This window comes from Poecile atricapillus, chromosome Z, assembly GCF_030490865.1.
Source record: "Poecile atricapillus isolate bPoeAtr1 chromosome Z, bPoeAtr1.hap1, whole genome shotgun sequence".
NCBI lineage: Eukaryota > Metazoa > Chordata > Aves > Passeriformes > Paridae > Poecile > Poecile atricapillus.
The window spans coordinates 102,008,537-102,123,704 of record NC_081289.1 but is presented as its reverse complement, the minus strand read 5'-3'; the positions used below and the strand labels follow the sequence as shown (position 1 = coordinate 102,123,704).

General features: G+C 38.0%; 2 protein-coding genes across 3 annotated transcripts; both read right to left on the bottom strand.

Annotated features, from left to right (window-relative positions):
• Positions 1 to 21,301: 21,301 nt before the first annotated feature.
• Positions 21,302 to 39,200, bottom strand: ISOC1 (isochorismatase domain containing 1). 2 transcript variants are annotated; one of them, XR_009276146.1, is made up of 6 exons: positions 38,811 to 39,200; positions 29,312 to 29,431; positions 28,926 to 29,129; positions 28,433 to 28,549; positions 21,978 to 24,525; positions 21,302 to 21,526 (listed from the first exon to the last, which is right to left on the bottom strand). XR_009276146.1 is itself a non-coding variant. In XM_058826953.1 (5 exons), the coding sequence occupies exons 1-5, from the start codon at positions 39,108 to 39,110 to the stop codon at positions 24,379 to 24,381; spliced, it is 888 nt and encodes a 295-aa protein (XP_058682936.1). In that variant the 5' UTR covers positions 39,111 to 39,200; the 3' UTR covers positions 21,302 to 24,378. The 2 variants fall into 2 exon arrangements, 1 of the variants encoding a protein (XP_058682936.1); XM_058826953.1 differs by having other exon boundaries at positions 21,302 to 24,525.
• Positions 39,201 to 61,376: 22,176 nt separating this feature from the next.
• On the bottom strand, positions 61,377 to 100,087 carry SLC27A6 (solute carrier family 27 member 6). The gene is made up of 10 exons (XM_058828072.1): positions 99,087 to 100,087; positions 91,070 to 91,276; positions 87,529 to 87,687; positions 86,453 to 86,577; positions 76,085 to 76,279; positions 69,370 to 69,460; positions 67,366 to 67,564; positions 66,692 to 66,789; positions 64,612 to 64,742; positions 61,377 to 62,476 (listed from the first exon to the last, which is right to left on the bottom strand). Exons 1-10 carry the CDS (start codon positions 99,598 to 99,600, stop codon positions 62,300 to 62,302), a joined length of 1,896 nt encoding a protein of 631 aa, XP_058684055.1. The 5' UTR covers positions 99,601 to 100,087; the 3' UTR covers positions 61,377 to 62,299.
• Between the last annotated feature and the right edge of the window lie 15,081 nt (positions 100,088 to 115,168).

The following is a 115,168-nucleotide window of genomic DNA, read 5'->3' as shown; positions in this document are numbered from 1 at the left end:
ATTTAATACTAATTAATTTTATATTAGTTTGTTGACATTCTTTTAATTCTTCTTGTGCTCATTGTAATTTGATTATACTTTTTTATGAAACCTTTGAATTTTCACACTGATACAGTGGTCAATGCCAATATTACAGAAATTCTTAACACCTTTTTAAAGAGATGGGATTTTGAAAAGGCTAGGCAAAGGACATGGAAGTAAAGCCTTTTATCTGTGATTTAGTGGAGATTCTGAAGGCTGCTGAGGGGGTGAGATAAGGAGGGGAGGTGGCCCTCCAAGCGCCTGAACATATAACTTGAACATCCCTCTCAAGTGTGGTAAGTGGTTGCATTTTAACCATGTGACATTTTCAATTCCAGTTTTATTTCTGGGACACATCTTTGAAAGAGGAGAATTCCACTGAAGGCCAATTGGATGATAATAAAAGTACAGTGTTCACCTGGAAATTATGCATGAAAATTACCACATTCTCTACATTATATATTCTACACTAATATTGTCTGCTATTATTTCAGTGGAGGGATCAGAACTAGACTGAACTAAGGTATGTGGAATTAGGGATCTGTATCTCTCCTGACCCTTTGTAAATTCAATTTCTCTTAGAAAATGTTATGCACAGAAGTACACATCTGTCAAGATATTTCTGCATTTCCTCCAGAAAATAAATCTTGCCAATTATAAACCCCTAAGAAAAGAGTGGTTCACAGTGAAGAAGATGGAAGGCAACATGGAAGCCTATTCCTGCTCCTTCTGCTTATTCTTGAGAATGTACTTGATATTTCATGGGCTTTCTGATACAAGATAGTATTTCTATTCTATAGTCTGCACAGTCTTTTTAGGAAAGTATTTTTTACTTTTCTCAAGTATGAAGTGAAAAGATGAGCTTCTTAAATGCTCCTAGAGAAGCTGGTTGCCTTTGATAATTAGTGAGTGGTTCCTTATCAGTGCAGGGAATGGGAAAGTAGCTTATATTAATCCAACTCAAGAACTTCAGGGAAAAGGTTTTTTTAAGATAAAGCAGTCTCTAAATGAAAAGCACAATAAATAAAAATTTCAATTCCTACAAGCATATGCCACCCTTACAAAACTGTTTTGAAAGATTTCTCATGTTTACCTGGTCAAAACAAGACTGTTTAATCAAGTATGTTAATTCGTTAATCACTTATGCTCTTAAATAGCAAATAATATCTCATCCTGTTTATTCTAACCCTAATCCTACCAGATGTCTTTAAAAGAGTTGGTGGGGTTTTTTTCCTTAGAACATTTAATTTTTTAATCTTTTAATCATATCTAAACCATCTCTTTCCCTACATCTGGACTTCTCACCAAAGAGTTATGCTTAAAAATGTGATCATTTTTCTCCTGCCATTACTCCACCACCACCTTCTATGCTGTGGGTTTGTTTTTTAATTCTGGATATTGGGTATATCCTCCATCCTCTGGAAAACCATAGAGATGTCTTTTCAATCAAATACATCAGAACCTGCCACTGAAGCAGGACATAAGGACTTGTGTAAGTTGTTTCATAACGTGTTTTATTTCAAAAAGCCATCTTCCAGATAACATTTTCATCTTGGGAACCGACATATTTGGGGGTGTGGTTTAGTTGGGATTTTTTAAACACATATGAAATGTAAAATCATATTTCAGGAGCTATGTGTTTGTCCGAGTTTTAAAAACCATTCAGCTGTGTGTTTTCAGTAGCTAGAAAAGCAAATCAATAAGAGTGTACAACAAAATGTGTCTTCTCACGGGATCTTTCTATAGTAAAGATCTTTGTCAAGATCTGCTTTTAAGATCTACTTTTAAGGAAAAATTATATAATACTATAGTAAATTTATGAGAAATAGCAAGCAGCTTGAAATATGTGAATAAAATTACCTGAAAATGTGTATAAGTTAATAGCTTGCTGAATAAACTTTAAAAATCTATAATTACAAGTGCCAAGGGAAAAATGGCAGTAACACCTGACTAAATCCATTGAATGGGCAACAAAACACAGGGTGAATGAAAGACAGTGTCAGTAAACACAAGGTGATGTATACTGGCAGGAGGAATCCCAACTCTACTTACAAAAAGGAAGGTGAAGGTAAGTGTCTATTACCACTCCTGAAGCAGGATTTTGGGGCTACAAATTTAATAAAAGCATTATCGTGTTCCTTTTTATAAGCCTCTTTATAGTACTAGAAGGCAACAATGAAGAAAAGGCTCCCCCAAAAACTTTCTTCTCTAGGTTAAACAACACCAGCTCTCTCAGCCTGTCTTCAGGAGAGGTGCTCCAGCCCTCTGATGATCTTCAGTGATCTCCTCCCAACCTGCTCTAACAGGTCTACATCTTCCTTGTGCTGAGGATGCCAGAGCCAGATGCAGAACTCCAGGTGAGGTCTTACAAGGCAGAGTAGAAGGGGAGAATAACCTCCCTCAACCTGTTGATCACTTCTCTTTTGTGGTAGCCCAGGATATCATTAGCGTTCTAGGCTGGGAGTGTACACTGCCAACTCATGTCCAGCTTTTCACCCATGAGAACCCAGAAGTCCTCCACAGGGCAGCTTCTGTGACTTCTCCCCATCTGTACTTATATCTGGGTTTATGCCAACTCAGGTGCAGCACCTGGCACTTGGATTTGTTGAACTTAATGAAGTTCTCTTGGGCCCAATTATCATGTTTGTCCACTGTTGCATTTAGCAAGGCAGACACCCTGGTTCAGGAACAGCACGGTGGCCAACACTCAGGCCACTCGGTCCATTTGCAAACACAAGCATCAATGTGATGGATGGCAAAATGGCGTTTATTGCTGGAGAATTGACATTTTATAACCTAGGTTCGCAGTGTTTTATAACCTAGGTTCTCCCATCTGCTTTCATCACAGCTAGGTGCTATTGGCTAATTGCAGGAGGCATTACCATACACTGTAGAGGAGGGGGGGTGACTATCTTTCCGTTACATCCCGCTATCTTCCGAGCCGCCGGGCCCTGCTTCTACATTTTCCCCCCTTTTTATGCTTAATCAAATTTGCTAGAATATAAGGTGTATTAGTCTTAAAAAGTTCTAACATTATTTTCTATATATCTATCTCTAAATATTTTGTCTAACTTATCTATATTATAAAAAGTTTTAAAAGTAGATATTATAAACTTGAGTAAAATATAAGGTACATTATACTTAACTAAAAGGCTAAAAACTTATAAAATAGACACCACAGTTTTTCATTAGTAAACATAAGGCACATGCGGTGACCAAGTGTATTTTTAGAGCACCTGTTCCTTTTCTACAAACAGGATGTTAACCCTTTCTAGTCAGATCTTAACAAAATACACAAGCCTATTTAAAATACAGTTTTTCAATTATCTGCAAGCCTTCATCAATTGTCATTTGTAGCTGAGACAGTCTCTGTTGTTGGATCACGATGGCAGAGACACCTGTGGCAGCACCAGTTGCTCCCAGGCTAAGCAGCATCGCTATGGTCACACCTGTCACCAGTTCTCTTTTCTGAAGCCGGGTGAGTCTCTTCACTTGCAGGCTCAACTCTTCATCCAGGTGGTACAGGACCCTGGGAACAATCACAACTTGCACACAAAAATCATTAGAAACACTGAAGTTATAAACTGATAGGCATGTGGTAATCATTGCCGTGTCTGTGCCCATCAGCCACTGCAGGCTGGAGCCTTGCAGTTTAGGATTTATTGGTGAGTGAACTCTTTGTCTCCCCTCTGTCACCCGGACTGGGAACGCTAGCACAGCTGAAGGGACCCAGCTGGCATATGCAGTTTTTATTTCTCCCCAGTCTGTGAGAGGAGTATCCTCTCTCAGTTCTTTTTTAATGTGGAGGGGGATATTCTTGTTTATCTTTGTTGTTTCCTCCTCTAAGGACTCAGTCTCTGACCATTCGTCTTCGCTACTGTCTCCGTCGGAGTCGGAACTCAACTGGCTGGCCATTTCCTGTTTCCCCTGCCTTTTTGTTGGGCTCCAGCCCTGCCTACCACCCCTGTGGGCGGGCTGTTCCCTCCCTCCTGGCTCTCCCCACCCTTCAGTCCACCCTCCACTCCACCTTTTACTCCGCCCTTCACTCCACCCTCTGTTCCTTTTCCCCTCTTGGCTCCCCCTCTCTCCCCCCTCTCTTACATTCCTTTCCCTCTCCCTCTGTACACCTCCCCCGCATCTTATCTCTTTTGCTTCAGCTTCTCCTTCTTCCTCACATTCCTTATCTTTTCCATCCCCCTGACTATGTTCACCTATCAATGCCAGTGCTTGTTCTTTGTTCTCACTAAGGACATTCCTTTCCCGCTCTATGTCTTTTTGCTCAGTGCCATTTTGGGGCACCTGGAGCGGTGTTTCCCCCGGGCTTTTCGTGCAGCACCCTTGGCTTCTTCTGTTAACTTTCTCCAAAACTCTTCTGCTCTCTGTTGTCCCTTTGAGAGCAGATCAGGATTCGGGGATTGAGGGGACGTGTCACCCTCTTGTGTCCCCTTCGGCTCAGCCGAGCCGCCCTCGTCTGGGGGCTCTGAAGCCCGAGTGGCCGCTCTGACCCCAAATTTCGGGGTGGCCAACAGACAGTTTCTTGCCACCCTCCAGGTCTCTTCAGCAAGGGTTTTAGTACACCTGTCCCACACCTTAGGGTGGATAATCTTTACTAGCTGATTTATGACCCCAATATACAAAAGCCTTGCAATAGCAAGAGTAAAAGAATTAGGTTTACAATCTAATTGCAATCCGACCTTTATCAGGGCTTCCATCTTCCTTCTGGCCTCAGGGACGTCTCCCTGGCCAGGACTGGTCCAGTCGTCCTGGCCACTGCTCCGGTTTTCCAGGTGATCCTTGCTTTCTGGGTTTGAATCCCGCTTTTCAAATTTGGCTTCCCGGGTTTTGGCACCAAATGTTGCCTTTAGCAAGGCAGACACCCTGGTTCAGGAACAGCACGGCGGCCGCGCTCAGGCCACTCAGTCCATTAGCACACACAATCATCAATGTGATGGATGGCAGAAATGGCGTTTATTGCTGGAGAATTTGACATTTTATAACCTAGGTTCGCAGTGTTACTCCCATCTGCTTTCATCACAGCCAGGTGCTATTGGCTAATTGCAGGAGGCATTACCATACACTGTAGAGGGTGGGGGTTACTATCTTTCCACTACATCCCGATATCTTCCGAGCCGCCGGGCCCTGCTTCTACAATCCAGGAAGGTATCCCATCCTTCTGTTGTGTCAGCTGGACTGTTCAGCTTTGTGTCATCTCCAAACCAGCTGCGGATACACTCAATCCCACTGTCTGTGCCATTGATGGGGATATTGAAGGGCACCAGTCCCAGCAGAGAGCCCTGATGGACCAGAGCACCAGCTTCCACCGGAGCCACAACTCTCTGGTTGTATCCATCCAGCCAATTCCTTATCCGCTGAATCAAGTCCATCTATTAAGTCTGTGTCTCTCCAGTTTGGAGACAAGGATGTGATGTGTGACCATATCAAAGGCCTTACAAAATTCTGGATAGGTGACATCTGATGGTCTTTCCATGTTGACCGTTGCCATCACTCCATCGCATATTGGTCAGGCACAATTTGTTCATGGTAAAGCCACACTTGCTACCTCAGAACATTTCTTTGTGCTATAGAGTATCTTCTAGGAGGATTTGCTCCATGAATTTCCCAGACACAGAGGGGAGGCTCACTGGTCTGTAGTTCCACAGATCTTCCCTTCTCTTTTCAAAAATTGGACTGTTTCCCTTTTCCAGTCACCAAGGACTTCACTTGACTAACATGACTTTTCAAAGATGATGGAAGGCTTGGAAACAATAGCAGTCAGTTCCCTCAAGACCTTGGGATGTATCTCATCAGGTCTTATCAACAGGTGGCTCTTCAGGTTCAAGTGATCCTGAACCTGCTCTTTGCTTTTTGTGGGATGGGTTTCACTTCCCCTTCAGAGAGACCTTGACAAATTACAGGAAATCACCAACCATATGAAGTTTAACAAGGATTCTGCACCTGGGATGGAGCAATCCTGGATGTGTGTATGGACTGGGCAAGAAGAGGCTGAAGAGCAGCACTGTGGAAATGGACCTGGGCGTCTGGTGGATGGCAAGCTGAGCGTGAGCCAGCAGTGCCCTGGCAGACAGGAGGCCAACCCTATCCTGGGGTCCATCAGGCACAGCATGGCTAGCCAGGCAAGGATTGTCCCTCTCTGGTCTGCCCCAGGGCGGCCTCACCTTGAGCACTGGGGGCAGTTTGGGGTGCTACAATATTAAAAACACATTAAGCTTCTAGAGAGTCTCCAAAGGAGGGCCCTGAAGATAGTGAAGGGTCTGCAGGAGAAGCCGTATGACGAGTGGCTGACGGCATTTTGTCTGTTCAGCCTGGAGGAGACTGAGGGGAGACGTCACTGAAGTTACAACTTCCTCACAGGGAGGGGCAGGCACCAATCTCTTCTCTCTTGTTGCCAGTGACAGGACTTAAGGAAATGGCATGAAGCTGAATCAGGGGAGGTTTAAATTGGATATCTAGGAAAAGTTTTTCACCCAGAGGGTTGTTGGGCAATGGAACAGGCTCCTCAAAAAAGTGGCCACAGCACCAAGCCTGACAGAATTCATTAAGGATTTGGACAGTGCCCTCAGGCATATGGTGAGATTCTTGGGGTGTCCTGTGCAGGGCCAGGAGTGGGACTTTAGGATCCTGATGGGTTCCTTCCAACTCAGGATATTCTATAATTCTACAATTTTAAGCTGAAAAATAGCAGAACTCAAGATAATCTTCTGAAATACCCCTAAGACCTCCCACTCCTTTAACTGCACTCATTAAAGGATGCTTGAAACCTCCCTGAAACATGCCATTCTTATTTTGGTGTAAATATAGCCTTCTGTGGAATACTAAAAATAACCACCTGCTTGATATATTTCTCCTGAAATATCTGACCTTTACTGGAACAGTATGCATCAAGTTTACTATAAATCATTAAAATAAGAAAGTCATGGAAATTTTGCGAAGGTTGTGCCAAGTAGTTACAAGTTTGTGCCTTAATAGTTACCACTAGAAAACTATTAATAATACAAAGCAACAATTGATGCTGAAATATTTCTGTGTTCAGTTACCTCACATTAGCAAAAACTGACTTCTAATTTACAGATTCCATTCTTTTGCCACTGAAGACCATGTGATCTGTACCTCACAACATTACCTATTTGTCACATGTGCCTTTGGCTTAAGCAGATCACCAGAACTCTCTTGCTGAAAACATTCAGTTGTTTGACTGATGCTGTGTCAAGAAGTTATAGATAAGGGGTAAGACAAAGCTCTTACTTAATGTAGCGAGAAACTTCTGAGTGAAAGAGCTTCTCAGCGAAAAGAGGTCTGCAAATGCGAGACTCCATAGTACTCATTGTGTCCACCTAATACAGGGAAATAGCTTAAGCCTCTTTAAATATAATTTTTTTTTTTTTTCAGCAAAGTTTGCAGCCAGAATTGTATCTCAAATCACCTTTTAACCACAGCTGTTAGAATAAGGCTTACAGCATTCATTTCTGAGCAGCTTTCATAGACAATATACCCCAGGCTTCTGCTCACACCATTTCCCTTTCTCTCATAGAAAATCCTTCTTGGGTTCCTATCTATCTCATCCATGTCACCATAAAAGTATGGATAAAGCTTTTAGCTCTTATTTTCTAGCTAAAATTCAAGGAGGAATTGTTATTGCAGTGTGGATGGCCTGACCCCTAACAGTGAATACAAAGGAAATAGGTGCTCTGGGACTTGATGTCCAAAAGTCAGGTCTGTGGCAGACAGGTAGTAGAAGATACACAGTCAGGTCTCTCATTCAGCAGAGACCAGACACATAAATGCACACTGTACAACACAAAATGAACATGTCATACCTTAAAGGATCTGTGCTGATTTTTTCCCACATACCTTTATTGTTCTCTCAAGAAACCAAGCATAGTTGGCATCAGTGTATCAATTCAGTCACTATTCAAATGGAAAAGCTTTCCTTCAAAGATCTTTGATACACATTCTTAAAACAGGGGGGAAGCAAACGCCAGGACATTTTTATGAGAGTAGCTTGTTTTCATATGTAACTTTTTCTTTAGAAAATATCTCCATAGGGTTGTTAAGTCATGGTACACAAGTACACATTTCAAAGACTTTGTGACCTCTGAAATGCATAAAGCAATTAAGGTGCTTCATATTTCTCCAGCCTGTGTTTAGTGACTGCATCTTGGCAATGAATATGTTGTTTTCCATTGATATTTCTTTCTAGGTCATAAGATAAAAGCTTCTCGGTTATATTTCCTTGTAACAAATTTTCCAGAGAGAACTTCATCAATTTTATAGTGAAGGCCAACAATGAAGTTAACAAAAAGTAGATTTTTCCTTATTTTTTCCATTTACAATTTATCTTCCAGTAGGAAAAACAGTATATTTTTATGAAAAAACAAACAAACAAACCAAACAAGCAAGAAAACAAACAAAAAAACCCACAGAAAACCAAATCAGTATGAGATGACAGAGCTCATAAGGAGTTTAAAAGTAAGATATTCTACAAAGGTTAGTAAAATCCTATTTCTTTGAATCACTATATGCTATCAGATTCTACATCTTTTCTCAGGAAAAGAAAAAGTGTAAAAAGAAACCAACATTATAGGGGTTAATTAAGTACTGGTCATCTTCATGTGAAGAAATTGTATTAAACATCAAACACACTCACATGTTTACCACTGTACCTTACATCAGAGCTTTGAATCTGGCCTTTTTGGCAGGCTCAGCTATAAAGATGCCCAAAGTGAAGTCCAATGTGAAAGCACCTACAAACCACACTATTTATCTGTAAATACAGATGTTTTGTAAGCCTTGGCTGGTTATACCTCCAAGGGTTACATATATCCTGTAAAAGCATTGTCCTTGGAGTACAAATTTACCTTTGAAGCATTGCCCAATTGTACTTTGCTCCATGTCTTCACCTTTTCATCATTTAATGCTTTCCAAAGTACTGCATGTGCCTGTTTCCAGAGTATCTTGTTCACATGGTTACTGATTAACCTATGAGTGCACTGAAAAGATTATCCTGAGACCAGATACCTTGAAGGCCCTTGTGGCTTTTATTAACAGAATGTGGTTTGCCTTAGAGTATCACAATTCATCTGTGGTTGATTATGCAGCTCTGAGCACATTGTTTTTAATTTCTGGAAGTGCGTGAAAAATAACTGACTGTCCACTATATATATAGATTTCACGTAGTTCAGCAACTACTGGTTGAAGTAACTTCTGTTATTTTTAAGCAAAAAATAACTGCTTTTCAGATGTGTGGGCAGCCTAGATCTTCATTATTAAAAGAACATCAAATGTTCATTAAATTTTAAGATCAAAATCTGTGCATTACAGACAGAGCATGTATAATCCTTTACTTTAAAAAATGTTCTTTAAATTGTTGGTTATGTCCATTCTGACTGAATATGAAAGCATAATATTGTTTTGCATCTTGCTTAGCATCTATTAATTAGTGGTTTTAAAATCCCCAAAAGCACCATCAAATATACTAACAAAAAGAAATATCACTTTTAAATTCAAGAAACTGCAGGGCGTTGCCATAAGTAAGTGGAAGAATAATATAGCTGTTTGGTAAGTAGTTCAAGTGACTGTTCACAAAGTAACAAGCAGAATAACAACATTGTGATCATGAGTCCCTTCCCCATTATCCTATTTATTCATATTTTGTGAAGTGGTAACCCCATGGCTGCTGGGGTTGCCAGTAAAAACTTCAGTTTGAGCAGAACATCTGTCTCCCATATTAACTTCTCACATGGTGCCTCTGGCTGGCTGCTGAGTTTCCATTACAGTATGCTGGGGAAACTGGCAACGGAGGCAACTGTGCATTCCTTGGTTTGCTTCTGCAATTTAATACCCTTCTCTATCATGTTTTCTTCAGGGTCACCTCAAAGCAGACCTCATGTAGCCTGATGTGTATCTATCTGTGTCTTCCAGCTGCTAGGCATCTGACTCTTAAGTGTAATGTCTCCTCTATATGGCTGCTTAGTGAACAGTGTCAGAATGAACTATTGTCTACAATCAGATTATGTAGACTCACATTTTCTGTGCTGCTACCTTTCCCAATCAGCTGTGCTTCTGTAAAGGCAGTAGAAAATACTGTTATCATCTGCAAGATGACAGAAGAGGTATTAGCATGGGGGCTGCACACTAAAATGCCCTAGTGCTACATGTGTAACGCCATATTACAGTAGAACCAGTATGTCACAAAATTGAACAGCATGTGGAAAGCAGAATTTACATTTAAACATAAAGATATGTATTAGACATTAAATTTTTTAAAAGTGCTAAAGGCCTTATCACTAAGTTAAGCTGCTAAGAAATAACTGTTATCACTGTCAAGGCACTGTCATTGAAAGCGAACCAATGCTAACGGATCATCAATCATGCAAGAGTGAACTACACCAGAGATTTGCAGCATCAAGGTTTTTGTGCAAAAACCTACAAAGGTAAATGAATAATCATAGAATCATAGATGGTTTAGACTGGAAAGTACTTTGAAAGTACTACTACATCTAGTCCAACCCCTTGCCATGGATCTATGATTCCTAATCTGCAGGGAGGGACACTGTCTTCTGAAGCCAAGATATTCTAGAAGTACAAAAATGCTATGAAGTGTCAACCAAAAACCCCTCAGCTAAGACATGTGAGTGTGTGCGTGCTTGGGGACATGCTGGGGACATTTAAAAATAGAAAACATAGCATCTTTTTATTTAGCCCTGAATTCAGAGTTTTCAATTCAGGACTCCTTCAGTAAATGTGCTTTACTTATGCCAAGTATGCAAGCAAGTTAGGAATGAATGTAAAGAATAAATTAAATTTACACTTCCCTATGATAAACTATGCTTGTAAATGAGATGTCCCAAAGAAACACTAGTACTTACTTGAAATGTTCAGGAGTGTAGGAATGGAACTAGCTGGGACCTACAGTGGGCCTCCAGATAACTCCGGAGGCATCGGTCTTAGGACATGGGAAACACGTTCCGAAGTTAGGGAGAGAAGAGCTGACCCATGGGAGTTCTTATGTAAATTAAGTTATTCCTTATAAAGTTGTGTTTCTAGTTCCTGTTTCTCATTGGCTGGTTACATTTTCCATATTTGGTCATGTTCTGAGCTCACATTTATGATTAGACCCTGTGCCTCAACCCTACCCTATATATTGTGCTTACCCCATTGTTTGGTCTTTGAGGATCACCCCATAGTGCATACAGCTTTTACCCACATTGTTATTTTCATTCTGGTATTAAGTTCTTTATTTTCTGGGTAACTTGTCAAATCCATCCCTTTTATTTCTCTTGCTACAACCCCTGGCTGGAGTTGTGCGGGTGCCAGTGGGACACAGAAGCACATGCAATTTTGAAATATGAAAAAAAGACAGGCTGTAAAGCAGTATACCTGAAGTGTAATTGGCTTACTTTAATACAACTGAAATCCACTCTGCTGAAAATTAATTTTTTTTTAATCTTGGACTTCAAAATATGATACCTTGTTTTAATGATGACATATGTTTCCATTTACACATGAAAAATTTAAATATGTAAAATCCTGCAAAAAATACCCTTGAAGCAGAATTATTTTAATGTCATTGTAAGTAATGTATTCAATATAAGTCATTGCTATTCTTGTGGAAATACTTGTTTACTTTCAAAGATAATACTGTTTGACATAGTTTAAAAATAAGAATTTAAGTATTAATTAAAAATCTCCATTACAAAGCCAGCATGAAATAATCAAGCAATCTCTACCTTCTTTTTTATCTCAGGTACTTAGAAAACAGAAGAAAAATTGAAGGGAACAGAACTGATTTCTGTTTTTCTTCATAGGACTAGACGTAGCAATGGGACTGATTTTGTAAAATGTCATTTTGTTTTAATGGATTTTAAGTCTTTTATCAGCCTTGCCTGCACAACCCAGTTTTTTCCAGTTTATAAGTCATGCAGACAATTTTTCCCCAGGTTGAATATTCATTAATTACTATTCTCTTCTTCTCAGACAATAGTAAATGATGCCAAGAGAGTCAATTCTCAAAAACCAGCAATGAGACAGTATGGAGGAACTAATGGTAGACTTACTAGGGCTACTAACCCTGGAAAAAATGAAAGCATTTCCTCCTTCTTTTGTCATCCTTACTTGTTTTCTTGCAAGTGAAGATGAAAGACTTCAGTGCAACAAGTAACTGCCCTGCACTGCTATGTGGGTGTTCACAGGCATGTGAGTTGAAAGATAAAAGACAGCTTGTCATCAAACTTTTTTGGTACTTGCTTTCTTTATGTATGGAATGTTGTAAATATCTGATTACTGAACTGATGGACTACACAACAAAGCTTGTAAGCACACCCACCAAAGAGCACAGGGTGACAACAGCAGGAGGGGGACTCCCCAGATAATATCCTGTCCTGGCTTCACCCACCCATCAAAGGCCCATAGCACAAGTCTGAGGAGCCCAGTGGCAGGGTGGCAGGCAGGAACTCAAAACAAGTCTTCCTGAGGAACAAACCACCTTGCCAGATTTGTCACAAGACCTGTCACACTCCTGTCTGCATCCAGCAGGAAACCCATCACCAGACATCAGGAGCACTTCCAGGCCATGCTTCTCACTCTCTCTTACAGATTGGCGTCACTGAGGGAATTCTGGCTGTTTGGATAATGGGATAGTTTCTATGGCACCAGGCTTGCTGCAAACAGGAGGATTCATCTGTTTAAAAGGGTGGAATGGGATTCTAGCCTATGAGCTGGCAGCGCTGACTGAGCAGTCTTAAAGGGGAAAAGGGACTAGATCAAGCTAGCTAGAGCCTGGGGTACCATGCCAGTGTTGGGGGCAACATGGGCAGCCCAGCTGAAGTGCACCTGCACCAGTGCACCCAGCATGGGTTACAAACAATGGAAACCATTGGCAGCAGGAAGCTGTGATGTAGTTATCACCATGGAAATGTGGTGGGATGACTGGAGTGCTGCAGTGGGTGGCTACAAGCTCTTCAGAAGGGACAGGTGAGGAAGGAGAGGCTGTGGGTGGCTCTGTACACTGGGGAGGGTTCTGGCTGTGCAGAGCCCAGGGGCAGTGGGGATAAGGCTGAGTGCCTGTGGGTGACAGTCAGAGGGATGGCCAACAAGGCAGAGATCCTGCTGGGAGTCTGTCAGACCACCCAGCCAGGATGAAGTGAAATATTCTATCAGTGGATGTTTCGTGATGACTACCCCTTGTTCTTGTGGGAGAATTTAACTTGCCAAAAGCCTGCTGGAAACTCAACACAGTGAGAGGAGACAGTATGGACCCTGGAGAGTGTGGAAGGTAACTTCCAGACACAGCTGGTAGGGGAGCCTACCAGGGCATGCCCTGCCAGACCTGCTGCTCCCAAACAGAGAAGGGATGTGGGAGATGTGGTGGTCAGAGGCCATCTTGGGCACACTGACCATGGAATCAATCACAGAGTTTTTGATTCTTGGAGAAGGGATCAGCAAAATACTTCAACCTTGGGCCTCCAGAGGGTAGACCTTGGCCTCTTTGGGACACTGGTTCAGAAAGTCCCCTGGGAAACAGCATTTAATAACAAAGGGGTCCAGGAAGGCTGGACATACTTTAGGGACGAAATCTAAAACGTAAAAGAGCAGGCCATCCCCATGTGGCAATAGATGAGCTGGCAGGGAAGAAGACAAAGCTGGCTGAACAGGGAGCTTTAGCAGTAACTTGGGGAAAAGAGAGTATATGAACTCTGTATGTTGAGGTAGACAGCTCAGGGAGAGTACAAGAATGTTTTTAGGTCATGCAAAGAAAAAAAAAAGAAAGAAGTCCAACTAGAACTCAATCTGCTCAAAATTGGTATAAAATATAATAAAAAGCATTTTTATAAATACGCTAACAACAAAAGGAGTGCCAAGGAAAACACCATCCTTTATTGGGCCCAGGGTGGAACACTGCAACCAAGCATAAGGAAAAGGCCTAATGCCTTCTTGGCCTCCATCTTAGCAGTAAGACCAGTTATCCCCAGGGCGTCTCAGCTGGTCAACACCCTCCTGCAGGGAGCAGGATAGACCCCATGGAAACCAGGAGGAAATAAATCATCAGTGATCTGCTGTGGCTCTTAGAATTCACAATTCTGTGGGACTGGATGGATTCCTCCACCAGAGTCAAGGGAGCTGGCAGAAGAGCTCACCAAGACACCTCACCAAGAGAGGCTGAGGGAGATGGGGTGTTTAGCCTGGAGAAAAGCAGGCTGTTGAGTTGGACATGTTTTTATACTCTATCATTATATAACTTACATATTAATTATTAAACTTACATTGTTCTATTGTATGCATTGTTTTTACCCAAGCATGGATTTCTTGTGATCCCCTCCCAACCCCCCAGCATTGTTTCTCATGTTCTTTAAACAATAATTGTATCTAATCACATCTAACAATTGTATAATTTATCATATATTGACTACACACGTGCAGTTTCACATGATCTTTACCAAGCACAAGGCCTAACATTTCCCAGGGCCTACTTTTCCCAGGGCTTGCCAAGCCTAACGTTCTCTCTAAGTCCCCAGACTTTCTATGATTTTAAAACCTTTTACTATGAACAGGAGTGGGTCACACCCCAGGAGCAGGATGACCCAAGGTGGGACTAGAGCACTCGCTTTACGGCTTTTTGGCTGTCAGTCTGAGCTCTGAGGAGACAAGGATGGGAGGGAGGTCTTTAACATGGGATAATAGAGGATTTAATGCTCTGGGAAATCTTGGGGACAAAAGACAGAAAATGTGAGCGTGCAACAGCTGAAATATGGAGGTGTTCAAAGGGAGGGTACAAAGCACCAGAGATCCCAGGGAGAGTAAAAGGCAGGGTTCACACAATCATCGTCCAATAAGGGAGGTAGTGGGGGGAAATTGGGTCACATGGACTAATCAAGCATTGAAGTTTAGGAGATTTCCAAAGTGGAATTCCAAACATGTGGTGGGCCTAAAGTAGGATTAACAGAAGACTCAGGGTAGATTGACAGTGTGGGGTGGGAGGGTCTCATTTGGACCAAACCATCAACTTGGGCAATAACAGAACATACCATAAACAAGAAACACACTGCAACAAGGCAATGACTTACCTATCCATACAGAAACAAATATTTATTTATAACTTTAATATTTATTGAGCATATTAGGGGAGTTGGATTCAACTCCTGGACTTATTTTTTTCTTATAAAAGTCTTCTAACATGTTGGGAGTTTTGTCTGAAAAAATGCAGATTGAGCACCATGGTCTTGACCCACTGATGATCTCAATGCACATATGAGGAGGCCCATCAGCCTCAGGTAGTCTGTGCAAAGATGCAAAGTCTTCATGAAGTGGCAAATATTCAGAGTTTGGCTCACCATTTAAATTTTAACCAGCTACTGATTTTTGGAAGCAAATATATCTTATATTCCTATTTATTAGCAGGATTTGTTATGCCAGAAACACATGCATATTTTATTTGAAAATAGTCAGAGTTTGTGCTGCCATTTCCACTGGAGGAATATTCAAAAACACATTCTTCTGATGATTTGGAATTGTTTTTAATTTCCTGTTTGAAGCCACTCCTGACACTCTTTTTCTTTTGTGATTATAACTCTTAAAGCCCTGATAGCTTTCTTTTTTTGCTAGGATTTATCCCCCTATGCTCTTCTAGAGAGCAAGTATTGCCTTTCATTCCACTAGTTTAAAATGTCAACCATTTAAAAATTATGTTCACACTGAACATTTGGCCTGTAACTGGGACTCCTAAATTTTTACAACATCCAAAATAAGACACAGCTAGACACCAGCCTTTCAGTTTGAAAATAACTGTTAACAACTGGAAAACAGTGAGGAACAGCTTTCCAAGCTGTCTCTCAACTGTAGCCAACTGAGGTTTCCCTTTTAACACAGTTAAAGCTAGCCAGACTGAATCTTTTACTATATTGCTGAATATAGGAAGCAAATTATGCCTGCCTAGCAACTTTTTGTGCTCCTTTTTCACTGATCCTTGAATACTATAGATTTATTTTTTTTTATTCAAGGATGTGGTAATGTGGTGATGCACATGTGACCTTTCTGTCTTACAGGGCAGCAATAGGTAACACTCTGTACAGAAGAGTCTACTCCATCAGGTTTTAAAAAGCCTAAAAGAATAATTGAGTCTTTGCAAGGTTGCATGTAACAATAAAAAGAACGCAACTAGCATTTTCAGAAAAAAAATGCTTTGGGTATTAGTAACAATTGCTAAAGAAGAATAATTATTCTGTTGGTGAGGCGTAAGTGCTTCTGTTTATTCCACACATTATTCTGGAAAATAAAGATTATTTACTTTCTCTAGGAAAAAAACAAACTTAACTCACTAAAGACTGTGGAAACACTGAAAGATCTTGATGATTTGTCATGAGCTTTTAGCTTGTTTAAAAGAACACATGGTGAAACTATTGCATTTCATTAAATGTCTAATCTCTTCACAATCAAGGGGATTAGTCATTAGTTAATCAAATCATTAACCCAAATAAACTGGTATCATAATCTGGATTCCAGAATGAAATCCTTAACCCAAATAAACTGGTGTCAAAATCTGGATTCCAGAATTAAATCCTCGGAGAAATTAAGTAACAGGAGAGTGGTGTCCAGCAATTCCAATAGAAGATGAGTGGTCAGTGGGGAGACAACTCATGTGCCTCTTGGCTACAGAATGAAAGATGACATGAAAGGAAGCCTGCTTTAATAATAGAAACATATACTTCTGAAAGGGCAAAGATTTTTATAAACATTTACTTGTGTGCATACACAGGTTAATAGACTTAAAATATTGATGGCCTAGAAGGACCAGTCCAAAACTAATAGTTTGAGATAGTCCACATTTTTTAAACAACTGAATTCTTTTAAGAATCTAAATAGAGTGACTTCCCTTATCTGCAAAGTGAAGGTTTTCAAAACATTCTAGTATGTATTTGAACCCAAGTTACATTTGAAAATATTATTCTAATTGTTTTCTACTGTATTTTTTCTATTGGTATTCTGAAACAGGTTGTGGAGACAAGCAGTAGAATGCTGTCCCGTACTTTCTGTGAATGCCCACAAAAACCCTGCTATGAAGAATTAATCTCTCTGCACATACACATTTTGTTTCCACTTTTTATGCACTCTGAAATTTTTCTTTGTTGGCTTTTATTCCAGTAAGGAATGATCTCTTACTGTTCTCTGCAGATACAAGGAAAAGAGATGACATATTAATTGAAAGTATTTATGGGAACAGAGGCTTGTATCAGGCATCAACAATATTACAGTGGGGTTTCATAAAGAGCCTTATTTTGTGTGACTGTCACTATAAAGTCATATTTGCTTCCTATTTTTTCCTCACTTCACATCAATTTCTTTCTGCGGACAAATTAGGTGTGTAAGTACTGCATTCCACCACTAAGGACTATAAGATACCACTGGCACTTGGATTCGAATTCTATTATTCTTCTCTGTTTGATATCCTGGTATATGTTTAATATCCTTGATATATGTTTGCATATCCTGGATTTCTGACATTCAATGACAAAATTCCCTGTAACATTTAAAATGTGAAACAAATAAGTCTATGGTAGCAAAAATTCTTACCATTCCTATGCCAATGTTAACGTTTGGCTACAGTGATTTCTGTATATCATAGAAGTTTTGAAGGATCAGCTTAAATCAGCATAATATAAAAAGAGGCTGGTGCTGTGCCCAAATTCCACTTTGGCACCAGATCCTTTTTGGGAATCAATGTATTTTGTTCAAATCCATCATGTCAGGAGGTAAACAATGTGTTGAGCAGTCATCTCCTATGTATTAGCCTGGGAGAACAGACAAGAAGAACTTTCGGAACTAGAAAGAGCAGGAATTCAGCCCTTAAAAATCTTTTTCTGAAGGCATGTAATTCAGAAGGCCTGATTGCTGTCTCTGCTCAGTCATCAGAATAACAGGTGTGTCAAAAGCTATTTCAAAAGCTGTTCAGATGTTACATCTTGGTCCACTTTGTGTGGCATCTGTCACAGACACACTTTTGCACCAGCAGTTGGACTAGAGCTGCCTCAGAGTTCCCTGGTGCAGCTGTGCAGAAGGTGTAGGATCACCAAGGGACTGGTGATCCATGTGAATCTATCTCAAATCAGGCTGGCCTCTGTGACTCTTGTTGGTATGTCAGTATAAAGGCATAATGAAGGCACACAATGAGAAAAACTGAAGTTTCTGTTCAATACTGGTGATGTTGAAAAACCAATCTAAACTCTATCTGGAGCACAAGTTAAAAATAATGCAGAAATTATTTCCCCAGTAATGAAAACTACTGATAATGAGCAGTGGAAATACAGATTATCTACATTAACTAACCTGTCTAGCAGAAAAAAAAAAGAGTCCTATTCAAATAATTTTCACATTAAACACATTTTCACATCTATATAATATATATATATAATTATATATATCTAGTAATTTTCACCTTCATATTATTGTCTTTCATTGCTATACTGCATATCCCTGCAAGGTGTGATGTTTTGTTACACATCCTAATCTTCTACCACAATGCATTACAATAAATATTTTCAGTTATTACTCTTTGCCAGCTCAGAACAGGTTTTTCATAGAGGAAATTACTTCAGCATAGCACCTCAGCATTTGTTAGTCAATTTTCCACTGAGAATGCACAGATTTTAGGTTATTAATAACACAGAATGCAGATATTGTTGCTCTTCTTTCCATATGTGGAGTATGAAATACAGAATTTTTAAACATGAAAATATTTTTGTATGGAGATCATCAGAAAATACACTACGTAAACCTGCTATATGCTACCCAGTTGTTTTAAACTAATGATAATATGAACATAACCTTTAATATTACTAAAATATGCCATCTGGAATGAACCTTTGACACTTTTTATAGGAGAAACCATGTTTCACAGATACATGATTAGAGGAAAGCATTTAATATAATACAGTTACCTTTTAATATAATCCACAAATCATGATTTTTCAGGAAAATTTTCTAATCCTATCTCTTTTTGCAGGCTGATGATTGGTAGATCTGCAGTGTTTGGGGGATTTTTGAACAGTCATTCGCTGCTGGGCTCCACTCCTGCAGATAGAGTATCCTCCTGAGTACTCATTAAAATAAAGTAACTGTCTAAAACAATAAAATTGATGTTCTTTAGCTTTTCAGTTTCAGTCTTCTGCTTGACCTTCAGATAATTATGAGATGTTTAACACTGGGAAGAGTGGTTCCATAGCAGACTTTACCCTTTTGTCCCTTTAATGTGACCCCAGGAGAGAGATGAAAGCATTCTACTACTTCTGCTCCCTAGAAGGAAACTTGCTATTTTGCTCTCACTGACTTTTTGCAGTATTTCCCTGGAGTGACCCATACTATGCATTACAAAGGTCTGTCTCCAGGAGATGGCAAAGCCTGCTTAGAGCCTTTGGATGGTCCTGGCATTGATACTTCTTGTTACCTCCAGTCACTGTCACCCATGGATCTAGTAGCTTCTGTTATCAGTACCAACAGAGACGACTGTTGCTAGCAGACAACACAGAAATCAATACATTCCTTGGATAAAACAATTTTTACTAGGAACATCCAGCAGGGTTATTCAACATGACAAACCCCCAAGATTTTCAGTGCCTGAGTAGAAATGTAAGAAAACTGAACAATGCCACCATGCAAATACACACACAAACAGAAGATAGATAATAGCTGAAGTAACTCTTAAGTTTGTGAATTTTAAGCTATCCAGAGACCTAAAGTGGAAACACTGATACAAGCTGGCTAGACACTTAGCTTATTCCCATTAGCTAGAATTAGAATCCCAAGATTCCTACTTCATGAAGCCTTCCCTGTCTGCAATGCCTCAGTTCAAGTCCCTTTGAAATTATTAACATACGCAATGAAATCCTTAAATTCTGGATCAAAATCTGAAGGTCAGAACCATAGCACAGGTAATACTTGCCTTGGGAACATCAGTGCCAAGTATTTGGTGATCTTCAGTCCTTCTCCAACACCTTCTCCTCCTTTTTTGATAGCAGAATATTTGCCTTTCCAGTTGACAATTTTTATGTTACTTAGAGCCAAAATAAGCTTAGCAGAGTCTGCTTCTTGGACAGTTAAAATGACAACATGGTAAAATCAGTACAGGAAGAAAATAAAGGCCACAGCAAGATAGAAGCAATGACTGCTGTGCCCTACTCAGCTTTTGAAAAGTAAGGTAAGTAATTCTCTATTAACAAAGTGCCAGCTTCCTAACATCCCCACAGAAAAAAAAAAAAGCAGCAAACCAGTAATAATTGGGAAACTTTTTCTTTCCCATTTTGCGTTTGCACTTCACCATCTATTCTCTATTAACTGCTCTCTTCATTTGTTTGCTCAATCTTCTCTCTTGAGCAGATAAAAGGGTTTCATTAAAGTAAAGCCTAATGCTGTCAGTGGCAGGAGAGCTGCCAACCCTGGCGGTTTTCGTAAGTCTATTAAGCTGACCTAAGCATGCTAATACTTAATAAATTCCCTCCATTCACAGCAGTCCTTTGCAAATATCCTTTTATCTCATATGGAAAACTAAGTTATGCAATTCAAATGAGTAATAAAAGACCAGACCCCACACTTTGGGTTATTATTTATGTATACCCACAGTTGCATGTAAGAGGAGCAACACATACCATCAGTTGTACCAGAAATACTACTTGGGATTACAGAAAGGGCTAACAACTTGATGACTACTAAAATGAAACTGGCACTGGACAATCAAAACTTTTTTTCATGGATTTCCTGCAATAGTCGATTTGCAGAGCAAAATTTCTAGACCTATTTGAAGGACATCTGCTATACCTATTAGTACATTTTAAATCTAATTTATCCAGCAAGCAAAACAACCCTCAAACCCCAGATTCTAGAAATCACTGCCCTCTTCTGCCATTAACACTTCAAATGGCAAAAAAATACTCTGAAGAAGTGGGCTATATAGCACTACTAAAGTAGTAGTGCTTACCAAAGGAAAGGTCTTTATCATCTTTAACATCATTTGCCACTCTTCAAGGCTCCAGAGGTCCAGTAATTACTTTTTAGTTGAAACAAAGCTTTTAAAACAAGAAAGTATCCAGCCTTCATTTCTTACATAAGTGAAAAACAGTCTGTAGCAGTAGAAAATGAGTGATCCGAATTCTTTTCTCCCAAAAGGTTAATGTAATTGTTTAGATAAAGTAATAAATATGGGGGCAGGGCAGAGGGTTGATAGGAAGTTTCCTACATCTAGTAAGAAATATGCTCAATAAGCAGCATGATTTATTAAAAATGAACATGTGCCTGAGAGCTACCGACAGGCAGGTGCAAAAATGATGGTGGAACAGTCCCATAGCATAATTTCTTCAGCCATAATAGAAAACATTGGCTCACGATAGCTGATATTTTATTCATGCTCTGTTTTCAGGTTTTGCAAAGTTCACTGGAAACCCTACTTGCTTTAGTTCATACAAAATTTTCATGCATGTGGAAAAATAATAAAAGGACCATGGTTCTGTGAATAAACAGGATCACATTTTAAACTCAAAACCTGAACTGTCCTAGAAAGAAAAAAATACTCATCTTTGTAAGGATTTAGCAGACTAAAACTAAACACACACGTATCTTGCTATACTTAGTGCAGCATTTATTTATCACCTACTGTAGTGAGGTAAACTACACATTAGCAACCTTGCACAGAACCAGAACTCTTATAAGGGAAAACAAAACACCCTTCTCCATCAAGAAGTATCTTTCTGCCTCCCCAAGAAAAGAGAAACGATGCTGAAGCCACCTACAGCAGGTGACAATTGTATTGCTTAGCCATAGCTGTGGTGAAGTCTTCAAATAAAGAAAAGCTTGACAGAGAGCTTCCTCTCAGTCAAGTGAGTATACCCTTAAGCAATCCTCCTCCATGTTATTTCATTAATTTATTTCCCATTCTTGCAGGACAATACAGTACTTACTCTAGGTAACACAATAGCCCATAGATCTCTTCTTAAATGACTCATTTCTGCTGTTCTAATGCACTGGAATACCCACTTGCCAGAGAACTGAAAATACAGACAAGTGAGAGCAATGAAGAAGCACATCCTGTGAATAAACTTACATTACATAAGAGAAATATGGCAATATTTTTTTCTCTTCTTTTTAAATAAACACTCTTACAGTCTCATCTGAATGACCCTTATGATGCTGACTAATGCAACAATCTAACAAAAGAGAAATGTATTTCACCCCCAAATTCACATCTAAGACTTCAGTTTTATAAAATAATAATGGGGCTTAAGTGGACAAAACCCCACAAATTAAGAATCTTGACAAAGAAGTGTGCCACAGAAGTGATGCCAATTAAAGGGAAAAAAAAAAGTAGAATCATCACAGAGAATATCAATATATTTATAGCTTCTTTCGTAGTGCCATCTTGCTACCCAATGAACCCCCTTGTGGCAAAAGATGAATATAAAGGAAGATATGACATCTGTCCTTCAACTTACTTTTCTAAGAAAATGGTAAAATTGTAGTAACAAATACCACTACCTCATTTGTTTTTGAAGCAATTGTTATTGTTCCAAAAATAAATGTGGGAAAAAATGCTATAGTTCTTCTTTCAATTACTGTCTCTTGGTACGATCAACACGTAAAAGTTGTGGCATAAGAAGGCAATAAACCCACTATTTCATAAGAAATTTATAGCACTTTTGTACACAGCTGTTGATTTACATAAGTGAACTTTGTACTGCTAAGAAACATAATTAATATAACAGAAAAGAAGGTTACAAGTAGGTCAGTCATATAGGACAAGAGCTCTTAACACAACTTGCATCCCAGCCTCTAGTTTGAAGCATAATGTTAATTTCTCATATTCTAGAGTGTTAAATAACACTGTAACTAGATGCAGAAGACCAGAATAATTCAACATTATCTACCCTTGATCTTCACACAAAATTCCCATGACATCCATAGAACTTCCACAGCTGTACAAACTAGAATAAGGTCCACAGCAAACACAGCTTTCAGGATTTGCTCTACAATAAATATCACAAGTGAAAGAGAGACAGCAAATGTTAACTCTTTATTTGTTTTGAACATATAAAGGTTATATTAAACAATTGAAACTATTATTACTTATGAAACAGATATTTTAGAGCCATCTTGTGGGGAAAATAAGCAATTTAAAACAATACATGTAGTTTAATAGCTTTTCTACCAAAAAGATCAGTTTTTAGTATGACATCTAGTACTCCTTTAAAAAAATAAATGTCTTAGGCACACTGTAAACTTTATACAACATTGTTTAATCCCCTAGAACATGAAGAAATCACATGTTAAAAGACTAGTTCTAGACAGAAAAAATATATATCATTATGTTAAAGATGCTATTTTTCTGAAGAATGTTTCAGACCAGATTCTATTCAAACTCCACCCAACTACAGCCCACAAAAAAAGCATAAAACCCCAGAGAAGCTAAGCCTTCTTTCAGCGCCCTCTTGAGTAAATTGGATAGAATGATTCAACCTAACTAAACTGGGGGTAAAACACAGTAAAATAAATCTAAACATATCAGTAGATTTAGCACTCGAACTTGAAAAGTTATCATTAAACATCCTTAGCATTCCAAATTAAAGATTTGGCAATATTTGCAAGTTCTGAAGGAGTTTACACTGGTTGTTTATAAAGAACTCATTACACAACAGTCTTCTGTTTGTATACACTTAAGTAAAGTACAGCCTTAGGCAGTCAATTTCATAATCAAAAGTCATGATGCAGACTTCAGCTACCTAGGGCAACCAAGCATCAGCTCTACTTGATTTATATGTCTTGTCTATGAAGCAAAGTACTTCAATTTTATCCTAGAGAACAAAAGCACACATATAGGCCATTTATCTTACTTAGTTTTAATTTATGCCCTAATAAAATTATTTATATAGATCATTAAAGCGTATCACATCACATTTATTCAGTAAGTAATTATCTTCTAATAATACAAAAGTAAAACAAGACATCACAGAACACTTGTAAAGCACACAATCAAGAGATGTCACAGCAATATGCATTTTTTTGAGCTGTTACAATCAGTGTATAGTATGGGCTCACAGGCACCTCTGTTAATTTATTTTTTTCAAATAAAGAAATTTGACAACAAAAGAGTCCTATGGTATCCAAAACCTCTGACAGCTGTAACTAAACAGAACACACTGGCACCCAGACATATAATCAGACAATTTTGCTAAGGCAAGCACAAGTATGTCAATTTTTAATTTTGCTGTCCTACCAAATTTTGAGTGAAAGAAGGTGTACATGTGCGCTTTTAGCTTTCCTTCCTCTGTAAAGAGGACAGTGAGATCTGCTTCCTCCATGCCTGCTTTAAACTTTGGAAAGGAGCCCTGACTCAGGGGCACTTGCCTTAATGAGATTTTGAATCTCTTTGAATTTTGGATGTTCTTTATCAGCTACCAGCTGCAGCAATATTGCTTCACTAGTAGTAACTATAATTCCAGTACGTGCAAGACGCTGAAAAATAAAAGAGCAGAGAGGAAATCATGTGAGATATTTGCAAATGTGAATGAGTGAATTTTAAAAGAAAAGATGGATAGCATTTTCAAAAACACGTCCTATTAACAAAATACTGCCAATTCCATTCCAGCATTACTTCATGGTTTAATTTATAAAGCTAGGATAAAAACTGACGGGGTTTAGACTTTCCTATGACAAAAGGCTGCCCTGGATTACAAATAAGGCTTTCTACTTGTACTGGATTCTTTGCCCAAGTCAGATTTAATAGGCAGCAGCCCCACACATCTTAATAACAACCCTTTCCCCATGCATAACCCAGAGGATAGCTTTCTTCACTCTCATGCAGATGAAAGGCCTGGGGAAAAATAAAATAGCAAGGTCCAACATAAAAGCATTAGGCAAGAAATTGTAACAATTTCTCTTTCAGTTCTTGTTATATACCACTACTTCAGCTTTTGGACTACAGAGAGCACTAGTAGCAATAATCTCTGGAGAAAGCAAGAAAATCTATTCTGCAGATGTTGTAGATCACACTGGCATAACAGCAGCTCTTTTTAAATGATATTTCATTACAGAAAGTAATTCCAGAGTCAGTTTTCACAGGCTTCAGGATACAATGTATAGCTGCAGAGTAAGCAAAACCAAAAGAGGCTTGCAAGGTACAGGACTTATTGTAAAATTATTGTACTTTTAAAACTGTGGTTGTTGCTTACATAACAAAGTTACACCTTCAGCAAAGGACAACCAACCCATGCCCCCCATCATCTTCCCAGCAATCATACAGATGCTTTGGCAGTAAAACTCTTCATGAAGTCAGCTTTCCCTCCCTCATCCTCTACTCAGCTGCATGCTCCACCAAATTTCATCAGATACTGAATGAGCTAAGGGAGGGCAAGTGGCAGAGAAAAGAGCTATGAACATTCAGGTTTCAGTTGTAATCATTAAAGCACAGAGAACCTCTGGACTTTCTAACTGTTCAATTACAAAGCAACTAATGGGTGAAAGTTATTAACTTTAAGGGACCAAAGAGTAAAGTATATGCAACTAAAGTCTACATAACAAACTAAAAGGTTGAATTTACTTAAGTCAATGCTTCCTGCTTGCCATTATAGCAACAAGCCTCACAATATTCTTAAAGTGAAACAAAGCAGCTACCTTCCTTGGCTCTCCTACTCCATACAACCATATTTGTTAAACCTCACATGTATACAAAAGAGAAGAAAAATAGGAAAATTAATATGAAATATTATGGCAATGTTTTCAACATAAGCCTCTCTAAGAATACAAAGGTTTTGGTTTTAACTAGTGTGGAAGAAAAAACCACCTAGACCCTTAAAAAACCATCGCCATCTGTGAAATTGAAAAGCGAATGAAGACTGAAAATAGAGAGAATCTTCTCTTTAAAAGAAAAACATACCATAACATGTCAAAAAATGTTGGCATTGCCTTATATCTAGTCCTTTTCTAGGACTAGATATAATTTTTATAGATGTCAGTTTAGCAGAAATTAAGAGATGCATTTGCTAAGTATATTGAATGATTGCCAAGGAAATCACAAGTTTTCTTAGAATGCTGTTTTTGAGAATGAAAGTATTGACAGTATGTTGCATCCACACAGCAGAAACAAGTAGAAAAGACAAAGAAAAGAACAGAAATCCAGCAGGAGCAGACTAAACTGTCGCAATCTCAGACCAAGCACTGGTATAAGTCATCTTCATCACAGAGGGCAGAGATTCAGAGTAGTCACAACCTTGAACTGTTCAGCTGAGTTATTTCATCAATGAAAATTTTGAAATTTTTTTGGTTTCTGAGGATTTTTTTTTAACTACAAGTTCTCGCCTGCTCTCATTTTTAAGCACACAACGGAAGTGGAGACAACCTATAATCCAAGCAGACATAAAAGCTTTCATTATCAATTAAGTAAAATTGCACTTCCTAGTACACCAGCTCAGATATTTGCATATTAATTGTGAGTACAATCATAACACATGCTATGTGATGGGAAATGTGGAGAACTGGAGGGGCAGATGGGACCAGCTGGAAGTTATTTGGGGCTGCTGAGGAAGCTAGCTGTTGTCACTGCAAGGCCACTCTCTATTATTCTTGAAAGGTGAATAAAGGAGTGCTGTGTTTTAGTGAAAAGGCAAATGCTGCACTCATATTCCCAGAAAGGTAAGGAAAAGGGTCCAGGAACCCTGGTCAATAAAACTCACCTCAGCTCACCAGTTTGCATAAATTTGCACAAGAGACAATGTTAGACTCACTCGTTAAAAGAATATGACTAGGAACTGTGAGCTCTATGGTGAAACTAAAGCAGGATTACCCAAGACTTTAGTATGTTGCCCACTGCCCTAAGAAATGTATGCCACAGTCAATCAGGATTAAGGACGTGTCCAATACACATCCGTTTCTCCTGGTCTCCTCCTCCCAAGCATGCCCATGTCTTGTTTGCTCTAGCCCACATCCCTCAGCAGCATTTTCAAGTGAGGCTCTGTAACACAAGAAGAGGACAATGTTGGTATGTGCTGCCACGTGCAGCAGAGAAGGTGTTACCACTGGCTCAACACTGTTGAGTGTTGGCTGAGTCATTATTGTCTTAATAATTGTATTATTAAGTCATCAAAAGACTGATGACTTCTAGTCTGTAAAGACTGATGACCACAGCAAAGCATTCTCTTTTGCTTATTGAGAAAGCGTCGCAAAGGCCAAAAGGTTACCTAAAACTGAAAAAATTACAGCTTTGGCAAGCAACCACACTTCAATACCTTTTTGACTATAAAGTAAAGCAAAGCTAGGTAGTCACTGTTTTAACCTTTATTACATTGGCCCAGCTTCTACGCTTACAGACAGTGCAAGTGATAAATGTACCAAAACATACACAGTAAGACAAACAGATTTCAGGTTTTCTATGTTTGTTCCGTCTCCTAGTGCTGCTGCACTGCATTGATTTGGAAGTCCATGACTTCAGTCACTCCTGTAACTCTGTGTGTGTCCCTATGCCCTATGTGACAGTTGACATTAGGTTTCCACTTAATCAAAGTCATGGGTTTCATCAATCACTATATGCTGGGGATTTCTCTTTAGCCTTTAAGAAATTAAGTCTTCTCAAAATCTATGAAAAAGAATAACATGCTGTGGTTATTATTAGTTTTTACTTCAAATAACTGTTAGGGCCTGAGGCAAAAAATTGCAATACTTAATGTATGTATCAGGTTTTGACTTTCAACAGTGATGCCTGTAGGCATGTTAGGAGTACATCATCAAAAAATCATTTGCATGAATTTGCTACCACATAGTTGTACGTGCTTTTAAATCTTCTTGTTACATTTATATCCACTTTCCCAACATTTAGTTAGAGTAAGCTCCTAAAAGCAGGGGGGAGGGGAATCTTTACTATAATCAGAGTCTTGTGATTAAGCTTTAATTTGCACTGATGAGGAAAAGCAGAAGGAGGGACAGAAGTACAAGGAGATTTGAACAGGATCTCATGCTATATTTTATTGCACTTCAAGAATTTCAGCACCTGAATAAATACTCTTTGGAACAACAAAATCAAAACCTTTATAGCACTTTTGCTCTGCCGTGAAGATCACCCTGCGCAAAGGGATACGCTAAAATGCTAACGTTTATACAGAGCAATCTATATTGTATGAAACGATCACTTTGAAATTCCAAAATCCCAAACTGGATTATGCATATTAAATCATAATTTAAGAAGAAAAAAAAAAAGGCAGTACTGCTTCTCCATTTTCAGTGCTATTTTAAGAATCAGAGCATCTCACCTATTCTCAAAATCTACATTTATTCACCGCTTTGTCCATAGAAATTCCTTGTTAGCTTAACAATAAGCAGAGAACTTAACATACCAACCCAAGGTGAAGAAAGCCTTGACTAAGAAACTTACCTCAAGAGCAAACATTCTGTCCATCATACTTCTTGAGGAGGTGGCATCAGCTACAATATGAACTTCCAGACCTCTGCCAATTAATTCCAATGCTGTTTGTTGGATACAGACATGAGTCTACAGAGAAGAAATCAAAGGCAAAAAAGCCACCAACAAACCATTATTACAAAATGAAAATAACACAATCACAAATTTGAGTCATAATTAATTAGAGTTCAAATGCTTATTTTCTACCCTGGCAGTATTATGGAACTCAATATGCATTTTAAATGCCAGTTAAGATTGAGGCAAGTGCCTGTAGGTTACAAGTATCTCATCTCAAATTTTATTATGAGATAATATTGAAGACAACACAGAAATAACTTATTCTGTAGAGGATATCTAAGCTCTAAGTAATATAAATTGAGGAGTTTTTTAATTATAGAAAGTGGTGCTGCCTTTGAGGGCCAACAGATATTACCATAAACCAGTATCAGAAAGGCAAGGCACCTACTTCTACTCCAAAGAGGACAATACTCCGGACGCCAGGGATCTCTGCTAATGCTGCTTCAACTTCTGGCAACACCATGGAAAATTTTGTCTTGGGAAGCACGAGTTTCGCTCCTGTTAAATCAATTTCTTGCACAGTGCTGCCAAGACCTTTGGGATACTGTTCAGTGACAATAACTGGAATTCCTAAGAGCCGTGCACCTTGGAGCTGTAAGGGGACAGAGAGGAAAACAAACAAACAAAAGAAAAAAAAAACCCCAAGAAACAATAATAATAAAGACATGGCTATTACCAAATATTAAGCAATTGTTAGACTGTATGTAAAATAATAGTTTACAATGAGTGATCAAAACTCACTCATTGTAAACTAAGAAAAAAAAAGCAACATACCAGTCGTTGGCCCACGCTGATGATATCACCAAAGTATTTGATGGCAGGCCGGAATCGTTCTTGCATGTCACAACAGAAAAAAACAGTGCTTGAGGGTGTCAGGTTGCCCAAAGTAGTAATCTGAAAAAAGAAATAAAGATAATGTTTTCCATGGCAGTGGACATCCTTTCAAAAATGCAGCAGAATGGGGAAGATTCCGTCTGCAATACCTCTGCTAGATTATGGATTTATGTTACGTGGAGTCAAAATAGGAGAAAAGTTTTTCAAGCTTGATTTTGGTATGTTTCTAAATTCAAACAAACAGATGATACTAAACAATATGGTACAGTTATCAATAAGTAATAAAAAGTTTATTAGGTAGGAAGCACAAGTCAACATAAATGTACATGGAAATTTCTGAACTCTGAAGGGGGCAGAGGAATATACTGCCTAAAATTTAGCAAAAGGAAAGTACCAAAAGCAAAATTACATTCCTCAAATTCATTTTTAAATCCACAACTCTTGGAACTGATATAGACTCAAGGTAAACTAAAGTTTAAAAAAAAATTCAGACTTCCACTTGCTTTCAAATATTGTATGTACACTTATTTTCAGTACTCCCATTGTGCAGTCAATTTGATTTGTCTGTGACATCCTTTATCACAAGTCTGATGAAAGTCCAAAGGCTAGAATGAAAGTAGAGAATACTATAAATATGACAAACCAATCTGAATACATTTTAATGACAAAAGTTATCTCCTAGAGTTTCCCTCATACAAGCAACCAAGTGGGGTAGAAGAGAGGGTATCAGAAAAAGAAATCAAATACTTAATTTTCTTACACTTAGAAAGAGTGCTTTGTATTTGTATAAATAAATTATGTGCACTACCTGTAGAACCAAAGTACAGGGCTTCAGATGGAAGCTCAGGGAAAGAAAAGATCTACATACTATCATTTAGTTGTAAGGCAACTCAAAAGAAATTGCATCCATTCAGGAGCTTTTCAGCAGACAGATAAATCAAATTGAATAAAGAGCTTAATCATATGCACTTCATTTTCTGCAATCTGAGGTTGTTATGTTTTAAACTGAAACAAAATTACAAAATCTGTAAAAGAATGTACTTCGGAAGATGTATTAGGTTTACGTGACAAGGTTTTGGTAGTGAGGGAAAGATGTAGGGTGGCTTTTGTGAGATGCCAGAAACAGCCTCATGTCAAGAGAGCACTAATGCCAGCTGAATCCAAGACAGCTCTGCTACATCAGTGACGCTGGTGACAACTCTATGCTAACATATTTAAGAAAGGGTAAAAAACCCCACTGTCCAACAGCAGCTGTGAGAGGAGGGTGAGAATATGTGGGAGAAACAGCCCTGCAGACACCAAGTGCACAAGAAGGGGAAGGAGTGCTCCAGGTGCTGGAGCAAAGATTTCCCTGCAGCCCCTGGTGCAGCCCCTGGTGAGGCAGATGTGCCCCTCCAGCACATGGGATTCCACAGTGGAATAAAAATCCACCTGCAGTCTGTGGAGGACCCCACGGCAGAGCCTTGAAGAAGGTCTGCAATATGCCTTCAAGAGGGCTGTGCCTCTGAAAGGCCATGCTGAAACAGGCTCCTAGGACGACCTGCGACTTGCTAGAGAGGAGCCCATGCTGGAGCACGTTTGGGAAGGATGCACATTTGGGAAGTTCATGACATCCTATCTCCCACAGGAGGGAACCCACTCTGGCATAGGGGAAGAGTGTGAGAAGAATGAGTGGCAGAGGTGAACTTTTGTGAACTGACCACAAACCCCATTCCCCATCCCTCAGTGCTGCTTGAAGAGGGATGAACCTGGGAAGAAGGGAGGGGTGGGGAAGAGGTGTTTTTACATTCGCTCTTATCACTGATTATTCTACTCAGCACTTGATTAGCACTATATTAGCACTAAACTAATTTCCCCAAGTCTGTTTTGTCTACGATAGTAGTTGGCAAGTGATCCTTCTCTGTCCTTATCTTGATGAACAAGCTTCTTTGTTATATTTTCTCCCCTCGGTCTTATACAGGACAAGTGATGGAGCAGCTTGGTGACCAGCCAAGGTCAACTCACCACAAAGGAACTGGGAATCGATAAATATTGGTTCCAAAGCTTTCACTGATTCACCACATGTCTCCAGAGTAAAATGCTGTTAATCTCAATTCCCAAGGCCATGCTTAATAATGGTCATGCTTAAAACATATGCAACGGCCTGTTCAAACTGTTGGGAAAATTACTTGTATGCTAACAATTATAAATGCTAATTCCCTCAATTCTCGGATTCATTACACCACTACAGCCAAAGCAGAAACCATTCATAAACATGGTTCCTCCAGTCCTTGTGAGACATACAGCAACACTATTAATACAGTTATAGAGCAGTTATAGAGGCAAATACTGTAACAACCATAGTGTAGATGAGGTAACATTGGGCTCACTGATACCACTGGAAGACAGAAGAGTATCACAACAGGCATTAGGGAAATCTTTTTCACGTGGAAGACACAGCTGCACTGAAAAAGGTTACCACAGTTGTGAGATCGCCATCCTTGGAGATTTTCCGCATCCAGCAATGCAGCAGCTGATTTGATCAAAGGGCTAGGGAAGGCAGCCTCTAGATATTTTTCCCAAATAACACTTCTGCAACTCTACCCCAGGTAATGAATGAGGCCTGGGACTCAGAAAGATTTGACGTAAAATGAACGTTCACCTTGTTCTTGAATACCATCCAGCTTGAACAATTGAACAATGCAAAATGCAGTTGGCAGGCAGTATTAATGTACAATTCAACACCACAGTGAGCACCTACTGTGACCCATTCCAGCTCTGGCACTTACTACCATCCCAGAAGTCAATCATGACATTTAACTTTCCTACCACTCAGCAATAAAAATAGAATAATTGGAATAAACAGTATTTATAAATGTGGTTACTACTCATAAAATGCATGATTTTGTCTTAGTGTTTGTATGACAAGCAAAGACTATTACTTTCTCTTTTAAATCTTTCCATCACTTTAAAAGCTGCACCAGGGGAGGTTCAGGTTGGACATCAGGAAGGATTTCTTCACAGACAGGGTGATTAGCTATTAGAATGGGCTGCCCAGGGATGTTGTGGAGTTGTTGTCAGTGAAGGCATTGAAGGCAAGACTCAGGTAGCACTTAGTGCCATGATCTACTGACATGGCAGTGTTCAGTCATAGGTTGGACTTAATCTCAGAGGTCTTTTACAGTCTAATTCATTCTGTAATTCTGTAATTTTTTAAGATCTGTCTGAACAACCACAAACCATCATGGGCTGTAGAATGACTTATGGGAAGTTTATCTAGTGCCTTGGTATGCACCTTTCTCTGCCAGTGCAGGAGATGGCACTACCATCCCGAGCAGAGGAACAAGAATAGAGTAGGAAAGTCTTCAAGAAGCTGCTTAGTCTGCCACTACAGAAGGATCAAACAAACAAATATTCTTCACAGATAGCCACATGGTCTGACCCATCAGCAACAGAACTCCTATAAAAATCATCCTGCAGCACTAATACCTTTACCTTTCAGTGTTTTCTCATCTACAGCTCCTTTCCTGACATTTAAGAGTGTTATTTCCAGTTAGGTCTAGGGTGAAATTGAAACACAAGAGCGTTACCATCCTCCTTCACATGGATAACCATGTGCAAAATTTACTATCAGACCTCAAGACTCAGACCTTTAGGTCTCCCTTTAGACCTTCCCCTCCCCCTCCTTATTATAAAATGTATCTAATGCTTTTAGTATTTCTTCCTACAACTCAAGCGATTTTTATGGTCCTCCCTGGGGTAGTTTTCAAATTGCACTCTGGAATGAGGCACTCAATGCTACCATCACAGCAGTGTTTCTCTGCCCATACTACTTCACTGCTTTAGCAGGGCCTCAAATAATCAGCCAATTCACAGCCCTTCCAGGCCCTGTTTATTTTGTACTTTCCAGTACAATATTTGCTCTTTTCAAAACTGATGATACTTACACTCCTGAGGTGCATTTTAAACTTATAAATCATCCCCTGAACTCTCCCTCATCTTCTGTTTGTGTAGCTGATTATTTCTACAGGGCTACTTCCAAGTGCATCTTATTGCACCCTGTCTCTCCAACTTGTCCGAAATACCTGAAATCTGCCTTTTTAGATGCTTACAGCTCCTTCCAGCATGGGATCTTTTGCAAAAACAGTACTTGCCCTAAGTTTTGTCAAGGACAAGGACAATGGAATAATTAAAAACAATGGATTTAGAAGCCACCTTATAGAGCACAATTCAATTTTATTCTGATTTGACAGTGAAGTGCAGAAGAAAACTGTAAACAGCCAGGGTGTATCCTTATTATAGGCTTCCACTGAATCTCATATGTTTATGTCAAAAAAGCACAAGAAAAGCTGGAGCTTTTCTTTATTGTCAAGTTGGTTTCATATGATTTAATTTACGCCTTCAGATTCATACCAGCAGCTCTCTAAAATGAAGTTGTGTCAACTGTGTATTTGCTGAATAAAAGCTTTTACGAAATCTAACACAAATAATAGATATATTAATTTTAATATTTATTTCTGATTAACTTGCAGTCTGAATTGTGGCAGAACAACAGGAAACTGGAAGAAATAGATGTTAAGATCAAAGAGTCAACACCTGCTGGCGTCACCTGGAGGAGCAGATGTGGAAAGGACAGAGTGCAGCAGAAAGCAGTTTGAAATTAAGTTTCATAAATAGTAGCTAATACAGTCCATAAATAAATTAATGTAAGTATTTGCTATGTATAAAGGAAAGGTTTAGTTTGCTAGTTCTTTAGTGTGCCATGTAAATTCTACTACTCACTTGCTTTCAATGTCATCCTCCCCTTCTACAAGGACGCTGTGAAAGCATCCATTTCCTCCACATCTCCTGGCAGTGAATATCACCCACACGTCCCCAGTGCTACATCCCGAAGAGCAGGGGTGAGGGCAAAACTACACCTAAACATCAAACCAGGGCTGGCACATCAACACCTGTTTGCTTGCACTGCAGAAAGAGGCAGGCTGGACAAGGATTGTGAGCCGGTGTAGCCACACAGTACCTGCCTGAATCCACTCTGCATATAACATTAAACAACTTGAACTCAAAATAAAAGTGAAAAAAAAAACAAACCAAAAACCAAAACCAAAAACATAAAAACCCAAATGACCTGAAGTTCCTCTCAACAGTATATAAGCATTTCCATTTGTTGCACTTCATTTCTCTTAGCTAGGATTTTCTGTTCTCCAGCTGAAGGTTACCCACAGCACAACCAGAATAGGTACATCAAACGGCCATGTAACCTGATGCAGTTCTTTTACTCAGCTAAAGAAGTCATCTCTAGGACCTTGTCCAGACCAGGATTTAAAGGTATGCTGTCATGAGATACATACAGCTTTAAATCCTCCTCTAGAAAATACCTAGGTGGGAAAGGAGAAGTGATTTTTCACATCTATGTCATCTCTGCTGATTATTATTAATCAGACAAAACATGATTATGATGAAGTACTATAATTACAGGTTCAGCTTTACAAAAATATTCACATACACTGGCTTTTTATCTTCCTGTGTTCCAAGTCCAGGAAATCATGATATATACAAAATTAAATTACCTCACAGTATTTGCAATGAACAAGAAACTAGAAGCAAAGGAATAACCCTATTTCACATCACAAGTGACTTGAGATTTATGAAGTCAAGGTTACCTACTAGAAGGGCAGACGGGGGGATGTTGCAACCTTGGTATTTTAATAATGGCATAAAAGAGACAAAAACAAAAAAAGCTACCACCTTTTCTTCTGGATTTCTTAAGAGAAATCTGTAAGATTCAGCTGCATTTTGCAGCCTATCTTTCAAATGAAAAAAAAATTAATGAATTCAGTTTGATGTATTTCAAGAGAAAAACAGGTTACAAGTGTTTCAATTTAGAAACAAATATTTATCTTATGCTAAGCCAATGTGAAGTCTTTTACATGTAACTCAGCATTTAAAAAGGACAGATTTAGTTAAAAAAAACACATGATGTACATATAACTAATGTAGTACAAAAGTCCTCAGCAAAATTTAAAATTATTAAAATGCTTGGTGTAAAGATGAACAAACAAGGAGTCTGGATTTGAGGGAAAAATCCTTTTAGTACTTTCAGCCCTTTTTTTCCTTTTCGTTAAGGCTACATATGCTGCTTTTCAAAAAACTTATTAATTTAGGAATGTACTAATCTATCAAAATTAATAATTTCACCCTAAAACCCCCAAATAACACCTCTGCAATTTATACTTTGGCTTTTTCTGGTCTTCAGAAAATGGACTTGGGCCTGAGCTACTGAGCTACTGTTAGTTCTAGTTCCAGACTATCCAAGCAATATCAGATATGTGCAACAAGAGCGAGAATCTGTGTATTGTTATATTTTATTTACCTTATCATTTAGCAACAGTTGAATATCATTCTGCAAGCAGTTTTTTTCTGGTAGAAAAAGAAAGATATGCCTGAGACACCAACCTGTCTCCAAAAAAAGCATCCTGAAATAGGCATGCTTTATGCAATGATGCCAGTAATAATTTTACCCTTTTAGCTTCAGTATCTTAAGGTTTACCAGTCTGAACATACACAGCACAAGTCCTCCTGAGCAGAAGTCACCTTGAAGTTATGACAGCAACTGTGAAATAGCCTCTCATGGTTATATACTTGAAAGCTGCCTGAACTCTTCTATTACACAGATGTAATGTGTATATGGCTGTCTTGTCTGTGGATATACCGAAGTCTTTTTCCTTACTTCTCTCCTCCAAAGGCAGCTACAACACTACAGGAGAACACAATTATTTTTGTAGCAGTATATAAGTGTATTTAGAGGCAATTAAAGTGGATTCTCTCAGCCAAACTATAAATATTATAGTCTTCTGTTAAAAGACTTATAAAAGACTTAGAATTTATGAAAAGCAGATGCAGTCCCTCCAGCTGGGAGGCATGAGGAAATGTCCCTCTTCACTCCAAGTCTGTGGTTGAGGAGATTTGAGTTGAGGAGCGGCAGCCAGGCAGAACATCACAGTATAGTGCACCCCACCAGCCTGCCTAACACTGCATGGCCATCAAAAGCTTAAGTGACTGTTTCCTGTCAGGACACCCACACCAAACAAATGTCCAAACAAATATATGAGGATGGCACAAAGGCATAAAACAACCAGAGAGCAAATGGCTCTGTACAGATCAAGGCTTGAACTGAATTCATGGAGTGGCTTTCCAAGGGAAGCATTTGGCAATTTCTCCATGAGATTACTGCCCCCCTGAGCTGCAGCAACAACAAAGTGAAACAGCCCAGACAAACATCATTTGATGCTGACATTTTGTGAGCTGTTGTACCAAAAGGCATTGTTCTATGACAGGCCTCCACAGGAAACAAAATGGAAGGATAACATTCCAGAGATCATGGGCACTACCTGCCTTAAAGGTTAAAATACTACCTCCAACTAAATGCATACAAATATTTCATAAAACATGCATACAAAAACACTGAAATTACTGCCTAGGGATACAGTTGCTAACATCACTGAATTTTAATTTTAAGCCAAAAATATATTTCTAAATATGAAAGTCTAATTACATCAGTGAGCAAAAGTTGTCCCTCTTGAAACATACATCCAAAACAGTGATTCAACTAACTATGCCACACACAGAGTTGACATCTCAATGTTGTGCGTAACTGCAGACAAAACATCAGCGAGGGAGGAAGGGAAGAAGGGAGGAAAGGCAGGAGGGAAGGAAAAAAGGGCATATAATAGAGGCAATGCCTGTATGAATACAAAGAAAGTATAATATTCCCATCACTAGGTAATAAAGGTCTTTCTTAAAAAGCACAGCTGTGTCTGTATCATACCAAATGTTTCAAGTGATCTCTGTGCACCTGTCTCTGGCTTAAGGCAAGCTGACTGACTTCATTGTGATGTCTCAGTTGAGATGTCTTCAGCTCATTCACAGCTGCTGAAACATATCAAGGAATAACCCACAAATAGCATCCTTTTCATATCAACAGCTGCAATTGTCAAAGAACTGCAACAGTATTGGTGTAAGTAGGCAATCAAATAAGCAATAATACATAAAATATTGGCTCATCCTGAATCCCTGCAAAGCTGTCTAGCACGTTTGCACCCTGGGAGTGATGTATCCTTCCTTGTCTCAATACTGACCTTTATTCCAAGACTATGTCCTGCTACAAATGCTTGAGCTGCATTTACAGTTTCAAGGCAGAATGCATCTGCAAGGCAGTCTTTGCAAAGTAGTGATCCGCATGCACAAATGACAGCCAAAATTCTGACCTGCAACATTGTTATATGCCCAGAATACACAAATTCTGTTTTGAGAATCCTTGCTTTAATTAACACCTATACCAACTCTTTTTGCAAGTTGGAAAGACTGTTCCTTTCCAGTTTTCCTGACTGGGCCCCCATAAATTCTGTTTACAACACAGAAACAGAAAAGTTTTAAACTGAATATGATGAGAGCTAATAATACATTATTGAACTAGTTTTCTCTTCTTAACCATTCTTTCCATACATAAAGTTAAGAACAAAACAAAAGATGCCAAAGGCATCCTTGATGTACAGTGTAAGCAAACAGGCCACGCTGAGAGTTTATGCGTACAATACACTATGATTAAGCACAGTTTACAAGCAGGATGAATTAGCCATTTCTGAAAACACTGAGAGAAGACAAGCAGTGTTTCAGCTTTTATGGTAACATTTTTCCAACTTCTGAGAAGTATCAGCTAGGCAAACTAAAACTTCCTAATTGTAAATTTTTAAAAAATATACTGAATGAAAACAGCAATGATGTGGGGTTTATTACCGGGATTTGTTTTGGTTTGTTGGGTTGTTTTTAAGTTGAATTCTTTGATCCTGGAGATAGTAAGAAGCAATGTGTTTTGAGTGGAAGTAATACAGTGCAACTTGCACCAGTCTCTAGTGGGCATAAAAGTATCGTCATAGGAAAGCATCTGTAACTGCATCTGTCTGGCAGTCTGACTTCCTAGTTTGTGGCTACAGAACTACCAAGCTATAAACCTGTACAACAGAAAGGGCTTTTTGAGTCAAGGAGGGTTACAGAGGTCCTGACGAACTACAAGATACCGACCTCCGGCAGAACTCACCCCACCGGCACCCTTTGAGTTTAACCTCCGGTTAAGGCCGAGGAGCACCAGCCGCCTGATTTAACGCAGAGCACTGATTACTTCAGCCACCTGACTTGTTTCCCCATTCATGACGCCAAGTAAGTTCTGGCTAGCTGAAGGCAAAGCCCGGTTACCACACACACACGAGGCTCAAAGCGCACCTGCCTCCCCGGCTTAGGAAGCCAAAAGTTTCCACGGAGAGACAAGTGAGCGCGGGCTGTGGGCTCCAGGGTCCCTCGCTTCTCCCGGAAGGGGCCGGGGGTTGCCGCGGCGGGACGGGCCGGGCTGCCCGCCCTCACACGCACCTGTGGCGGCCGGCGCTGCCGCGCCACCGGCTCTCACCTGGATCTGCAGCGGGACCAGGCGCACCTTGCAGCGCTCGTTCACCAGGAAGCCCTTGGGCAGGTCGATGTACTGGCTCCACTCCTCGGCGAAGAGCTGCACCACGAACTTGCGGTGCATGTCTATCTGGTCCCCGTACAAGCTGAGGAACTTCTGGATCAGCAGCTCGTAGCCGGCGCCGTGCGGCACGCTGGAGGGCCGCGCGAAAACGGAGAAGCAGAAAAGGACGGGCACGGAGCCGCCGCCCGCCGGCGCGCAGCCCCCGCCGCCCGGAGCAGCGCCCGGCTCCGCCGCCGCCATCTTCAGGGACCGCCGCGCCGAGCCCCGCCAGCTCGCTGCGGTCCGCGCCGCCGCTCCTCCTCCCGCCGCCTCCTCCCCCCCGGCCGGCCGGGCGGTGCCGGCGGGCCCCAATCCCAGCTGCGGCTGCTGCTGCTCCTCCTCCCCGCCATGGGGCTCGGCAGTGCCCCGTAACCCCACGGGGTTCAGAGCTCCAGTGGGGCGCCTCCGTTGGGCGGACACGGGCTCTCTTGGGCGGGGGGATTGTGCCTTCCGTGCTCAGGCGGACGGTGAGAAGAGCAGCCCCAGACGGGCGCGCCCGCTGTCGCCCGGGCGGAGGGAGCCCGAGTCTCCCGGAGAGGGGCCAAGGGACTCGGCCGCTGTGGCGGCCCCGGCGGGGCCCTTGCAGAGTCGTGCCCCGGGGCAGAGCCCGCCGCGGGCTGCGCAGGGCAGGGCGGGCGCAGGGCAGGGCGGACACCGGGCCCATCCACGGCGAGGAAAGGCGCGGCCGCGTCCCGTGGACGCTGGGAAGGAAACCTGTTGGTAGAGCCTGAAACATGCCCGGTTGTTTTGGAGGGTGATCAGCCTAGATCTGGATGGGGGACTGCTAGCTGAGTTCTCGCACGAGGCTTGCTTTGGAATTGCACGTTTCTGAAGAGCGAGAGGTGCCCGAGCCGCGGCTCCGAGCTCCCAGCTCCATCCACGGATGAGGGAAAGTGAGCAGGATAGAAGCAGACCCATATTTTTTTCCTTCGCAGCTTCATGCTCTCTGCCGTATTTATTTTTTCTCCAGGAATGAGTGACAGCTGAAATTGTTACCCGTATTTTTACTTTAATTACCAGAGTTTTTGTTATATTAAAGTGTGCTTGGGGGGAAATACCTGAGTAGTGTGATACTTGCATAGAAAGGAAATATTCTGTGTTAAAATCAAGTGGATGTTTTCATGCACTATGCCAATGCAGTGCCAGCACCATCAGGATTAATGCATGTCTGCCTTGCTAAATACCATCAAGCCGAAGCACAGAGTTGATTAGAAGGAAAGGCTAAGAGAATTGGGATTGTTCAGCCTAGAAAATAGAAGATTTTAGGGTGACCTAATTGCAGCCCTCCAGTACCTACAAGGGAGTCTACAAGAAAGATAGAGAGGCACTTTTTACAAGGGCATGTTGTGACAGGGCAAAGGAGAGCAGCTTCAAACTGGAAGAGAGTAGATTAGGTACGAGGAAGCAATTCTTTACAGTGAGAGTGGTGAGGCACTGGAATAGGCTGCCCAGAGAAACTGCAGACGCCCTATTTCAATTGTTTGAAGCCATGTTGGATGGGGCTCTGAGCAACCTGGTGTAGTGAAAGATGACCATGTTCAAAGCAGCGGGATTGGAGCTAGATGATCTTTAAGGTCTCTTCCAAACCACACCATTCTGTGATTCCATGGAAGTTGTTCTCAGGCTTTACTGATGTACTGATATACTTGATATACTGATATACCTGATATACTGATAGAAATTTGGAGCTGGCCTGTTAAATGATAGTATTATGTTTTCACTATTTTGTTGGTTTGTTGTGTTTTTTCACCAGAAAATACACTGTTGATATGATGTGATTTAAAAATTGCAAGGTTAAGTGGTCTTTTGCAGTTACTTATTTATTCACTTGTGTACTCACTAGGCACTGAAGCAGAATAAAGTGATTATTTTATACACTACCCAAGAAAAAAGTGTGCAATAACATCTGCACATTACTGGAAAAACATTGAAGTTATACTGTGTCTAGGCAGAAATTACACATACTAAGGTTTTAAAAAGATTCAATCACAAGTCTAAAATACTCATTTTTTCTGCCTTATCTAACTGCCAATGAATTCAGTGGTTTCATACAGAATTTCCACCTCCTTTCAAAAGGAGATAGTGTCAAACTTATGTATTCAGTCTAACTGAACACATGTCTGTGGTTAAGAAATAGTTTCAAAAGAGTGGACAGCTTGTCCATCCAGGTTTGATTTAAACACTCAATCCTGTCCTGAACAGGACAATATTTAGCTGAGGAAAAAGAGAAATTTTCACCTCTATTTTCAACTCTATTCTACCTGCCAGCTATAAAAAATGTCCAGTAGCTAGGGTTCATGGCTTATTTTAATTATTTGTCCATGCTTACTGTTCTGCTGATTTAATTTATTGATACAGACAGTCATTAATGCTGTTACAGTAGAGGAATACAGGGTGAACAATTTTATGGCCTAGTCATTAGCTGATTTGAATCAATTCCAGTTTTCCAAAAGAAAAGGTGACAAATTGAACACCCAGTGAATTCTATTTATTTTGTGTGACTTAAACTGGTTTCCATTTCTTTATTTGTACTTTATTTTAATTGAGTGCGGTTCTAAAATTTAATTTACTTTTAAAACATAGCATGGGTAGTGGTTTTGTGGATTAATAGTGCTTTTTAAATGGATTTCCTTTTTCCATTATGCAAGCTAGATATATCTGTATTAACAAAATAGGCCATACCAGGTTCTTACCTTTCTGCTGTCTATAAATGAATACATTTGAATAAAAATTAGTTATTATGCAGAACACATAACATATTTTAGTATGTTCACCAGATTCAAGCTTACTTAAATAACAGAAAAAGTTTTGCTAACAGGATTAAATGTGTGCAATTACAAGAAATTGTCAAGGCAGTACCCACATTCATCCAAAACCTGGATGATGAGGGGCTTTTCTACTGCAGCTGACCATTGCTCCCACACTTGCCCCTCAGGTCAAGGACCCAGAGCAGGGGCTGGTCCTCCCTGCATGGGAGGTCCTGCAGGCAGAGGAGCACAGCTGCCAGGCCCCTGCATGCACATAAAGGCAACGGCCATAGCTGCTTTCTTTACCAAGTGACAGCTAATCTTGGCCTTGGTCTGTGTCTTATTTCTGCTTGTATCATATTGTATAGCCTTTGATCTTTTCATTTTTCAAATTCTCTCTCTTACACTGCAACTTCAGTCAGTATTTTAACAGTAGTTTAACTTCCTTCCTTCCTTCCTTCCTTCCTTCCTTCCTTCCTTCCTTCCTTCCTTCCTTCCTTCCTTCCTTCCTTCCTTCCTTCCTTCCTTCCTTCCTTCCTTCTTCCTTCCTTCCTTCCTTCCTTCCTTCCTTCCTTCCTTCCTTCCTTCCTTCCTTCCTTCCTTCCTTCCTTCCTTCCTTCCTTCCTTCCTTCTTCCTTCCTTCCTTCCTCCTTCCTTCCTTCCTTCTTCCTTCCTTCCTTCCTTCCTTCCTTCCTTCCTTCCTTCCTTCCTTCCTTCCTTCCTTCCTTCCTTCCTTCTTCCTTCCTTCCTTCCGCCTGCCCCTTCCGCCCCTGCCGCCCCTGCCTTCCTTCCTTCCTTCCTTCCTTCCTTCCTTCCTTCCTTCCTTCCTTCCTTCCTTCCTTCCTTCCTTCCTGCCTTCCTTCCGGCCTTCCTTCCTTCCTGCCTTCCTGCCTTCCTTCCTTCCTTCCTTCCTTCCTTCCTTCCTTCCTTCCTTCCTTCCTTCCTTCCTTCCTTCCTTCCTTCCAGCCTTCCGTCCGCCTCTTCCGCCACTTCTTCGCCACTTCCTTCCGCCACTTCCTTCCGCCACTTCCTTCCTGCCGCCTCCGCCCTCCGCACTTCCGCCAGCTTCCCGCCACTTCCGCCACGGCCTCCGCCGACTGCCGCACTTCGCTTCCGGCCACGCCTCGCGGCCACTCGTCCGCCGCACTCCTTCCGCCACTTCCTTCCGCCACTTCCTTCCGCCACTTCCTTCCTTCCGCCACTTCTTCCTTCCGCCACTTCCTTCCTTCCGCCACTCCTTCCTTCCGGCCTCTTCCGTCCTTCCTTCCTTCCTTCCTTCCTTCCTTCCTTCCTTCCTTCCTTCCTTCCTCCTTCCTTCCTTCCTTCCTTCCTTCCTTCCTTCCTTCCTTCCTTCCTTCCTTCCTTCCGCCCCTTCCTTCCGCCCCTTCCTTCCGCCCCTTCCTTCGCCCCTTCCTCCGCCCCTTCCTTCCGCCCCTTCCTTCCGCCCTTCCTTCCGCCCCTTCCTTCCTTCCTTCCTTCTTCCTTCCTTCCTTCCTTCCTTCCTTCCTTCCTTCCTTCCTTCCTTCCTTCTTCCTTCCTTCCTTCCTTCCTTCCTTCCTTCCTTCCTTCCTTCCTTCCGCCTTCCTTCCGCCACTTCCTTCCGCCACTTCCGTCCGCCTTCCTTCCGCCACTCCTTCCGCCACTTCCTTCCGCCCTTCCGCCACTTCCTTCCGCCTGCCTTCCGCCTCTTCCGCCACTTCCGCCACTTCCGCCACTTCCGCCGACTTCCGCCACTTCGCCGCCACTTCCGCCACTTCCTTCCGCCATTTCCGGCCACTTCCTTCCGCCACTTCCTTCCGCACTTCCTTCCGGCACTCTTCCGCACTCTTCCGCCACTTCCTTCCGCCACTCCTTCCTTCCGCCACTTCCTTCCTTCCGCCACTTCCTTCCTTCCGCCACTTCCTTCCTTCCTTCCTTCCTTCCTTCCTCCGGCAGGCGGACGGCCGGCCGGCCGGCTTCCTTCCTTCCTTCCTTCCTTCCTTCCTTCCTTCCTTCCTTCCTTCCTTCTTCCTCCTTCCTTCCTTCCTTCCTTCTCCTTCCTTCTTCCTTCCTTCCTCCTTCTTCCTCCTCCTCCTTCCTCCTTCCTCCTTCCTTCCTTCCTTCCTTCCTTCCTTCCTTCCTTCCTTCCTTCTTCCTTCCTTCCTTCCTTCCTTCCTTCCTTCCTTCCTGCCTGCTTCCTTCCTTCCTTCCTTCCTTCCTTCCTCCCTTCCTTCCCCCTTCCTCCCTTCCTTCCTTCCGCCACTTCCTTCCTTCCTTCCTTCCTTCCTTCCTTCCTTCCTTCCTTCCTTCCTTCCTTCCTTCCTTCCTTCCTTCCTTCCTTCCTTCCTTCCTTCCTTCCTTCCTTCCTTCCTTCCTTCCTTCCTTCCTTCCTTCCTTCCTTCCTTCCTTCCTTCCTTCCTTCCTTCCTTCCTTCCTTCCTTCCTTCCTTCCTTCCTTCCTTCCTTCCTTCCTTCCTCCACTTCCGCCACTTCCTTCCGCCACTTCCTTCCTTCCGCCACTTCCTTCCTTCCGCCACTTCCTTCCTTCCGCCACTTCCTTCCTTCCGCCACTTCCTTCCGCCACTTCCTTCCTTCCGCCACTTCCTTCCTTCCGCCACTTCCTTCCTTCCGCCACTTCCTTCCTTCCTTCCGCCACTTCCTTCCTTCCTTCCTTCCTTCCTTCCTTCCTTCCTTCCTTCCTTCCTTCCTTCCTTCCTTCCTTCCTTCCTTCCTTCCTTCCTTCCTTCCTTCCTTCCTTCCTTCCTTCCTTCCTTCCTTCCTTCCTTCCTTCCTTCCTTCCTTCCTTCCTTCCTTCCTTCCTTCCTTCCTTCCTTCCTTCCTTCCCTTCCTCCCCTTCCTCCCCTTCCTCCCCTTCCTTCCTTCCTTCCTTCCTTCCTTCCTTCCTTCCTTCCTTCCTTCCTTCCTTCCTTCCTTCCTTCCTTCCTTCCTTCCTTCCTTCCTTCCTTCCTTCCTTCCTTCCTTCCTTCCTTCCTTCCTTCCTTCCTTCCTTCCTTCCTTCCTTCCTCCCTTCCTCCCTTCCTCCCTTCCTCCCTTCCTCCCTTCCTCCCTCCCTTCCTTCCTCCCTTCCTTCCTCCCTTCCTTCCTCCCTTCCTTCCTCCCTTCCGCCACTTCCTTCCGCCACTTCCTTCCGCCACTTCCTTCCGCCACTTCCTTCCTTCCGCCACTTCCTTCCTTCCGCCACTTCCTTCCGCCACTTCCTTCCGCCACTTCCTTCCGCCACTTCCTTCCGCCACTTCCGCCACTTCCTTCCGCCACTTCCTTCCTTCCGCCACTTCCTTCCTTCCGCCACTTCCTTCCGCCCCTTCCTTCCTTCCGCCCCTTCCTTCCTTCCGCCCCTTCCTTCCTTCCGCCCCTTCCTTCCTTCCTTCCTTCCTTCCTTCCTTCCTTCCTTCCTTCCTTCCTTCCTTCCTTCCTTCCTTCCTTCCTTCCTTCCTTCCTTCCTTCCTTCCTTCCTTCCTTCCTTCCTTCCTTCCTTCCTTCCGCCACTTCCGCCACTTCCGCCACTTCCGCCACTTCCGCCACTTCCGCCACTTCCGCCACTTCCTTCCGCCACTTCCTTCCTTCCTTCCCTCCTTCCTTCCCTCCCTCCTTCCTTCCCTCTTTCCTTCCTTCCCTCCTTCCTTCCCTCCCTCCTTCCTTCCCTCTTTCCTTCCTTCCCTCCTTCCTTCCCTACCTCCTTCCCTCCCTCCTTCCCTCCCTTCATCCCTCCCTCCTTCCCTCCCTTCGTCCCTCCCCTTCCTCTCAGACTATGTATTTTTCCTTGCCACCCTTCATCATCTTCAGTTATCACGGCATCACCCCGTGACACAAACTTGAGAAGGGAGACTTTCCAAGCATCACCAGCTGGATGTAAGTTGGATTCAATAACCTTTCATGTGTTTCTTAATCACGCAGCTCCCCTGGCAGTTGCAGAGGTATCACACCATTACAAATACAAGGCTTAGCCCACCTACAAAATCCAGCATAACGTTTTTTGCTGAATCTTTTGAAAGAGAAGAGTATGATGCACTACACAGGAATAATGCCCAGTGATCCCCATTACACTGGTCTAAAACATAGTACTTTTAACTCAGTTTGAATAACACAACTGTGTAACAGCCTTTGTAACACATCTCTTTGGCATTTCACATTTGCAAGTGTTATCAGCCCTGGTATGCAACTAAAAAAAATTAAGAAAAATACTGCTTTTGCTAAAAATTTAGTGTTGCCACATCATGTCATTTAGGCTGTATTTTGATATCTCAAATTCCTTTCCTATATAACAGCACTTGGAACAGGAGAGCAGAATGTGACAATGGTAGGCATGGGATCAGAGAGTCATAGAATTGTTTAGGTTTGAATAGACCTCTATGATCATTGAGTCTCACTGTAATATAGTGTTGCCCTGAAAATCAGGCCTTTCTATATTGTTTTCATAATTTCTAGCCACTTTCCCAGGAAAATAACTATAAACATAGGTGTTTATGCATTCCATTGAAGATATGCCTTTTGATGGACATCTCTCACGGCCAGTGTGGTTGGGAAGGTGGTAACCTGACTATCCAATCCCTGGTTGTTGTCGAAAATCTATAAATAATGAAAGAACAAATGAACTTCCTTCTACTTTCATCACACTTTGAACTGCATCTCTGTGAAGCATTTTGTGTCCAACAACATACAGTGCTGTGAAGTAGAGCCAAAACACAGACAAGACCCTACTTCTATGTTACTAGTACTAAAAATGTGAAAATTCAAGTTCTAATGGGAATAAAAATAGAGCTGTCAAAATACTCTGCTGAATTTAAACTTTTTAAATTTAAACATATTTTCAGATATGGTAGCCCCACATTTCTACAAATACAAATAATTACATGTATACATTACTAGCATTAAATGTGGTATGGTAATTCTATTAAACCACAGTCCTAATGAGTATGTTTTGCCTTTAAATCATAAAGCACAGCAGACAAAGTTGTCAAAATTTGGCAAATGTTTCAAGATGAAGTATTTCAACTATATATTTTCAGGGCACAGAATAACTTGGAATTACACTCGATGTTGGTCAAAAAATTCAGTTAAATTTCCTTTCGAGATTTATTACCAAAATATTTTTAACATTGTTGGTGTAAATGTATAAACATGCTTTGCCAGGCAGACAGAGACCAAACAGAAGAGGGCTTTTTTCATCTCCTACTGTCAAGCTGGCTAATGACAGTGGCAGCGATCTTAGAATCCATTTAGTTGTCTGAAGGTTGATAAGCCTGACAACTTAGAGCATTCCCTTATGACATAATTGATCTGCATCTCTTGCAGTCACTCTTACACTCTTCATATACATTAGGTCTTGTGGTTATTTAGTTTCTGCTTAATTTTTTCCTTTGAATCAATAATGTTTGGTCACATGGGATGCCAGTTTCCCTAGTGAAGAGTGTTTTGAATATTGTCTGTACTATGCATGTTGCTTGATTCACAGTTTATGTCTATGATGACTTGTGCATGTTTATATCAAATAAGCTTTAGTCACAAACCACTCTTGAAAGAATTTTCTATGCAAGTCCTTCTTTGGGTTGTGTTGTTTCCCTCCAGTTCAGCATAAGTCTTCTAGACCTGTAAACCTGTGAAATATGAAGATGTCACTTTGTTTTATTGCTGGGATTTTTTAAAATTATTATTTTGTTTATAACCTGGAAATGTTTCATTTGGGGTATCTGTAAGAGTTTAAACAATCTCAACGATTCTCCTATATTCATACCTGGAAGAATTTGTGTACTATCCACGAGGCAGTATATTTTCATCTAGTCTTAGCATCTTAGCAGTTATGTACCTTTCCAGTTTTTCTAGTTGATTGGACAAAGATCTAGGAAGCTATGAGACAAGTCTAGGCTCCCCAAGGAACCAGTTTGTCAAACTTTGAAGATTTTCTCCTGCAAATTAGGTGTTTATTCATGAATGAGCCAGATCAGCTTCCTTTCCTCCTTTGTTGCCACATCTGCTGTTGTCTTCATGCTTTTTTTGGCATCTGGTTTCTGTACCCAGCTGTCACGGCTTTTGCATTTTTGAACAGTAAATGTATACATATGTGTTCATATAACTAATATCTAATAGTACAAACCTGATGTAGTTTTACATATATGTAGCCTTTCCAACACTGGAAGGTATACACTGTGCTCAAGGACATTTGTATAATGGGGCACTTCTTCCATAAATGGGTGTAGTTCAATTTATTGAATTATACTGTCTGTAAGTGTTGTACATGGTTGTATGTACATGTTGTACATGTTGTACATGTACAAGTGTTGTACAAATGCTGTTCATTTTCTGAAATTATCACTATTTTATTAATTTAACACCTACTAATTCTGCTAATTGTAAACTGTATGACCTTTTTGTAATAATTAAAGCAGTAGTTCGCTAATTAGAGAAAGAACGTAATTTGATACATTTTAATATTGAGAACATTTGAGCTCTTCATCAGCTATAAAAGATGAATTGAAATAATCCCTGTTGTCACACTCTGAGGACAAAACCAAGTTTGAAATAACTGTCCTTTTCTTCTCTGGTTTTACTTAGTTTTTAGTCAGCTCCTTAAAGACATTAAATTCAGCCAATGACAGTATTTAAATTAAAATAAGCCTCCAGGAATATTAATGGCATTTTTTTGTAATATATCTCTTTTTATGGGCTGAAAAACTTTCTGAACTGTCTGTTTTGGTACTCTAGTAAAAGCTGACTATGTGAAGGATTTGCTCTGTACATATAGTCTGTTTCACCAGGAAAATATTCTTCAGGCACTGTGGATGGGATCTAGCCAGTTTGAGGCAATGCTTTGACCATCAAGGATGCAGTCTGGCACCAGTCAGAGTGGAAAAGCAGAGCAGTTTAATAACAGCCCAGTCTCTAGCAATGAGGCCGATCCCAGCTCAAACCAAGAAAGCCAGGACAGCAGGTCAGCATTAGAATCATAGAATCACAGAATCACAGAATGGCTTGCATTGGAATGGACCTTAAAGATCATCTAGCCCCATACCCTCTGCTTTAGATAGGGATACCTGCCACTACACCAGGTTGCTCAAATCCCCATCCAACCGGCCTTGAACACTGCCAGGGGTGGGACACTCACGACTTCCTGGGCAACCTGTTGCAGTGCCACCCAACCCTCACAGCAAAGAATTTCTTCCTAATATTTAATTTTAATCTACTCTCTTTCAGTTTAAAGCCATTCCCCCTTGCTGTCACTACATGCCATTGTAAAATTTCCTCTCCAGACTTCTTGTAGGCCCCCTTTATGTTCTGGAAGGTCACAACTGGGTCACCCTGATGCCTTCACTTTTCCAGGCTGAACAATTACAATTCTCTCGGCCTTTCCTCATAGGAGAAATGCTCTATCCCTCCAATCATCTTGATGTTCCCTCCTCTGGACTCACTCCAACAGTTCCATGTCCTTCCTGTGCTGGGACCCCAGAGCTGGATGCAGGGTTCCAGGTGGGGTCTCACCAGAGCAGAGCAGAGGGACAGAATCCCCTCCCTCCCCTGCTGCCCACACTGCTTTGGATGCAGCCCAGGACACGTTTGGCTCTCTGGGCTGGGAGTGCCCATGGCTGGGTCATGTCCAGCCTCTCACCCAGCAGCACTCCCAAGGGGTTCTCACAGGGCTGCTTTTGACCTGTTCATTCCCCCAGCCTCTGCTGACACCAGGGATTGCTGTATGCCAGGTACAACTTGGTCTTGTTAAAAATCATGAGATTCCCATGGGCAATGGGAATTTGGTCTTGTCCAGGTCCCTCTGGATGACATTCCATCCTTCAAGTGTCTCAGCTGCATCACTCAGCTTGGTGTCATCTGTCAGTTTGCTTAGGGTGCACTTGAACCCTTTCTCCGCGTCATTAATGAAGATATTAAATAATATTGGTCCCTGAACAGACCCCTGAGGGGCTTCTCACCTGTGTCTGTCATGACTCTTTGGCCAGCACCCTCTGGATGTGATCATCCAACCAATTACTTATCCACTGAACAGTCCACCAGTCAAATCCATCTCTCTGCAATTTAGAGACAGGCATGTTGCGAGGAGCTCTGTCAAAGGCTTTTCAGAAGTCCAGATAAATGACATCTCAACCCTTCCCTTGTCCACCAACAAGGTCATTCCATCATTCAAGACCACTGGGTTGCTCAGGCAGGACTTGCCCTCGGTGAAGCTGTGCTGGCTGTCTTGAATCACCTCCCTGCTCTCCATATGCCTGAACACAGCTTCTAGGAGGATCTGCACCATGATGTTCCCAGGCACATGGTGAGGCTGGGAGGTCCCTGGTTGCCAGGGTTCTCCTTTCTACCCCTTTAAAAGATGTGTACAATGTGTTCCCTTTTCCAGTCAGCTGGGACTTCCTCTGACTTCCAGGACTTTAAAAATACCAGGGAGAATGGCTTGATAACTACATCAGCCAATTCCCTCAGCACTCTGCAATGCACCCCATTGGGTGCTGATTTCAGGAATCAGGACTTGACAACTGAAATTGTAGAGATATGTTTTATTCCATCAGCTGACAGCATCCGGGACACATGGAAGGATATTTCCTGGTCAAGACAGGTTCCAGGCACAAACAGACATTGATCCCACAAGCCCACACCTCCCTGCCTGCCCATCTCCGCCTTCTCTCCCTTTGTATTATAATTAGCTGCCACACCTCCTGATGGTCGTGGGCTGAGGGCTCTGGGATGAAGGCTGGGTATCTTCCTTTGTGATTGCCGTTTGACCTCTGCTTCTAGGGAGGCACAATGGAGGTTTGTTTGGCTCTCAGGTAATCTTGTCCTGCTCAAAACCACCTGGCTGGTCCTGGCTGGTTTCTAGAGCCTCAGGTTTTGATTTGTGGGATTTTCACAGTATCTAGGTGATACAGAGTCTTGCTTTTCTGAGTCTTCCAATATATCTTATCTCAATGTTTTTTTCCCTGGCAACTAAGTTCCTATGTGGTTTGTTACAGTGATTCTCCTATGTGTTCTATTTCTCCTCCACCTGCTTATGCATATTATAGACTTCGAAAATTATCATTTTCAAAACCATGTATGTTCCCCATTTCAGGTGTCACATACTTACGTAAATTCTGATTCCTCAGGGAGTCATGAACCAGATCTTTACTTACTATGGGAGGAACTTTGCTCCCCCAGTCCTCATCCTGCTGTCCATTCACTCAAAAGATGTGACAACAGATGTTGCCATTGAAAACTGAGGCAAAAAATTGTTGGATACCTCATCTTTCCCTTCATCCATTGTTATCAGTTTTGCTGGGGTGTGATGATTCTTTTACCTTCCTTTTCCGATTAATGTACCTGTAGAAGCCCCTTCTGTTATTCTTCGCATTCCTTGCTAAATTCAGTTCCAGCTTTGCCTTGCTTATCCTCAGCTTCCTTACCCAATCCTATACAACCAAACTTCATGCCTATACTTTTCCCAGGATACCTGTCCTTGTTTCTACTGCCTATTCATTTGCTTCCTTCCTTTTATTTTGACCAGCAGCTCCCTACTAAACCATGCTGATCCCTTCCTTGCCTAGTTTCATGCTTAGAATCAGCAAGGTACCTGTCAGGGCTCAGTGATACCCATAACATCAGTCAAAGGTCACTCAAATGCCTGAGGATAGAAGCAGCTCCCTATCAAATGCAGGAAGGACCTTAGGCAACTTGCCTCTTTTCTCTCTTCTGGGTGCCAGACCCCAGAGAAGCAGCTTGGAGAGCCTGTTGGTGCACACAAGGTTTTGACGTGAGGTCTGTAATTGTGTAGCATGAAGGATGAAGCTAAATTTGGCAGGTATCCATCACTGGGTGAACAAATCAGCCTTTTAAAATACAAATGGATTACTGTTGTGCTTTCACTCCAGCCAGCAATATGGCCCCATATAGCTGCTTGCTCACTCCCACACCAGCAGGACTGGGAGAAGAATTGTACGTATAAAAATTAGAAAACTTATGGCTTGACATAAAGCCACTGGGTTGAAGTAAAGCCAGTTAATTTGGGAAATCAAAAATAATAAAACAAGCAAAGCAAACCAAGAAATTAATTCAGTGCTTCCCATGTACAGACAGTTGTTTAGCTGTTTTTGAGAGAGCACAGCCCCATTACAGGTGACAGCTACTTGGGACAGCAAATACCATCACTCCAAACATTCACTTTCCCCGCTTTATACACTGAGCATGATGTGGTATGGTGTATATACATGGGATACAATATGAAATACCCCTTTGGGTCAGTTGTGGCTGTGTCTCCTCCTGATTTCCCATGCACCCCCAAATTCCTTGCCATTGTGGCAGTGCAAAAAGCAAAAAAAAAGCTTTGACTCCATGTCTACTCAACAATAATAAAAACATCTCTATATTATCAACCCTGTGCTCAGCACAAATCAAAAACACAGCCCCATACTTGACACTGTGAGGACATTAAATTATACCCCAGCCAAAACCAGCACAATTACAGCTAAACTCTGTAATGTGAATTTATATACAACAGAATCTTTGCCCTCTGCTCCTTTCTTGGAGTGAATAGCTACGCAAATCAACAAGGTGCTTCTATTATATTGTGCCTTTGCATTTTCTTTTCACATGCATTTCTCTTTGGCAGGCTTTGACCTACATTGGAAAGTGTAGGACCTACATTCCACTGATAGGAGGTATATCAGCAAATTGTAAGACAGGGGAAACTGTCAGAGATTTTTAAGGAGAATAGAAATATTTTCTGTCTGTTCTTTTACTGTTGGCATTTATCTCCATTTTACCTATTTTTGAATCAGTCACTCCAGTCCCCAGTTTCCCAGTTCGAAATATTTTATTTTGAGGATGTAATTTACTAACTCAAGAGCTCTTTGAAAAGCTTTCTAACTTGGTTACTGTCATTGGCAGTATCTGCCTAACAAACTTCTGCATTAGCAGAATGTGGTTTTCATTTCTCAGGAGATTCATAGGTTTAATTCCAGGACTCCTTAATCCATGAGTGATTTTGCATTAACAAAAAATTATCTTTCTCCACCTGTTTCCTTAAAAGTAACTTTCTAAAAAATGGAATAACAGCACATAGGAGAAAGAAGAGGTCCAGAGCACAGATATTTTTAGCTAACATCTATTGTAGGTATCTCTGAGAGATCAGGATGAATAGCCTCATCATCACTCCAGGTGTACAGCCCCCTGTACAATTAATAGATCACATTCATACAAGCAAAGCTGTCTGACAGCTGACCCATTTTGAAAACACATACATAAATGTGTATGAGTCCTTTAGTAGTTGCAACACTGTTTCTGGAGTCAGGCTTTATTGCTGCCCTGCCCAAACAAAAGCTGAAGTAAGGAAAGAAAAAAAAGTGCTTTTTGTTTTTCTTAAAGCTCTTTGTTTTTGCAGAGTAAAAAATCATTACTTTTGACCAGGTCTTATTATCAAAGAATGATGCAATGGAATATGCAGAGATAATAGCATTTCCTGTGTGTGTTTCAGTGGGTTCCACTGAATGGCATCCTCAGTGTTAGTTAGAGTTTCAATAGCTGAAATCCTTTCAATTTTTCTTAATAATCTTTGGTGGTTTATGTCAGAAGTGAACAACTATGTGGGTGGTTTGGCATTCAAAAAAGAAAAAAAAAAAAAACAGAACTCTAATGGCAAATGCAAGGTTATGGCTTTGAGCTGTCTGTGTTGCTTGGTGTAATGTGAGAATTTGCAGTGACAACCTCAGCAATGAGCACCACCTGCCAGACATGTGAATTAGCAGTTATAACACAATTCCTATTTGTTTGAAAAACTTGTAGTAAGGTTTCTAAAACCCACCATTTTGGAATCATCATAGTGTTTTCAAATAACTCCTTTTTAGTGACTCCAATCTTAATGTCATAGCAATACCTAATTCTCTTGCAGATTAAGAAACATACATGTAGAAGTATTTCTACAACAGATTGTCATCAAAATGAGTCATATGCTTATGTTTTAATATATGACTGAATACAACAGGCCTTTTATTAAATGCAACAGTGCTGTCTAGTGTATTGCTTCAGTTGATTTCACTGTGCAGTTTTAATGTACTGCTGGCTCCTATACTTTGAATATTTATTTTTTAAACAGAGACAGGATGGTGACAAAAAGCTAGATACTGTGATTTATGGGTTTCAGAAAGAATGATTTCCACTTAAATTCTGAATATGCCTGAATATACAGGTTCTGAATGTAACTGTGGAAATTGCCTACAAAAAATGTACAGTGCAGCTAATACGAGGGTAATTGTCATCCACTATCTGTGTAAGTAAAAGCTATTGGTAATTCCCTGACTGTCCTCAATCAGTCCTGGAAACTTTTTTTAGAAAGTCCTTTTCTGACACTATTTTTTTTATGTACCAAAACAAGGCAGAGATTATCTTAACTAGGTAGAAAGTTGTCAAGGAGGAACTTGGACTGAACATCACAGAGAGAGGTTCAAGAAAAATACAGACTATAGGATCAACATTTTAGTTAGGTAGTGTTTAATATTATGAGCTAGATGAACAAAGTGAGTGATCTCAAAAATATTTCACAAGCATTTGCTTTCTGTATGCCACATTTCTCTAAAGAAATGTAGTTTTAATATAGCAAAAGAGGAGGGACTTTAAAAATAGTCTGTACCCCTGGAGAAAACTTACTACCTCAAGCTAGTTTAGAATATACCTGAAAAATGGCATAGGGACTACTCATTATAACAGAGATCTGCCTAAACCAGACTGAAACAATGGTGAATCATACTTCATATTGTTTTGATCTGCAAATTTCCCAACAAAACCTCTTTGTTAATGGCAGATTACATTTGGGCAGATGGGCATTTGGGTAGATGTAAGATTTTCTTCACAAAAATTGGATTTTTGTGACTAGCAAAATGGAAATGGAATTATATTTTTTTTATACTCCAAGAGAGGTTCCCTTATCTTGTGACAGAATATAGCTTTGTTACTGCAGAGATATATAACTGATTGCAGGGGTTTCACGTGTTATCAATAAATAATCTCTCTTTAATGTATGATTCTAATTAAATGCTTGGCTAGAAACTGAGCTGAATGTATATGGCTACATTTTTCATGTAAATCTGTAGATTTCTTTTGCATTTGCAAAAAAAATTGGTTTTGTGTAATTTTAGGAGAGAGCTCAATTATCTCTGTGCTCCCAGCAAATGAGAATTAGATGCCTACGTGCTGACAGGAGATGGATTTAAGACATAATCTTCTCACTGTTCTCTACTAGTCAATTTAGGCATTTCTTGCTCTTAGAGCTAACTTCTGTGGATCTTATTTGTAGGCATATAGCTCTTCCCTCACATTTTTTAAGACTGTCATGGTGTCCTGTGAATTTCACTCAGCATTTGAGCTCTTGAGCTAGTCACTGAAACAATGCCTGCAGCAACTCCATCTCGTTCAGCTACTCAGCTGTGAAATAGGCAACTCTGCTCCTGAAGCATGATAGCTGCAAATGAAGCAGGAATGTAGATCTCTCTTGTTTAGTATCACAGAATCAAAGAATGGTTTGCATGGGAAGGGACCTTAAAGACCATCTAGTTCAAGCCCCTGCCATGGGCACGGACACCTCCCACTAGACCAGGTTGCCCAGGCATGGGTCAGCCACAGTTTCTCTGGGAAACCTGTTCCAGTGCCACACCACCCTCAGAGTAAAGAATTTCTTCCTAATAAATTTATAAATAAATAAAAGTTTAAATCTATACTCCTTCAGTTTAAAGCCATTCTCCCCCATCCTATCACTCCATGCCCTTGTAAAAAGTCCCTCTCCATGCTTTCTTGTAGCCTTGTTCAGGTACTGGAAGGCTTCTATAATATCTTCCTAGAGGCTGTTCTTCTCCATACTGATTACATATACCTATACATCTATATCTATATATCTATATAGATATATGCTTAAAACAATAAAAAATATGGTAAAGGTTGCAAGGTTACAAGTGGAAGAACTCTGAGTATTAGGACTTCAAAATGTTCCATACCTTTGGAATTTTAATCCAGACATCAAAAATTATAGTTTCTCAGTCTCCTTGTATGCAAGAATTACATTTAGATTATTACAGAAATAAGGATCTACTCACAAATCTGGAGTACAGTCCACACTTTCATAGCTAGTGTTTTGTTTCTTGCTTTTTAAAAAAAAAAAATTCTCAGGACTTAATCCCACTTTGTTATGAAAATTTATATAGCCTGGGAAAATTACAAGTGTCTACCAGAAGATTGTAAGGTGTTTGAAATGTAATATTTTCTCCCTTTATCTCACTCTATCTGATTGGTTTAATCTGGTCCAGCTCCCTAAATTGCAATGTCTTATCAGGGATATATAGTGTTTACTGCCAATTTGGGATTTCTTTAAAACCCTTATTTTTAAAAACTCAGGAAAATTTTTTCAAAGTTTGCACCATGAAATGCAGCTGATGGAGATATTTAAGAGATATCTTTTTCAGCCACATGCATGAATACCACAATAGAACACTCTAGAAGTATTGAATTCCATTGTAATGATAATGAAGTGAAAGGCAAACTACATGCTGATTTTAGAAGCTGACAAATAAATAAATACCTTTTAATTTAACATTTGAACGAATGACATCATTAGCTCTTTATGCACTCACTAAAGCTGATAGCTGGTAGTTTTCCTTAATAAAAAAAGTTAAATATCAGAAGACAATTTTGATGTTCATGTCCATTTTTCTGTCTATGAATTTTCTTGAGTTATTGAGGAGTCTTATCATTGAAATGTAACTAGAGCAAGATCTGAGGTAGAATTCTATTCCCACATACCTTCAGGACAAGAAGCTGTCAGAGAGAGCTATTGCTCAGGCATGCCTCCCCAGAGATCCATCTTTGTGCTTCTCCATAACAGAAAATTGAATCCTTATACATGGGGAGTACAGTCTGGAACAAATTAATCTGTTTCTACAGTTTCTTATGACCTAGGATGCTGTACTGCCTAAACTGAAAAAGCTGTGAAAAAAAACATGTCTGGTAAAAAAAAAAAAAAAAAAAAAAAAAAAAAAAAAGATAAATAAAAGGAGTAATATTGATCAAGTGTATTACTGTTAAAGTGCAGCCCACCCAGTGGAGAAAATTATTAGCATTTAGTAGAAGACACATGTATTTAGCAAAGTACTGTAAGCTGCTTAGTAGAAATCACTTTGGGAAAAAAAATTTCAAAATTACTGGATAGCTAGGCAAGTATTTAATGATCTCATAGCTTGATCTTAAAATTACTGTGATTATATCCTGTATTTGGAGAAAAAAAATTAAGTAATTTCCCAGATTTTCAAAGGCTGCTGCCTGGTAAAGCCTGCACATTTAATTTCTATGCTTTCAAAAGACACCAAGAACACAAGTCCAATGGTGTTTTAAATCCCCCTGAGTAACATTTCATATACACATTATAAAACTCTGCTGAGAATTACTAAGATCAATATGCATTGTTGATTCAACAAAATTTTAATGTAACCTGACTAGTTTCAGCATCAGTGGCTTATTCACTATTATCAATTTTAAAAAATTAGGAATGCAAACATATTTTGTTACTAGCAAAGAGAAAAGAATCAACAAGAAATTATTTAATAATAAATAATAAATAGAAAAATTAATTGAAATTGTTGTAATCACTGCAACATGTTTTTTCTTGAATCACAGATAATACTCTTGTTGTCATTACTCCCCAAGCCATCAGTTAGTTTCTTGCTCATCTACCATCCCATAGGGGCACCTATTGCTACATATTTTGGCCACAAATATTAAACAACAGTGCTTGAAAGCCTGGAAAAACAGATTAGTAATGAACTCCATCAGGCAAATAACTATATACTGAAATAAGTTATGTGGTTTTGGATCAATTCCACATGTTTATGAAGTATTTTAAAACGAAATATATTCCCTTCCATAGCATAAGCATTGTAAGACACTGACAATTCTATTTATCTGTACTTAGAAATTTGCACTGAATGAGTAGGACTCTTTTCATATTTATTCATTATTCATAATTAGAATTCCCATCAAGGCATTGACTCCCTTCTTGCAAGTTATATTTCTAATTGAATACGCTTTACTCTATTTGCTATAATGTGGATTTTGGGGTTTGGGGTTTTATTTGGTTGGTTGAGTGGTTGGTTGATTTTTAAATGAACGGAGATATTTAGTTGAGTTCTAAACCCAGAGCCACCACAAGAGGCAGATTACCAAATTTGGACCATTCTATATGGGTAACACTGTCCATACATACTTATAAGAAACATTATTTTTGTTAGCATAGCAGTATCAGTTACATGAAGAAAAGGAGACACATTAACAAGTGTTTTTCTGCCAGTCGAAGCGCCCTTTTTATTTATAAATATGTGTGTGTGGTCCAGCTGACATAATGCAAAACCTCCCACTTGTCATGCAGGACTATGGAATAGCAGGAAGTACGCAAACCTCATGGTGCCAGACCAAATGGGAATAGGTCAGTGTACCTCCTACTGCGAGGCAGCAACAAGGACTGCTTTGTTGTATTGCAAAAGCAATTCCTCACCATCTGATTTGGGCTGTGCTTACTGCAGTTTTTGGAGAAACTCAATGAAGTTTACTTTGGTAAAAGATTCTCAGTCTTGTGGACTTGTTAGTGACATAGGAATTGTATTTCAGTCTGCTAATGACCCAGTTTATTTAAAATTATCATGGCATAAATCATATAATCTATTTGTCTAATTAAGGGTACAATGCGTAAGGTATTAATTCCTGAGTATCAGGATAAAATCAGATGATCTTCTGATGTTACCTTTACAGCCAAATTAATTGCCACATTATGCTGTCAGTTATTGACAATAATGCTAATAATACACATCACACTAAAATTATTTCTGCTGCAAATTGCTGCTATTCACGTGCAACTCTTCTTTGGCTGTCTACTGAGTCTTTGCATTGATTTTTTTGTGATAGCAGATATTAAAAAGAAAGACATTATTTGCTTGAAATTAGTGTTGACTAAATAAATTTCATACATACTGGTATGTGTCATCATTTCTGCTGTGATAATGCACATCAAATTACTAATTTCATTTTTAGCTGGGGACATGCTACTGAAAATTAACTTTTTATTTTTATTTTTTTAGAAGAGTGACTTTTTGTCTTTTCTCCTATAGCCATCCAGTATTTTTAGATTTTAAAAATGCAGGAAAGATTGCTCCTCCTGTATTTACCTTCTATTTTTTCCTCAAACAAAATAAAATAAAATAAAAAAAGGTGCAAAATCAACAGTAGAAGGTGTTTTCTGTACGTCATTGGTAGGTAATCTGTATGTCAATTGAAATACATTTATTATAGTGGGTCTTATAGGTATGAGAATTCTCTTTAAAAGCTCTGTTTATCTGCCTTGGGTGAGGAGAATAAAATTCAGGCAATTATCTGCTTGTGGTTTTTTATTTTTTTCTGAGGCTCCTGAGAAAGATTTATGGAAATTAATAGAGTCTATAACTGTACTAACTGTAGCAGATTCACCAGGACAAGAGAGTGGATATGTATTTACCCTTCCAGAATTATACCTTTTCTAAATGGTAACTCCAACCTCTTTTTTTTTTTTTTTTTAATGAATAAACATATCTTTCATCAACAACCTTCCTTAAATGCAGAGTAAAAAAATATATACATTAAATCTCAGAAATAATTACCTTCATTTATCTTGATCTTTCTCTCCTTTCTATTTTTAATAAATGAGGTTAGTACTGCAACTCTGCATCCACACCCCAGCCACTCCTCATCTGCTTCTTTACCACCTACTACATGAAATTGAATTTCCCAGACAAATGCTGGGACATCATTTTTCAGCAGCATTCAAACTCTCATATCTCGGCCAGTCCAGATGCTGGTCTGTGTAAAGGTAGGAAATGAACAGGTTAGTCTCAATATTTTCTCATTCTTAAAGGAAGACGCTTTGTGGTGTCTGACATGAGCACTACCATTATTCAGCCTCACTGCAGTGCTAGTTCAAGAACTTAGGTATCCATGAGGAATGTGACATTCTGCTGGAACATGCTTCAGTGCATCTGCTGATATACAACCTACTGGCTAAAAGGAAAACTACTGGATTGAGAGTAATAGACTGTTTTCCCCTGAGGAAATACAGAGCCTATATATTATTTTCTTGATGTCATCGACATCCTATTTCTTGGGGTAGTGCATGGAACATAATTATTTTACTTTCCTTTGAAAATCAGCAGATTGCCCAGGCTATCTTGGTTACACTATAGAAAACATGGGAGAAGCTGGAACTCTGTATTTCACCAGTGCTCACAGCTGAGAAACAAACACTTGTAGGCTCCCAAGGTAGCTGTGTTAGAAGAGTCTCACTGCTGCTGAAAATGTACCCAAGAATTTGGAAACACCAGCTGGCTGATCCTGTAGTGGACAGAGCGTGAAAGGTGGCATACAGACATTGTTCTTCCTCTGGTGCTGTCTCTAACCCAACCACTGCTTCTGTTCACAGAAAAGAATCTGCTTAATCCTAGATACTTTACAAAAGTGACCAAATATTGACATTCATGAACAAGCTTTCAGGTTTTGTTTCTCTATTTTTTTTAATGAAAAAGTGTTTTCTTCTTTTTTCATGTCTTTTTTCCCCTCTTATTTCTTGCATTTGTTGCATTTAAATGGTAGAACCTTTTCACTAGTTGTATATAGGATCAAGTATTATAAAGGTAAATAAATTTTAGAAGTGCTAAATATGTTATCAAAGCTAGGCAATTGATCTTACTATATTCTTTAGTATTCTACTGCAAGATTAAACACACTACTGTGGATGTCCAGGTGCCATATGCTAAAAAAAAAAATCAGAAAATAATTATTTTCCATAGAGAGAAGGTAATTTTTACTCTTATAATAAAAGGGGTCCCGAAGTATATTCAGCATATATCTATGTAAGAGTTAAAGTAGTTTGGATTTCAACAACCAATCCTTTGCTCAATTTCAGCCTAACATGCAACTTTGGGTTTAACTTTATAATAAATACCTCATTCATACATTTTAAATCCTTGACTAGATAATGATACTTCCATCTGTCTCAGTAAGTGGCAAACATCCCCCACCCCAGATTTTAGCTACAGACATGCATTTGGGCACTGCCTAAAGAAAGAGTAAGTGTGACCACTCAGAAAATGCTAGATCATATTGACCCCCTTCCATCCTTATGCAACAGTTCTCTTCACTACCCATTATGTACTTTACATTAATAGCTACCATAAGCCATGATGTTGCTGTGTTTGTTAGCTGTCACTGGTTTGTAAATTGCAAAATTGCTAACTTCCTTATTTATAGTGACAGCCCCATAAGGAATGATGTGTTCAAAAATGCAAGTTATGATCCTTACATATTTTTCACTGCATCCTTGGTTTGGGTTTTTAAAGAAAATCAGTTAAAGCAATAATCAAAGATTCAAAAGTTGACATAGGTTCTAATGTCTTGTTAGATGAAAAAGGTAGAAAGACACAAGAAAATTATTTTTCAAGTGTGTTACATCCTATTCTTTCATGAGAAGCTAGTTTCATAGTGCTGTTATGATGGAAGAGAGACTTAGGATGCCCAGTGTTGGAGAGAGTCACCCTTTCAGTATTCTCTGACACTGCTGCTGGCTGATCAAAGTGGGCATCACACTCCATAAGAAGAGGGGCACTGTGCAAATAAACTATCAAGAGAGGCTGGAAAATAGACTTTGTGCAATCAGACTTAAATCAAACTGAGAAAGAATGGTATTCGGTTTAAATAATCTTATACTTTATTTTAAAACTTAGAAAAAGCAATTATTAGAACACAAAATCTAGTGTTTTAAAAAATCAGCTACATTCTATACTCATAAAATAATTATCTCTAGGAGTTGTTATTAAGAGTATGAAAGCTATTTGTTACTCAATATGTATGACATAAAGTGCTGCAATAATTCTTTTTATGCTATATAAATTATTTTCCCCATTAAGCATGCAGATTTTCTCTGCCTAATGTTGATCTGCTACTAAACATTTCACAAGTTTGCTTTGTCTTCAGAATTTGACACTCCAAGCAGCCAGATTAACACATGAAAGAGCACAGATTATGACAGAAAAAAATCTCAGCAGTGATATTATTATTTGGGTTTGTTTGGAGGACATTCTTCTGCTTCAGTGTCTTTTATCTTGTATTCCATCAGAAAAGTCCGCTACAGAAAAGTTTTTTTTTTCTTCCAACCAGTGTCAAGCCTTTACTTCTTAGAATACATATTCAGAATTATGAAAACTACAGAAAAAAAAATGTTACAGGCACATATTCTCCATCTAGATGCAACATGTGACATAATACCTTTATCAATATCAATATATGTTGATTCTTTTTTTACCATGTGTCATACTATGTATCATTTAGTACTAAGAAAAAGTATCAGATTCAGCATTTATATTCCAAAGTTAATATAAAATAGATTTCAGTTATGTTTTAAAAGCTATTTGCTTAGAAATTTGTCTCAAGAGGTAAAAAATGATTAGTGAAAAATAATGACTCAGTGAGTAAAGACATATCTGAATGTAAATATCAAATATAAAAAAACACTACTCTGGATAACTATGTAAAAATACTGGTAATTAATTGCATTGTTTTTTCATACAATAGCTTGTATAGACTGTCCCTTAATAGCCTATTATAGGGTCAATTATTAAAGTTTAATTTTCCCAGATAAGATCATCTCATGTAATTCTTTGGTTAACAAGACATATGCCTTCTTAGAATTATCTAAAAAATAAAGAGGATCAGTAATTGTAGATGGATTAAAACCTTCATCCACAAGTCGAAATTTTTGTTGTTTGAATGTTCCTGTCACTTCCATTTTTTCCTGCAGTAGAGAGAAAGATACATTATTCAAAAAGAAGCCACTTCTCTTTTGCTCACATTCACATTTGTTTTTCAAAGTCTTACTTGATGTAAATCAGTTCATTCTCATTCTGCTGAAGGACTGGAGCTTGTGTGCTGCTACGGACCCACACCAGAGAGGTGGCTGATAAAAGCTAGAGCCCATTCCTTTCTGCATCCCTATGCAGTGCCTCTGTAATGTCACATGCAGTGTATGCAGCCCCAGCATGCCCAAGATAATCACAATCTTCACTGTGCACATTACAAAAGGAAACTACACACCATGAAGCTTCTGAGAGTAAAACCTGTTATTACCAAAAACTCCTTAATAAAACTCAGGAAATTTACTATATCTATGACTATTTCCATAACCCCTCACAAAAGGGGTTGAAGGAATCCTGTACTAAATCAGCCATACTCATATTCAGCCATATTCAGTCCAAAGGAAGATGGATCTTGACCATACATTTTGTTTCAGACTGCTCCAGTGCTATTGTACTCCCTGGAAAAGTGGTGTGAGGCATCTGTAATAAGACTGTCTTCTCTATTCTAACTAACTCTACTCAGCCCAAATTTAGGACCTCTCGTCATTATCTTCTCTTCTGTCTTTATATTTTTTTATATATGCAAACAATCTCTGAACATGAAAAATTAAGTATTACATTCAACAAAAATGTCATCATTTTTATCTAGTCCAGGCATACCTACAGATTTTATCTACCTGCTCTGATTGGTCTAAGAAATGTTCTGACATCTTCTAAAGTATAATTATATGCCAGATCAAGCTTATGTTTTAATTTGTATTAAATTAAATATGTTTTTAATTTTTTTCCCTTGAAGTTCCACCCACTCTGTTCCTTCTTGGTTAATTAACAACTGTATCAACAGCAATGCATCTGTAATGGTGGCATTTAAATATTAATTTAAACTCCAGATAGTCAATATCAATGCAATACCCAAGGTTCAGATTCATTTTGTCCAGTATAAAGGGGTTTTTGTACAGCTGTACAGGACTGAATCAAGACTAGGTTCTCATAATTTCATAAACTGACTCCTGCAACCTTCTCAAGTCTACTCTTGATTTCTCACATCAGAATGCTGCTGCATATCTTCCTGGACTTATGAGATAGATTGATAAATACATACTTCATTTTCAAAGTCTTTCACAGATTTTTTTGTTTCCCCTCTTTATTCTGAACCAGTATTCCCCTTCACATACTGAACCAGTATATAAGATCGTTCAGTATAAAGTGGAGAACTACTATAATAGTATAAATTCACCCAAAGATGGGTGGTCTAAGATACCACCCTCCATAACTTAACTTCTCTTTTTAAACAATGACTATTTTTTTGATCAGCTCCTTGAACTTAGGGGGCTCCTTCATAGACATTTTTCTGTTTCTCTTTATTGTGATGTTTGCAAAACACTTACCAGAATTGAAAGTGCTCATCAGACTTAATTTATCATGATTATCAATATTGTGTGCTTTTAGTACTCTCACATTTTTTTCTAGCTTTGTGTAGTCCACTGTATCATGTTTACATTTTTGCACTCTGTGGGAGGGCCTATTTTACCCCCAAACTGGACAGCAAAGTAGTGCACAAATAAAGATGACTCTGGTGATTACTGTGGTGACAACAGTAACACACATTTTTTTATTCATCTTTTCAAATGCTTTCATATTTGTCATTGTTACACAGAAAATAACATTCACTTTATTGTGCATATCCACTGTCTCCTGCTTTAGCTCTATTTTCTCTCTCATTTTCACTGAATAAAATGGATTTTAGATTCTTTTCTCCAGATGCAATTGTTCATATTTTTAAATCTGAATCTTCTTCTTTCACCATGCTTATGCTTCTAATCTCCCCAAATCCTTTTGTGTGATCTCTGTCCTTGCTCATTTGTACAATTTCTCTCATTTAAACATAATCTGCAAATTCATTGACTTTTTGTGTAATTCCTTTTCCAGGACTCCATTAATGAAGACAGCAAATAGGACCAGGTCTAAAACTAATCTAGTGATATATGAACAAGCACTTTTTGTTATTCACTTAGCCATCTCTGTGTTTAAATTATGTAGATATTTGTATACACAGTACAATAATGCAACTTACCTGGACTCTTAAGAAAAGGGGACAAGCATAACTTGGTAGATAGGTCACTACTTGCTTATACATTTGCTCCAAGTCTAATGATGCATTCTGCTTTAAAATAAGAGAAGCCATTCCTGCTTTTCCTTCATGATCTGCATGAAAGGAAGTGAGATGAGAATTTTGTAACATAAATGAAGTTGACATTACAAAAAATACCACAGCACATTAACAAACCAACAATCATGTATCTTATTCTGAGTTTCACTAAAGCTGCAAGATCTCATTCATATTTTATGCGGTATTACATGTACTTGGAGATCACTCAAATAATCAATTAAGTAATAATGCTGTAAATGAGTGTGGCGAGTAAGACTAAATGGAATCCTATGCTCAATATAATCGATAAATGTGGATAAACATCAACAACATTCCACTCTCAAAAACAAGAGTGAAGAGCCTCTTTCCTGGAGTAATCAATCATGTCTTCATTTCTGGTATATTCTCTTTCTCATGCCAGTATCTTCTCAAAACTGTGGATATAAATTAAAAGAGAGAGGCAGTTAAAAGTTCTTACTGTTTTGTCTGGAAAAGGAGAGCACTTTGGGTCTTTGTGAAAGAACAAAACGGGTGAAAGGTAAAAGCAATGAACGTCAGCTCTCAAAAGTAACTAAACACTTTAACCATCAACTAGTAGTAACAGCAGAGATGTTCTGCCAACCTTATCTTTGTTTTGGTTTAATTTTTTGCTAATGCTACAAAATCTAAGGGATTTGATTTGTTTATCCTTAAGTGCAATTATCATGACAGTCAGAAAAACTGAGTATATAAACAGGTAAATGTTGTATAAGAAATTAGCATCCCTCGTACTTTTGAATCTGATTTTCAGACAGTCTTCTGTTTTGTTTCATGTCTTTAAAATACAGATAAGTGACACTCTTTCTCATTTTATACTCCTTTATCATTTTGTGATGGGTTTATCCTTGCCAACAACCAAATATCCAGCCAGCTTTGTGCTCAATCCCTTCTGCCACAGGATGGGAAAGAAAGGAAAACAAGGCTCAAGTGTTAAGGTAATGGCAGTTTTATAAGGAAAACAAAAAATACAAGCAAAGCAAAACCAGGACATCATTCAATATTTCCTGTCATCAGGCAGATGTCCAGCTACTTCCTGCAGGACAAGTCCTCACTTGGAGCAGTGTTTTTTTGGGGAGACGAGCACCACAACCACAAACCTCTCATCCTGTTCATTTCTCCAGCTTTAATAAGTAAGCATGACTATCATATGATACAGACTATGGCTTTGGTCAGGTTCATCCCAATGTACCATCTACATCTGCTCCCAAGTTCTTGCTGTCCCCAGCATTCTCATGCATGGAGAAAGCCTTGGTACTGTGCAAGCTCTGGGCAGTGGTAGCACAGCACTATTAAGTTATCAACACTGTTTTAGCCACCAATGCAAAGCAGTGCACCAAACAGTCTCTGATATAGAAACTTATTTTTATCCCAGTGAGACCAAGCATGTATTTTTTAAAAAGAATAAGCATGAATAAGAATCAAGCCCATAGGATCTCATGAAAAATAACAAAAAACCCTATTAAAAATAAATTAATGTATTTTCTTCCTTAAAAATTATTTTTTCTCTTTGTTTTCTTTTTCAGTTTCTTCTTGGTTTTGCAAATTAGCTGTTTACAGTTATTTTGTGAGGCAAAGTAAAATAAGACAGAAAAATGTCTTCACATTTTTTCCTTTAGAGCTACTTTATAATTACCTTGTTGACATTTCATTTTGACACATGTATCTGGATTTTACACAGATGTGAATTTACTAGATATTCATATTTTAATTTAGGTTATGTAGCTATCACAAACGCAGGCACGGTACACTTTCAAAAATACTCCTTATTGCATACAGATAAAAAAATGCATGATTCACTAGCTTATTCACAATCAGATAGTATTTTCATTATCTGCATCTACATTTTAGCTGGATATTAAACATGTGACTCAATCAACATGATTAATGTTTAAAACACGAAATAGAAAGAGTTATGAGAGTTAGCAATCAACCTGGAAGAAACAAAACGTATAACTCAAGCTTTTACCTGGCACAGACACACCATACACATTTGCTTCTTGTATGAAGTCCAACATTACAATGACATCAGAAACTTCTGTAGTGGCAACATTCTCCCCTTTCCATCTAAAATGTGTGAAAAAATAATTTAATCCCATGACACCTGCTCTTTTAAAAAATCTTTAGTAGAAATTCCATTCATTTCAGACTAACACTATGTCACATTTTTTCACACTTGTCACATTGGAATTTGATCACCAGAAGAAAATATTTCAATTCAAATCTTACTGTAACATATAAGGGCCATTGAAGATCAATACAATTGTTTGCAAGTTTTTTACATGTATATAAATGTATCAATTGTGACCAATCTCTGCTACTTGAGACATTTTTCTTCACATTAGTATCTGACTTCCTTGCTCATAGCAAATCCATCAATAGTTATATGCTTATTGAAAAGTCCATTCAAAATGCTGGAAGACCTATGAACTATTCTGAAAATGGACATTTAACTCATATACAGAATTATTACTCATGGAACACTTGTGACAAAATTAAGCCTGTATCACCCACTTCAGTATCATTATAAACTACATCACAATAACAGTAAACTGAACAGTTCCAGCTGAAAACAAATATAACCACATTATTCTATTCTATATATCTTTAATGAAGAAATATGAAAATAAACCATAACTGTACCTGAAGGTATCTCCAATCCTGTCCCAAAAATACAGAAAATTGTCATGATCTTGAACCATTAGATCTCCAGTATTAAAATAAAGATCTTGCTTCTTAAATACCTCAGAGAGTAACTTCTTTTCAGTGTGTCTTTTATTGCCAGCATAACCAAAAAAGGGGTTCTTTGCATTGACTTTGGAAATCAGAAGACCAGCTTCACCTATACAGAGAAGTTGAAAGAATACAAACCTAAAACATCATTGGACACTTCTGTACCTGACATTAGTATTACTTTCAATATTGTTCACGCAAACTCACAGTCACTTGTATTTCTTGCTTGTGACTCACCAGTTTTCTATCAGAATGGTCATCTATCAATTGTAAACTCACTAGTAGTTTATTATCCTCTGAAAGTGCACAATTCAAGTTAATACTGAACTGACTCCCCACATGTTACTGAATTTCCATGATGAGTGCCAGCTTTATCAGCTTCCTAATGAAAAACTAGCATTAATCAAAAGTAGGTGCTCAGCCCAGGCACTATGTCCCTATTTACTTTCTTTTCAGAAGTTCTGAGAACACTGAAATTACCTCAGTTGGTTGGTGCCTGGTGTTAATAACACCAAGCTTGTGGGTTTAATCCCTGTGGGGATCATTCACTTAAAGAGCTTGACTTGATTCTTGTGAGTCCCTTCCAACTCAGAAAATTCTGTGACTTCTTCAGAATATTCATTAAAGTGAGTTAGCGTCATCAGTTTAGGTTTTGGTGTAAAATATAAAAGTTCAATACATTTTTATTCCTCAAAATTAGGGAGAGTAGGGGAAAGGATTATACTCTAATGCATGCAGAATACCAGGGTGTTTGTTTGCAGAACATGGAATAATTTTATTAAATAACCTTTCTGGGAGCAAGTTCTGAACAATATAGGTTAAGAGTTCCATTACTTTGTAACAGAGACAAGAATTATAAATAATAAAATATATTAAAATGCTTCCAAAAGCAGGCACAATTTTTAATTTAAGACTGCCTCCTTAATAAAGAGCTGTGTCTTTTTTTTCCATGAAGTGGTAGTGTTTAAAGCAGCAGTATTTAGTTCACTGGTACTATCAGTGCAGCCATAATGCTCTGATGAAATAAGACATGGGTAAGACAGAGATTATAGACAAAGATAATACTTTTCATTAGACTGAGTGGCGTAGTTGAAAAAAAATTAGACCAAGTGTCTAATTAAAGCATGTGTTCCCTTCACTGGTCAGTCTGGCATCCCTAGACTTAAATTCCTATAAAATTTCAGCTTTTGGGGACATATCATCTTCCAAGTACCCATGTTTGATTACCAACTGTTAGAGAATCTCATAAATCCATTAAAAAATCTGTTTCAGCTCCCCATTAAAGCTGTTTGCCTGACCTTTACTACAAGTTTTTCTTGCTTCAGTTTCAGCTGTTACCTTCCCACAGTTCAATGTATGCTCCAGTATCTCATAACACTTTAAAAAATTGTCTAATAATGATTTTTGAGAAATATTTTTAGGACGGCTATAATCAAGCAATTTAGGTTTTACGTTGTTGGTTGGTTCTTGTTTGTTTAATTATTTTTTTTTAATTATTAAGCTGAATCACATCATTTAGTCAGAAACACTTGATCTCTCATCAAAAAGCATTTGCTCTAATCCACCAGTCCTTCCTGTAGATCTCTTAGGCAACCATTTCCTTATGTTAACCTCCTTTAAAAAACACAGATGTTACTATGTATAAATTCAAAGATAATACTATAGCATCACTTTTGAACTCTGCTCTTCTGTGACTATATCCAAGGATCTCCTGAGTGCTTCCAATATCAGCATTGGTATGTTTAATGCTGTTTTACCTGAGATCAAAAATCATATTGCTTTTTTTCAGAGCAAAGAGTAATAGTTAATTTGGTAAACTGCAGTAACACAATATCAAGGCTCCTTAAGATAACTCTCTGAAGTATTTTTATTAAAATCAATAAGCTATAATATCCTATTAAAATACATACTTACCTTTCTTAACTTTTTCACACCAACCATGCTTATTTCTAATTGGTTCATCTTTTTGGAAATCATACTTGATTAAATCAAATGGGAAAAAAAGCTAAAAAAGGGAAGAAGTCATCCGTTACTCATCTACACAGTGACATCTGGTGGCAGCAAACACACATAAGGAAACCTGTATTGTCTTGCTCATCTGAAAGGAGAATGCAGTTTCATTTAAAACTGAAAACATTCTATATGAAAATTTATGCCATTTCCTGGAGGTAAGCAACATCAAAACAGTTTTTTAAATGAAGCCATAGAACTGTTCTGTTGTTGATTTTCTTACAAGTAAGTTATGGGATCCACATCATCAGTGAATGAGCAGCGTGAGTCAGCATAATGGAAGCATTATCTCTAGTATTTCAGTGACATTTAATGGTGGTAGCCGATAGGACGTATTCTTGGGGTCTTCTGGCACTGAAAACAGCTGGCAAGAGAAAGGCGTCACAAAGGAGTATCTGCTTCCTGTTGGGCTTTACTGTTGCTTAACTAGCCTCAGTTCCTCCCTCTTGCTTTCTCAGGCTGCTGTATGGTGGTGGGAAGTGAGCACCAGCAGCAGGGTACATCTTGCCATGGCTCCAAGCAAAGTGAAGAAGAGGACAAGATTTCCTACAAAAACTAGCAACTGCAATATTTTTTTTTTTCCTTCTTTTTTTGTTTTCTTTCTTATTTTCTTTTTTTGTTTGTTTGTTTTTTTCTTGAGTATACAGCATTTGCCCATTATTTTGTTTCATTTTTCTGCTGTGATATGAATCCAAACTGCACCTTCAAGAGACATTGCCTGAGACTATTTGGACAACTGTGTTTGCAGTAGTCCAAATTGTCTCTTCATTATTCTAAAGAGACAATTTGGCCAGCTTGGGATTCCATGTTGCCTTCTCAAAAAGAAACATATCAGCAATTTTTAATAACTAGTGAAACCGAGGTAATTATCTTTTCCTGAGAATTCTTAGCAATAGGGCAAAAAATTTATTAAACATATTATTATATTAAACATATATTTACCTGCACTCTTCATGATAAAGAAATGCAATGTAACTTAAGGAGGATTCTATGAAAGTGAATGAAGTAAAGGGTAGGATGTTAAAATATAAACCTCTTTCCTTTTCTGCCACTAACTTGGTTGAAGAGTTGCATCTTTAGCCTAATTTGAATGTTGTTGTAAATACATTAAATTTTTTTTCTTTAATCTGAAAAAGAGCAACATGAATCCCACAATTTCAGTTTCATATGGAAAAATCTGGTTCATTGAGTCCTATCGATGTGTTTTTCTTCTACCCTAAGTCTGAAACAGAAAGTTATTTTTAAGAGTTGATCAGAGGAAAAAGGTCACAGCCTGCAAAATAAAGTAATGATTCAAGAATAGGACACTAATTTAATTAAGTGAAAGGTAATAATTTTTATTAACCTCACATTAAACCATTTACCAAAGTCAAGAATCTGAGAGCCAAAAAGTTTCCCTCAATTAGAAAACAATTGATTATTCTTGAGGAACAGAGTGGTAGTAGGTCTTTTTTTTTTTTTTTTGGCTGTCTAGATTTAACTGCTATTCTTTTTCATTTTCTTTTTACATTGATATTTACTTTAATAGGTTTCATACAACCAAATGCAGTGAGTAAAATAAATAATAAGAATGAAATGGTATAAAATTAAATGTTACTCTGTTTTTGTGTCTGATTAGAATAGCTTAAAATAATGCATCATACAGAGTAGTATTTTGACAAGACAGTTTTTGAGTTCTGAAAGAATGAAGAATTATTTTAAGTTGTTATAAACACTCAGAAACTGTATTCAGTATCTGAGACCATCTAAAAACTGTTGAGACTACTATTATATATAACTATACTATCTTCTATACACTTTTTTGCCTACAACTTTAGAGTATTAACAAGGTTAATAATAATAAAAATAATGAAATTGAATTATTTTTAATAATGAAATTTTTCTATTTGTTTTATTATTTATTTTAATTTATTATTATTTATTATTATAAATATTATAATTTTATTATTTATTTTCTTTTAATACAAAATTAAAAGAAAGTACATCTTGTATTAAATATGCACAATGAAACTATACAGAGACTGTGCAAACAGCTGTGCCTGCACAAAAGTCTTTTCCAAGCTAAATCATTCTGTGATTCTAAGCAGCTTGCTTTTCATATTAAATACTAGGAAATGAAAGCTCCATAGCAAAGTATTTAGTCTGGGCACAGACTAACATTTGGTTCACCTCATTATTTAAATTCTAATGGGACAAAGACCTGAGCTGTTGAATCATTACCATGTTATTTTCAGAGTACTGCATGCAACATTCATCATTTTAATCTACATCCTACTCTCTGAAGCATGACATAAATGTAGCAAACAAAAAGCATCACACAGTGAGCTGAAACTGAAAGTGTGCTAATGTGCAATATTGTCTACTACTATGCTGTCTAGATGTTATGTAGCTTGTTATGTACAGCTTCCCTCACATTTTTTTAATTGATTAGAAATACGTGCATTTAAATATTGTTTCGAAAGAAGTTGTGACATTACTAAAATTTTAATTTACAGGGAATGTCCAAAGACCCATTATGAGAAAATAGAGATCACAAGCTTTTTATTACTGATTTGAGAGATCACGTATTTTTGATTTCTCTTGGTTTCTAAAACAAAGCATTACATCTTTCAGGCATCTTTAAAAACTGAAATGTAAGAAAAAACAAATATTTGGAGCATAGTGTCATCACATCTTAGAGACATTTTTAATAATACACTTGAAATGCCTTATTTATGCTGTAAAGAGCAGACACATAGGTCTCACACACAACTTTGTTTGCCAAAGTAAACAAAACCAAGAAACAAATCTTTTAAGCTATGTTTGATATTAACTGAATCATAACATGTCAGAATTCAATACCTTAGAAAACACTTGTAGTACTTTAGATTATTTTAGCTCAAAATTAGTCAAAGGAGAAGCATTAATTTTCATTGGCTTAGGAGCTTCTATTGCTTGGATCTATACATCAGTATTCTTCCTTTGAAGAATCCAGTTTTACAGGATCTTAACATTTATTTGAAATTAATTTTATTTTAAAACTAAAAAATTTGTCTTCTGCCACAAGTTCTATGACTGCATGAGGAAGTGCATAATACTAATTTTGAATGGCTGGGTGAAAGCTATTTTATATGCTGAAATGATTTAAAATTTGTTTTAAGATCTACATGTTTCTCAGCTAAAAGCTGTTTTTTATCTATACAGTTTTGCATATGAGATTTGGATTCCTGTGGTAGTTTGCATATCCTTGCTTAAAATAAGGAAAAATTACATTTACAAATAAAGTTTGGATTTTTTTTCTCTTTTTTTTTTTTTTTTTTTTTACCTAATGGTTTTCAGGTGAACATGCCATGGGTTATTTTTAGCCCTTCTTATAAGCTTCCTCGGATCTCATTAAGCCCAAGCTCCCTTGTTGTCTGCCATCAGAATTTATTTCAGTATAAGAAAGATATATATATATTTGATAGAAACACATGAGGGTCTTTAAGATTTTTCCCATATCATATTTATATAAATACACATATAACGAATGTCATATATAACATAATTGATTATTAACATTAGCTAGGTACATATGTACATCAGATGTAAAGATTAAACAGTAATTTATTATATTACTGTGTTAATCAAGACACTATTTTTTGTAAAATATTTTAAGTTTTACTAGCTAAAATGCTATTCAGAGGCTTCTACTTTTCTGTTCACTGCCTCTATGTAAACATCTTTATTGAAAGATTTATTTATATTCTAGAGGGATGCTTTCAAGCACATGAGCTAATCCCACTTACATAAAGAACACAGTGTGAAAAGAAACAAGTGCAAACAAGATCACTGCTTTTAGTTAACATTTTAAATACAGTAACCGATGTAACATTCATCTTTCTTCCTATTACCTTATCTCTTCCAATTTTTTTAATGAAAATAAATATGTTCCGTAGAACCTTAATATTTATCCACAAGCATTTATCCCCAGCCCTTAGCAGTTACTGGCAGAAGTTACTTTGCTCATTCTGAGAACTCAGTTTGCCTCTTAAAGCTGTAATTTTATCTGTATTTCACCTTTACAAACTGCCATTGTCACTACCTACAACAGTATGCACTCCTCTTTTTTTCCTTCTCCTCTGCACCCCACTAAAAATGTTATACTTCAAAACTTCCTGCTATCATTCCCTCTATACTCTCAATACCTGTATCTATAGGGCTTTGTACTGCATTTACTTTGTTGCCAGATGAGCAATTATGCTGTAGGAAGAGAGCAAGTTTGTTCCTTCTCCTTTAGTGTATCACATATATGAACACAAACCTCTTTTTCCCACTTTCTCAGTTATCTTTCTTTCTATTTCCATTTTAACAAATAGGTGTTTAGAAAATCCCTAGGAAGCGTGCTAAAGGGTACCTAATGCTGTCCTGCATGTCAAGAGAATGTTTCAAAAGCTGTTGTAGCATGTCTTTGAAGAAACAACAAATGTTAGGAATTCAGTGGATGGGCCTTGTCTGTGCCATTGTCTGCTTTAATGCAGGAGACAGATTTTCTTTCCAACCTCAGGTCTTTCACAAGTCAGTAAATCAGAAATAATGCTGCTCTCCTTTACATATCACTAGTTGTCTAGTGGATGTCACCCAGACTGAAGTAAAGCAAACAACAGCTACACTTCAGAAGGCATTGTTTAGTAATCTGCAAGCTGCAAAATTCATTTTAAAAAAATGGCCAGAACAAATGCCTGAAATAAGTGAAAATGAACTTATCCGTGGCATTAAAATATGTATTTAGTGTCACATTCAAAATCCCCAAACTACTTGATTAAAAATACAGGGGATTAAATAAATATGCAGATAGTTTAAAGTTTGATCTTTATCTGCTGTAGCCTTTACATGGCATTTCCAAAAGGTTAATGACTTATGACAAAATTCTGCCAGTTCTGCAATACTGAAAACAAGTTTACTCAAATTTGGAACACATGCAAAATCTTGTAAGATTATAAGGCATCTAGCTTAGAAAAGTCTGAAACAGAAATTAACATCAGCTGTAAGGTTCCTCGTTCACCTGCTACTCCTAAATTCCAGATCTCTGATTTCCTGTAGCAGTTCCGGACCTTTCTGGAGATATCCAGCATCACTGGATGGTCACTGCCAGCTACAGAGCACCAAACATGTAGGACAGAGAATCAGTGGAGTAGTGTGCTTAAATTCCTGAGCTCTCACTGGTTTCTGAGCAACACACTAGCTCTTGTGGTGTTTTTTGAGTGGTTCCAGAATCCTCACTGCAATATGAGTTCCTGTGCAAGAAGTGAAGAATTCCTCTGGCCCCAGTGTGTAAATCAGTCTGTCTAGTGATTGCACTGTAGTGATGGAGTATTGAAGTTGAGGATGTTGGAACATATGCTGCCTAGAAACCCATTCACATGGCATCAGAAGATACCTCTGCTGTATTTCCAAACAATGATTTTACGTCACTCCCTCAAAAGCTTTGTTGGGACATCTTGCTATCAGCTCTCCTAAGTTAGGAGCACAAATCCCATTTATGTCAACAGGACTTGTATACAGAAGGTATCACTCAATCTAAAATTACAGGAAATGCATGAGGTATTATTTATTTCAAGAAGAGTAAAAACTGGCATAAGCAACAACATCATGATATATATGTAGTCTCCTTGCAAAAAGGCTAGACATCTTTCATATTGTTAGCTAAAGCTTGGGACACAAGTTCCTTTCTATGGGACTGCCAAATAATTTAAAAGATTGTCCTTACAGGATCAAAAATAAAAAGTCTATCTGTGAATTTCAAGCAGAAATAAATTCTTCATTCACTCAGAAGGATAGAGGAAAGTCATAATGTGTGATATAAATAACACATAATCTTCCTCCTCAAGATATATGCCATTTTCAAAGTTGATGAAATACAGAACAGGGTTTTTTCTAGGTTCAGTGACCTGGAACACAACAAAGGCCTACAGACTGTAGATAAAGGGGTATAGCATTTTTTAATTAATAATTTTGCCACATATTCTCTTCACAATAACTCAACAGTGATTATATTCTGTTATCTTTGACATTTCTGAATACTGATACAGGGTAGATGTAGTTTGAGTTAATTATGTTTATTTTCACCTAAGTAAAAGATATCTATTAAATTTGTAGCTGTCTATATGCCACTGTATGGTATATTGCAATTCTATTATATGTAATATATATAATTATATTATTATTAATTCATTTATGCCAAATATTTACATAGCAATATGCAATATGAACATACTATATAAACACATCTCTAACTATAATTTGTAGAAGCGTAAACCAGAGTTTGTAGCCTTATTTCAGTGATGAGGAGTTCTTAGCTATTAAAATAATCAAACTTTTTCTTTTGTCCTCTAAAGTAGTAGAGACCTGAAGCTATACTTGGCAACTGTAAGATTACTGAAGACTGTCAGAAGAAAGCCAAAGCCTTTTTGACTCTTGTGAACACTATGAAAAATCACACTGTTACTGCTGAGAGTACAACTGGATTGGATGCCCAGATTTTACAGAGGGTCAACTAATAACCAAGTTAGAAAATCTGCCTTGGACTTAGGACTGTACTCAAACTAAGAAACACAATTTTTCAGCACTACTACTAAGTAGAATGTAAATAAATAGTCACCTTATAAAAGAAATTGGTGCGTCCAACAGATCCAATTTTTCCTGTGTGGTTCATGAAACAAATGTTTCCTTCAGTAGCACCATAGAACTCACAGATCTTAATAGCACCAAATCTGTCTAAAAATTCCCTCCATACATCATTTCTTACTCCATTTCCAACTGCTAGTCGGACTTTGTGATTTTTTTCTCCTTCCTTCTGTTAAAAAAAGAAAAAAAATTAAAATATAGTATACCGATAATTGTATATGATCATTGCATATATTGCGGGAAAAACATACTTTCTTTGGAATACATCCAGTAAAAAATAAAAAGAAGAAAAAATAACACTCAAGAAGTTAAAGAAAGCTGGCATAGCTGGTAGATATCTGCAAAGCAGTAAGCTGCGATCTAAAACCTATTACCTTGTTGAACAAATTATTTCCTGAAAAATTACTACAATTATTTATATAAACACTTTCATATTTCAAAAGTCGTATTGCCTCAGTCTATTTCTCCCCAGAGGAATTAAAAAATTGGGAAGAACAGAGAAAGATGGAAATTATTTCTGTCATGGGATAAAAGAAGAGAGGAACAGCTACTTTCTTCTGTCTTCAGACTGATTATGAGGAAACAATCAGATTTCACACACGTGTAAAATATGTTCACCCCCACATATTGCATATGAGTCATCTTCCATACTCTTTTCAATATTAAGACTGTGAGATTTTGTTCAATGTTACTGGAATATACTATTCCTTAGTGACCTTGAGTCTTTACTGTAGTCAGGTCCCATGTTTACCATAATGAACACAATAGTAAGTATCCAGTTCAGTAAAATGTTCTAATTTTACATATACATTCCCAAATATTGAGATTGCATGGACCAGCTTTAAAATACAATCATATTTAAGCTGAAGTACCAGAAGGCAAAACACCTATACTGTTTGGATTCGAGTTTATTTTCTTTTAATTTCATCTTGTTTCAAATATGACTCCCTTTACAGTAATTTCAGGTTACAATACAGAATGTCCTAGAAGTGAGATACACAAATAAAAAAACAATACTAAATAAACATAGGTACAATTTGTTACTGCATACCTTTGGAACTGCATAGCACTCTGCCACTGCAACAGTCTCTATACATCTCTACCTATACTTCTATACACATGTGAAAACCTCTCTATATACAAATCCACACATCTGCACATATTCACATTCTTTTCATACAAATATATATATAGATACACATTCACATACATATACTATAGAAAACAGAGTCCCTATTTTCTGCTTTCTGTTATGGCCCTCCCACACCCCCCCCACCCAAACCAGTATGAATTAGTTATGGTTTTATAAAAAAAAAAAAAAAATCCATTTCAACACATTTAGTCTCATATAAAATCACAGCAAATTATTTTTGTGAAGAGATCTTGTCAGCTGAGTGAAACAGGAATCTTTTGAATAATTTGGATATTAAAAACAGTAAAGCATCATCTGAGTACATAGACAGCAGTGTTCCTCCAAGGCTTATGTCTTGGACATACTTAATTTTTCATGAGGATGTGAATTCTTCTTACTGTAACGAAAAATTGCAAACACAATGGAATTTTAAGCTCTATGCTTTTTCCTCCCTTTTCAAAAACTGTAACTCGCAGAAAGATAAAATGTATTAATTCATCTTTAGAGCCTGCCTTCTGCAAAGCTCTCTTGCTGAAATGATTTAGCAAGGAAAGCACTTATTTCACTAGATGCAGATAGGTGTCGTCAGATTACAATCTGAGGCATTATCCCACAGTTTCACCTCAAAACGGCATCACTCACCAGCCTCCCATGGTCACTAATAACTCTGTTTTAACAAGAACCTTCTTTCCCTTCTATGTTTAGACGTGAAAAGTAATGTGAAAGTAATTTCTAAACTCATAAGCACATACTTCACTGAACTTATGCTACAACATTATTAACAAGTGCTGCATTACTTAGCACTACATATCTGACATGGACACAGCCTGGAACAAAGTATCTAAAAATTGCCCACAGATGTCATTTTTACAGTGGTTCGTTTTTTCAACTTCAGACACAGTATCACAATGCAACAGTGTAGGTTTTTACATACTTGGAATAATAACATCTGTTATGTTACATATTCAAGTTCATTATATTGTCAATGAACAACAATAATATTCTTATTTTTTAACCTAAAATGTTTCAGTGTTACTTTAAACTTAATCAGGAAAGCTTTTTATGCTTTTTTTTCCCCTCCAAAAATTGTTCGCATTTTTAGAATATTCCTGTCAGCTCAAAAGAAAACTTCTCAAAGTGGGTTATCTTCCTTGCAATTTCAAGACTAAACTGAAATGAACATGTCCACAGCTGAACTGCAGTTATCGCTTGCTGATGACACTGAATTATTCAAATATACTGTCTCTGCTAAGATACAAAAAGTAGCTCAAGAGATACTTTCAAGGAAATTCTTTGTTCAATGAACAGAAGAGACAAATATATGCAAATATATATATATATATATATATATTTATATATATATATAAATAAACACACAGAGTAATTGAGTCTTTCATCAGCCTAGGAACATTCAAAACCTCTAGAGACCAAGCTAAAAAAAAGACTTTGCTTCGATTTTTAAGAAAAATAAAAATTGCTAGCTGTGTGCTGAAAAGATTGGTATTTTTTTTTCTAGTCTAGTTCATCTTCTAGGATGAACTAGAAGATAGTGGCCTACATGGATTATGGTGTCTGGGTTTTTTCCCCAAAAGAACAAGTACCATATCATTTAAAAGTGTAATAATTTCAGTTCCTCATGTTACTTTGGCTGGTTTATATTAATATAGCACAAAATTGTTTCTCTAGAGGAAAAGATGCAGAGTAGTCCTGACAGGTCATCATCACACTTTGCTTGCAATGTTAAGACCTATCATCAACATCAACAATACAAGGTAAAGCCATCTCAGTTTAGGAAGAAATGCTCTCACAGCACTCAGGTGTTTTACAAAAATACAAAGATGGTGTATGATGTTATCCTCCTGCATACTGATTACTGAAAGCAGATTTCTTAAAGGGCAGAGCAGTAATTCGCTGCTTCACAACCAAGGTAGATCCACTGTTAGATTTCATTGCTGCAACTGCCGTATTTGTGATTTAGTCAGCCCCACCATAGTTGTACCTGCCTGTTGATACAAGATTCCCTGAGAAGCACTGCAGAATGAAATGCAGTGAGAATGAAAACTATATGCAATTTCATCTTCCAGCAGGTTTCATAACTATGAAGAAAATTATTAAAATTAGGGAAACTTCAAGCAGTGTGTTTACTCACATTAGTTTTATATGTGAGTAAATTAATATAGCAATATTTTATCAATTTTTATTATTTTTATAACTAATATATGACATTAGTCCATGTTTGCTTTTATGTGTAATTTTCAATGTAAAGTGACCCACAGTAAATAAAACAGCCATTCTAACATCTGTCATCTCTTTTCAACATCAAACATCATCACAAATATTATTGTCCAGATCACTGCCAAAGTCCAACTCTTAGGACAGGCATGTTGGTATCCATGGGCACAGTGGCTGAACAGTTACGCAGTAGATAAATTGCTGCAAGTAAGAGAAGGGAAGGAAAAGGGATGATAATTCAACCAAATTACAAAAATATATGGTTGAGTGATGAACATTTAGGGTGTCCTAATGAAAAAAGAAATAAAATAAATAGGCAGAAACTTTTGCTTTAGACTGACTCAACCAAATAGGCTTTGAATTTCTGACATTTTCAGATGACATTTCATCAACTAGCTTACCTTTGGTAAAATAAATAAAATTAAAGGCATAGAAGGAATTCCAGGCAGTCACCTAGTACATCTCTCTTCCAGCAGAAAAGCTCTGTTATCCCTGTGCTATTCCTGACACCTGATCAAGCTGTGGCATGTCAGCCAGCTGCCCTGCAACAGTTGGTATGCAGCAATTGTATGCATGCGTATTCTTAGCCCACTGCAAAAACACTGTACCAAATTTACACCTCCTGCACTGAAAGCTGTATATCCTAACATTCCTTATCTCATTTACAAAGGACTCCATGCCTTCCCTTGGTTAGCTATCACAAATAAGTTCAAGTAAGTTCAAATTGCATGTCCTCTGATAATTCAATTATGATTTGTGTTTCTGAATTTACTAATAGTTCTCCACAGATAGACAAGAGATTTTAGAACAACAGAATGTTGTAACATCTTTCCAAGGTTTCTAAAAATGCCTATTTATTTTCCTGCACTGTGACATTATTTTCTTAATTCAGTGTAATTCTGAAATAAAATGGGGGTTCAGTTTACATTTACTTATTTTTTACAGTAAAGGTGAAGCACTTTCTCAATGCCTTTTTTAGTGACATCAATGCATTAATAAGCAACAGTTCTTACCATACACTTGAATTTTTTTTCCATTCATTCTGCCAAGATCTTTGAACTCTGTACCAAACATCTGCACACATCATAAATCAGTTTGACACACTGTGTCTCCATCTTGCGTGCTTGTTTCTTTTGTATATTAATTATTTGACAAGTCAAGATCTGCCTTATTACATTAAATACAACATACCGGAGATTTTTCATCCAGCAGTCTTTTCTCCTTAAGTGTTCTCAATAAACTACTTGGACTATCTATGTGATTAAGCTGTTAGTAAATGCCTCAGAGTGCTATCAACAGTATACTAACTGGTGCAGGAAGCTACATAAAAATGTGCTGAGCAGCTGCCTTAAACACATGAAAACAAGTTCACTGCCCTTCTTTTATTATTTCTGCATAAGGAAAATCCAAATGGAGAGAAGCAAAGATAATTCAAAGAAAGGAGGCATGAATTGTTCTCTGTATCATGGCCTTGATGAAATGGAAAGCAACCTCAGGAGCTGAGAATGCAAACATCTGTTAAATATAAAATATGATAAGACAGATGACACTGGATTTGCATTCAAGTATTTACAAGATGTGTATGTTACAACACATTCACCATTCCTCTATTGATACATTAGCCCTGAAAAAGGAGCATTGGGAAGTTTATTAGACTATGAGAGATATCCTGCTATTACAGATATAATACATTTTTCAAGCTGCACATCCACATTCATTATTTAGTAATGCCTAATTATAAACTGCAACTAGATTTTTTGAGGAAAACACATACCCAAATTTAAAAATACAAATAAAACAGGAAGGGAATAAAAAGATGCACCACAAGAAAGGACTGGAAAATTAGGAAAAGGACACATCTTTCTAGTTCAAGTACTGGTTGTTTAATATATATTTAATATAGCTCAGTCTCACCCCATTTTTAATAATCAATCTCCTGATAATCCATTAGAATTATATTCTAAAAAAGCTTTCTTTATTAAGCTCTTTTAATAAGAAATGTTTTGCTTAGTTGTACTCCCATTTTCTCATAATATATCTACCAACAAAAAAAAGTCACTTTTGTCTGTGTTCTACCCAGTAATATGAAGTAGATAATTGTATTTTTGCTGATTGTCCCAGGAGTGCACTAGTCAAAACAAATCACACAGAACTTTTCAAAAGTCAGTCCAGACAATTAAAGTGCATACAGATTATATCTTGTGGTGCATATTACCCACAGTATTCTGTGAGCAATATGAAGTTTCCCTTTGTGAAAGCATGATTGTGATTTTCAGGCTTTAATATAAGCACATTTTCTGCACAACTCCACTACTTTAACCCAAAAGATGAATCTAGGAATAACTGAAAGCTGGAAGGAGAGAAATTGGTCAAGTTGTATGACCTCTTAAGTCATGATCCACCATGCCAGAACCAGTAGTTGACATTATAATTAGCCATCGTAACTATTGCTGTTTAGATACAAAAAACTAATGCTTCCTAAGACATTACTGAAGACATTTTCTGTGAAGAACATCTGAAAACTTTTACCATTATTAGTGGGAGGAATGAGAAAACAGACACAGGATCATATGTGGGTACCAAGAGAGGTACGCCAGTATATATAAATATCAGAAGGCAGTAAGAAAAATAAGTGGGTTTATAATCTGTTTTAAAGCCACTTTTCAAAAATAATACTGTTCTTGTAGCTATGGCAGTTGAAAGCAAAATGTTTGCTGTGACATAGAGTCTGATTTTTATAAGGGCAAATAATACAGTCTAGAGGGAAAAATATAAGCTTCCAAATCTCATGGCCTTTTCTAACCTTTAATTTCAGATGTGCTGGATATGTTCTTAGTCTGAAAGTTCTGTTTTCTCTAATAGTATGCACAAAAAGTGTTCAATTGTATTTTAGGCACTGTTGATACTTCAGTAAATCAGCAACATCTTGGATTAAGAATGGTATCTTCTTATGACATGTGCAAATGGTTACTGATTTTTTTTTTTTTTAAAGGATAGATCACTAGAAGAATAAACAAATTGTAAAATTTCCTCCTGTAAATTAAATTTTAATGATTTAAAATGCACAGATGTAGAAATTCTTAGGAGCCTTCCTATGGAAGGTACAGATCTGGTTGTTTTTAACTGTGTCACATTTCTGGTTTAGGTTATTCCATAAAATATTTATGCCAAAAACCTGTGAAGGGCTTGACAAATTTCCACTCCATATTTTAAGGATATCAGAAAGAACAATTTCCAGCACTGAACAAAAAATTGAGCTAAACTTTAATGGGAAATAAAATGTGACTACAAGTAAAACCTGCATTGTAGAAAAGTGCCTGCTGACTACTTTCTCCTCACTTCTGTGACCATTAAATTCCCTCCCTTTAAGGAAAACTGCTTCTCAGTGAGAGACAGTGCTATCCAACTACATAAACCCCATCCTTACACCTCTTTCAACAACACTCAAGTCGACTGCAGGGAAATAAATACTCATTCTGTTTCCTTATGCCAGTAGCACGGAATTCCTTGTTTTCTCCTTCTAAACCACTATTGTTCTAACACAGAAGAGTTTTAACACAATAAATCCCTAAGCATCTTCTCTGAAGTCACTTCAGAGAGCTTAATCCCATCCAAAGAATCCTCGGCCAAACTGTATCTAGTAGAGAGACTGTCTTGCCTTGGCTTAACAAAACAAAATCTGAAAGCTGATAAGCATGGTTTTACACAGTTAGGTAACACCGAGGAAATAAGAAATGTTACCTGCGCCAGAGGATAACACTGTCTCAATACCAAGTGTGCAAAAAATATGACACATATTAAACGGGAAATTATAAACAATGATACAATTATTTCTGACACAGACTTTGAATAGAAGCCAAAGTGAATTCTGGTTTTAACAGAGAGCTTACCTATTTCACATAAGGTATAATAAATCATACAAATGCTGTCATACTGCATCACAGTTCACAAAAGAAGAAAACAGGACATAATGATTGAGGACACTGATTTTTACCCTCCATTTGTAACACATTTCAGGATTCAGATCTTCTTTAGAGAAAAGCAGGAAACAGATGCTGCAATTCCCATCTTTCCAAAAGCTTCTGGATGCAATGCATTATTAAACAGATCATTACATCAAATTTGAAATAAATCTGCAACTGTCTTTGGAATGTTTATTCTACAGTTCAAATGTTGAAATTTAAATTAGTTGCAAGCCTCTAAGGAAAATATATCTGCAGATTAGTAGAAAAGTATTACCAAGGCTTTGGCTAAGAGGCAATACAGGGATCTCTGCTATGCCATACTCTTGTAGTTTTTCAGATCACTGTTAATAGAGACCTTGAGCAATGTCAGCCAGCAAAACAAATCCATCGATTTTCTGAATATTCTTCTTCACTGAAGTAGTCATGCTAGTATCTTAGAGACAGATCCATTTTGTAACTACTGATGGCTATTAGCCATCAATGCCGGTCACTGTATTTTCACTACAATCAAAATGCTGCAGAAAAAGTGTTTGGAAGGGGGCAGGTATGAGGATTGCTCACTTGGAAACCCAGAAAAATCTATTAATGTCACATAATGACAGATTTTTTTGTACTTGTACCTAAGTAAAAAAGACAACTTCCTTTTTGAACAAATATTCTTTCCAGACAGCAGATTACTAAACCAAACTGGATGCAGAGTAACATGAGAAAAAAATTTGCTGCAAGAGTCTTCAAGAGCTGTTGCAGATGTGAGTGGGAGGCAGAATGATCAAACAAGACAAAACCAGTAAGGAAAGCTCAGCCAAGAGCCTATATGCTACTACAGAGACTTGTCCAAAGTTCAATTCAGAATTTATGAAATGAGGCCACAGTGTGGACTCTAACTGTAAGAAATTGAAATAAATGTAAACATTTATTTCAAATTTAGTGTTAAAGATGCAAATTAAGAAAATAAGGTAATTGCTATGGATTTAATCTGGGTTGATTAGAAGGGCTTTGTAGCCCACATAATATCCTGACAGAACTTTAAAACTTGCCATATCTTTCTCATATTGCTAGCATATGTAGTACTTCTACATTAATGAAACTTAAATAGAGGATCCAACTTGGGAAATTATTTTACTTATTTGAAAACTAAGAGTAAATTGCATAAGATATTTTAAAACCTTTCTATTTGTGTGAATATGTTTCTCTTCAAGTTTTAACATGACACATACTTAATATTTCTCTTCAAGTACCTAGCTGTCAAACTGATTTGTTTTATAATTTTAATTTTTCTTTAGAAGGCTAAGCAAGCAAAAAAAAAAAAAAAACCACCACCAAAAAAAAAAAAACGCCACAAGAAACAAAATAAAAAAACCCTCCTGCAGCCTCACAGAAGAGTTTAGATATGCCAGCTCCTATAGAAAGTATGCACACAAATTAAGAAATAGAATAGTTATAGAGTTAATGAAGAGTTAATGATTGTATAACCGTTGTATGCAGTATATAAATAGTTAAGGATGGTATAAATTACTTTATTTGCATAGTTTAAAATTGCTTTAACTTCAGGGTGGCTTGGTAAGGATTTAAAATTAGAAGAGTTTGTTTTAGAAATTAAGTATATTAATCTATAATTTGTGCTTTAAGCTAGAAAGGGGTGAGAAAAGAATCCATGCTCTCCCTGTACAGTAAGAGGACAGAAAAAGGGAACAATTAATATCTCAGACTGTAAACACAGCAAAAGTTGTGAAGTTTTGGAAAGAAGAGAAATGACTGTGTGGAAATCAAGTTAGCCTATAAAGATGGGAAAAAATTATAATTTATAAAAACTATGCCTCCCTGATGTCTTGATTTTTCTTACGCTCTATTCTTATCCAGTAAATTTTACTATAAAGTCAACCCCCCCACAAACAAATAAAAATTAAAAAACCCCAACATCCCAAAACACACCAAAAAAGAAAAAAAAAAGGAAAATCAGAAAAGGTATCACTATTCTGGTTTCTCATCAGTGCCAGTGGTCCTCACTGGGCCATCATCCATGCTCCCTTTAATTCAAGAACTACTTTACTGATGCACACATGGGTATTGCAGTAGGATCCATGACCCACAAATACATTGCTTAAACATACTTTTGAAAATTTTCCTAAAGGAAAAGCAATCCAATGACCTTTTCCATTCTTTTGGTCAGCAACTTGAGATATTAATGCGAATTATTATTCTGTTGGAAAACAAGACTGATTTGCATTCTCTTATTTTAGAACACTGCTTAAGGACGATGTTAATAATTTTCAGACTAAAAACTTTGAGTTACTGGTAGTACCTTTTCCTAAGAGATGAGTACGTTTAATAAAATTCACTGAAAAGGAAATAAACCACTGGTTATTGTTTTGAAATAACAAAATTATGATAATGGCAAAGGGAAGCTTTTCATATATAACAGTTTTTCAGATATAACAGTTGCAGTGCATCCAACTTCTGTACATTTTCACAAAATTATTTCTGTTCCCCTAAATATTTGTCTAGAATAGTTTTATCATTGAAAAAAACATGTTTCACCTTGAACAAAAATCAAGTCCCTTCCAAGTTCAAAAATATGATTTAGATGGTCTCAGAATATGCACATTCCACAGAACAAAACAGTGCTAAAACGTAGCATACGAAACACTAGACCTCTGGCACACTGAGATGCCAAGAAACAAAGTTCTAAGAATTCAGAAAAGGGAGTGAACAGTAATCCTGTTTTTTTTCAACCTACCTTGTGAAATTCTGTGAAATAGTACTTTTTCACCAAATTATACTGATTCAGTTTTTAGTCTCAAAATCATTCCTTTTAATACTTTTTGTATATCTTCATGATTCAAGCCATTATTTTTATTAAGCATCTGCACATCACCAAATATTTGCAGAACCTCACATAAAAGGAAGGGCAGCAGGACATGCCCACTAGAGTTGAATTTCCTTTTTAGCATACCCACATGAAGAACAATAAATGTACTGACAGACAAATAGGCATCACTTTGATTCCACTTACCACTGGCTGATTGCAAAGGTAACGGCAAAGTTCTCCAATGTACTGGATGACAGTCACATTGTACCTTCTGCAGTCACTCCAAAACTGACTAGCCGAGAACTTCTTTTTTAATACACAGGTTGCACCTTTATGTAAGAAACAGTAAGAAAAATGAAATTAAACAATTGCTCTGTGTGGCAGCTTAGCTGTAAAGTGCAGTATCTCAGGAACTAAGACAGCCTTGCACAGACAACTATGTGGTATTTAAGCTGTTTTATTTGAAGGCAAGTGTTCAAACTTGGTAGGCAAAGAAGGCAGAAGAAATCAGCCTCCTGGCTGACACAGTAATGCAATAGATCAGAGCTTAAAAACAAGAAGTCAGCTTCTCTACTTACAACACTGTTGGTGTTGTAATATCTTATATTACAACATATATCCATAGATATATGGATATTCTGAAAATACCCAGAAGATACAGGCTGATTAGTAAATCATTTGGGTATCACTGAAGCCTTATTTTTCAAGAAAGTATTAATCAATGCAGACTGAGACAGAATTAACCCATAATTCAATGACCTTTCCCTTGCTCTGACTTGTACTTGATTCATAAGGAAACAGAAAATATTTGCCATGGAGTTCCAAATAAATCTTTTATAAAAGAATCCTTGAGGACATCTACATTGTCTCAGTAATACATGGGATTTATTGCCAGTGTCAAAATAGTACACAAATTAAATGGATAAAGTTATATAGAATTTTAAAATATATTAAAAAGCTGAGTGTTTGTACAATCTGTAGTAGTCAGTGTATTTGTCAATATTTAAAGTTCACCAAATACATTTGAGTTCTATTCTACTGTACAATGCTTCGTCTGTACACATACTAATGCACCATACACACTGCCAAAATAATGCATATGTCCTTAACTGTTAGTAGAAAACATTTTCTCCACCGAAAATACACAGGTATTCCAAAGAAGACTACTCATTGAATTTGAGTAAAGCATTAGTTTCCCTAGGGGTAGTGAACCTAAGCATGTTTTACACATTTTTATAATAATTAATTCTCTATTAACAACAAAAGAAAACAAGCCTTACCCAATTCAATGCATCCACCAATGCCAAGAAGAGAAGCTGCACTGTGATAAAGAGGCAGAGTGATATAAATTATGTCTTCTGAAGTAGCACCAAAAGCCCACAATCCAGCAGCTCCTTTAAGAATCTGTAAATGACTAATCACTGCAGCCTTTGGAAGACCTGTAATAACACCAAAATAATGCATTAAACCATTTCTTATAAAGAATACGTGTATAAAGTCTCTAAAATCATAAAAGAGTCAATTCTTTCTTCTGTAACCAAATTGTAAACCATCTTTTCAGATGGCCATAAATAGACAATTGGCTGTTTAATACAATATTGCATGTTTCTGTACACAAAGATTAGCCAGTTCGTAACCTCATCTCTTTGCTACTTAGCTTGATGTCACATCCATTCAAGTAAGTGGAAACGTGAAGAGAAACTCACTAGTTTTCCTGCTAGTAAATTATATATAGCAAGAAGGGACAAAAAATTTACTCCAGATATGGACTTTCAGCATAAAGAGGCATCACACCAGATCTTCTTAAGGCAAGAGTCATAGTGACAGTAAGGTAAGGACTGTAAGAAAGGTATGAGATCTACATGGATTAGATCACACAGCAGGTGCTTAACTAAGAATTATACATCTTTCTATTTGTTTTAGAACTCTCCAAAGTCTATGACTAATTAAAAAAATACATAAAATTTCAGTGAAAATACCACACCAGTTCAGTTCTTCTAAATAAGTTTCTTCAAGTTCAGCACAGCATTTCTCTTCATCAACATGCAGATTCACAGGCCAGGGCTTCTTGGGCTACTACTCTGGTACCTATTAATCTGAGTAGGGATGTGATCTTGCATAATGTATGTGTTCTCAAACACACAAATTTCAGTCTGAGTCAGGCTGATGATGAACAGGGAGACACGTTCAATTCTTAAAAAAATGTAGTTGTTCATAAAGTTTTCTCACCTATTCTAGCAAAGCTATTGCTCATTTGAACACTTAGCTGGATCTATAATCTGTGGAGAGTCTAGCTACACCTCAAGGCTACTCCACTTTTCTACACTAAAGAGAAAAGGGAATATGCCTCGGTTGCCAATAAATTGCTTATAGCAGGAAGTTTTCTGGTCTTGAGTTTTCACTTCTGCCTTTACAGAAAGACTACTACAGATTGTGCAAAATACTCCTTTCTTTTAACCAATATTATCAGTCATTAGTGTATCAAAACATGAAAATTCTCAGTTACTCAAAACGAACCATTTCATACTGTCATGGGGTAACTTTACCTTTAAGATAGCTTTGGGAGCTAAGGAAGTTGTAGCTGCTGGTGGCTGATGGGAGTCTTTTCTCCTGACCAATTATTGGTCATTTCTTAGAATTGACAGCAGTTTTGACCATTGAAAAGTGAGATCCACTTGTGAACACCGCCTTAAGATGTAAAATCAGAGTTCTCTTGTTCTTTTTGTGTTTCTGGCTTTTGACAATGTAACAAGGCTCTGTCTTGGTCTCCTCCCCCCACTCCAGGCCAGACAAAGCCGCAGAAGACGGAGGGGGGGGCGGGGAGAGGAGAGAAATGGAGCCGGCCAGCTTGGCTTAGTTTGTAGTTTCTGCTGCTGGACTGAAACCTGACACCACGGACACTTGCAGCTTTCCTAAGACTTTAATTCTTTTACTACCTGGATAAACCGTGCAGATTACTCCTTTTTCTCAGAGACAGAGAGAGAGAGACAATCAACATGAAGAAGACAGTGAAGAAAAGAGTTAAGTTTCAGATGGGGAAGAGAGAATAAGGAGATGCTTTATAAGCTGAAATATTTTTCTGTTAAAGCTATGGAGATGGACAATAATGTTCTGAAAAAACTCCTTTAATTCATGACAAAGTATATTGGGAGGAATGGAGTGTTCAAAGTGTGGATTTTGAGTAAAAAGTAGAGTAATTGTGATACAGTGAGGTGCTGGAACAGAGTGGAGCAAATATTTGAGGCCTTGAGGGCAATGAGAAAACTTTTCCAGTGAAGCTCGCAGAGACAGATGAAGAGAACTTTTGCCTTTGAATAACTCATCCTTAAAAAATGATATCCCTAGACTCATAGCCCATACACACCTCAGAGTGATGTGAAATGGGAGGAGAAAATCTGATGACAGATTTCTGGGCAGCTGGCATCAGAGAAATAGAAAACTATAACAGAAATAGTTTTCTCATGAGAAACTCGATACATTAGCAGAAGAAGACTTCTGTTTCTCAACAAAGGCTGATGAAAAGACTCTAGCAGGAATTGGGACTGTTTTAAACACCAAAGTTCCAAAGTTTTTTGTCCCTATGTTGTCATGTGAACAAGGGAATGGTTGGGTAGTGGGGGATAAAAGGGCTTTCTGGAGGCTTATTCTGGTGTTCTTATTCTTGTAGTTTGTTAATAAACTTTCTTTATTCCTTTTAAGTTTTAAGCCTGTTTTGCTCTTGTTCTAATCCATATCTCACAGCAAGAAATAAGTAAGTTTTCTAGTCATTTTTTAGTTACTGCTTTAAAACCACGACACATACTTTTCAGACTAAACAAACCTTACGGTTTTAGTTACATGGAACATAATAAAATTCAATGTAAATTAATGTACTACACACAAAGTTTCAAAAATATTTTAAATTCCACATAAATGAAACTTGAGACTTCACACAGGTATTCTGATTCTAATTGTAAGAACAAAATCATCCCACATGGATAATTCTGCAATAATTCTTATCTAATTTTAACTCCCAATTCTTAACAAGCAAGCTTAACCAAGTTTCTATTAGTAGAACTACAAATAAAACCTCATCTCTTGACAATATTTATAACTTTCTAACTTTTTTATTGGAGACTGACGTTCTTATTTCCTAATTTTTTCCTGAGAACCTGAAGCAAGCAAATTGTATTATTTGTATGGAGGAGCAAAGCCTCAAACCACATATGCATTCTCAGTCTTCATGTGGTTAAACTGTTGTGTTCAACTGAACAAGAATGCCAATCCCCTCATCTTAAAAACATAATGCTGACTTTCATGTCGGTGATCAGGTTTTTTTAAGTCTTAGCCTCTTAGCTGCTAGAGCACAATTCAGACATCTGTTTCTAAACTAAAAGGCTAGTAACTTAATCCTATTTTCTTTCTCTACAGTGACCTGCATAAAACATGACTTAATGAAAGGAAAACAAATGTCTGTTTGTGTGTTTCAAGATTCTTTTTTAAAGTTCTATGTAAAATATTAATAATTTTCACTAGGCAGTTACATGATCACAAAATGCTATCTATTATGATTATAAACTGACCAAAAAACCAATGTTTATAAACACCTTAGCTGTGAAGTAATAAGCAAAGCCTCTCACAGAATTTTACAATGTGTCAGGAAAAAACAAAGAGAAACCCATAAACCACCAAATAGAAACACTTACAAGAAATATGGGTGTTATTCTATCGTAATGCTTCTAGATGAGAAACATGACATTTTGCTTGAGATATTAGAGTCTCAGAAAAATCAAATTTCTAGATGAAAGCTGAAAGAAAACATATTCTTAAGCAGATCTGTACCTGTTGTTCCCGAAGTAAATATGTATAAAACAGCTGACTTGAGGTTGTTGGCACAGCATCGATGAACTGGAACAGGGTCATCAGATGCAGCTTCTATTTTGTCTAATAAGGTGTGCACACTTGGAAACGTGGAGTCCTTGGCCATTATCCAAACACTGACATCTTTTTGAAGTTTAGGAAGAATTTCTTCCAGTGTCCCAAGCAAATCTTAAAAATTAACATGAATAATGTTACTTCCAATATGTCTTCACAAAACTAGAGAATAAAGTATTTTTCTTATTACAGTTTTACTTTTTTTAATAGAAAGAGAAATGCAGGTCACCTCCATGGATACAGATTCAAAAGAATGAACCAGCATGAAAATCTACTGAAAACAGGATATAACGTGCTAAAAATACTACTGATCTCACATAACTGAATGATCAGCTAGCTCTCAAGGCAAACTTGTGAGTCTTGATTACTAGCTGCTAATGCCCACATGATTTTAGGTAACCCTTAGTCATTGTTAAGACACAATGAAGTGTGGCTAAGTTTCAATTTCAAATAAATCTTGAAGAAAACCATGCAAGGCACATATATACATAACTGGTAATTTCAGTAAAGGTTTCCTTGGATGCCCTCAACAGCAATCTCCCATTGAGAACTATATTTTTTTTGCAAAAGCACAGAAGTGACTAATTTAAAAAGAAACAGCAGTTTAACTAAGGTTTATTCTGTTAGGAATAAATTAGTTTAATTGGGCTAATCCTGAAATAATCCATTTGGTATTTATATTTTGAAGCATTTTTACAATGTCACTCTCTCAGAAGATTGCCCAGTCATTAAGCACTAATCCAGGAAACGTATCAAGAATAGGAACAATACTGCTTTCAATAGAATTCATTTACACCCAAGTGCTTTGATACATCTCAGTCTAAGTAATTAATCTTGCAAATATTCCTGTGGGTATACATTTATTTTATTATCTCAGTTTTTATAAATGAATAAACGAAACTGACATGATTCACCCAGAACGTCACAAGGCATTGCCAGAGCCAGCATTTGAAATCCTGATGTCAGCTCCAAATTACTTTACAAATATTAAATATGGATAACGTATGCATAAATTTTATGCCAAAACAACTGAAGATTTTTAATCTTTCTGAGAGCTGCTTTCCTAATGACAGATTGATGTAGCTATTTTAATTAATAACATACAAATCCGTACTGCTATTACAGACATACAGCCCACTATCTTCAACTAAACATGTTTTACAAACCTAAAGACTACAGAGTACTAGTTTTATATATTTTATGAACATTTAGCAAATAGATCTGACGTAGTGTAACATGAAAAATTTTGTGTCTGCAGTACTTCCTAGTACTGCAGAGTGATTTCAGGAAGGAATCACTCAATTTTATAAATCTGAAAGATGGATAGAATCCTGTTTGAATCACTGGAGTACAGTCCCATTAGAGACAGCAACAGAGTGAAAAAATCTGAAAAATAACGTTAAGAACAGTAGTATTAACTGCAGGAAACCTGAGGCCACGAATGTCAAGGTTCAGTGGCATATCAATTCTGTCTTGCTGTCATATTATGTAATTATGGTATATTTTTGAGCAATAAATTGAAAAATACAATTGTATTATTTCTAACACATATAAATAAACCAAGTGTGATGGAATAACTATGTAGATATTACCTTCTTATACTGATTTGTGTCTTCCTATTACATATATATGTCTCTCAAGTACACTAAGGATAGCTTGTGTAGGTGTAAGTTAGACTGAGAACCTAGCAAAAGAAACACAGGTGTTGAAAGTAGCTGGAGAGTTCTATTTCTGCTTTCAAAAGTAGTAAGAGAATATAGCATTCTCTGCCATTATTTATTAATGCACTGGCACCATCTACAATGCAAGTCTGTCAAAAAGAACAGGACTTGCCTCTTCTTTTTCTTTTTTCCCCTTTTCATGCATCAAAGGAAGAAAAATGGCAAATATTAATTTCAACTCTGCAGACATACTCATGTAAGATTCAAGAATGACATGAGGACACAGTTCCCTTTTAGTGGACTGAAACATATTTACCCAAAATTGTTAAGATTAATCATCATATTAAACATACTCTTTATTTTTTCTCTAAACATTTACTTTTAAAAGCAGTGTCTCTGGAGCTTTTTACTACTACTGAACAATTAAATTATTACACCGCACAATTTTTCTTCTGTGCTCAGAAATCTAGTACTTGGAACAATATGTGAACAGCTTATAATTAAAAGTTATTGTGAAAGACACTTCTCAGTAGATAGCAGAGAACAGGAGAAACAATAAATTATTTCCTGAATAAAAAAGTTAAGTTAAAACAGCTGTATTCAAAGTGCCAGAAACTGAAAGCTGCTTCTGGAACACACATGAGATGGTGTGTTTGGAGATGACTCTCAGTTGTACTAACATATTTCCAAATAATAATTCTAATGATGGTCAACTAACATTTTGTTCCCCAAACAGAAAATTTCTGTGCCACACATTGTGTATGGCTGTCTAGTCTTTACATATAATCTTTTCCACCTGTCAGGAAGACACAGCCCTCTCGATGAGCTATAATTTGTGTATTTCTAGAGGTACGTTGTATGTGCACTTGATACACAAAAGCAATTACACTAAAGCAACTCTGCTATTTAAACTTGGAATTTCACTCAAGTACTTATTTACTTTTTACACTATGAAAGTACGTTCAGATTCTGGGTTACTTGTTTTGGGAGAAATTGCTCCTCATACAAAATCTGCAAGTTCCATCGGTGTCGTTTACATTGCTTGTATATAAGTGTTTGCCATTTGCTAATTATTTAGCTCCTGCTGGGAAAAACTATCTGTAATTGATCAGGATGGATACATTTTTCCATTTTTGTTCACTTTTCTTCTTCTCTTACTTTTATTGCATTATTCAACAAAAGTTTGTGAAACTGTTACTTTATATTCACATGAGTACATAATTCAGTTACATCTTTTGAGAAAGCAAGGAAAATATGTTTTGAACTACTGTCCTAGGCTTCTGGTTGCACAAAGGTTTTTTATGTTATTTTCTACCAGAGAGACCATGCAGGCTGTTGGCAAGGACACAATCCCACGCTGATGAAAGGAATACATTAGATTATGAGATCAGTTTGTACTGAACAGAAAGTTACTCAGAAAGAAAACTCCATGAAATGGTTCTTACATAACTTTGATGTGTACCCTGGCTGATATGCTCAGGAAGTTATATCAAGTCCAAACTCTTCCCCACACTGTCTGGCCTCAGAAAATAATTGTTACTTGTACTTGATCCCCCAAGTGACTCAGCATGGCTTCTCACAAAGTAATAATAGTAGAAAAGTCAGCTGTGGCTCAGGATCAGCGCTGGTATCTTCAAGCACCACTGAAGGCAGTACAGGCAATAAAATATAAAAACCACCTTGCAAATCACAGTTGGCTCTTTTTTTCCTCTCAAAGACCATTTGGGACAAGACACAGACTAGAGTAAGAGTAAGTGATCAAAGAGATACGGTGTCTAACAGAGCAGGTGTCGTCCACAGGTTCCCTTGTATTGACTGTTTTGGTCAAAATAACTTTTTAATTCAAATGGATGAGAAATGGTTGTTTCAATCAAATCTACTCTTTTTTTCATTCAGTGACTAACATGACAGATGAGACTTCTACTTGTATGTAACATCAAGTGACTTTAATTTACAAATACCAAAAAATACTTTGCTTACTCTCTTTCTCCGGGATTTAGACATGCTTCTGTCTAGTTCAGAATACACTCAGTAGCAGAAAGCACTGCTAGTGCCTCAAGAGTGAAGAATCCTGGCCAGAAAAATGCAATACAGCTGGGAGACATACCTCTGTACAGAACTGCAAAATCACACAATGGCTGTGAATAGAAGAGGCCCCTGGAGGTCACCTCGGTCCGATCTCCCTGCTCAAGCAGAGCCACGTGTCCATGCAGCATGTACGCTCCCTTAATAGCCTTTGTTATCAGGACTGATGTAAACCAATGTCATGGAGTTTAGAAAGCAATCCTTTAACAGCTGAATCCTTTCATCAGAAGTCATGATGGCAATCTGGGATGTTTGGGCTGAACTCTTCCCAGAAGAACAGACTAGAGATGCCCTGGCAAATAAACTCCATTTGTGCATTTCTGGTGGGTCACTAAACTGTATGTATTGTTTAGTACTATTGTTACACTGCTGTAGATAAAACGATTCAACAGATGCAATGCAATCCCTTCTTCAAGTAAGACTTTGATTGATAGAAACATTCCCCAAAAAGGACACAGTGCCTTTAAAGACATCTTCAATTGAAGCAGTGCCTTACTTACTCTGTTTAACCAGCAGCTTTTAAACAACTAAGGGTAGCAAGTCCAGTAACAAATGTAGTAAGAATGAACATCTTTTGAAAGAGAAAAGCATACAGTTTCTTTCTTTTAGAAGTTCCTCATTAACTTACATGTTAGTTAACTACTGGTTTATTAAAAACGCAATTTGAAACTCTAGCTTTTGATTCTCTTCCAAGAAACATTCCCCAAAATGGGAGTGGTGGGAGAAAATGTAACATATTTCTGGGAATGAAGTGTGAGAAGATTAAGTAACAAATTAAAGCAAGAGCTAAATACTCTGGGAACACAGCAGACAAATGAGAGTCATTAAAGTAAAAAAACTCACTGTCTGACACAAAGGCAAATGGAATTGCTGGAAAGGAACAGAAAGGCTAAATATTGGCAAATAATAGAATCTACATTTGCCTTTTAACCAGAGCCTGGATGAGAAGACGAAAAAATTTACTTGATTGCACTAATGAATTAAAAGAGTATCAGTGTCATAGAAAAAAAAAAAATCAGACTTTTACAGATAGCCATTTCATATTAGAGACCAACAATAGGGAGAAACCTTGAAGGTTTTCTAAGATTTCTGGGGCTTAAGAATAAAACATTCAGTTGCTGACTTCATAGAATGCATTAAGACAAAATCAAACCTTACAAAACTTAAATACTACTGAAACACTCTGAACTAAAGTTCAAAAAAGCAATCCAAGTATGAGAGAATTGTCAGCTCAGAAGAAAGTCTGATTCCAAGTGCTGAGGCAAAGAACTAATTGGATGGGATTACCAAAGGACAATGCCAGAAAAATATGCAGGTACACAACGAAAGTGAGGAGTAAAAAATGGCACAGGAGAGTAACCTTACAAGAGGCACTATGAAAAATGGAACAAGGTATGTAAGAAAATGCAACCATAAAAAGTACCAAGCCTAATTGTATGGAGGCATAACATTTTTTTTTTTTTTTTTAAAAAAATCATTTTTGGAAATGAGATACTAAAAAGCTTCAAGATGCAATAATCTCACACAAAGGGAAGCTACATCACCATTCTAAGCAGGGAAGATTTAGCCATAATCATTGGTGGGAATTGTTTCATATAGCACATGAAGGTGGAAGGTTCATTTCAGCATAAATGAAACCTTAATATTAACTAGATATACAGTAAGATAACAGTAGAACCTGTACACAGGTTCCTCTTCTAATGTGCTATTACAGACAAGAATTTCAAGACCAAATTTGGTCTTGCTGAGCACCGGTAGCAAAATTGTTAAGGAGGTAATTTCTGCTGTGCTGCAGTCTATGAATAAGACCAAAGTTCATCCAAAACACTGAAGATACAGCTTGTTACTGTAACTTAGAAATTATTTCTTGTAAACATGCATTTCTTTGTGGAGGGTAAAAAACCTACATATTTTTAAAATAATTTCACTACCCAGAAATACTGCCATTACATACTACTCTCTGATTTAAAAAAAAAAAACAGTCTTAATTGCCAGACACGATGCCTCTCTATGGCAATGATAGATACTAGACCACAAGTTGATTTGTTTTAGTGTAAATATTTTGGAAAAAAAAAAAAAGAAGTTCAAACTATCCACACTTTTGTGAAAATGGTGCCACAAGAGGAAAATTAACAACCCATGTCTACTGATGAGGAAGAATCCCTTGATACTCACACTAACACTGGATAAAAATATGTTTAATAGACCTCTAATGATTATGTAACCCCAGTGTTAAATATTGCTCTACAATTTTTATAAACATTAGGGGGATATTATTATTTATAATAATTGGGTACAATATGTTTCTTACAAGAGTTGTATGATTTAGGCCTTCCAGTCACTGGCCTGTATATGAACTTCCAGTTGCTAAATCTGGACTCCATTGGAGAGGCTCCGGTATGATGTGGTCAATAGCTGAGGACCTAGCATCTTTTAACTTCTTTCACAGATTAAAAGAAAAAAAGAGCTTCTAAATCCTGAAGAAAAATACTGAGAAGGCTCATGGGACTGACAGACTAACAGCAGAGACTAAAAGCCATTAACAAAGTAAGAAGCCCAAAATATAAAATACCAGCTGAGAGATTAATTTGTAGGTATTTCTGTTGTACCAGCTGTCTGCACACAGCTCCTTCCCCGGGACCAGAGGCAGACTCCCAGAAGAACTCAGTTCAACACAGCTGCTGTTACTATCAGCTGCTGGTAGCAAATTAAGAGTGGAGAAACACAGTTCCTGGCCCTGCTCTGCAAATGCCTTTTCATCCATTAGTTACCTCTAATTTAAATAAAAACTTTCAGACACAAGCTTTGATCCAGAGTTTCTCTCTCATCACAGTCAATGAGCAGGAAGTTCCTGAACTTTAATTCCCTTTCTCAATTCATACACTCAAAAGTATACATATTCATAAGAAGGAGCTAAACAAGATTGTTTTTTTAAATTAAGTAAGAAGGCAAAATAAAAAGCTGTCAGTTCAGAAGCCTTGTTATCATGTATTTGGATTATATTTAAATTGGCTTTTGTTTCACTGGCTTGTTTTAATTACCAAACATCTCAAACCAGTAAACCATATAGAATCAGAATGACAAGATTTATAATTTTAAATTGTGCCAGGGAAAAATCTTAAATGTATTTTTGGAAACACAACTTCATTGCAGCAGAGAACAGACGGAAGAAAATTCTATCATTTAGGTGTCATGGGTGCAAAACCACACAGCTTGTGTATCAGGAGTAAAGCAAGGAGGTGTGCAACAGAAAACAGGCAAAGGAGACTTGAAACAATACTTTTAGAGAGGTGGGATAACATTAATATGCAATATTTTGATATATTTTCTTCCAGTCAAGTGTCAAACTTCTGTGTGGTCTTTGATCCTTGCAGGTTCACTTTCACTTGATCATAAATGCTGCGGCAAGTTTATGTTTTGGATCTGCCTTCAGTTTATACATCTATCTAATTAAGCCCAGTTTGAACATACAATGCCCAGAACACCTACAACAAGATTTTAAATTATTTTGAAGCACTTAATAAAAAGGTAATAGTCCAGAAAGTTGCACCACACACACTACCATCCTTATTCAAACACGGCAATTTCTTCTATAGTCCAACAACAACAGTAAGTTTGTTATTATGAATCAACCTCCCATGTACTCTACTCCTGAAACTTTATTCTTGGAAAACTGTAGTACCTCTGCAAACAGCTGAACAGCAGAGGACATACAGTCCAAGCTTAAACCTTCCAGATTTGCAGTGTGTTTGATCAGTAGAAGGATGGGGAGACAGTAAAAGAGAATTAAGTACATGACTTAAATAAGATTACATTTGACTATTTGAGAATTAAGGGAAAATTATTCTTAATAGGTAATCATAATGCTTTCAGAGACACTTTAAGCTCCTACTGAACCAGTTAAACACTTGGAACAGGCTGTACTTAGATGTTGAAAACTCTCCTGCAATATATATTTTTAAAGAAAAGTTTAAATGGATGTTCACAAAGCATGGATAGAACTGATTCTTCCTGAGAGGTTAAAGCTTTATAATGTCTTGAAGCCCCCTCCAGCCCTGTGTTTCCTCCATTCTGTGAACACCTGTAAATCAGGTTTCCTATAAATGATCTGGAATGCAAGATATGTGGGAGATGTGACAATAAAAGCTTTGGATTTAGGAATGAGGAGTACACCCTACCTGCTCCCACAACCAGTATCTTGGGCTCACAGCTACTGACACAGTGCAGGAGAGATCTGAGGCGGATATTGAAATTGAGGAACGCCACCACACAGCCCAACTTGGCCAGTCCGAACCACACGTGGATGAAGTCTGGCTCGTTCCCCATCAGCAAGGCCACCGTGTCTCCCTTCTTCAGAGCCTCGTGCTGCAGGAACACCTGTGCTATCCTGTTACTCCTCCGGTCCACATCCCTATAGGTGTGAACGGTCCCTTCGTAGATGAGGAAGGGCTTGTGGGGCTGCTTCTCCGCCAGCTTCATAAACTTGTCCAGGACGGTGACAACCCTCCCTTGCAGCCGGTACATCTCCATCCTCAGCCCATAGGTCAACACTTTGAGCAGGTATCTCAGGTCGGCCCAGAAGTAGGGGAAGAGGAGCTTCTGGATGAAGTGCAAGGAAAGAATCCCGACAGCAGCCCCCGGTGCCCAGGAGGGCGGCACTGGGAGCGGGTAAAGGTCGTCCCAACCACGCATCTCCCCGCAGCCGGGCCGCCGGGCACACGGCCGGGCGGGGCGCGGAGGCGAAAGCCGGCACGGGCTGAGGCTCTTCCCGCCCTCTCCTCCTCCTCCACAGCGGGACGCCCGGGCCAACACCGCTCGGGAGCAAGGGAGACAGGGAGCCCCGACGGCGCCCGCCTCAGCCCCGGCTCGGCACGGCCGGAGCCCCCGCCCGCCTCAGCCCCGCCGCACCTGCGGGACGGTCCGGCGGGAGCGGGGCGGGACTGCCTGCGCTGCCCGCGCACGGCTGAGGCCGGACACCTTCTCCCCCCTCGGCCCCGGGACTCACGGACAGCGCCGGGCTGTTGCTGCTGCCGGCGAGGCGGCGTTCGCCGCTCCCTGAGCCGGTTGCATAAGGCGCGATCTCCCGCTCACCCCCGCCCGGCGGCCGCAGCCCGGGGTTGGTTCCCGGGAAGGCGGCGGCGGCCGAGCGCAGGAAGCCTCGCCCCGGGCCGGGCTCCGGGCGCGGTCCCGGGGAGGGCGGTGGGAGGCGCTGGGGGCAGGTGGCTCCCGCCGGCCGGGCCCGCCCCGCCCCGCCGAGCCGGGGAGCCGCTGGTCCGCGGAGCTCGGCCCCGCCCTCAGGACTGGCCGCAGAGGAGCGGAGGAGAGCTCAACTCCAGGAGTTGGGGTGTATTCCCAACTCTCTCTAGTACTGTTCTTTTCCCTTTTTTCCACTAAGATCGAGGCCTGATTAAATTAAGAATGTACAGACACAGGTCTGTATATGAACGCAACTGCCTTCTGATGCACTGAAAACATTTCAAACAATTCAAGCGAATTAAATAGTGCAAAACTAGATTATGAACATATTCCATGCCTCTTTAAAGGTAACTGTCAGTAGACTTGACAGCATTTTATTGATACTGTAGTTTTCCTTACTTGGAAAGTGCAGTGGATGTGTATGTTCTGTCCTAGCTAGGTGTACATTTACAGGACAAAAGAAATTAGGTTTTCAGCTGATGAGAATCACTTCTTTCCAGAAAGACATTCTGTGAGAAAGTTTTCTTAGGTGGAGACAACTTAAGAGGCCAGTCTTTAAAATGTCTTAAAAGTAACTAATAGGTAGATTAAATGCTGCATTAGTCTGTGCTGAACATACAAAAACTCACTGTAGTTATTTGGCTGACTGGAGTTTGGCTGTTGTTAACTGCTACAGAAATGTGCATAAATAATGAATAAAGGGAAAGACCACGACTGGTACGGAAAATGCATACTTATCTGTTGATTTGAAGGAAGATAGAGGTTGGCAGATACCCTTGTTTGCAAAGATTGCTTAGATGAAGACAGAAAGAAAGCAGAAGGCACAGCAGGTCAGGTTAGTGAAAAGCTCTGGGCATATGGGTAAGAGTGAGAGGAAAAGCAATAGGTAATTGATAGAGCACACATGTAAAATAAATACAGAATGGGCTATGGATAAGAGAGACATATTTTAAATATGCTGTGCTGTGAGCTAAAAATCAACCAGGCAACATTGCATTTACTAAAGTGACTAATGATTAGTATGTCGCCACATGTCACAAGAACACAGAGGAAGAATTTTGTAGCTTAAATGTTATCAATGCTGCTCATCCCCAAGACCTGAAATTATGAGCAAGACCTCAACACATCAGCTCTGGTATTCTGAAATACAGAGTTTCAAAGCAAAATTGTAGGTCTGTGATCTCTGAATTGTCCCTTTTCCTGTTAATTCTACATAGAAATGATAATGATCCTCTCTGCTCAGTATCCAAGTTTCTTATAAACATGAGCAATAATTTACTTCTTATATCCTCCTGAAGGAAGACAGGACAATTCTCTAATGCACGAGTTATTTCACAGTCTGCTATAAAAATGGCTCAGACAAGCCAAGAACTATCAATAAGAAATGGAAAAGTCACATTACTTAGGCGAAGCCCTGCTGGAATTGGATTCAAACCCTGCCCGTGCCAGAATTTCTTTGGGGTATTGGATTAATCTCTTACAACATCCCCAAACTGTGTTATTTAGTCAAGACACTTGTCTAAACTTACACCTTAAGGCCCTCTTGGTTTGATGGTCACACAAGCAAGTATAGATTAAGACACGAAGATCTACATTTTTTTTTTAAAGTAAAAGGATTTGAATGGCTTAAATTATTTTTTTTCCTTGTTTAGTTAATGTCATCAGTGAAGATGTGATTATCTGCATGCATTGTTTCTTGAGTGTTACATATGAACAGTTAAGAGAACATGAGTTGCTATATGCATTGATTAAGTTGTTGAAAAAAATAATAGTCTGGGAAAAAATGTATCTTATTATGAAAATAAAATTACTAGCATAGCACATACTTGCAAGTAATATATCCTTATTGTGAAGAAACCTTAATTAAAACTATTCCAAAGGTTAACTAAAACAAACCTGTAGAAAGTTCCCATGTTTTAAATGTAGTGATATTATTTTTAAAGTAAATAAACCCACAAAAATATAGCAAGAAATGACCTGTTCATCAGTTTCTTGTTAAATGTCATGAGCTGGAATCTAATTTACTTTTGACATTATGTAGGACACATCAACTCATACCACAGAGAAATCCCTGAGCCCTGAATTATTTAGGATGCTGTATTTATTCTATTCAATGTTGCTTTAACAGAAAACATTTTGATAACTGAGAGTATGCTATGACCCAATAGTGAAATATAAAGGAGTTTAATTTTCTACTGGTGGAGCTCATATGTGAGAAGTGGTTGTTTTCTTTTTTAATGTGGTTAGATAAAGCATTTCCCTCTACTAAAATCTCAGTATTGCAAGAAAATATTCACTGATTACACAAACACTTCTGTAGCATAACAAAACCTGTAGTTTTGATGTTGCCATTTTGATACATTGTGCCTTTTAATATCCAGATAATACAGTATGGTGCTATACATACATTTTGTTAACCCTGAACCTGGCTAATATGCCCACAGGAATTTGCTTGGGCTATTTTAGTGACCTAAGTATCAATTTGGGGTGAGGGGGGGAAGCTATTTTAAATACGATTTCTTTTTTTTTTTTTTTTTTTTTTTAATATGTGAAGTTTTTGGGTGCCCTCAGGGGAAATAATAGCATAAATTCTAAGTGTCAGCTATTTCCTAATTTCTTATTAAAGTAATTTTAAGGTAGTGACTTTTTTTCATCTGCAACAGAAGTTCTGAAATTTACAACAGAAAGAGAGTAAATAGAAATTCCTACATGAAAAGAAGTCCATGACTTAAAGATAGAATCCTGGTTTTTCAGAGTGTCCGAATGCTGTAACATGGAAGAGGAGAAAAATAGCATCATATTTAGAATATTGTCTTGCAGATTGTCTACCACTAAGGAATTCTTCATTTTTTTAGATTTCAAATTAAATATATTTTAAAATATAATAATATTTTTAAATAGATACTGTATTTTAAAATATAATCCAGAAGATTAAATAAAAAATAAAGACACCTTGAGAATGTAATTTCCAGATCTTCACATCTTACTCTTCAATTCCAGCAATAATATCCATGTAATTGTGTCTATTAATTTCCACAGACTAGCTGTGAAATGTATGTCTAGCAAAGTCCAAATATTAAATTGAAAATTAAACAAGTAATAAGCAAACCAGAACTGGATGTGTGAGTGGCCAGTAAGCAAATCATAATGCTGAAACAGCCACACAAAACTAGCTCTTGACTAATAATGTCCCATGGGAATTTGGGGAATGAATGGTGTAATCATACTACAATTATTACAGAGACCTGAGGAGGTGAAGTCTTAAACTGTTGTCATGGTACAGACCAAACATTATGGAAGTTTTTCATTGTAGGAAAGCATTTAGGATTCAAATCCATAAGAAATGAAAATTAATTTTTGCTAATAATTTGGAATGCTTGTTTATTCTGTGGTTGTGTGAGAACATTTATTTGAATTACTTACATTACCTAAAGTGCCTTGTACCAAGTCATTCACTACAGCATGTCAACATTACAGACTTGTGGCAACCTTTCAAAGATGTAGAGAAATATCATCTCTGGTAGATGAAATTTTATTAACAGAAACCTTTACTATTAATATAACAGAGCATTTAAACCCACCCCACCCCCCATTTTATTTTTAATTTTATTTAGCTTTGAATAGGCTCTACAGGTAAACTTGTGGTTTTGCCTGAATTCCTGAAAACGTGTTTGTACTTGGAGCCATATGCACTAGCACCCCAGTAAAATTTAACCACAAACTACCACAGAAGCATACTGAAATATTTAAATTTTCTCACTCTTAGAACCACTTTGCAGACTGCTGATGAAATGAGTTCACAACAGGGAGTCTTTTGGTACTGAAAAGATAAGGGTTGGGTTTCAGTCCTGCTGTCATCCAGAAGTGATGTGAATTGAGCAATCTAGCAGTTTATACGTTTGAGATGAAATAATCATATAGAAGTATCTCACATTGTAGTCTGATAGACTGTAGTCTGATAGCTTCAAACCAGTGGTTTTGATTTTACCCATTCCACGGTTCCTGCCTTGCTTATCAGGTGTAAAACACTGCACTGACCTGTCAAAGGGATGTATACTTTACATGGCTCTAAAGAATAGATCATTATTCATACAGAAAGATGAAGTAAGAGCTACATGAAAAGTAGAATCTGAGTAAAAATCATTTATAAAGGATATTCTGGTGCCATCTCAGGTGTAAGGTAAATAAGAAAATTTGAAAGCATGGGGCAACCCCAAAACAGGACATGAGCTAAACTAGAGAAGGAAACAAACTTCTCTCCAATATGAAGTGCCACCATTTTCACATTCTTTAAACAGATACTTTGTTGACCACTAGTTTAACTTGACTCATGTTATGAGTGATTTGAAAACACCTTAACATTTTTTGAAAGTTCTACACCTTCATTTTTTGTTGTTCTAAAAATTGTTGTAGATTACCACTGCAGAGCATAGTATCCCAATTAATTTTTCTTTTAATGTCAAATAACAAAAGCATTCTTTTATACAGTCTTAGCTGGCTTGGAATAGGATGACATAAGAGTCTAGAAGAAATCCTCCAGTGATTATCAGGGAAATTTTCTGGCATGTTCGCCTGTGTCAAAACAGCATGGAGCAGATAAGGCATGAAAATCATGAGCAAAACTTCAACAATACGTAACTGCCTCTAAGAAATCATATATGAGCTAGATGCCTACCATATCCATTGTTCGCTTCTGCTTTGTGGGTTTGTGCTAGGGAGACAAATTTTAATTTAACAAAAGAAATTTGTTTAAATAAGCATCTTTCAGATCAAGGTGTTTTCATTAACTACCAGTTGGAAGTACTCAGTGTTTTCATTATCATGCTGAAATTCTAGGTGAAAGGGCTGCTGTACTCATCTTTCAAAGGATTAGAACAGGGTGTTTGCTTTCTGTGCCTTCAGGCACACATCAGATAGTTTTTAACTTGCCTCTGTTTTCTGAGCATTCATGTTTGCAACACAGTTAAACAGTATGCAAGGGAACATCTGTCCCTTATTTGTGCTTTCATTGTTTTGTGCTTTGATTGCATTTGAAATTTTATCTGATGACCATGACATGATAGTATTATCAATGTTAGCTAGTGTAACAGTTCATTCCTGTGGCCTCTTCTTGCTAGAAGTACTTCCCTGTACTTGTACTACCATTTCTGATACTGTCTCTGTATTTTAAGAACTTAGGTCTTCTATATGGAACAACATTTTCAGAAATAATTTGCCATCTGGTATAACGACGCTATATGCTAAAATACTGACTTCTTTAAATTCAGTTGCAAAAATTTTCACTCATTTTTTTTTAGTTTTCATCTCACAAATTCCTTTTCTATGGTATGGGAATGGAGAGTGAAAATTACTCTCTTGAAAGCTCAAGACGCAACTTAAAACAGGAGAGGGGGAAAAGAATTTAAAGTACTTAAGAGTTACAGGTACTTGTAGTTCTCTGTACATGTTTCAGCACTACTGAATCCTGAAACCGCAGTCACTTTGTGGTGCAAGAGACTCATTCCCCAAGCATCTTCTACGTAGATCCTGTTCAGTGTGATTGTAAATCAGTGATCTTGTATTAAGTTTGCTGGATTGAGTTGGTGTGTTGTTGTGCTAATAACAAAGCTAATACCATTTCAGGCAAATATGAATTTTGCCTGCTTCAAGCAATGGTTGGCATGTTCTTTATGCTTCCCTTTTTCCCTGGTATTCCCCCTTCCTCCTTCACAAGGCAGTTTACTTTGAGAGATGACAGAGAAAACACCCTTTTCCTATTTCTGTGTTTCCATTATACAGTCAGTGTCCCCAAGTGGCAACAGCAGAGCTACTCAACAGCCTGAGAAACAAAACAGGCGATGAGGATGACCCTAACACAGGCAAAAGCACCCCCCATGACCAGAGGGCAGGCTGGCTGCACCTGAACACACTGGGGTCTGGGGTGCTTCAGTATAGAAGCTGCCAGCAGTACCAGTCAAGGCATGGTAATGGATCAGGTCCAGGGTAGGAGATGAGGCCAGAGGTAGGACTAGAGACAATGATAAGACAATGTCCATCCACAGGGCAGGACAGCTCAGTTCCAGTACATGTGGCTGCCCAGCCCTGAGCTTAGACCCTTAGGAACCTATGGGTGGAGCGGAGAACATCCCAAGTGATTGCTGGTCATTTAGGCAAATTTATGTTCCTACTTGTTACTTGATTCTTGCAGGTTCTAAGAAGCTGGTGGAGCCTCATCTCTTTAGCAATTTTCTAAGAAGATTTTTTGGGAAAAAAAAACCTTTTATGTTCATTCAGGTAACTTGTCATATGAACTGCAGATGAAATTGATCATATTCAATCACCTTGACTGATAAACCTCTTGAGGCTAATGGGGAACAAGTATTGAGGAAAAAAATAAGGTGACTCAATCACATATTTTCATACCATTAACTTCACATTTATGTGATATAGTCTCTACAACATGCTAAGAAAATATCTTTTGTATGTGTCATTTTGCAGTGTTTATAAGATTTAAACCATGAACATTTCAGACAAATTGGCCATTTTCTTAATTTCTAACTGCCTGGGGTGTGTCTGTTATCTTAAAAATGAGGAGGTAAGTATGTAGGTATCTTCAAACACTAGACTGGTAATAAAATAAGAAAGAACATAGTAACCACAAGGCATGTATAGGCACTTTTAAAGTCAGCATTATGTGATTAAATAACTATGCTTTTATTTCTGGAAGGGGCTTTATTGCCAAAAACTTCATCTGGCTGGAGTTAAATAACTTCTTATATCTATATGGATGATCTTGTTGAAAAAAGATTTCGTGCCAAGAAAGAGAAATTGTGTTGAAAAAGAAATTTTTACAGATATGTCTATTTGCAGGGGACATTTTTTTTTATAAATGGCTTGCTGAAATCTACATTAGTAGCCTGTGTTGTACACTAATCCCTTAACCACCTAATAATAATTGGCCTAATGGGTATTTGCAACTTCATAGTCTTGTCTCAATGGTGTTAACAGACCACCTGCAGGATGAGTGTTAGTGGTCAGTGAGATACTAATAAATGTCAAGATAATCCCATTTGGTCTTCTCTCCAATGTAATACTGTTTGCTCAGGTACTAATGTGTCCACAGCATTGAAAATGACTTTCATATAAGGGAACAAGCTCTACTTTCCACTAGAAGCAAAAGGAATTCTTCAAGATTTCTCAAGGTCAGCTGACTGTGGAATGATGTACAAAAATGACCAGCCAAAATGGTCTCACTGGAATAATTTGTTGTTAATATGTCTTCCTACATTTCCATCTGTCTGCAAATCATGAGAACTGAAAACTTAACAGCCTGGGGAAATCACCTTACAAGTTGCTTGTGCAATTGCAACATTATGCTAAGGCAGGAAAATTTTTGCCTGACTACCTTGTGTAATAATCAAACCAGACAATTACCTAGCTGGAGCAAGAAAAAACAGAAACTGGAGAAGAGTTTCACTTTTGTGATGGCAGTGACTACAGCATTCTGCCTAGACAGCACAGGCTCAGGCGTGGCAATAAGTCTCTTCTATCATGTGTTCTTTTCTGTAAGTAGCTCAGTAAAGACCTCTCACCTGTTAAAATAGCAAGATCTGGAGGAGGGGTTAGCCTTTTTTTTTCTTTTTTCTTTTTTTTCTCCTTTTTTTCTCCTTTCTTTTCCTTTTTTTTTTTTTTTTTTTTCAGATATATTCTGACAATGGTGGCAAGCAAAAATGAAGATAAAAAAGGGGAAAGGTGCTGTAGGAAGGACAGAGATGTCAATGATGTGCTGCACGTCCTCTCCCCTTTCCTGTGCCCTGTCCCTCAGCATTACATTGCTTTCCAAACATTGGGTACAGGCTCTTTGCATTGTGAGAACTCAAGGAAGGGCAGTGGTTCCTTGCCAGAGGAAAGAAACAACATGCCATAGTTATATCATAAGGCTTGAGAGTTATTCCAGTTTTCATACTGAGTATTTCTTTGCCTGAAATTAAAGTTCAGAAGTGTTTATTAAGCCTATATACATCAGAAATAAAGTATTTGTTTGCATCAATTTTTCTGAAGGGCTTTAGTGACTTATTAATTTTGGGCTCTTGCCTAGCAGCATGAAAAAGGTTGTGTGTGGAAGTTGATAAAATTCCTTTTCTAAAGGAGTTTTGAGTATACTCTCAATTTGGTTACTCCATCTTTGATGGTGTTTATTTAATAACAAAACTATTTCATTTGTGTGCTTTGCAAATACCATATTCATAATCTAGTGGTTAGTGAACTATTTTGAAGAAGGTTTCCATAGTAATTTTTAGTAAAAAATCCAGAATCATCTCCCTGAAGTTTCAAAACTGGAAAAATTATGTGTGAGGTATCTCTAAATACGATCTTGGTAAAGGATCAGCCATTTAACATGCTTCTCTATTAAGGGTTCCACAATGAAGAGTTCAGTTATTTTTAAGCAGTTTTTCTACACAGAGCATATTTTTAAGGTCAGTTGATACTGCTGCAGATGTAGAAGAGACATTTGAAAGGTGTGGCAGAAGATAATAGAGACTTATTGCTAAATAAAATTATTTTCCCTTCTTCCTCCCAACAGGCAAACTCCAAATGTTAATTTACTGTCTCTAGCACCCAGAAGCATAATAAGCCACGTATCATCCTTACCATGTTTCTCACAAACCCCACTGTAAGGCTGTATAAGTATCTCTTGTCTCTGAGAGCCCTTAACCTCTTTGCCATACTTCTATTGCTCTTCTTTCTGAAAAATATCTCAGGCTTCAAGGAAAACTATATCATGATTAGGGGATTCCATTTGTGATGGAAGTGGTACTTGGGTTAACATTATATAACTCTGTTCATTTTTTTTGTGTCCTTGTCAATATCATATATTTAAAATTTTTGGCTCAATGTGGCGAGACTCCTAGTTTATTGATATCAATATTGGTGGTCTTCCTCATTATTGTTTTCTTGTTTTCCTAATTTTCTTATTCAGGTAAGTAGATCCATGCTACAGTTTTGGCTTTGTTTTTCTTTATGTCCAGAGGTAAAAGCACTAAAGTTTTTTGATAAGGATTCCCTTTACTGTAGTCTACATAAAATGCATAGGAATTGTTCATATCTATGTGGCAACGTAGCTGCCCAACTAACAGGAAGTAAAAAGTATATAGAAAATAAGCTTCTACACAGAGCAAGAGTTTTATATAATCATTTTGTACAAGTAAGTAATAGTTTTTGTGCATGTAGGAAATTTTGTACTGCTAATTCTTGCGATTCTGAAGTCAGGACTGTAGGATATTATGTGTCTTAAAGGAAGAAGCAGCCTATGCTAGAGATTGTTTTAGAGCATAATCTATATTTTTTTCAGCACCTTTATTTCAAGAGCTACAACTGTCATCATAGGCAGAAATGCGTAAGCTCTAAGATGCAGACAATATCCAAGACAATATCAGTATCTGTTATGAAATGGGCCGTAAACTTTATATGGCAATTGCTATTTTTATAATGGTCAAGAAAAAAAAAAGAAAAAAAAAGTTATTTTGGAAGACGTTCTAAACTTGATGACAGTGTTGCTTTCATAAAATGTTTTGTGGATATTTTTTCATCCCTATGTGGAGGATAAGTGAAAATGACAGCATACCTGTGTAGTAGAGAAAGTAATAGTAGCCATGTTGCTATCAGATTTCTGGTATTTAGAAGGCTGTGAATGACTTTATAAACACTTTGCATTATTATTCCACATTCCAGGGTGATCTAGTTTAAAAATAACTGTGTATGTAGTTACTTACGATACAGAATGCTAACATGGTTTAAATAAAATATATTCTTTCAAGGCTTTTGAAAGAAGTCCTTGGTGAATTACATTGAATTTGATAAAATTCAGCTAAATACTCCAAGCAAAAATGAAACTCAAGGAAAAACAACAAAAAAGTTGTTAAAACAGACACTAAAGCAAAAATTATGCAGGGTTAAACACACAGCAAGATTTAAAATACCCCCATATTTTTTAATTTTTGAAGTGCTAAGTCTGCATTCCAAGAAACATGGATCAGTTTAAAACTCATGTTAACCTTCCTCTTTGACTTGAGGAGTTTCAAAATTTTGATGTATCTGTCGGACCTCTAAGGATAGTATAAATATGATTCTTGAATAGAAAATTTAGTAAAATAAAGAAATATCACTTTACTTTGAAAATTCTTCCTTTTTGTCTCTTTGGGGATAGCCTATCTGCAGTTAAAGGAAGATCCCTCATCTTAAAACTTTCAAATCTTTTATTTGTACTATTTCAGTATATTTAAGTACCAACAAGTCAGAATACTTGGACTGAAATTTAATCATCTTCTATTCCCCTCTGCTGTGTGTGAGGGACACTAATATATTTCCAAGCAGCTTCCATTGATTGTCAAAGTTTAATCATGATGCATGTAGTAAAATGTGCCTTATTGGTACTCTACAGAACAGCATATTTTTCTTTTTTAACAAAATGAAAAGGAACCTTTTAGGTTTTTTCTTCACAACATAAATATATTTTGCTGCTTCTAAGATATAATTTTTCTTTAAAGCTTGTGAAACCACCTCTATGTGTGTTGCTTTTGACTTATAGCATACTCTATATAATACGTCAACAGTAACAGAATTCTCGTTTGATTTCTGTAACTGTTCAGTCAACTAAAACCCTACTTGAAGAAAGCTTTGGAAGAAATCAAACTGTTTTGATATGTGCAAAAATTTTATAGTTAATCTAGTCTAAGCAAAGGAAACAGAATAACAATTGTTTTTAGGCCTGAGGGAACACTGGCAATGCCAGATAAAATTAGCAGTGCCCCATAAAATCGTCAGATTGTTTTGAAATCAACACATAGAATGGGGATTAGAATGCCATGCAACCCTCCAGTAGTTCCTGAACTTTTTCAACATTAGCCTGTTTTCTGGCAGTTTGTTTACCTGCTTGAGGCTTGGAGCTCCTGCTCTGCCTACTATCTCCACAGGTTAAAAACTTCGCAGGTTTCTGGGTGTACAAGGTTTTCAGGTGCCTGTGCTGCTTAGCTGTCAAGATTCCAGGTATTTGTGGCTAGATATTAAGAAGCCTCTACTTCAGTATCTTCTAGAGAAATAAGTGGGAGGGATGGTTTTTCTTTAAATGCCTTCCCTCCCTTACATAATATTCTCTCTTTGAGTTTATTTCCCAGAGAACATTTTGAATATTTAACTTGCTCTTCAACTCTGAAAAGAACAGATTTATTCATAGGCAGTGATGGTTCATGTGCAAGCTAAATCAAGTACAGGAAAAAGTGGAATAATGAATTTGTGGTGCTGCACATCAGCCCAAATGCAAGAATTCTCTGGAGGCTGCAGGACTGTTCTGTGCATGACACCAAATTGGGCAGGAACACTGATGGTAGGAAATGTACCCAGCTACTGATCAGGACAGACTGCAGAACTTGACCAGCACTGAGGTGTTGTATAGTTTAAAGTAACCAGTGGCAAGAACAAGCTCTAAATCTTAGAAGTATACATTTTAGAAGCTTCTTGAGAAAAATGGCAAGGCATGTCTTTGCCAAAAAGTTCTCCTACATTCAAATTGTGGCTATCTCTTTCTGTCCTTCTGATGCATAAGCTCAACACAAGGCAGGATTAAGCTGCTAGACCAAATCACTTGTGGTATTTATAGACACTTAACATAAATAGTGCTGTTGTTCATACATTCAGATATTATCAAAATTACTTCCAAACTTCTTTCCAGAGGTGATTTTTTGTGCTCCTGGTATAGTGAAAGCATGTAAATATCACTCTCCTTCTTCAGATCTCAAAAAAAGACTCAACATTATTAGCAGAAGTCTAAAAATAAAAGTCCTGGTATCCTTGCCCTAAAAGGCTTCCAGGTTTTGAATAGAGAAATTAGTGCCCTCCATATATATTGTTGAAATTGTTAATTGTTAACTGTGAATGATTTTGTCTTTTATAGGACTTTCTTCCTGTTGTTAGAAATATTGTGGTCTGCATATGAAATATTCAGTCCCTCAATTTCTTTAAGGGTCTTCTTATTTAATATGGTACTGTTACTTCACAACCATCTGTGACATGGGTTGCTCTAATTATATATTTTAAAGCTTTTCTGTACTAAAAATTCTTATTATAATATTTGGCATTAATTGCTGCAATGGCGATTTGACTCTGGTTTAAACACCAAGTTTTAACTACTGTAATTTGTTTAAGGCTTTTGTACAGTCTATGACAGAATTCCTTTATGAAGATAAGTTTCTTAAGTAATATAATTTTCAAAACTGAATGCTTGGCTTGCTCCAAAACAAGAGCAAAGCCATCAAATTTGAAACAACAAATGAAGAGATGTTATTGATACTGTTTTGAACTGGGTGTTTGCTGATACAAGAAAAGCAATGCAAAAAAAAAAAAAAAAGACAAGATGCCAAAGTCTGATATCATTATGGAGAGTACTGAAGGAGAAAGAAAAAGCATGAAAGAAAGATTAACACTATGAGGTGACTGAAGGCTTTGAACTGTGAAGCAGATGAAAGTGTATGGAAAAATACACGACTCTGCAACCTGTTTCTATTCTTACCACAATAACCTTACATATCTTGAGTTTTGGCAGGTCACCTAGACCTTATTATTGATGCAGAGGAGATTACTTTTAGTCCTGAGATAAACTTCCTCCTGTTTTTGAACAAAAATACAAAACACAGAGTGGGGAAAAGCCAAAAGAAGGCATCTGGTGTATCTTCACTTTAAAAGAAATTCAACAGTAAATAAAGTACATACCTGATATTTATTTCACCGATACATACAGCTTGTGAGAACAACATATGCAACCAATCCCTGTGCCGTGTGAAATGTGGTTTCCTGTGAATGCTGATCATGGCTGGATGACTGCTTTCTTTGAAGTACAGTAAAACATTCTCAAGTAACTCCATAACAAGCTATACAGTGGCTAGAAGCTTAGGGCACATCTCAGATAAATATTTTTGAAACAACTTTGGACAACATTTATTTCACAGCCTCCTCAGCAGTCTAAGAGTTCCTACTGGTGTATGAAAGTGTTTCACAATGCCCAGCTCTCCTGACCTTGGAAGTACAGTCTGGTTCATTGTTTGGGCATTGAGAGCTCTTCACTATACTGAAGGAGGCTCTGCTGCTCACAAAAGTATATTCATTCTCTGCCTTTGCAGGCCCAGGGGAGAGTGAAGGGAGACCCATGTGCAAATGAAGTCCTTTCTGAGGGCTTTTACTTCACTGTTGTCTGTACTGATGAAGGTGCAACTCAGAGCACTCAGGTTTGAAAACTTTAGTGTTAGTAGGAAGAGACTGGCACTTCCAGAGCCAGCCGCCATGCTTAATTAGGTGGGTGGAATGCACCTTTGCTGCTAGAGGTAATTAAAATTACCTGTCGGCATTTTTGGTTGTATCTTCATGGAAGAACACAAACATAGCTGAATTCCTCGCAGTGCTCTACACTATCCTGGAAGCTCTTAGACCTGGAGAAAGAACCAGGTTTTGTGCAGATCAAATCATCTGGCTTCATACCCAGGGTAACCTCAGTGTGAGCCTGCCTTATGCAGCCTACTAGAGAATAAATGGTCTTAGTTTGTATGTGCTGACTTTGGAAGTCATGTCCTTGGATTCGATCACTCTACCCAGTGCAGCTTTCTATTCACAAAGTTGCTGATTAATTATTTTCCTCTTGTGTAGGTACAATTCCTTCCTTACTGCATTCCTTACACGTTCTTACATGTTTTGCATCTTACTGCTTCGCTAGTTTATCAAGACATTTGTACTGGTAACAAAAATAGTTCCGATGCCTTAGAAAACATTCTGGGTAGCTCCATCTTTGTTGCAAAGGAATTTATTAGCATATCTTTTGTTCCTTAAATCAGAAATTAAAACAGAATTTTGAACCGAACGCTAAAGAAAAGAGATGTAATTTCTTTTCTAAGGCATTTAGAAAACATTAAGGATAAACACTTTTAGGTGGAGTGAAGTGGGACATAATTTGTTCTTCACATATGCAGATGAATAAACTACTGGCTTTTAATTGTGAATCCAGGAACAGAATTGTTGCCTTGTGTTCTTCTCTATTTTAACTTTTTCTGAAGGCTAAATGTTGGAAAAGGATTGAATATGGAGGAAAAGGGTGAGAAACAATGGTGACAGTAATGGGTAGACAGCCTACTGTAATATATTTTCAGATCAGTGACTTTTCTCTGGGCTTACCAGAGCTTTCTAATATTATCCTTACTATTAGAAAATAATGATGTCCTGGGCTGCATTAGGGGGAGTCCTGCCACAAGGGAGGTTCTCCTTCTCCTTTCCTCAGCACTGTAATGCACCTGTAATGCTGCGTCTAGTTGTGAGCACGTGGACAATATTTTGGGTACTGGGGAGAGTTCAGGCCAGCAGGAAGATTTTTATGGATCTTTATTTCCTACAAGGAAAAGCTGAACAAGCTGGGGCTGTTCAGTCTGGAGAAGAAAAATCTCAAGGGGAATCACCTCACTGTGTACAAATACCTGAATGCAGTGTGTACAGAAGGTGGAGCTGTGATATTATCAGTAGTGCCCAGTGACAGAACAAGTGGCAGTGGGCACATACTGAAACACAGGAGGTTCCTCTGAAAATTAATATGTTAATACTAACAACAACAACATCAGGAAAATGTTTAGGGTTTTTTTATCTGAGCAAACACTCACACGGGTTGCTCAGAGTGGTGTTGAGTCACCCTCTTTGGAGACAGCCAAAGCCTATCTGGGTAGCTGGCTCTAGGTGTTTCTGATGGACTTGAGGGATTGGACCAGAAGACATCCAGAGCCTTCCAACCTCAACCACTCTGTGATTAAAAGTCAGCCTACAGCTGTTTTATAGAAATCTGTGCATGGAAGCACTAGAGAAGGCAGCCAGTATGAATAATGTTCAGAAACGCTACCACCTTGTGGTGGCTGAAATGACTGAGCATACTGACAGTGCTCTGAAACTCTTCCCCGCATGGTCCATAATTACATGTACTGTCCACACACCTTCTGAAACAAGATTTCAAAGTGCTTTTGTTGTTCCTCAGTACTATAGAAGTAATTTCTCTCAGTAGATT

Bases quoted from the DNA above. Each gene is read 5' to 3' on its own strand.
- ISOC1 (XM_058826953.1), bottom strand. From the start codon at position 39,110: ATGGCGGCGGCGGAGCCGGGCGCTGCTCCGGGCGGCGGGGGCTGCGCG. The intron at 29,432-38,810 runs GTGAGAGCCGGT...TTCTTTTTTCAG, and splicing joins TGGTCCCGCTGCAGATCCAG to ATTACTACTTTGGGCAACCT. The intron at 24,526-28,432 runs GTAAGTTTCTTA...TTTATTTTTCAG, and splicing joins ACAGAATGTTTGCTCTTGAG to CGTCTTGCACGTACTGGAAT.
- SLC27A6 (XM_058828072.1), bottom strand. From the start codon at position 99,600: ATGCGTGGTTGGGACGACCTTTACCCGCTCCCAGTGCCGCCCTCCTGG. The intron at 69,461-76,084 runs GTGACTATTTAT...TCCCTTTTTTAG, and splicing joins GCACCAATTTCTTTTATAAG to CTTTTTTTCCCATTTGATTT. The intron at 64,743-66,691 runs GTAAAAGCTTGA...CCTTTCATGCAG, and splicing joins GTATGGTGTGTCTGTGCCAG to ATCATGAAGGAAAAGCAGGA.